Source organism: Eulemur rufifrons, chromosome 24 (genome assembly GCF_041146395.1).
Source record: "Eulemur rufifrons isolate Redbay chromosome 24, OSU_ERuf_1, whole genome shotgun sequence".
In the NCBI taxonomy this organism is placed as follows: domain Eukaryota; kingdom Metazoa; phylum Chordata; class Mammalia; order Primates; family Lemuridae; genus Eulemur; species Eulemur rufifrons.
This window is the reverse complement of record NC_091006.1, coordinates 4,526,896-4,664,139: the sequence shown is the minus strand read 5'-3', so window position 1 is coordinate 4,664,139 and position 137,244 is coordinate 4,526,896. Positions and strand designations below refer to the sequence as shown.

The 137,244-nt window shown below is 52.2% G+C and overlaps 9 protein-coding genes across 11 annotated transcripts in view; 3 read left to right on the top strand and 6 right to left on the bottom strand.

Moving 5' to 3' along the window:
- Positions 1–99, bottom strand: part of RBM42 (RNA binding motif protein 42) — an 8,088-nt gene extending 7,989 nt beyond the window's left edge. For both annotated transcript variants that reach the window (XM_069457062.1, XM_069457063.1), the window contains exon 1: positions 1–99. This exon is cut by the window's left edge and continues 150 nt beyond it. The gene's annotated coding sequence lies outside the window, so the exon portion shown is untranslated.
- A 1,696-nt stretch (positions 100–1,795) lies between these two features.
- Positions 1,796–11,146, bottom strand: HAUS5 (HAUS augmin like complex subunit 5). The gene is made up of 19 exons (XM_069457071.1): positions 11,023–11,146; positions 10,484–10,546; positions 10,374–10,406; positions 10,233–10,257; positions 9,522–9,627; positions 9,282–9,441; positions 8,115–8,184; positions 7,942–8,024; positions 7,375–7,432; positions 7,091–7,215; positions 6,843–6,906; positions 6,605–6,735; positions 6,221–6,383; positions 5,926–6,006; positions 5,676–5,821; positions 5,326–5,437; positions 5,122–5,254; positions 3,006–3,138; positions 1,796–2,857 (listed from the first exon to the last, which is right to left on the bottom strand). The coding sequence occupies exons 1-19, from the start codon at positions 11,109–11,111 to the stop codon at positions 2,740–2,742; spliced, it is 1,893 nt and encodes a 630-aa protein (XP_069313172.1). The 5' UTR covers positions 11,112–11,146; the 3' UTR covers positions 1,796–2,739.
- Positions 11,147–21,472: 10,326 nt separating this feature from the next.
- PMIS2 (PMIS2 transmembrane protein) lies at positions 21,473–22,015 on the bottom strand. Its single transcript, XM_069458121.1, has 2 exons — positions 21,770–22,015; positions 21,473–21,601 (listed from the first exon to the last, which is right to left on the bottom strand). The coding sequence occupies exons 1-2, from the start codon at positions 22,013–22,015 to the stop codon at positions 21,473–21,475; spliced, it is 375 nt and encodes a 124-aa protein (XP_069314222.1).
- A 20,266-nt stretch (positions 22,016–42,281) lies between these two features.
- ATP4A (ATPase H+/K+ transporting subunit alpha) lies at positions 42,282–54,777 on the top strand. The gene is made up of 22 exons (XM_069456997.1): positions 42,282–42,303; positions 42,389–42,529; positions 42,652–42,711; positions 43,025–43,228; positions 44,378–44,491; positions 44,686–44,938; positions 45,228–45,496; positions 46,113–46,311; positions 46,485–46,594; positions 46,675–46,809; positions 47,122–47,314; positions 48,017–48,192; positions 49,297–49,433; positions 49,520–49,670; positions 49,766–49,934; positions 50,025–50,179; positions 51,327–51,450; positions 51,820–51,965; positions 53,248–53,381; positions 53,757–53,858; positions 53,952–54,043; positions 54,211–54,777. Exons 1-22 carry the CDS (start codon positions 42,292–42,294, stop codon positions 54,237–54,239), a joined length of 3,105 nt encoding a protein of 1,034 aa, XP_069313098.1. The 5' UTR covers positions 42,282–42,291; the 3' UTR covers positions 54,240–54,777.
- A 2,636-nt stretch (positions 54,778–57,413) lies between these two features.
- TMEM147 (transmembrane protein 147) lies at positions 57,414–59,300 on the bottom strand. Of its 2 annotated transcripts, XM_069456998.1 has the most exons (7): positions 59,104–59,300; positions 58,962–59,031; positions 58,350–58,409; positions 58,128–58,264; positions 57,907–57,991; positions 57,695–57,816; positions 57,414–57,611 (listed from the first exon to the last, which is right to left on the bottom strand). In XM_069456998.1, the coding sequence occupies exons 1-7, from the start codon at positions 59,178–59,180 to the stop codon at positions 57,488–57,490; spliced, it is 675 nt and encodes a 224-aa protein (XP_069313099.1). In that variant the 5' UTR covers positions 59,181–59,300; the 3' UTR covers positions 57,414–57,487. The 2 variants fall into 2 exon arrangements, with proteins under 2 accessions (XP_069313099.1, XP_069313100.1); XM_069456999.1 differs by lacking the exons at positions 57,907–57,991; positions 58,128–58,264.
- Positions 59,301–59,445: 145 nt separating this feature from the next.
- Positions 59,446–69,550, bottom strand: GAPDHS (glyceraldehyde-3-phosphate dehydrogenase, spermatogenic). Its single transcript, XM_069458561.1, has 11 exons — positions 69,409–69,550; positions 66,684–66,849; positions 65,758–65,854; positions 65,476–65,582; positions 62,507–62,597; positions 62,309–62,427; positions 61,813–61,894; positions 61,357–61,508; positions 61,065–61,227; positions 59,896–59,993; positions 59,446–59,804 (listed from the first exon to the last, which is right to left on the bottom strand). Exons 1-11 carry the CDS (start codon positions 69,473–69,475, stop codon positions 59,732–59,734), a joined length of 1,215 nt encoding a protein of 404 aa, XP_069314662.1. The 5' UTR covers positions 69,476–69,550; the 3' UTR covers positions 59,446–59,731.
- Positions 69,551–73,735: 4,185 nt separating this feature from the next.
- SBSN (suprabasin) lies at positions 73,736–78,086 on the top strand. The gene is made up of 5 exons (XM_069458245.1): positions 73,736–74,857; positions 75,020–75,589; positions 76,994–77,059; positions 77,175–77,219; positions 78,063–78,086. Exons 1-5 carry the CDS (start codon positions 73,736–73,738, stop codon positions 78,084–78,086), a joined length of 1,827 nt encoding a protein of 608 aa, XP_069314346.1.
- A 6,349-nt stretch (positions 78,087–84,435) lies between these two features.
- On the top strand, positions 84,436–97,507 carry DMKN (dermokine). The gene is made up of 16 exons (XM_069458120.1): positions 84,436–84,832; positions 85,008–85,189; positions 85,301–85,357; positions 85,644–85,694; positions 85,820–85,921; positions 87,044–87,094; positions 87,327–87,377; positions 90,584–90,631; positions 90,824–90,871; positions 92,996–93,052; positions 93,338–93,385; positions 95,092–95,142; positions 95,614–95,685; positions 96,705–96,728; positions 96,837–96,884; positions 97,466–97,507. The coding sequence occupies exons 1-15, from the start codon at positions 84,436–84,438 to the stop codon at positions 96,882–96,884; spliced, it is 1,287 nt and encodes a 428-aa protein (XP_069314221.1). The 3' UTR covers positions 97,466–97,507.
- A 28,591-nt stretch (positions 97,508–126,098) lies between these two features.
- FFAR2 (free fatty acid receptor 2) lies at positions 126,099–127,940 on the bottom strand. The gene is made up of 2 exons (XM_069458001.1): positions 127,891–127,940; positions 126,099–127,092 (listed from the first exon to the last, which is right to left on the bottom strand). Coding segments are annotated over exons 1-2 (996 nt in total). The 5' UTR covers positions 127,893–127,940.
- Positions 127,941–137,244: the final 9,304 nt, after the last annotated feature.

The following is a 137,244-nucleotide window of genomic DNA, read 5'->3' as shown; positions in this document are numbered from 1 at the left end:
TTTACTACAGACTCAGCTCAGCCGCCTCCGCCGACTCTGCTGCTGTCTACTCTCCGGCTCCGTCAGAGTGGGAGCCCGCGGATGACGCACAGCGAAAGCGACGGCGCCGCCGCATGACGCCATACGCCCCCCGGGATGAGGGCCAATGAGACTTGGCCACACCCTCAAGGAGGAATATTGGCCAATCAGAGCGCCGGATAGACGAACTAAGGGAAGAACCTAGGTCTATGAGAGCGCAGCGATGAAGGGCGGCCACGCCTTCGTGGAGGGACACGGGCTAATGAGAGCGAAGCAAAGTCTGTTGGTCCCATCCCTAATGTGGTATCTGGACCTTTGAGAACGCAGGAAAGTTCGGAGGCTCCTCTCGTGCTACCTCAAAGCCCGCGCCGGAAGTTTTTAAACACGCTGAAGTCCGCGTCAACCCCAGGGTTGGGCGTGTCTAGGGACCTAGCTGGGGGCTGGGGTCCGGGGGTGCTCCTACTATGGGGTAGACAGACACGCTACCTGTGATTCCCAGAAAGACTAGAGACGTCACGAAGGAAACTCAGAGGAAGCGCCTGACCCAGGCTTCGTGGATGAGGTGACATCTGAAGACATTTGCTAAAGAAAACGAGATGTTCTGGGTAGAACAGCTCATGCCAAGGCCCAGAGACAATAGTCCAGTGCATCTACTCAGAGGGACATGTGTGTGGGTTTGGACTCTGTGTCCTTTCTTGGAACACAGTTGACCTCTCCCCTTTTTTGTAGCCCTCAAATCGTTTTATTATGTTTTCAAACATGCACAACATTAGAGGAAATAGTACTAATACTCTGAAACACTACCAATATTCTGCACTTCTGGTTTCATCTATACTTATATTTTTTGCTGAAATATGTTAAAGCAAATTCTAGACATCAATTTACTCACGGATGCATCAGTATGGCTAGCAGATAACTATTTTTTAAACATGCCATTCATTATGCCATTATTAATACCATCAAATTAACTTCTTAGTATATCTGACACCCAGACCATGTTTAATTTTCCATCTCAAAAATGTCTTTATACAATAGTATTGTAAAATCAAGATCCAATTAAGGTCTACACATTGCATTTGGTTGGCTGAGTTTTCTTTTCTGTCAAAACTTAATTTTATTGACTACCTTGGTTTTTGAAGTCTCTATTTGAATCTGCACAAATGAATGCTCTGTTAAACTACTGGCTTTTGTTTGCTCTTGTGCTAGACATGCGATAAAGAGAGAATTAAAAGCTTTTTTAAAAAACATTATTATTAACTGAAGTCCATACTTTATTCAGATTTCCTTAGTGTTTACCTAATCCCTTTTCTGCTCCAGCTTCTCATCTAGGATACCACATTACATCTGGTTGTCACATCTCCTTGGGCTTCTCTTGCCTGTGATGGTTTTTCAAGCTTTTCTTGTTTTTGATGACCTTGACAGTTTTGAAAGAGTACTGATTAGGTATTTGGAATGTTTCTCATTAGAGATTTATCTGATGTTGATGTTAACTCTGTATTTATTTTTCTTCTGGAACCAGGCAAGTTAAGTATAACGTTCACTTCATTTGGGAGAAAAAATTAGCAAGAAGAGACAGGGAAACCTTGAAAAATAAGCAACCAGCCATTTCAGATATGACAACATATTACAAAGCCTTTGTAATCAAAACACCATGGGAATGGGACACAGAGAGTTAGATACTCAACAGGTCTGAAGAGTACCCAGATATAGCCCAATTAGACATGGAAATGTAGTGTATGAAAAAGTGACATCTCAAACCGGTGGGTAAAGTTTTACTTTATAAATTGAAGAATAATCCACACAGTGAAATGCACAGGCCTTAAGAATACAGCTAGATTAGTTGGGACAAATCTCTGTGCCTGTGTAACCTCTACCACTCTCAACATATAATACATTCCCATCACCATAGAAAGCTTCCCTGTCTCCTCAGTTGATTGCAGCAACTGCTGCTCGGACTGGGAATTTTAATAAGTGCTGTTGGGATATATGTAAAATAAGACAAAATTGGATCTATTTGCTAGGATAAATTCCAAATGGCTCAGATTTAAACGTATAAGAACTAGAAGACAATCTCATCTTTTACCATCACCTGCACCCTCCAACTCCCCGTGCCCCAAATACACTGGCCTCCCCTATGGCCCTCACGCCAGCACATTCCAGTTCAGGACCTCTACACGTGCTGTAGCTGCCACCGCAAGCTCTTCCTCAGACACTCGGGTGGCTCCTGCTCCCTACCTCTGTGGAGTGTGACCTTTGCAGTGTAGCCCTCTATTTAAATCACACCTCCTACACCCTGTTTTACTTTCTCCGTAGCTGTTATCTTCCAACATACAATATATTTTACTTATTTGGTCAACTGTCTATCTCCCTGCCCTAGAACATCATCCTTCTGAAGGCAGGGACTTCTGTCTGTTTTGTTCAGTGCTGAATCCCCAGCGCCTAGAGGAGGTGCTCCCTTACTTTTCACTGAGGGTAAATGTGATGGAGTTTTAGGGGTATCTGGGGGCAGTCCAGAGTACTCTGGGTTTTGGCAGGATGTAAGAACAGGCGGCAGGGGAATAGAGAGGAGAAGCAGAACAGCATGTGAGGGGAGCTGCAGGCATGGGTGGGGGCAATGGGCTGATAAATCCTGGCGATGCTTCTTCTGAATATCATATTGAGAGAGGTAAGGTGTCCGGGTGAACAAATGCGAGGTTCTTGACTCCTGTTCGAGCTCCCTCTTCATGTGCACAGCTTCTGCAGGGCCCCCTGGGCTTGAACCCAGCGCAGCTGCCACTGGGCCAGGGACAGGCCCTGGCAGAGCTCCCCAGAGAGGGCAGCTTGGCCTGGCTGCTCCCACCTGGGGAAGGAATGGCATCAGAGGGAAGGCCTGGCCCTCCAGACCCTCACTGGCCTCCCCCCACACCACAGCCTGCTCCTCACCAGCCCCTGGCCTGAGTCCTGACTTTCCACCCAGCTCAGTTCCACCCATCACGTCCCCTTCTCACCAGTCCCCCACAACCCCGTGCAGCTCAGGGATTCGCTCCAGTGCCTGTTTCAGCAGGTTCTCCAGCTTCTTCAGAGCCTGCCCCACGTTCTCTTTCTGCTCCTCTTCCTGGGACGCCTGGCTCTGCAGCAGCTCTGAGGGTGAGAAATCCCGGGAGGCAGCACTGAGTCCTCTGGCTCTCTGGGGCCTTGCAGCCAATGCGTCACCAAGTCTCCACCTAGCCTTGACCTCAGCATCTCTCCCAAACCCATCCCTCCTCCCAGGTCCTCATCCCAAGGGCAACCCCACCACCCCCAGGCCTCATCCTGGATGCCTCCCTCCCTCCCCCGACAGCCCATCAGTCTCCATGGCCCATCCCCCCAGCTTCCTGAGTTTGCTCCTCCCCACTTCCCTACTCTCCCCTCAGCCTCCCTCCTAGGCTGCAGGCCTCAGTCTCCCACTTGGGTCCAGCCTCTACATGGCAGTCAGCCATGATCTTCCTGAAGCTTAAACCTGATCCTCTTCTTCCCCTGTTTAGAACACTCCAAGGCTCCCTAGTGCCCCCAAGGCAGAGTCCAAGCCCCTCAGCCTGGTATTTGAGAGTTTGCATTATGTGGCATCTGCTTACTACTCTTGGGAAAAACCTGACTTATCCCCAGGGCCTGCATGAGAAACCATCTTTCCTCCTGGAAGCCCATCCCAGCATTGCTCATGCCAAGGCTTCCTCCTTAGCCTGCTCTAGCCCTTCACTCAAGCAGTGTTTCCCTCTGGGACTGGGACTGGGCCTAGTCTCTCTTCATGTGCCCAGAACAGGGCCCAGCCCAGAGCAAGTGCAGATTAGCAGTGTGGTCAGACCTTTGGGCCTGAATCCTGACTCCATCCCATCCTTGCCCTGTGACCTCGATCCTGACATTTGTTCTTTCTTTAGCTACATCTGCTGTCAGGTGGAATTATTTGAGGTGTAGGACAGCGGGGCAGGGGGCAGATAGATCGATGAACTCTGGAGAAGGGACCCACAGGGCTTGCTGACAGGTTGAAGGAGGAGGGTTAGGGAGCTGGGGGGTATTAAGGATGATTTCTGGGTTTCTGGCTGTAGCACCTGCATGAGGAGGGTGGGATAATTTATTTAGGAAGGAAACCAAGAAGAAGAAGAACAAAATTGCTTTTTGGAGTAAAGACAGAACCAAGAGTTCCATCATAGATATGTTAAGTTGAAGATGCCCCGGGGGTGGGGAGATGCTGTACCATGTCTTGCCTGTTCTTGTCACTCCTGCACGCTGCGCCCTCCCCTCGTGGAGCGGTGGAAGGCAGGGAGCCGCACACTCAAAGGCCTGAAAACAGTCTTTCCTACTTTGATAACAGTACCCTCAATTCACCTCTTCCATCTCTTTATCCTCTGATTTTGCTTCTGCTATGGGGAAATCTGGGGGTCTGAAAAGCTCTCTCTTCACTTCCCTTTAAGCTATGTGGGCCAGTGGTGGGCAGATACCCAGCAAGTGTTTGCTGAGTGAATCCTGGAATGCACGACTTCTCCGAGTTTCCGTGTCCTCATCTGTGAACCGGGAGTCTGAATCCCTACCCTTGTGGTAAGGACCCAAAGAGACTGTGTGTGTGCAATTACTGTAATCGCATTGGAGACCCAGGGCGCTTACTGACCCCTGTTTGGGTCACCTGCCTGAATCTTCCTAGCAACTCTGTAAGACACTATGCTTACTCTACTGAGGAGGAAACTGAGGCACAGGGGATCACATAGCCAGGAAGAGACAGGGCTGAGAGGAGAATCCAGGTAGTTTACTCCACAGCCCAGCTTTTAACTACTGAAGGCCACTACGTGATGGTGAGAAACGAATACCTGGCAATCCGACGGGCAGCGCACTCAGTGGTTAGGAGCACTGACCAGCCAGACTGCCTGGGTTCACATCCCAGCTCTGCTACCTGGGACACCTACTACGCCCCTTGCATCTCAGTGCCCTTCTCTGCAACGGGGAGCACAGCAGGCGTACCAAACAAGTGAGCATGTTTAACACACCCGGCGCACAGTAAGCACCGCGTAAGCCAAGGGCGCCGTTGGGTGTTCCTTCTGGAGGTGGACTGGGAAGGGGCAGGGGTGCTGGATGGGGGAAGCAGGGCAGGCCTACCCTGGGTGGACGGGCCTGGTGGCAGGCTGTCTTTCATGTAGAGCAGATCCCAGCACCGGAGATTCCGCTGGTCCTGGAGGAACAGGAAGTCCTGGCGAAGAGAGGCAGCCACCGGCAGAAGCAGCTCTGGAGCCTGGAGGGAGGGGGAAGGATAGTCACCTTGGGCAGGAGTGGACAGATAAGTCCCAGGGGACAGGTACTCACCTTTCCTGGGGGCAGCCCCAGCGTGTGGCTCAGTGCTATGAAGCTGGAGCCCCTTGGGGACATGGAGTGCAGCTGGTGGATGGATGGTAGGACCGTGGGCAGGGCCTTCAACCTGTGGGGGGCAGTCTAGGTTGGGTGGGGCGCTGAGAGGGGGACTTGGGTTCTAGAGGCTCCGGGGGACCAGGAATGCGGAGGTGGGTCTGGGGACTAGGAAGCCTGACTGGGGCTGGTGACCTGAGGGTGAGGTCTGGCAACCTGGGAACACTGGGGGTCTGAGTTATGTTTTTGGAGGGAGTTCAGGGAGTGACAGTCACCCATGGCAGGGAACATAGGGGCGGCCCCAGGCTCACTCTCTGGGACTGTGCCGCAGCAGGGTGCCCAGTAGAACGTGGGGCAGATGCCGGATTTTCTCCTCCCGACGGCGACACAGCTCCTGGATCTGTGGTGCCACCGCCTCAGACGTGGGGACCACCTTTCGCTGAGCCAGTGCCAGCACCTTGGGGTGGGGGGAAGCAGAGGGATGGGTGGGGCAGCCTAGTCCACCCAGCCCAGCCCGGCGGATCCTGCCCTAACCACACCTCACCCCAGATCCCATCTCACCTCCCCAGGGCTCCGGCACAGGCGGGTCTTGCTGGCTGAGTTCCCCTTGATGAGCAGGCGGACCTGTTCCTGGGTCTCCTCCTGAGGAACCAGGAGGCCACCGAGACTAGCTCCTTCCCACCTCCCAACCCAGGGTCACCCCTTTGCACGGGTCCTGCTTCCTCTTGGGAGAATCACCCTGGGCCCCTCCCAACAGGAGGCCGTTCTTAATTTTTCTTTTTTTACTTTGGATCATTTACACCAAAAGGAGGCCGTTCAAAGTCTCCCTGTGGCCTTTCACCAGGCCCAGCCTCACCACCAGCTGGCGCCAGCGCAGGATCCGCTGCTGTTTGGCCTGAAGCTCCCTCCGCAGAAGCTGCCGGTGCCCAGCTGCATCTTCCAGCTCCAGGCTCTGGGCACGCAGGGCCTTGAGCTCCGCCCATAGGCCACAGTCCCGAAGCCCCAGCATCAGCACCTGCCTGGGGGACGAGCAGAAAAGAGCAAAAGACAGGAAGGTGACTGAGACTCAGTCGGGGAGGGAGATGAGATCTGCAGGGATGCACAGGGGACCACAAACCAGGGAGACAAACTTCGAGGGAAGGGGGGCAGAGACGGGAGCGGCAGGACAGGAAAAGTCCGGCATCCTGAGACATCTGGGAGAGGGACGGCTTGAAGGCCTCTGGCGAGGGAGCCCCCTCACCTCTCGCTGGATCCCAGAGTACGTCTCTCCACTTCCTCCAGCAGGCCCTGCAGGCGCCCGGCCAGGACTTGCCGTTCCTTCAGGAGGGTGCCCCGCTGGGTGAGCAGTGCACCCACAGTCTGCCAGCCCTCCTGGAGCAGGTGTACAAAGTCAGGGTGGGCATGGTCCATGGGGTGAGGGGACTGAGTGGGTCTTGCAATGAGAGGGAGTGGAGTTCTGGGGAGGGTTCTGGGGTCACCTGGATGAGATGCACCATAGATGGCACAGCCTGGCTGGAATCCGACTTGTCCAGAGCCTGGGGCCTGGGGTGGGGGCAAAGCTGGTGAGGGAGCAGCCCTGTGCCTTGCCTTAGTGCTTGAGGGTAGCCAGTATCTGCCTGCCTACCACAATGGGCACTGGGTTCAGTTCTGCCCATCAGCAGGTGGCCGTGCCCAGCTCGCCCACCCATCTGCTCTGCCCAGACTGTAGGAACACTCCACTCCACACCTGGGTAGCTCTGTATCTCCAAGCCCGTCCCCACTGCACAGAGACCGAATTTCTGCCTCTCGCTCTGCAGCCAGGTGCTCCAAGGCAGCCAGGATGTGGCCCGGCGGGTGGTTTGTCAGCAGCGTCTGATGGGGGCAGGGATGAAGTCAGGGCAGGATTGGGGCAGCGCTGCGAGCTGTGGCCCCATGGGAAGGGGGTGGAGATCAAGACTTAGGTGCTGGCACCCTGAGGTTTGATCGTGGGACTGGAGGGTGTGGCCCTTGCTGAGGGCCCTGCCCTTTTACCTCCACTGAGCTAAGCCACTGCTGGTAGGAAATTCCAAAGTGGTCATCGTGAGGGATCCTGTGGGGTTGGGTAAGGGAACAGAGAATGTTATAAGACACATCAATTATCCCTCTAATTATCACCACCGCCCTATAAGGTATGGGCTGTCATTGTCCCGACTTTGCAGATGAGGAAACCTCATCTATGCCTGCTAGACTTGAGTTCCCTAATTATACCAGCTTGCTGGCCTTGGGGCCCTTACATGTGCTGTTTACCTGGGACACTCTCTTGACCCTCTCCCCTAGCTAAGCCCCCTCCCCTCCCTGCCTTCTCAGCTGGGAGAGGCACCTGCTCTGGGTGTCCAGAGCTTTTCAGGCTTCCCCACCTCCCACCAGCCCTATCCAGCTGGTTGTCATTGTCTGTGACAGGTCTGTGTCCTCTTCGTCCCAGCCTGGAAACCCTGGCAGGGCAGGGCCTGGGATTGACATAGCCCAGAAGCTCAGTGTCTGAGGAATTAACAAGCAACCGCCCCATACCCCTAAAGCCCAGGTTCTTTGCAGGATCTCTGGGGGCTGGAGGACACTCACGGTGTGCTCCCCATCTTGGCCTGGGGAATCAGGAGGTTCTGCAGGAACTGGGCCCGGAGGGTGTAGGCTGCTCGGATATCATGCTAGGGAGAAGAGGATGGGGAATGAGGGGGACCCAAGTGTCTGCCTGACCCTGGGCTCCTACCCCTTCTCTCAGGGTCCAGGACTCTTACCAGGACCACAGGCTCCAGGCCCAGGGCTGCTGCTGTCAGGGGTCCAAAGGTCACATCCAATTTGGCCTTCCTGGAGGGAGGAGTGCAGTTGGGGCTGGGGTCCCTGGGAGGAGGGAACTGGGAGAACAGAGGTCTGTGCCCCATCCCCTCTCACTGCCAGCAAGGCTAGTCACAGGGACCACTGAGCCAGGATTCTGGGGGCCACCTCCAAGATTAGGCCACTGTCACCTCCCCGCTGGACTATTGCATTAGCCTCCTCACTGGTCTCCGTGCTTTTGCCCCCTGCATTCTGTTCTCTACTCCGCAGGCAATGATCCTGTTAAAACCTACGGAAGATCATGTCCCTGCTCAAAAGCCTCCAAAACCATGTGACTGATGTTGTCCCATCACATTTAGAATAACAGCAGTGGTTCGTAGGTACTCTTGTAAGCACTTTACATGATTTAACTCACCTACTTATCATGCCTCCCCTATAAGGTTGGTATCAGTATTGTCCCCATTCCATAGATCTGAGAAACTGAGGCATAGTGAAGTTCAATATTTTGCCCAAGGTCACACAGTTGTAAGTGGCCAAGGCAGGGCAGGAACCCAGTCTCAGAGTAAAATTCCAATGCCTCCATGGTGCTCTGTCCACTTCTGCAACCTCACCTCCTCGTGTTCTCCCTCTTGCCTGTGAAACATCCACTGAACTGGCCTTCTGGCAGGTTCTTCCTGCATACCGAGCTGAGGGCTTCTGCTCTTGCTAGTCCCTCTCCATGGAAAGTCCTCCCCCAACTCAAACGATACCTCCTCAAAGGCCTTCCTTGACTACCTTTTCTATCACGTCACCTTTCTTCATGGCACTCATCTCTACCTGAAATTGTAGGGTCTGTTTGTTTCCTAGTTTGCGATCTGTCTTCTGTGTGTCAGGATGTAAGCTTGAGGAGGGCACGGACTTGTCCTTTGTTTACTGCTGTTTCCCCAGAGCTGGTGTTCAATTTATACATTTGGCACCATTCTAGGCACTAGAAATACAGGTGGCTGAGATGATAAAACCTCCTGGTTTTAAATCCTATGGGTAGGAGCTCAGAATTGTGGAACCCCAGAAGAGATCAAGGCAGAGCACTAGGGTCTCTAAGGAGAATGTCTGGCCACCGAGCCTGGTGAGGGCTGGTCCCTGAGACCTACCTCTCTATGTCCTGCAGGTGCTTGAGCTGATTCTGCAGCTGCTGCATGGGATCTCGGAGCCCATGCTGCTGTTTTCGCATGGCCCCAGCTTGGGCCCGAAGGAGGAGAGCGCGACGCTGAGTGTCTTGCATGCTCTGCAGTGCCTGCTCCATGGCCATGTCTGTGGGAGGAACAGCGGTGGCTGTCAGCACTTTCCCCACCACACGTTCCACTGACCATCTTCCCGTCCCCATGGGTCACCCTGAGCCTCAGTCTCTCGCTCCACCAGCTCCAGGCTCTGGTCTAACTCCTGGATCTCTGCCCGCAGGCGGGCCACAGTGGCTTCCAGCTCCAACTTCTGACGAACCTGGTAGGATCAGGTAGAGGGTAAGATGTGTGGTCTGATCAGGGCTCAGCCTGGCCTGACTGCCTTTTATGGGGCACCAGGCTCCCCACCTGCCCAGGGGGTGGCAGAGGGTTTTACCTAAGCAGTTTCTGTGTCTGACACAGAAGCACTAAGGTACTATCCTGGCCCCTTCCTTCCTCCTGGGATTGCCTCACCTACCCTCCCAGCCTGAGTCCTGTCTGCATCAGTGATACCCACACCTCTGTCCCAGCCCTGATCTCATCCCCAAGCCCCACATCTAGGAGTCCCAAGGACTCCCCTTAGATGTCATCTGGGCCCCTTAAACTTACTGGGTCTCACACTGACCTCAGCATCTTTTCCAATCCTGTCCTTTCCCCCATCTCTCCTCACCAGCTTTGATGCCGCATATCTGTCGTATCCATGTCCCCTGTCTCCCACACAACTTGTGTCTGTTTCCCCCTGGACTATAAGCTCTGCGAGTGCAGGGATCAGGGCTGTCTTGTGACCCAGTGTCCCCAGCATCACCTAGCAGTAGGCTGGGCTTAGGGCAGAAGATCTGCAAGTCTTTTTGGATAAAAGAGAATCTTGTAGCACATGCTTCTCACCTCTGGACTGTCCTGGTGGCCATACCTAAGGAAATGAGGCCAAAGTCAGGGGTGACTGGGGCTCCCAGGGGTAAGTGGGAAGCCGTGGGTGGGAACAGGGCTAGATTGGAACGGGGAAGATAGGAGGAGATGGGTTATTACCACAACAGGTTTCCGCGGATCTTCTTGACAGTCCTATAGTGGAGAAGTAGAAGGAAGAGGAGTTACTGTGCCCTCACCTGGGTCCCCTCCCCTGCCCCAGCCCAGCTCACCTCTGACTGTGCACATGCTGCAAGATGTAGGCCCAGATGTCAGCTCCCTGGCCCAGACACAGCCTGTGGGGACAGTGTGTAAGGGTGTGCCTGGGGCAGCACACAGGGCGGAGGATCCTCACTCCCAGGGTGATGGTGATAGGTACGATCTACCAGGGAGCTCACTTCTCTGGGAGGAAAGGCCCATATTTTAGGGGTTAGATATTCCCTCCTGGGGAGTTCTCAGTCACCGAGAGGCGAGCTTCTCACTGGGGTGGGGGGGGGGGAGTAGTCTCATTCCCTGGTGAGGTGCTCCCTTTGTCCTGCGACAGCGTTATCTCCAGTCACTTCCAGAGGTTGGGGGTGGTGGGTGCACTGCCAGGAAGTGCTCTCTCATGACCAGATGTGGTCACTCCTACAGACTCAGTCCCCGGTGGGCGGTCACTGCTAACTCCCCAGTGTCCCGAAGCGGGGAGCCCTCAGTAACTCGGGTCATTCAGAATGGGGGATCGAGTTCTCGATGAGGGGTGGGGAGACCTCACTCCCGGAGTGGCCCTCACCTGCGCAGTGCCGATTCGGGGGCCCGGGCTGCCCCCATCTCTTCAGCCGCCCAGCGACCCAGTTCCCGCGCTTCCAGCGCTAGCTCCATGACAGCAAAGCGGCCGCTGCAGCCGCCTCCCGTACCCACTTCAAGTGTGGCGCCTGCCTCTGACGACACGGGTGCGCCAGCGGTGACGTCACCGGTCGCCGGGCAGACAGTTGGCCCTGGCGCTGCAAAGTGCTGGTCCCGTTGGATCTGGCGGCTCGGGCGCCTCCGGGATGAGTCACTGAGTAAAAGACAAAAAGGTGTAGAGAGACGGTGGCGCCCGCTCACCTTCCCTCGTTCTCCCGCTCGCTACCAGCTGTCCCGGAGCCTGCGAGGTCTGTGGGGTGCCCCAGAAAGCACTAGGGGTCAAGTTCTGGAGCCTCCGGGGCCAGGACGGAGGTCTGGATGCGCTGTGGGAGGAAAACTGTCTGAGACAGGCCCTGAGAAATGGCACCATTTAGGGACCTTTCATTCAACATGCGTGCCTGGGTCACCACTCTGTCCTCAGTGTTCAGGACAGAGCTTGGCTCTCTCAATAGTTGTTGAATGAACAAATAGGGAGCAAGGTAGTGGGGTGAGACTAAAGCTGGGGACTCAGGGAGGAGGCTGGAGCAAGATGAGGGGTGCGGAGCGAGGACAGTGCTGGGCCAGGGTCAGGCTGCGGGGCAGGGAGCACAGGCTAGGTAAATGGGTCATGGGGTTGAGGGACTTGGGGAGGTTCAGGGCTCTGGCCTGGTGATTGGATGGGACAGACTTTGAAAAGGTGGCCTGAGAGAAAGAGCAGCCTTGAGGGAGATGCTGAGGACAGCGTGGGACTCTATGGGTATAAAGAGCCAGAGCAACAGCCAAAGGGAGGCTCAGGTCTCTGGCGAAGAACAAGGGACCATGATCACCACTGAGATAGCAGATTTGGGGGGGAAAGCTGAGGCCAGCTTCAAATGCTTCTCAAGGATTGAGAGGTAGAAGACAGTGCCAAGCGCTGATGTAATCTAGGTGGGCTTCCTGGAGGAAAGATTGGCAGCTGTAACTCCTTGATGTCTGATTTTGCAACAGCTGCCATTTTCCCCAAACATCTTCACCCTTCTACACTGTGTGGAGTGTTTTGCTATTAAAAAAAAAAATCAGTTAGACACCATGTCTATGAGATTTTCAGGAGACTTTGAACATGTTTGAGACCTTTAAAATGTATTGGCTGTTAAGCGAATGAAAAGACAAGTCACAGACTAGGAGAAAATATTTGCAAAACACATACCTTGTGAAGGATTTGTATCCAAAATATATAAAGAATTATTGGCCAGGCATGGTGGCTCACACCTGTAATCCTAGCACTCTGGGAGGCTGAGGTGGGAGGATCATTTGAGGTCAGGAGTCAGGAGTTCAAGACCAGACTGAGCAAGAGCGAGACCCCATCTCTACTAATAATGGAAAAAATTAGCCAGGCATGGTGTGGTGGTGCACGACTGTAGTCCCAGCTACTCAGAAGGCTGAGGCAGGAGAATTGCTTGAGCCCAGGAGTTTGAGGTTGCTGTGAGCTAGGCTGATGCCATGGCACTCCAGCCCGGGCAACAGAGTGAGACTCTGTCTAAAAAAAAAAGAAAAAGAAAAAGGGAAAAAGTTTCTGCGTGAAGAGCAGTCACGTTGCCCTATGTGTGCCACTCAGGACAGAAGCCCTTTTTCCTACTGGCTTTTAATTAGTCCTCCTGCATCCAACGTTTAGAATGTTTATTTTGCACTTGGCTGATTTTCAGAAACAAACAAGGGAAAAGACCCAAATCTTTTACAGACATACATAACCAAATCAAGAGAAACCACAATAAGAGTGTTCACCAAGATTTTAACCCAGGCATGCAGATCAAACAAAATACTAAACTAGGCACACAGATCAAGAGTGAATTCACCAGAAAAGACATGCCTCAGACACAGAATTAAATTCTGTAGAAACCGCAGCACTCAAACCAGAAAGACAGTTGTTTTTATACCAGAAAAGACTTTCCAGAAAAGACAAAAAGTCTTTTTGCCTTCCAGGAAGAATGTGAACTCTTATTTAAGATGGCCTTGTAACCATACCAAATCTTGAATAATATCAAAAAGCTGCTACCAAAAGGAGGGAGGCATGGCCTGAGAAAAGACTCCCCAGGGCAGAAAAGGTGACCCATGGAAGCAGAGAGCTCAAAGGGTTCAAGTGAGTACTGCGTAGAGTTTCCAAGAATCGCCAGTTCCTTCTGACAGTGATCTTGCTCCAGGTCCCACTTTGGACGCCATTTATGTCAACCCAAAGAACAAACAGAGACTCTCTAAAAGCAAATGATATTTATTCGGGAAAAGGGCATTGCAATGGGCATATGCATGCCATAGTAAACCATGTGCGTATTCAGGAATGTAAAGGAAGACCAAGGTCTTTAAAGGAAAAATGAGGAGGATTACATAACTGTTTCGAGATAACTATCCTTGGCTACAAAGAGAGCAATAACAAGAACAATGCCAGTTCAAGGGTGGACAGGAAGTCGCTGGGCAGATGTTCTCACAGAAGTATTTTTTTTGTGTGTGTAAGGGTACAATGGCCTTTGGGCAACGTTGTTGTGGTTTTTGTAGAGTCTTTTGTGATAGTTTTGTTATTAGGCATGTAAGTGTGAGAACTGTCTCTTCATGGGCTTCTCTGGCTCTATTTGTCAGGGTTTATTTATTTATTTATTTGAGACAAAGTCTCACTCTGTTGCCCAGGCTAGAGTGCTGTGACATCAGCCTAGCTCAGAGCAACCTCAAACTCCTGGGCTCAAGCGATCCTCCTGCCTCAGCCTCCCAAGTAGCTGGGACTACAGGCATGCGCCACCATGCCCGGCTAATTTTTTCTATATATATTTTTAGTTGTCCATATAATTTCTTTTTACGTTTTTAGTAGAGACGGGATCTTGCTTTTGCTGAGGCTGGTCTCGAACTCCTGAGCTCAAACGATCCACCCTCCTCGGCCTCCCAGAGTGCTAGGATTACAGGCGTGAGCCACCGCGCCCAGCCTATTTATTTTTTAACACAAGTGACTCCATTTTGATTTCTGACAACTTTCACACCATCTGCAGTCATGCATCACTTAATGATGGGGACACATTCTGGGAAATGCACTGTTAGGTGATTTGATCATTGTGCGAACATCATAGAATGTACTTGCACAGACCTAGACGGCATCGCCTACTACATACCTAAGCGATATGGTGTAGCCTGTTGCTCATACGCTACAAACCTGTCCAGCACGTTACTGTACCGAATACTGTAGGCAATTATAACACTATGATGTTATTTGTGTATCTAAACATAGAAAAGATACAGTAAAAATATGGCACTATAATCTTATGGGACCACTGTCATTTATGCAGACTGCCTTTGACTAAATGTTGTCATGTTGCACATGCCTGTATTTCAGTCTGGAGGAGCCTGAATTCCACAGTCCTGTTGTTAGGAGGTGTCTGGGTGAGGCCTGGAAGGTGGAGAGCCGGGAAGATTTGTTAGAAGTCACTAAGCACCATGACACCTCTAAAACAATGACTTTGTGTCATTGTACACACATGTATTTAGTAAAAGTGTAAAAACACACAGGTGGATTGACAGCAACATGAAGTTCAGGGTTTTTTTTTTTTTCCTGGAAACGAGGGAGGGAGGGAAGGACAGAACAGAGAAGGAGAGGGGAAGGAGAATAATACATATCTATATAATTTTATTTCCAATAAGAAGAGATCTGATACAAATATAAGAAAACATTTACATCTTTTAATTCTTGGTAGTACTTGGGGATTTGTTGGATCCCTTTTCTGTCCTGTCTGTAGATTTGGAACATTTCTTTAAGTACATTAACAAATGCAATATTTTTTATTTTATTTAATTGACATATAATGATTGCACATATTTACAGGGTACATAGTGATGTTTCAATACATACAATAGATAGTGATCAGATTAGGGTAATTAGCATATCCATCATCTTGAACATTTATCATTTCTTTGTGTTGGAAACATTCAATATCCTCCTTTTAGCTATTTGAAACTATATATTGTTGTTGACTATAGTCATCCTACGGTGCCCTAGAATACTAGAACTTATTCCTTCTAACTGGCTGTAATTTTGTAACCTTTAACAAACTTCTCTCTGTCGTCTGCTTTCTCCTGCTCTTCCCAGCCTCTAGTGTCCTCTGTTCCACTTTTTAATTCTATAAGATCAACCTTTTTCAGCTTCCACATAAGACTGAGAACATGTGGTGTTTAACTTTCTGTTTCTGGCTTAAACATTCTGGTTGTTCTGTGGAGGGTGGATCAGAGGGGGAGACTGAGGCCAGGGCAGGGAACCTGGGCAGGTGATGAAAGGGCTGCCCCATAGCTGGGGGAATGTGGCTGAGTTGGGGGAACTTCTCCCCAGGTTAAGACCTTCACAGGGATGAAAGCAGCGTTCTCACTGGGGCAGTGTCTGTCAGAGCTCCCTCCCTCCCCCATCTGGGCTTTTGTTCCAGCTGTGCCCATACCTGGATCACCCTTCTTCCTCCTCTTTGATGGTTACCTCTTCCTTTAGGTCTTAGCTCAAATGTGCCCTCCCCGGAAAGCCTTCTCGGATCCCCTAGGTTGGCTGGATCATCTCCTCTGACCTCTTACATTTAAGATTCTTTTTGGTGACAAATGCCCCCCAAACCCATGTCAAAGTATTTTTTTTTTCTCCCAAACAAGAAATATCTTGGCTCACATGAGTACAAACTGTGTACCAGTTCAGACTGTGCTGGTTCAGGTGAAGTGTGATCCAGCAGCTCAGAAGGCAGTGATTACGACCAAAGCCTCTGCAGTCCGACCGCCTGGGTCTGAATCCTGACTTTACCACTCACGTGCTGGATGACCCTGGGCAGGTCTCTCCATCTCTGTGGCCTCAGTTTCATTTGTGAAGTGGGGACAATAGTGGTACTTACTTTTCCTCATCCTCCGCTATCCCCAGGTGATGTCTGGTCACCCGGCCTGTCTTCAGCTAGAATCCTTTTAGGTCATTTCAGCCAGAATCCCCCTTAGCCCTGATGTTTCCTCTTAGTAATTTTCAATCCACTGATCCCCACCCTGCTTCTTGGCTGTAAAGTCCCACTTGCTCATCCTATATTTGGAGTTGAGTCCGATTTCTTCTCCCACTGTGAGCCCCTGTTGCAGTGGTCCCTATACTTACCAAGATGGCCCTGAAGAAGGTTTGCCTTCACACGCTTTAACAATTGTCATCGAAGAATTTTTTCTTTAACACCCCCTCCCCAGTTTTCTCTCATTATAGATTAGACCACTCTAGATTGTCACTTTCTGGTGGCATGTCTGTGTCTCACCCCGGTTTATAAGTTCTCAGGGGGTGGGGTTGGATTTCCACTGGTCACTGCTGTGTTCCCAGAGCCAGGCAGCATGGTCAAGGCCCTCAGTAGACATAAATAGATTTGTGGTGTGGATGCATGAATGTGGGCAGACTGCCCTCAAGAAACAGTGCCCTACTGTCTCTCTCATGGCCCCCACCCCCTTGGCAGGGTCCTAGAGTTGGTTTTGACTTCTGGTCCAATGGGCTGGCTGAGCTACCAGTTCCTTCCCCTCAAGTTACTGACTCAGGCTGGCAACAGTTGTGTGATATTGTGAAATATATATTTGGTCTTGGTCTCATTTCATGGCCCAGAGCTTTGAAAACCCACGGAACCTCTGGAGTGTTAAGAGTGTCTTTTCCATGCTGGTGAGACAACTGGTGGCTGACTACCCCCTAGACAGCTTCAGGATGGGGGCTGGTCACTAGAAAGATCAACTCATGAATAGAGAGTTGGGACTTTCAGCCCCACCCCCCAACCTCTGGGGAGGGGAGAGGGGTTTAAGGGTAGGTTGATCACTAGTGGCCAATGATGTAATCAATCATGCCTATGTAAGGAAGCTTTCATAAAAACCCCAAAGGACTGGATTCAGTGAGGCTACAGATAGCGGAACCCGTAGAGGTACCTGGAGGGTGGCACACCTGGGGAGGGCGTCACACCTGGGGAGGGCATGGAAGCTCTGTGCTCCTTCCCATAAGCCTCACCCAATGCATCTTTTCCCAGCTGTTCGTCTGCAAGCTTTGTAATATCCTTTATAATAAATGGGTAAAGGTAAGTACGTGTTTGTTTTCCTGAGTTCTATGAGCCACTCTAACAAACTAATGGAACCTGAGGAGGGAGTCATGGGAACCCTGATTGATAGATGCTGTGTCAGAAATGTAGTTAACAACCTACTACTTGTGACTAACATCTGATGTGGAGGGCAGTCTTGTGAGACTGAGCTCTCAACTTGTGTGATCTGATGCCATCTCCAGGTAGATTAAATTATAGGACACCCAGTTGGTGTCTGCGGGAGATCCTGGTGTCACAGTTGGTTGGTGTGTGGGGAAACTCTCCCCGCTTCACATCTGGTGTTGGAAGTATTATGTTGAGTGGTGTGTGAGAGTAGGAAGAACACTTTGTGTATTTTTCTTCATCTCAAATACCTTAGCATTCCAGACATTGAGGAGCACATGTCCCTTTTAGCCCTGATAGGTACTTAGAGCCAGGGTCAATTGCACTGTTGTGTATATTGGGTGGTTTGTTCATGAGCTAGGAAGGAGGTTACAACATCGGTAAATACATTATGAAGAAAATTATGAGAGGGCTTAAGAGTCCCACAGAAATGCTCAAGATGGCCCAGAAAAAGGCTTGTTTGGAGGTCTTTGCTGCCAGGTCATACTGATGTGATCTGTTGTAGCTCTTTGTCTGAGTTTCAGGGGAGAGGGACAATGGGGAAAGAGAGGTTAGAAGGGTTATTGCATGCTGCCTCTTCCTCCCCTGCTGGTCTGTGGGACTATAAGGACCCAGGGTGGAGGTCTGAACCCACAGTGGGTGCTGGCGCTGCTCAGGCTCCTAGCACCGGAGGGAGAACAAGGGAGAAGTCGAGTCAGGGTCAGGGCCAGGATGGAGAGGGAGGATGATGATTGGCATGGTGCACATTCCCACCTCAAAAGAAAAGATCACAGCTGGAATGGCTAGGGGAATGAAACAAAAGAGGCCTAAGATGGACAGCAAAAGGTAGTCTTTGGGCTTGTCGGACATCACCAGTTCATACACCTGGGGGCAGAAAATGGGTTGTGACTCAGTATGGCTTCTGAACTCTACCATCCCTTCTGACTCTCTCCCTATTTACCCTAACGCATCTCCCTTTGGCATCTATAAAATCTTCATTGACCCTCTTTAAAATTCTCACTGACTCCCTCTAACTCCCACCATGTGCCCTATAACCTTTCTCTATCCCTTTTAATGCCTCCCTGTCCCTTAGAACTCCCCGCTCTCCGTGTCCTATAATCCCTCTAACTCTTTCCTGGTAGCTCTTTTCCCGTGTCCTCTAACCTCCTCCCTGTCCTTGACAACTACTTCATAGGTCCCCGGCAGCATCTCTGACTTGGCCCCTTCTACTGTTCCCCACAAAACCCCTGGCTCCGATGACTCTCACTTGGCCTCCCTAAAAACTCAATGGACCCTCTGAAACACTTTGTTCTTGTAACATTGTCATCGTCCCCAAAGCAGCCTTCTCTTTGCCCCTATAAAACACCCTACTAATAAGGTACTCATTTTAACATTCTCACTTTTCATCTGTGAAAACTTCATTATGAATTCATTGTCCCCTTATAAAACTCTCACTCTATAAAATTTTTCATAGCTCTCTCACTGTCCCTTTTATAACACCTCTTACTTTGTCCCATTAATCCTTCATGGTCCTGCTATATCCCTTTACTCCCATAAACCCCACCCCCCAGCTCCTTTCAAACCTTCTTGACCACCTATTAACTCCTTTCGCTGTCCACCCGTAACCTCTTCTCTGTCCCCTTATAAAGTTCTGTCTGCTAAAGACCAAGGCATGATTAGACGGTTGGGGCCTTCAGCTTCATTCCCCAGCCTCCAGGGAGTGGACAGGGGCTGAAGGTTAAGTTGATCACCAATGGCCAATGGTTTGGTCAATCAAGCCTATGCAATGAAGCCTCCATAAATGCACAGGGCCTGGAGAGCTTCCGGACAGCTGAACATGTGGAGGTACCTGGAGGCTGGTGCACCTGGAGAGGGCATGGAAACTTCATGCCCCTTCCCACAAGCCTCACCCTATACATCTCTTCATTTGTATCCTTTGTGTCCTTTGTAATATCCTCCTTCCAACCTCCGAAACCAGCTTCCTGACCCTATCAACTCCTCGCTATCCACTTATAATATCCTCCCTGCTCTCCTAAACCCATGCCGCCTCTAAATACTTCTCTGTCCTCTTATAACACCCTCTCTGCCCACTTATGATACCCTCTCTGCTCCCATCACCTCCCCTCTACCCTCTCTAACCCTCTTCCTCCTACTCCCTGTCCCCCTCAAACATTCCCAGTAGAGTACCTGGGCCTGGCACTGCCTGTGCTACATGGAAGCTCTTCCTTGGTCACAAAACACCAGGGATTACCATAGAGGCCAGGCAGGCCCCGCCTCCCAGCCTGACTTTCTCCTTCTATTGGCTGATTGGATATTGTGTGTAATAGAATGGGAACAAATACCTGGCTACTGATTGGTGTGATGGCCACCCTTCCTATTCTTTAAGTTGATTGGTCATTTGGGGAATCCCTGAGCATCTTGGTGGAAAAGCACTACTTGGGCAAGAGTGATGTGGGCCTGGGAGTGTTGTATTGTCTGAGGAAAAATGCAGTGTTTTCCTCTGCTCTCACACCAGGACAATCAACACAGAAGACTTCTGTGTCCAAATGTGTGTGGGGTTTTCCCCATATCCCAAGCAAGTCATTAATTCTGCAGCAGACACCTGCTAGCTGTCCTTCAAGTCAATTCTGACACTAGCTGCCTGGAGACAGTGTGAGATCCCACAGGTTGAGGGCTCAGTCACACAAGAGTGCCCCTCCCCCTTCAGACACCAGTTGCAAGTTCAGGCCTTTGGAGCTTCTGACCAGTTGGCTTCAAGTTGGGTCTGTCACAACTCCCTCTTTAGGTTAGGTTAATTTGCTAGAGCAGTTCACAAAATCCAGGGAAACACTTACACTTACTGGTTTATTATAAAGGATACTGCAAAGGATACAGATGAGGAGATAGGCAGGGCTAGGTATGGGGGAAGGGGCACGGAGCTTCCATGCTCTTCTCGGGTGGCCACCTTTCAGGAACCTCCATGTGTTCAGCTATCTGGAAGCTCCTCAAACCTTGTCCTTTTGTGTTTTTATGGAGGATTCATTACCTAAGCATGATTGATTGAACCATTAACCATTGGCCATTGGTGATCAACTTAACCTTCAGCCCTTCTCTCCTCCCTGGAGTTTGGGGGTGGGACTGAAAATTCCAACCTTCTAATCATTACTTAGTTTGTCTAGTGACCAGCCTCCATCAGCTACCTCAGGGTAGGCGCTGCTAGCCATCAGTCAACTTACTAGCATAGAAAAAGATATCACTTTGGAGATTCCAAGGATTTTAGGAGAGGTACATCAGGAAATGGGTTGAAGACCAAATATATATTTTACAGTATCACAAGCTGCCTCAGGCACCCTTGAGCATGGTCATTTAACAACTTGAAGTCAGGTTCTTCAGCACTGGAGGGTGAATTTGCAAGGTGCTTATTTGACATTTGTGAAGTGTCTGTTCGAGCCTTTCGCCCATTTAAAAAAATTGAGTGGTTTTTGTTATAGTTCAGTTTTGAGGGTCTTTTATATATTCTGGATACAAGTCCTTCACAAGATAAGTGACTTGAAAATATTTTCTCCTGTTCTGTAGCTTATCTTTTTATTTTCTAACAGTGTAATTTAAAGGGCAATTGTTTTTTCTTTTACGGATGTGCTTTTGGTATCATGTCTAAGAATTCTTTGCTTAACCCGGGGTCAGGAAGATTTTCTCCTAAGTTTTCTTCTAAATGTGTCAGAGATGGATATAAGCCCACTCTGCCTGATCTCCATGTACCTGAGCTTCACCGTGAGGACACTTTGATTTTTCACACAGTCTAGGAAACAGCCCCAGCGAAACACAAATACCCAGAAAACACACATGTGTGAACCCACACACCACATATCAAACACACATGAGAATCCAGAATATTCCATTCAATTTTACTGGTTTAAATAAATATTTCTCTGAAAGAGCAGCCCAGTGTCAAGGAGCTAAAGGGATCTAAAGCATGAAGTGCAGACCCCTAAGGTGGATGAAGATAGCTCTGGAGGCTGAGTGAGCTGAAGTAGTACAGGCAGGTGGTCTGAGTGTTCCTGGACTAGTTGGTTGCTTGAATATTGAGTTCCTTGGTTGGTGGGTTTCTTGGCTAGGAGATGTCTCAGCCGTGGAGTTTCTTGCATGGTGGCTGACTTGGCTGGTCTGTTTTGGTGGGTGGCTCTGTTGGGGAGTGGACCCCTGGGCTGCTGGGCTTGGCCTTCACAGAAATAGGGCATAAGCGAAAATGAGGCCTAAACCGATGATTATGGCAAATGCATCCAGCCAACCAGTTATGCCTGAGTTGTCGTAAGCCTCTTCCCACTCGCTGTTCTGGTTAGCCTTTGTGGTCTATAGGGGCAGAAGCACAGATGTGAGTTTCTGAGTCCAGAAACCCTTGGGAGAAGGGTTGGAGACCCGCTGCCACTGAGGGAAAGCCCCTACCCAGGTCCCAGGACAGGAACAGATGCAGGGGGCAAGTAGAGGACAGGATGGGGTAAGGCGTGGGCATTGTTTTACCTGGAAACTGTAGTAGACAGCTGCTAATCCCAAGGGAGGGAAAAAAATTACAGCAAAGATGGTCAAACATAAGTAATTTGGGGCGTAAAATGCCAGTTCTTCCGGCGTCTGTGTAGGCTCCGGCGCTTTGGGCGCTTGCGCTGGGGCGCCTGGGGCAGGCGGGGCAGCTGAGGCAGGCGGGGCAGCTGGGGCAGGCGGGGCAGCTGGGGCAGGCGGGGCAGCTGGGGCAGGTGGTTTCGGGGCCATGATCTTTCTACTCAACCAAAGACACACCCGGAGTGTAGTGCAAACCGAGAGCCAGACCCACTAAACCTCCCCCTCCCCTTGTTCTAACCAGAACCCCAAGACCCAGATCATCAAAGGCTGGTTCTTCACAATGGAGAAACCAGCAGCTCAAGTCCTGATTGGCTGTCTTCATAAGGGGGCGTGGTCCCGCTGCTCTCAGCCACTCCAAGACTCTGCTTGGGGCCAGGTTCCACCCTCTGCCTGGACGCTGACTCCACCCACCCTGATAGGGATTGGGTGGAAGCCGCAGGTGTTGGATCTTGGCTCTTCCTTTTTTTTTTATATTTTACATTTTTTAAACTTCAGGATATTACGGGGGCACACACGTTTTGGTTACATAATTTGCTTTTGTGCAGTTTGAGTCAAAATTGCAAGTGTTCCATATGTGCACACAAGTGTTGATCGATTAGTTCCAATTTAGTATTGAGTACTTGCAGTGTTTGTTTTTCCATTCTTGCAATACTTCACTTGAAAGAACGGTGTCCGGAAAAAAAAAAAAGACTCTTCCTCCTCCTTGCAGACCCTATCTGCAGCCAGGGCGGATGGGCAGGACCAGGATGGTCTCCCAAGAGCTGCGGGAGAGAGGAAGTAGACAGCCCAGTAGGAAAACTAGGAGATTTACAGAGGGAGGTAAAATGAGTAATGGATTATAAAGCATTGAATTAAAAAGAGATTCTTTAGTCTATACTGACAGAAAGAAAGAGTAAAGAAGGTGAAAAGGGGAAGGTTTTCTTAACGTAGAATGTCATCTAATAAATGTAGATATCCAGTTTTCCCAGTGCAGTTTCCAAAGTTCCTCTTGTTGCTAATTTCTAGTTTTATTCCATTGTGGTCTGAGAAGATACTTGATATAACTTTGATTTTTTAAAATGTGTTGAGGCTTGTTTTGTGTCCTAACATATAGTCTATTCTGGAGAATGTTCTATGGTGCTGAGGAAAAGAATGTACATTCTTAGCTGTTGGATGAAATGTTCTGTAAATATCTGTTGGTCTAAAGTGAAGCTTAAATCCAATCTTTGTTGTTTAAATCTTTGTTGATTTTCTGTCCAGATGATCTGTCCAGTGCTGAGTGTGGTGTGTTGAAGTCCTCAAATATTATTGTTTTGGAGTCTATTTCTCCCTTTAGATCTAACATTTTTTGCTTTATATTTCTGGATGGTGCAGTGTTGGGTGCATATGTATTTTTTTTTTTTTTTTTTAGACAGAGTCTTGCTTTGCCACCTGGGGCTACAGTGCTGTGGCATCAGCCTAGCTCACAGCAACCTCAAACTCCTGGGCTTAAGCGATCCTCCTGCCTCAGCCTCCCGAGTAGCTGGGACTACAGGCACACAACACCATGCCTGGCTACTTTTTTTCTATTTTCAGTAGAGACGGGATCTCGCTCTTGCTCAGGTTGGTCTCGAAATGACCTCAAGCAATCCTCCTGCCTCCGCCTCCCAGAGTGCTAGGGTTACAGGCATGAACCACTGCGGCCTGCACATATATTTAGAATTGTTATGTTCAAAGCTTTCTTGCTTTGGAAAAAAAAAAAGTAGAACTGTTATATCCTCTTGCTGAATTGATCCTTTTATCATTATATAATGACCTTCTTTGTCTCTTTTTACAGTTTTTTACTTAAAAGTCTATTTTATCTGATATAAGTATAGCTACTCCCGCTCACTTTTGGGTTTTTTCGGTGGAATATCTTTTCCCATCCCTTCACTTTCAGTCTATGTGTCTTTACAGATGAGATGAGTTTTTTCTGTACAGCATATAATTAGGTCATTTAAAAAATATACATTAAATGGAAAGTTTAATCCATTTACATTCAAGATTATTATTGATATGTGAGAGCTTATTCTTGTTATTTTATTAATTCAATTCTCATTGTTTTGTATAACATTTGTTTCTTTCTCTCTTATGGTTTATCATTGCGGTTTGGTGCTTTTCTGTAGTGTGAACATTTGATTCCTTTCTTTTCTGTATTACCAGTGGGTTTTATAATTTTTTGTTTTCATGGTGGTAGATATCGTCCTTTTGCTTCTAGATGTAGGACTCCCTTAAGCACTTCTTATAGGGCTGGTCTAGTGGTGATAAATTCGCTCAATTTTTGCTTGTCTGGGAAAGACTTTATTTCTCCTTCATTTATGAAGGATAACTTTGCTGAGTATAGTATTGTTGACTGACAATTTTGTTGTTGTTGTTGCTTTATCTTAGCACTTTGAATATATCATCCCATTCTCTTCTAGCCTGTAAGGTGTGAGGTTTCTCCTGAGAAATCCACTGTTGGTCTGATGGATTCTTTCTTTCTTTTTTAAAATAAATGACTAGACACTTTTCTCTAGCTGTTTTTAGAATTCTCTCTTGCTTTTGGCTTTTGCCAATTTGACTATAATTTGCCATGCATACCTTTTTGAATTGTATCTATTTCAGGATCTCTGAGCTTCCCATATCTGGCTAGACTTGGCAAGTGTCCTGCTATTATTTTGTTAAATAAATTTTCTATCCTTTTCATTTTTTCTCTGCCTTCTGGAGACTGAAAATTAGAAATCTTGGTCTCTTCATGGTCCTCCATATTTCACATAGATTATGTTCATTCTCTTTTCTTTTATTGTGTGACTGTGTTATTTCTAAAGACCTGTCTTCAAATTCAGAAATTCTTTCTTCTGCTTGATCTAGTCTATTATTGAGATGCTCTGAGCTGAGGCTTGATGAACAGAAATTAAATGAATAGGAATTAACATTCAAGGGAAGCGATGGGAGCTGGCCAGAGTAATGAAAATCGCAGGGCTGTGGACACTGGAGCCAACCAGGGATCCAGGAGGGAGGGGCTTTTCTGTTCCCAGGTCACGCTGCTTCGCTCCTCCCTGGGTTGATTTTCCCTGGGGACTTCTGTATACCAGATATCCTTAGCCCATGCCTGGACCCTGTCCTTTTTCCTGTGAACACTCAGGAAAAGTAGGAACCTACTGTCCCCACTCTATTCATCAAGCCTCAGTTCAGAGCATCTTTATTTTTTTTATTTTTATTTTATTTTATTTTTATTTTTTATTTTTTTGAGACAGAGTCTCACTCTGTTGCCCGGGCTAGAGTGAGTGCCGTGGCGTCAGCCTAGCTCACAGCAACATCAAACTCCTGGGCTTAAGCAATCCTACTGCCTCAGCCTCCCGAGTAGCTGGGACTACAGGCATGCGCCACCATGCCCGGCTAATTTTTTGTATATATATATTTTAGTTGTCCATATAATTTCTTTCTATTTTTAGTAGAAACGGGGTCTCACTCTTGCTCAGGCTGGTCTCGAACTCCTGACCTCGAGCGATCCACCCGCCTCGGCCTCCCAGAGTGCTAGGATTACAGGCGTGAGCCACCGCGCCCGGCCCAGAGCATCTTTAAAGCCTAAATCATAGCACTTCTCCTGGCTCAAACCCTTCATAACACTCCTGCAACTCTTAGAATCAAAGCCAAAGTCTACACCTAGGTGTGCAGACCTTGCTCTCCTCTTCCTCACCTTCTGCCCCTCCCTTATCACACTCAGCCACACTGCCCTTGCTTCTGTCTTTCAGCCACACCAACCTCCTTCCCTTCCCGGGACCTTTGCACTTGCTGTGCTCCCCGCATGGAGCCCTTTCCATCAAATCTTTCCATGGCTGGATCCTTCTTATCCTTCAGATCTCAGCTCAGATGTCCCCTCTTCCCCCTCCACTCATGGCAACTGGCCTTCCTAGAGCGCTCTTTACCGCATCCTTCTATTTCTTTCCTTCCAGAGCACTCACTACCGTCTGGAAATTATCTCGCTTATTCATACAAATGTTTATTTTCTGTCTTCCCCGGGGACTGTGAGCTCCACCAGAGCCATGGCTTTGTCTATTCTTGGGCACTTCAGAGCCCAGCACAAGGCCAGACACAAAGTAGGTGCCAAATAAATCTACATGGAATGAATTAGTAAATCCCACCATTAACACTTAGAAACTCTTCTGTAGGCCAGACTGGGAAATACCAGCCAGTTTCAGAGGACTGACCACTGTATATCTACGGGAATACAGAGCTCACTTTGAGAAAGAAAAAGCAAGGATCTGAATTCCTACCTCCTGTATTCATCAAGCCAATCAAGAGGAAGGGGGCATGCCCAGGAAACACCTCCTTTTTTATTGAACCAATCAGAAGCCCAGAGTAGAAGAAAAGCCTTGGAACTCCGCCCCCCATAAAAGGAGCCAATCACAATGCCGAAGGGAAAGCGGAGTCAAAGGCAGAGTGGACGACTAGAGAGGCAGTGCCTCGGTGACGTCATTCCTTGGCAACCTAGAGATGGTTCAGGACCACAAATGAGTTGGTTGGCTAACCGGAGACTGTAGGGGTGTTCCAGGGGAGGCTGAGAAGAGGATTCTAGCAGGATAGGATGAGGCTTATGAGGGCACAAATATGGGGCTCATAGGCGACAGGGAGGAGAGCGTGGCAGACTGGAAGGGGATATAGGGGAAGGGGTTATGGAGCACAGAGAGGATACTACGGGGATGGGGAGTGGATTGTGGGGGGTGGGAGGGAGGTTACCCGACAAGGAGTGGGTTATGGGGGCCCGGAGGGAGTTGTGCAGCACGAGAAGACAATTATGGGAGGATTGCAAGGGGGTTGTGGGAAGACTGGGAGGGTTTAGTGGGCAATCTGGATGGGGTTGGGACAGGGATGAGGTTGCCAGGAAAGGAAGGGGGTTATGGGGACAGAGAGTTAAGGGGCACGAGGAGAAAGTTATGTGGTACAAGGTGGAGGTTACTGGCAGCGGCAAGGGGCCTTAGGAAGGCAGTGGGCGTTACAGGACATTAGGGAGAGAGTTAAATGGTGCAGGAAGGAGGAGATGGGACAGCAGGCGTTTACGGGTTCCGGGGAGCTTCATTACTGGAGTCGGTATGACTTCTGCTGATGGGCCAGGCTCTACTTCCAGGTCTCTTCTTGGGGTCACTTCAGTCCATGGCATTCCTCCTCAGCTGTCCCTCTCCCCCTTGCTGTCTGCAGACCTGTCTCTGCTGGTCTCTGCGCTACCTGCCTGAAGCATATAGCTGCAGCTCCCTGGGCTCTGCAGGCCTTTTGAGGCCATATGATGATGTCTGTGCAGCTCCCTGTGGACCCTCCTGTGGAGGACTTCCTGCCTCTGTCCATCGTGTCCCTCCTCTGCTGTTTCCCCTTTGGGATTCTGGCCCTTGTTTTCTCCATCAGGGTGAGGCGCCACCTCTCCCTAAGGATGGATGCCTTTGTCCTGTCCTCCAGCCCAGGGGTATTTCTCCCACCTCTAACCCCTTTCTTTCCCCTGCTTCTCCCTTTTCTGCCCAAGTCCCAGCCTTCTCCCCAGGGGCCACTTTGCTCCTTCCTTCCATCACACTCTGAGACTCCATGAGGGACACCTCTCCGTTTGTTTGCCCTTCTCCCCAGAAACCTACCCTGCACCCCCACATTACACCACCCTGCTTCTTCCCCAGTACCTCATTTTTATTTCACTATGCCCTTTGTCCCCTCCTCCCCAAGGCACTCCCCCTACTCTGTGGGTCCTGTCCCGACCCTCATTTCTCCCCTGGCCCCAGGTTCCTCCCTAAGGAGACTCCCTCTGGCTTCCCTTCAGCCTACCCCAACCAAGGGCCCCTCTCTGCCCCGGCTCCATCCATCTGCACCCTGTCTTGAGGACACTCCCACCAACCTGTCTCCCCCGCCCTCACAGACCCGGGATGCCAACACCTATGGAGGCAGAATCAGGGCAGAGAGGAATTCCCACATGGCCTTGGCCATGGGCATTGCGAGTGTCGTCTTGGGACTGCTGTTTATATTCTTCACGTCCTCCATCCACTTAGTCTGGTGACAGATGCCCCCACAGTCCCAGAGACCCCCAGGATGACCTGGCCCCTCCCTCCCTCAGAGTGCCAGGGACAGTGGGTTCTCCTTGCTTCCCACAGACCCTTTGGACTCAAATGTTCACAATGACTCTGTCTCCTGAACAGAATCTCCCCTCCACTGGTATTTTGGAGAACAATAAATTGTAGAGGACATTTTTGCTTTCTGGGTGACCCTTCTGTTTCTTTGTGTGTGAGTTCCCCCAGGGTTCACTTATTCAGTCAACAAACATCTATTGAGCACCTACTGTGTGTCAGGTACTGTTCATTGAGGAAGACAGAACAGATTCCTGCCTCACAGAACTTATGTTATCCCACAGAAGAGAAGTAAACAAGACATCAGTAAACAAGATAATTTCAGGTAGGGAGAAACACTACAAAGACAGAGAGTCATGTGACAGAAATTGGCCGGTAGGTGCTACCCAAGGTGGGGATAAGCTGAAATTTGTAGAATGGAAAGAAGCCCCCACATTGCCAATCTAGAGAAGGGAGTTCCAGCAGATGGAGTGGCAAGTACCAAGGCTCTGATGAGTAAGCATGAGATAGAGTCAGGAGATGGGTCTGGAAAGGGGCAGTGGCCACAGGTTGCAACGTCTTGTCAGTCGTAGGAAGGAGCTTGGATTTTAAGTGTTAAGGAAAGATTTAAACAAGGGAGTGACACCATGTGGTCACTATTTTTGAAAAATCCACTCTAGATGCTGAGGGGAGGGTGGAATTGGAGGGCCAGAGCTGAAGCATGGAGCGAGTCAGGCAGCTTCGCCACTGTGCATGGCTGGCACTAGCCTGGAGCAGCTGTTAGCAGCAGGGAAAAGTTTGGGGTGAGTCTTGAGGTTGGAATTTCAGTAACAATTTCTAGTTGAACATTGCATATTAAAACCTTACAATCTTTTCCCTTCCTCACTAAATACCCTGGAATGGAGGCGAACTTATGTGGACTCTTCTACATCCACCCTCCATATCACTCAGTGGTTGGAATTTTCTATTGCCTTTTAATCTTTCCCGTGTGCCTTTAACAGTCTGCTGGAGAGTTCCTGAGTCTGGCTTTCTAGCTCAGCTTTATTTATTTATTTCTTTTTTCTTTTTTCTTCTTCTTCTTCTTCTTTTTTTTATACTTCCATCAACTCAGACAGTATCTAGCTCAGCTTTAGCAATTTATTTTATTCTTTATCTCAATTCATTTTTCAATGGAGGCCGCTTGGCTGAGTATGTGCAGAATTGTGAGTACTTTCCTCATCATCTTTCACCTTTTTCTGATGGCCTGGCAAAGCCAAGGGAAGCACTCAGCCAAGGAAGCTCCTAGGCAAGGAACCACCAGCAGACAGGACCCTTTAGCTCTTCAACCTAATTCTTCAAGGGGATGAGCACAGTCACTTTGCTCCTTTGCTCTGGGTAACCTTCTAGCACCATACGTGGGGCTGTCAATATAAAGAGAATGTTGAAAACATTCAAAATGAAAAAATTCTAAGTGGGAGATTTGCTGGCTTGCAGATTGTATGTGTATTTGAATATATGCAGTGGGATGTGCTGTTCATCTAGAACCATTGCCGAGTCCAGCTACACTGCCCTTATTTCTGTTCCCATTCTCACCAACTTCCTTCCCACCTCAGGACCTTTGCACTAGCTGTTGGCCCTGCCTGGAAGTCTTTCCCCAGGATCTCCTGGTGGCTGGCTCCTCTAGTACTTCAAGTCTCTCAGCTCAGATGTTCCTTTCTCAGAGAGGCCTTTCCTGCCAACCCACCCCCACCCCCAGCCCCTTGTGGCCCTCCAGAGTCCTCCCTTCTTGTTTCAGGTATTCCCCTCTTAGCTCTTGGTTCTCAATGAAATATTTTTCTTTCTTTATTTGCATGTTTTCCTTCTTTCTCGTGGGCCGTGAATTCCAGGAGAGCCATGGTCTTGTCTGCCTTAGTCACCACCTGGCCTTCAGCGTCTAGCCCGGGCCTCACGTGCACTAGGCTGGTAATAGAAATATCAATAAATCTGTCCATTACACTCACATTCCATCTGGAAGTGAGGCCTCACACTCTATATCGAACGAATCAGGAGTTCAAACTAGGAACAACAACAAAAAGGGCAAGTAACTGTAACCCGGTCCTCTTACCCTTTGAAGCAATCAGGGCAGGAGGAAAGGGGAGTGTCTGGGTAACGCCCCTTACGTACAATGAACCAATCAGAAGCCAGATTTAAGCACTGGAGACCCACCTACAAAGGAGTAGCCAATCATAATGAAGTGGTGGCTAATAGAGGCCGCACCCCCGTGACTCAAATTGCCAAGGCTGCCTCAGGGACTGAGGAGCAGGGGAATCCTAGGGACATTGACTAGGTTTGTGATGGGTTATCAGGAAAGTCGGGGAGTGTAAGTATGTGTGTGGGGTGGGGGTAGGGTAGGGAGTGTTTAGAAGGGGAAAGTGAGGCAATTAGGGGAGAGGGAGGGCTTTGGGGGTTCAGAGAGGGGCCATGGAAGGGTAGAGGAGGGTCGTGTGGATGTTACAGAATCACTGGGACTATCCTATGGGAACGTGGAGGTGTGGCGGGTTCTGGCTTGGGGCATTGTCCGCTGGCTTGGGGCAGTGTCAGTTTTCAGTGCCTTTCTAGCCAGAGGGGTTGGTTTGGCGGGTCCCCATTTCTTGGGAACTCAGAGGTCCCACTCTCCACCCCGTCACCCCTGTCTGCAGTTTCCATCTGCCCAGCGTCTCCCCCTCAGGCCAGGTGCATGGCTGCTGTGACAAGCCCCAAGGGCCGGGATGCCCAGGTCAGCCAGGCGCAGCAGGCCCGCTGGGAGCAGCCGCTCATCCCGATGCAGCCGCTCAGCCCGATGCAGCCGCTCAGCCTGATGCAGCCCGTCGTCCTGATGCCTTTGCATCCCCCAGAAAAGGATTATTTGTTTCTCGCCATCATATCCTTCTTCTTCTTCATCTTGCTGGCAATCCCAGCCCTGTTGTTCTCCCTCAAGGTGGGCACCACCTGGCTACCACCAACTCCCTTTTCCCCAGATCTGCCTCCTCTTTCCCATCCCACCTCCTTGGTCCTCCCCAGGGGGGATTTGCCTCCTCCCTCTTCACCATCTAGCTGCTCCTCTCCAGGACCCCTCTCTGCTCTTCCTCCTCCTTCTCCTCTGCCCAGATCCACTCCCTCATCCTGTCCCCCTGGTTCCTTCCTTCTTCCCCTTGGGGACTGAACCCTGCCCCTACCTCCCTCATGCACCATTCCTTGTCTTGTACTGCCCACCTTTCCCCAGGGATGCCCCTCCCCTCCTCCCCTACCCCCCCAACCCTGAAACATTCCTACCAGCTTGCTTCACCCCCACAGACCCGAGAAGCCAACTTCCTTGGGAATCAGAGAAGAGCACAGATGAACTCCAGATTGGCTCTGGGCTTCAGCATCTCAAGCATCCTGGTGGGCTCCATGGTTATTATTTGCTCCATTGTACTCAGAGTCTTGAAGCAGAAAATATGAGATCATCCCGGCTCCCTCAGCAAGTAAGGAACTGCTCCTCTTTGGTCCTCTTGCAGCCTTTGAACTTGGACATCATTGGTAACTGCCTGTGCTGAAAGAAGTCTCTTCTCCATCAGCATTTTTAAGAGCAATAAAGTTTATGAGAAGGTTTCTGCTTTCTGATTAATCTGCTGTGCGTGTGTGCACACAGGTTCACATGTCCCTGTATGTCCACGTTGCTCGGTACCATGGGACTTCCATAGATTCAATGACCATTTATTGGGCAACAGCACCAGGCACTGTCCCAAGCCTTAGTGGTTCAGTGCTTGGTCAGACAGATGACATATTTGCCTCCATAAAATTTATATTATATTGAGAGGACACAGAAAAAAAGAGTAAAATGTAAAGCAACAAGATAGTTCAAAGTCAGTGCTGTCTAATAGAACTTTTCTCAGTAACAGAAATGTTCTACAATCTGCTATGTCCAATATTGTAGCCACTAGGCAGATGTGGCTATCGTCACTTGAACTATGGCCAGTGCAACTGAAGGGCTCAGCCTTTTTTTTTTAATTTAATTACAATTAAATTTAATTTGCTGCATGCAGCTAGTGGCTACTATCCTGGACAGCACAGTTCTAGGTAAACAGAATAAAATTTGGGGAGTGGGAAAAGCGACTCAAGACAGAGTGCCTCAGGGAAACCCTCATTGGGAAGCTAACGGCTAGCCTGTGAACCGAAGCAAGACAAAGGGAGAGCCAATAGGAAAATCTGGGAGAAGAAAGTTCCAAGTAGAACAGCAAGTGCAAAGACTCTGAGACAGGAAGGAGTCTGGCTTGTCCTGGAAAGAGAAAGACAACTAGCGGAGCTGGAGCCCAACCATGGGACTGCAGTAAGATCAAAGAGGTGGGCAGGGGACAGGTCACGGAGAGCCTTAAAGGTGGCAGTGGGAAAGTTGGATTTTAAGTGTGAACGGAAGCCATCAGAGGTACGAAAACAAAGAAAACACAGGCTCTGATTTTTGTTTTAAAAAGATTGAGTTCCATGTTTAAGTTGGATGTAAATGTTTCCTCCATAATAGCTAAGGGGAAAAAAAGGACATACTAAGAATTCATGTTTTTGGCTGGGCGAGGTGGCTCACGCCTGTAATCCCAGCACTCTGGGAGGCTGAGGAGGGAGGATCGCTTGAGCTCAGGAGTTCAAGACCATTCTGAGCAAGAGCGAGACCTTGTCTTGACTAAAAATAGAAAAAATTAGCTGGGGTTGGTGGCGATTGCTTGAGCCCAGGAGTTCAAGGTTGCTGTGAGCTAGGCTGACACCATCGCTCTAGCCCGGGTGACAGAGTGAGACTATGTCTTAAAAAAAAAAAGAGGAAGGAAAGAAATTTATGTTTTTTAAAGACAACAAAGAGCTGTGGATGCAAAGAAGTCTAAAGGAACTAAATTCCAGAGAATGAAGAGCCCTTCCTGCTTAAGTGGGAATTGGTGATCCCTTTCCTCACTGGGGTGCTTGCTGCGTGGGCGCCTGAGGGGGGAAGGGCGGGAAGACTGGGCTTGCTACAAGCTGAGGAACTCTGCCCAGTGAAGGCAAAACTGGTGGAAAGTTAATGGCTGTGTGGGGAGCCATGAGAGATAATGGCTGCGTGGGGAGACATGAGAGATTACACCCTGAAGGAACCCGATATGTGCAGTTGGTTTTTCCTGCCTGCCCAAATTCTCCCGTAAGATTTTGCTGAATTCTGGTCAACACGGGTAGCTAAGGGGTAGACTGGAAAGGCCCACTCAAGTTGTTTGGGAAGCTGTCCCACCAAAAGGAAGGAAAGCAATAGATAAAATACAAGCATGTTTATAGAACATAACAAATTGATTCTAGGATGTATATGGAAATTCAAAGCCTCTACAGGAGGTGCAACAATCTTGAGGATAAACATGGTTGGAGAATTTACACTACTCAGTTGTTAACATTTGCTTTAAAGCTACAGTATCAGGAAAGTGTGATATTGGTCTAAATATGGACAAAGGCATCAGTGAAGCAAAACAAAGAGAGGAGACGTAAACTAACATATACAGTCACTTGATTTAAGAGAGGTGGCAATCCGGCGAGAAAAGTCTTGTCAAGTAATGCTAATGAAAGCAACTGTGTATCAGTATAGGGGAAAAATGAATCTTGAACCCTTCCTTACTTCATGCCGCATTATTTTTCACATAATGTCAAATTAGAACAGTTGGGCAGCATTCCTGAGGCCACCCCTACACGCCTGCCAATTTCCATGCTTCTAGGGACTGAGGGGTGGCTGGCCAGGATGTGAAGGACATTGCTGAGTCCACCTTCTTAGGAAGACAGACAGACACACACACAGACGCGCACACACGTAGACATTCTCAGGTCCCACATGGCTTGCTTCCTGGGGCCTTTTTTCTGCCAGATGTACCCTCGTTCCGTACCTAGATTCCCTCATGGCTGAGGGACCCAGGGGTCTAGACCTGACCCATTCTCTCTAAGCATAAAAAATACTACACTGACTTCTTCAACTAAGCCCACAGCTACCCTCAGGAGTGCTGTTTCTTTCCTGCTCCCGCTCCTTCCCGCCTCAGGACCATTGCACGTGCTAGTCTGTCTGCTCAGAAATCTCTTCCCACAGACAGCGCTGTGGCTCTCTCCTTCTCGTGCTTCTGGCCACAGTCCAAACGTCACTTCCTAAGAGAGGCTTTTCCTGAACACACTATCGTATGTGTCCCCTCCCACCTCCCAACCTCTCTGTTTTATTTCCTTTATATTGTTTATGGTGATCTGGAATAATCTTAATTTACATTTCCTTATTTATGTCCTGGCTCCTCTCATGGTAACATCCTGTGATCTGTCCTGTTCAGAATCAAATCCTTAGCTCCTCGTCCATCGCCCAGCACCACGTGTGCAGTAATGGCTGCTGAATGAATGAAGGAGCTAAATGTTGGCACAGGCAGATAAAGGATTGAGCCTGTGACGGGGGACTGTGCTGGGGGAAGGGGAAACCAGTGACACTTTTCAAGGTCAAGTGGGCTGATGTGACAAATTAAAAGCTGGAGTACCCTTAAATGCCCAGATGAAAAATATAACATCTGAAATTAAGAATTATTTTGCTGGACCTAACAATATCCTGGATGCAGAAGAAAAGATCAGTGAATTCAAAACCAATTTAATGGAAATTACCCAAACTGAAGTACAGAGGGGAAAAGGAAGGAAAAAAAAACCCCACAACACTGTCTAAGTGCTGTCAGACACTAACACAATTATAATTAGAGTCCTTTAAGTGGATGTATTGTAAATGGGGGAGCCACTCCCCCTTGTGGAGAATCACTCTGATGCAGCTGCAGAAACGATACTCAGCCATATGCAATTCAAGAAATCACTATATCATGGGTACTAGATGGGAAGGTACAGCCCACCATGCAGGGGGCACCCAGGAGGAGTGCCAAGAGGGCAGGCTCAACCAAGCAAGTGGGGAGCTGAGACAGAGAGAGAGAGAGGGGACAGGTGGACAAGTCCCTTCACTGGGGGTCAAGGTGGAGTACACAAGCAAAAGGCATGAGGAGACTTTACTCGTGAATTGAATGTCATTAGATCACAGTTCGAGGAGGGCAAGAAGGGAACTTCCGGCAGGGACCACCCTTATCACACTGGTGCACCTTGTCTCCTGGCTGGGCAGGGTGCTTATACCATTTGTGGGATGCTGAGGCATCAGGAAAATACAAAGCTTAAAAAATTTACAATACAGTAGAGCAGAGTTGGGACGGAACAGATACAATGTTTGGAAGTTAATGGGGTCCCTCAGCTATGGTGCGATGTGGGGCACATGAAAGTGAGACTCCAACCACCCTAAGCAGCTTTCCTGAGCCTTGGGGGACAGGCGCACTATGAATCCTAGGCTTCTGTTGTCCCTTGCTGCCCATCTGTGAGTGATAAAGTTGCTTTGCTTAACTCGTACGAGTATCTGTCTCACCAGACTCGTGCACGTGGATTGATACAGGTGCATGGTATTGGTGAGAGGTTTAGAGTCCTCTCCTGGGACCGATACTGGTGCGATTTCTCCAAGCAAGGAGCCAGAGAACAGGGGCAACACCCGTCCAAAACATCAACCCTGGCAAGAGTCAGAATACTTTCACCGAGCCCAGAAAGAAAGCTAAAGTTTTATCTCCTGGAGAGGCTGAACCAGCCTGGATCAGGTCTTGGGAATGGGGGCCAGTTAGCTTGGGGGATGGCGGATGTGTCATCTGAGCGCAAGGAGTGACAGTTGATATAACAAGCTGTGAGTTTCCAAGCACTCTTTTTAAAAAATTAATTAATTTTGTTTTTTTAGAGACAGGATTTCGCTCTGTTGCCCAGGCTGGAGTCCAGTGGTGCAATCATAGCTCACAGCAACCTCAAACCCCTAGGCTCAAGTGAACCTCCCGCCTCAGCCTCCCGAGTAGCTGGGATTACAGGTGTGAGCCGCTGCGGCTGGCTAAATTCCCAAGCATTCTCCCTCTTGCACGCACAGCCCTTCCGGGATGCTAGTAAAGAGTATCCCCTGGTGGCAGATTGTAGTATCTCTATCTGGAGAAACCAACCAACCCAGAAGCAATCACCTACAAGTACTGACATTTTGGGGTCTGCCATAGACAGACCAATCCCTGCCTGCTAATACTCCAGGAACACCCCCCCCCCCCGCAGTAAGTTCCCAACACACACACAGTTTCGAGGCAATATTTTAGTGTCCCTTAAACATGAAAGAACAGTAATTTACGAAAATCCCTAATATATAAAGCAGAGAGTCCAAAACAAAGACATTAAAAGGAAGCAAGGGAGGGAGGAAAAGAAAGAATGAATATGAGAATAAATATTGCAGGGAACAGAAAATACTATTTTTTACAAGGACAATATAACATCCCTAGAGAGGAAGAGAAGACATTGCATCCGTGAATAAGGAGACTAGAAAAGTGGAGCACTAAGAGAACAGGGAAGACCTCGTTGAAATGAAAAATATGATTGCTGAAATGAAAATTCCAAAAGGAGTTTTTGGAAAATCAAGTTGAAGGTGGAACAGAAAAGGTGAGGAGTAGGAGGAAGCTAAGAACATTAGGAGATCATCCCGGGGGGATAAGACTTCCAAAAAGACAGAAAAGAGAGAAACACACGAAATTATCAAAGAAGTAATACAAGAAAATTATTCAGAGATGAAGGACATCAGCTACTTGCTACCAAGGGAGGACACCCCAGCCCCCCACCCACGTGCCCGTGGGAGATCCCCTGGGCGTCTCTCTTCCCACCTGCCTCCTTCTTCTCTGTCTGCCGGTCGGCCCCATCCTCCACCATTCATATCTGTTCCCCACCTGCCTCCTGCACCTCTAATCCCAGAAGCCCTCTGACCCACCCTCCTCATGGTGGCCAGGGGCATCTTTCCGATGCCAGACCTGGCCATCTCCCTCTCCCAGTCGAAACCTTCGCTGCCTGCCCTGCCCTTACACCGAAATCCTAGCTCCACACTCTGGCCTCGCATAAGTCACCCTCGTTCCCACATCAAAGCTTTTGCTCTTGTCATTCCTCCTCCACTTCAGTCACTCCTAGCTGTGTCCTCATCTTTCAAACCTTGGTTCAAATGCTACTTCCTCAGAGACTCTTCTCCAATATCCCAGTCTACTTTGGGTTCTTCCTCTCTGCCTCTCTCCCCAGCACCCTGCTATGTTCCTTCACACACTTCTCACCATTTGCAGCCAAATATTCACTTGTCTGATTACTCAGGGAGGCAGTGGGGCCAGATCACAGGGGCCAAGGCGAGGACTTCGCTTTAGCTGGAGTGCGGTGGAGCCGAGGGAGGGCTCTCGGGCAGGAAGCCGCCGACCTGACCCAGGTGTTGGCAGGCTCCCTCTGGCTGAGTGTGAGGAACAGACGGCAGCAGAGGGACAAGAGGAGGGAGACCAGGGAGGAGGCTGCTGTGAGCATCCAGGCAGGAAAGCATGGCAGCCGGACCGGGGTGGGAGCAGAGGAGAAGGCAGAGATGGTTGGATTCTGGATATGACTCTAGATTCCAGAGCAAGGAGAGCCTGGCCATTTCCTGAAGAAGTAGAGGGCTCTACCCCCGGGCCAGGATGGCTGACCCTTCCAATCTGGACAAACATGGGAGAGTAGCAGATGCAAGAGGCCAGGCTTCCAGCTTAGCCAGGTTGGGGGCCAGACCTTGCCCCCACTCCTTGGCCCAGTGCCGACTCCCGTGCCTGTCCCGACGAGGAGGGAGCAGCACGGCCCTGCCTGCCCAGTCCCTACCTTCCATCTTCCCGGGGTCTGCAGGGGTGGGGGCGACCTGCCCAGGAGGTGAAGGGCATTGCTGAGTCCCCCATATCTTATCAGGGAGATGCAAACACATACCAAAAGTCACGTCACACTGAGTTCTTTCACTTGGCAAACACTCCGCGAGGCCAGCCCTGGGCTGGGCAGTGCAGGGCACTCGGTGGTGACTAAGACGTCCTGGATCCTGCCCTCCTGGATTCCGGAGGAGAGATGAAATATCACCAAATTTTTTTCTTGCTGATTGCTTGAGTTTTTTGGAGATTCTGGATATTAGCCCTTTACCGGGTGTACAGTTTGTAAATATTGTCTCCCATTCTGTAGGTTGTCTATTTGCTCTCTTGATTATTTCCTTAGCTGTGCAGAAGCTTTTTAGTTTAATCAAATCCTATTTATTTATTTTTGTTGTTTGTAATTGCCACTGGGGTCTTGGTCATAAACTCTTTGCCTAGGCCGATGTCTAGAAGAGTCTTTCCTACCAAATTGTGACAGCCCAGAGTGGTCAGGGTTGTGATGGAGGAATTCTGGGTCAGAGTGGTCGGGACTGGGATGGGGAGCACAGGGGTCTGTGTGGCCCAGCTTGGTGGGTGGTCCAAGAAGGTCTCCCGGAGGAAGGGACATCTGCACCATCAGGAAAGACATGGAACAGTCGACAGGGTGAGGAGGCAGGTTCAGTTTGCATTTCAGGCAGAGGGAAGTGCATGTGCCAACGTTCTGAGACAATAGTTTTGAAAACAACAAAAACAAAAACAAGCCTTCTTGGGCAGACTGGATTCTAAAGCATGAAAGGGAAACACGGCGCGTGGGTAGAGGGCACATGAGAGAGCGGGGTCTGATCCCCCCAGGCCCTGCAGGGGCTGAGTCCCTGAGAGTGTCGTGGTCACCATTCCAGGAGACTCTTGTTCAAATTCCCCGTAAAACACACTTAATGTTCACCATCCATTTAGCAGTCTGTCCTCTGTCTCGTCTTCCTCAAGAAAAGAATTTTTTTTTCAATTCTGACCATTAACTGTTCTCAAAATGAAGTCTCCAGTGATCTCTGTGCCCCAGGCGCAGAGAAACCTTGCACTACTGCGGTACCTGGCCCGGGCCACGCTCGCAACGTTCTCGTGAGAAGTCTTTGCCCGTGAGTCGCACCACGAGCTGTCCATGAGCCCGAGATGGCATCTCACAGTCCGCTGGGCTGCATTCCAGGGTGCCAAGGACACTGGGACACATCCTGCTTTATCCTGATCCTGCATGTGGCCAAAACCCTCTGCGTCCACCTCCCAGAGACGGCGGTTAGCATTGCTTCAATATATGATGGAAGGTTGAATTGCACAAGCAAAGACCCCCACCACCACCCCCGCCAAAGGCAGAGGACTTGAGTACCACCTGCCCGCTGAAATATCAGGGAAGCAGGTAAAATATTTAACCATCAGCGTGGCTGAGCACCGTGGGCTGGAGCAGGGTCAGGTCAGGCCTGGCGTCCACTTTAAGCAGTTGTGTGTGGGAGGTCTGGTGTCTTGGGGGCTCAGGCAGTGGCTGTGTCGCAGTTACTCTGACCCGCAGTGCAGCTGGGGGCCAGCCCTGGCTGGGACACTGTTTTGAGCAGAAAGTAAAGAGGTCATAGGGTAGCTCTCTAGCCACCCCCTAAGCTTCTTGAGATCCCCAATGTCCACCTTGTTCTAGAACTGTTTACAGACTCAAATATGAGGCACATTCTGGCACGATGCTCTGAGAAGGGCGCACATCACTGCCGTGTTCCTGCCACAAGTACAAAACCCGACTCTCATTATGAAGACCCGCCAGCAAACCCAAACCGAGAGAAAACCTACAAAATAACTGACTTAATACTCTTCCAAAATGCCAAAGTAGTGGAGGACAAGGAAAGATGGAAGCATTGTCATGGAATTGGAGGTGGCCATGGGGATGTGACAACTAAATGTGCGGCATCACCCTGGGCTGGATCCGGGACTAGGGAAAGGACATTAGCCGGAAAGCTAAGGAGATTCAGGTAAATCCCCTAGATTAGTAGATAGTGTCTTATTAATGTTGATATCCTGAATTTGATCATCGGACTGATTATGTAAGAGACTGTCCTTGCTCATAGAAGACACCTGTATAAAGACTGCATGAACGAGCATCCTGTCCCCAGCTTACTCTCAAATGATCCAGCGAAAACGTTTTTAAAAACTCTCTAGCTGTCTACCCAGAAAGCACAAATGTAGCAAATCATGAAATGTGGGTAAAAGGTAGGCAGGTGTTCATTTTACTATCCCTGCAACTTCTAGGTCTGAAACATTTAAAGTAAAAAGTTGACAGTGAAAATAAAATAATAAAACTAACAAATGAGAAATAAGAGTGAAAAAATGAGACAGAGACCAGAGAAGGACCGCCCTGTTTTGGCAGAGGTCTTCACAGCACCCCTGTCCACCATCTGCTTCCAGTGGTGGTGCCTCAGTCTCTCTGTGGCCTCACTTGTGAGCTTCCCTAGTCCGTGCAGACACGACCTCTGCACCTGCCCCAGGCCCTGGACGCTTTGGGGGTACAGGGATGGTGGGCCTGGACCAAGGGGCTGGAGACATCACGCGGCACCTTAATAGCTCCCGAGACTGTGACTTCCTGAGGGCCTGCCCAGCGCTCCCAGCTTGTGAGTGACTATTCCCGACCACCAATGAGCTAAATCCTGTCCAACACTCCACAGTGTTTATTGAGCATCTACTATGCGTCAGAGGTGCACTGTTCCGGTACTGTGCGTACAGCAGCAAACACAACCAAGTCCCAGTCTTCCTTCTAGTGAGGCGAGATGGACACTAAATGAACAAAAATAAAATACCACGGAGGTTGGAACAAGAGGTGTGAATGAGGCAGGGTAAGGGAATGGAACTTGAAGGGGGTGCAGTGTTACGGGGGGACTCTCTGAAGAGGTAACATTGGAGCTGAGACCTGAAGGAGGTGCGAAGGAGCCATGCGGATATCCAAGGGAGAGGGCACCAGGCAGAAGGAGCTGCCAGTGCCCGGTTCTGAAGCAGGAGTGACCTTGTCCGTACAGAGCACAGCAAGGAGGCCAGTGCCTGTGCAATCACAGTGGAAACTGAGGCAGGAGAGGCGGTCTGGGGACAGATCTAGCAGGACTGATTGTGGAGTTTATCCCGACTAGGAAGAGAGCCTTTGGAGGGTTCTAAGCGTAGGACTGACAGCTGTTTTACACATGCACAGCTCAGAGCCGAAGCTCACCCAGCGAGCGAGTGGACTACCGCAAGGGCAGCCGGTGTGACTGTGGCCCCGACTGCCTCCTCTCTCGGGATCCCTGTCGCAGGCTGGGGACGACCAGGAGGGGGGATGTGGGGAGCAGCTCAGGCTGCCCAGCAGCTTCGACTTTCCCAGGTGACCTGCTCCAGAGGAAAAGGACGTTGCCAAGGCGATTATCTTATCAGGTACACTCACACCTGCCCCTGGAGACACGTCCACCCCGTGGCTGAGGCATGACCATACCAAGGACCCCACCATTCCACCAGCCAGTCCCTCACTGCTGCCCACAGAGGCCCCTGCCTGGGGGATTTGGAGGTGGTCCTCAGACCTCCTGGCACCTGGCACCTGGCACCAAGCACCAAGCTTGAGCCAGGACCCCTGGACACATCCTTTCCCCACTTTGCACCTTGGTTTCCCCATCTGGGCACGCTGAGGTGGGGACAGGAGAATGGCTGAGAGCTGGGAAGGCCCTATCTGAATCTGTGGAGTGCCTCTGGGACCCTCCTTGAATACCTCTGAGCCTCAGTTTCCCCCTCTGAACAGCAGGAATGATAGTGCTGCCTTCACAGGGGTTTGCAGCAAGGACCCGTGAGGTCACATATGTACAGCACCTGGCATGTACGTGACGCGGCTGCTGTGGAGTTCGGGCGTATTGATGGTACCACAGTAGAGCCGGGCTCCGGGGTTAGGCCTAGGCTGGAATCCTGCTTGATTCCTAGTCATCACAACCTCATGCAAAGTCTTTTCCCTGTCTGGGTCTCAGTTTCCCCATCTGTATAATGGGGGCTAAGAAGAGAATGTAACTTTACAGGGCTGTGGTGAAGAGCTAATGAAACCTGCAAGTGAAGCACCAGGGCAGACCCAGCCGTGCTAAACACTCAGTCAACAGCGGCCATCACAGCGACCGCCGGAGCACCCTTCACCGCCAGTTGCCTGGGCATGTGCCACATGGCCTAAAAGAGGACACTCTGCACCTAACCTACCTGGCACTGCGTCCTGATGCTATCATGTCCCAGCCTGGGACCATGGGCAAGTGACATAATCCCTCCGTGCCTTGGTTTCCCATCTATAAAGGGAGTCCTTTCCTCAAAGCGTTGTTGTAAGGTTAAATAAGTTAATACTTGAAAGCTCTTAGCACCATGCCTGGCACAAAATGAGCACCGTATGTTTTCTCTTCTGGTTGTTACTGTGGCCATTGCCCGTGATCCCCTGATCAGGGGCAGGTGGAGATGGGATCTGGGCAGGTTGGAACAGCCCATTAGGGAATGCCCGAGCTGTCCAGGCCTGGAGGTCACCCCAAGGAGCCCGTAATCAGCTGTAATCGGGCCAGTTCTGCTCCACCCCCACCCTCCCTGAGTATATCAGGGCTGGTCCAGACCCCAGGCTCTGTCTGGGCAAAGGCGGGCAGTGTGACCAGGCACCATGGGGAAGGCAGTGAGTGGGGCACAGGGGTTGGGGATTGGAAGGTGGGGTCATGGGTCCCAGTGGGATCTGAGGCCTCCCTCCACACCATCCCCAGGAGAATTACGAGCTCTACTCGGTGGAGCTGGGACCTGGTCCTGGTGGGGACATGGCAGCCAAGATGAAAAAGAAGAAGGAGGGCGGTGGGGGAGGCAAGAGGAAGGAGAAGCTGGAGAACATGAAGAAGGAGATGGAGATAGTGAGTGGGGGGCCGGGCCGGCTGGGGCTGGGCCAGGGTCAGGGCTGGGGCCGGGCACTAAGTAGTGGGCGGGGGTGGGGCCGGTGACAGCCAGAGCAAGTGCCCTGCCCCCCACCACGCAGAATGACCACCAGCTGTCTGTGGCGGAGCTGGAACAGAAATACCAGACCAGCGCCACCAAGGTGAGCTGGGGCAAGGAGGCGCGGGGTGCAGAGAGGGGAGGCAGGGGAGGGAGAAGGAGGCAGAGGGAGAGAAGCAGATGAAAAGAGGCAGAGAGACAGAGAGAGACAGAGGCAGATAAGGGAGAGGGAAACAGGGCAGAGAAAGGTGAAGGAAGAGGAGAGAGATCAAGGGAGGACGAAGGAGGGAGGGAGGGGCCAGAACCACGAGACAAAGACAAATGAAGAGGAGCAGATGGGAAAGAGAGACAGGGACGGAGGAGCTATCCCTGGCGAGAGAAATGCCCTCCAGCCCTGCCCTGCCCTCGGTCCCCAGGGCCTGTCTGCGAGCCTGGCCGCTGACCTGCTGCTGCGGGATGGGCCCAATGCGCTGCGGCCCCCTCGCGGTACCCCCGAGTACGTCAAGTTTGCGCGGCAGCTGGCAGGAGGTCTGCAGTGCCTCATGTGGGTGGCTGCTGCCATCTGCCTCATCGCCTTTGCCATCCAGGCCAGTGAGGGTGACCTCACCACCGATGACAATGTGAGTGGCAGACATGGGACATAGGGAACTAGGGGACAGAGGACATGGAGACTGTGACTCAGGACAAAAAGGGCATAGGATGGAGATACAGAGACATAGAAATGCAGTCCCAAGATATGGGTCATGGGGGATGGAGGACGTTGGGATATGGGACAGACCCAAGGACATGGGTCACAGGGAACACAGGGACATTGAGGAAGTATCTCAGATATGGGGGACATAGGTGGGGATGTAGAGACAGGGAAATGCAGTATGTAAGATATGGGATTTGGGAAACAGAGGACAGGAGGACACAGGACAAACCAAGGACACAAGGGACATTGGGACTCAGACATGGGACACTAGGGCATGGGACATGGGGACACAAGACTCAGGACACAGCACATGGAGAGAAATTAGACATTAGACATAGAAGCACAGAAAGATGAAATGGAGATGAGGACAAGGGACATTGGAAATATGACACGGTCAGAACAAGGGACATGGGGACTTAAGGACATATGACATTGGACAGGTGCTTGAAGAGTCAGGGCATGTGACCCAGGATGGGGACTCAGAGGTACATGGACATGGGGACACACTGGACACAGGGACTGGGAATTTGGAACATGGGGACACTGGTCGTGGAGGACACAGAACATGAAGCATGAGGTCTGCAGCCGCAGACAGGGAAATGGGACGTGAGGACACAGGAACGAGTGGGCACAGGGGACACAGGGCGGCACACAGGTTACGGAAAACACAGAATATGAAATGTGGGACACAGGGCATACAGGCCACGGGAACATGAGGAGATGTAGGACAGAGGACATGGGGAGCACAAGACTTGGGGGACCCAGGCAAAAGGAGCACATAAGACCAAGGTGCATCGTGACAAGGGGCACAGATCACAGGAGACTGAGGAGTCAGGAGCCAGAGGATATGGGACATATACAGGGACCCAAGACACTGGGAATACAGGACAGGTGAATGTGGGCTATGAAGAACATAGGGACAGGGGACACAGGACATAGTGCACAAGGCTTCCTGGTAGGTGGGGAAAACCATGGAGGTGACCCCAACACCACCAGGGGACCAGGGAGCAGGCAGGTGGCCTCAGACAGGGAGCTTCCAGCCCTTTCACGTAACCCCAGTCCCCTCTTCCCCAAGCTGTACCTGGCACTGGCCCTCATTGCCGTGGTTGTGGTCACCGGCTGCTTCGGCTACTACCAGGAGTTTAAGAGCACCAACATCATCGCCAGCTTCAAGAACCTCGTCCCCCAGGTGGGTTCCCCAGCCCCAGCCACTTCAGATTCCAGAGACCCAAACCTGCTCAGGCAGGCTCCTCCCATCAGGTCCCTCCTGGCCCTCATCCGTGGCCTCCATCTCTCCGCAAAGGTCCCCGACTCTCCCTGTCTGTCGCCTCCACACATCCCCATTACACTCAGCACTTCAACTTTGGTGCCCCTGCCCCACAGCAAGCAACCGTGATCCGAGATGGGGACAAGTTCCAGATCAACGCAGATCAGCTTGTGGTGGGCGACCTGGTGGAGATGAAAGGCGGGGACCGTGTGCCAGCTGACATCCGCATCCTGGCGGCCCAGGGCTGCAAGGTGGACAACTCCTCGCTGACTGGAGAGTCCGAGCCCCAGACCCGGTCACCCGAGTGTACACACGAGAGCCCCCTGGAGACCCGCAACATTGCTTTCTTCTCCACCATGTGCCTCGAGGGTCTGTGAAGCCCCTGCCTGCCCGCCCCATAGCCACACTGCCTCCCCACTTCCTGGGACCACCTCCACTGGCCCCACTTCCTCTACGTTCTGGGCCACACTGCCTCCCCCAATATGACTCCCACCTCTCCAGGGCACACCGCCTCTCTATCCCCCACTATTGCTGCCCTCTTCCCAGGTCACCCTGTCTCCACTGCCTGCTGTGACTGCCCCTCCTCGAGTTCACACCGCCGTGCACACCCCTACTCCTGCCCACCCAGCCCTGAGTCACCCTCTCGGCCCCACTGCAGGCACAGCGCAGGGCCTGGTGGTGAACACGGGCGATCGCACCATCATCGGACGCATCGCATCACTGGCTTCAGGAGTGGAGAATGAGAAGACGCCCATCGCGATCGAGATTGAACATTTTGTGGACATCATTGCAGGCCTTGCCATCCTCTTTGGTGCCACATTTTTTGTGGTGGCCATGTGCATTGGCTACACCTTCCTGCGGGCCATGGTCTTCTTCATGGCCATTGTGGTGGCCTATGTGCCGGAGGGGCTGCTGGCCACTGTCACAGTGAGTGGGGGTAGACAGGGTGCAGGGAGCTGAGAGCCTGCCCATCCATTTGCTCATTCACCCAGGCTTCCACCATTATCTCCCGACCTGTGCATCTACCCACTCCTCTCCCCAACCACCGCCTACCTTCCCATCCATCCATTCAGCAAACATTCACTATGGCTACTCTGGGCCATGTCCTGTGGCATCGAGGGCTCAGAGATGAAGGGGCAGCGTCCTTGACCGGAGGAGACTGAGGCCGGGGCGGGGGACAGCCAGCTTGTAACAGTCAGCACCCCACCCAAGGCCAGCTCCGGAGGAGGCTCAGGGATGCTCATTTTCTCATTTTGACTAAGAGAACTTACGGAACCTCAGCTGGGACAGTGCAGAGAGGGGCCTGGCTGCATGTATCTGGGCAGATAGGAGAAGGTGTCCCAAGTAGAAAGCACAGGCTGAACACAAGCTTGGAAGCAAGAAAAAAACTTTTTGTTGTTGTTGTTGTTTGTTTTTTTGCAGAAGAATGTTGCATATGCAGCACTGTGGCTGGGGTAAAGGATTCCCCAGTGCTGTGAGAGGAGGGACGTGGGGCAGGAAGCAAGGATTGGTCCCCAGCCTGCATTTCTCACCCTTCCCCCAGGTCTGCCTGTCCCTGACAGCCAAACGGCTGGCCAGTAAGAACTGTGTAGTCAAGAACCTGGAAGCAGTGGAGACACTGGGCTCCACCTCGGTGATCTGCTCTGACAAGACGGGGACCCTCACTCAGAACCGCATGACTGTGTCCCATCTGTGGTTTGACAACCACATCCATTCGGCTGACACTACGGAAGACCAGTCAGGTGTGGGGGTGGGAGGGGATAGGCAAGGTCTGGTAGACGGTGGAGACCTGATGGGAGCCTAGGGAAGGCTTTTCATTAGTGGGGAGGGGACGGTGTCCTGACTTCCGGGAGGGAGCTCAGCTTCAGGTCTGCGGAGCTCCCTCGCGGCCCCAGCCTGGACTCCGGGTCTCCAGGGCAGACGTTCGACCAGTCCTCGGAGACGTGGCGAGCGCTGTGCCGTGTGCTCACCCTGTGCAACCGTGCCGCCTTCAAGTCCGGCCAGGACGCAGTGCCGGTGCCCAAGGTGAGAGCCGGGGGGACTCCAGGCGATCCCGGGAGCTTCGTGCAGCCGGGTTCGCCCCTGACACCGGACCCCGCTCCCAGCGCATCGTGATCGGAGACGCATCCGAGACGGCCCTGCTCAAGTTCTCGGAGCTGACGCTGGGCAACGCCATGGGCTACCGCGAGCGCTTCCCTAAAGTCTGCGAGATCCCCTTCAACTCCACCAACAAGTTCCAGGTGTGCACCGGCCCCGCCCACAGGAGGGCCTCGCCCACTGAGGCCCCGCCCACATCGGGGTGGGCCTACGGTAGTGCTTAGTTCTGTCTTGAGCTCTCGGTAGCCAAACCCCGTGCCCGATGTCCGTCTGCCACAACCCCAACCCACCTAGGGCCAGGCCCCGCCCACAGCCGTCCGCCGAGGGCTTTCCGCGCGCTCCCGGTTATCTGGCCCCGGGCGGGAAGAAGCTCGCTAAACAAGTCCCGCCCCTCCCCAAGCCCCGCCCCTGCCCTCCCTGGCCGCGCCCACAGCCCTGCCCCGCCCCGCCCCCAGCTGTCCATCCACACGCTGGAGGACCCACGGGACCCGCGGCACCTGCTGGTGATGAAGGGCGCCCCCGAGCGCGTGCTGGAGCGCTGCAGCTCCATCCTTATCAAGGGCCAGGAGCTGCCGCTGGACGAGCAGTGGCGCGAGGCCTTCCAGACTGCCTACCTGAGCCTGGGAGGCCTGGGCGAGCGCGTGCTCGGTAAGGCCCGGCATGGGTTGGGAGATAAACCGGTGTGAGGAGGAGGACACAGACCCTGCCCAGCCTCCCCCGCCCGCCCGCCGCTTCTCATCCCTGGCTGACAGCTGACCCAGCCCAGTCCACACACGCACCCTTGACCTTGGTCCTGGCCCCTGACTCCCCTCAACTCCTACTTTGACCCCAGTCCCTTCCCACTTGTCCTCGCCTGGACCTTTCCCGTCCTGACCTGACTGTGGCGATTTGACTTGTCCCAGCCCTTGCCCCAACTGATGACCTGCCCTTGCTGGGACCTCCACCTTTCAGTGTCCTCCCCTAGACCCTTTGACCTTTCCCAGTCTCTGCAAGACTTTCCCCAATCCTTATCCTGACCTCCCCAATTTTTGTCTTGACCCCTTAAACTTCCCTGACTTCCCTGGAAAGCAGATCTGTGGTCCAATTCTGAATCTTTCACCTTACTTGCTGTGTGACCTCTGGCGAGAAATATCCCCTTTCTGTAAGCCTCAGTTTCCTCATCTGCAAGACAGGTTCGAGCCTCAAGCGTGGTTGTGAGGATGGATTCAGATAATGCAGATGCAGTTTCAGCACAGGGTCAGGCATGCGTAGGTGCCTGGTGCAACAGACCTGGTTACTTTCCTCATTTCCTGGCCCTGCTAGGGCAGGGTCTGCCCAGGACGCCTCTCTGACTTCCCTGTTTCTGGTCAGGCTTCTGCCAGCTCTATCTGAGTGAGAAGGACTACCCGCCTGGCTATGCCTTCGACGTGGAGGCCATGAACTTTCCATCTAGTGGCCTCTGCTTTGCCGGACTTGTATCCATGATCGACCCACCCCGGGCCACCGTCCCTGATGCTGTACTCAAGTGCCGCACAGCGGGCATCCGGGTATGCCACCGGGGAAAGGAACAGGCAGGGGGTGATGGCAGAGGAAAGAAGGATTTGGGGTTGAGGAACCCTGTGACAGAAACTCACCTGAAACTGGCTTGAACTGGAATAGATTGGCTCATGATACTGAAAAATTCTGGTGAATGGAGCTTCATCGGATTCAGGAGCTCAGTGTCATTAGGAATCTGCCTTTCTCCATGTCTCAACTTTGCTTTTCTCTCTACTGGGTTTATTCTCAAGCAGTCCCTCCATCTGGGTGGGCAAAGATGACACAGCCCTGCCCCAGCAGCTCTTACAGCTCCCACCTGTCTGGCCACCCCACAGAAAGAGAGTGCCTCCTTGCAGCAGCGCAAGAGTGGGTCACGTGTTCATCCCTGCACCAGTCACTGTGGCTGGGGATGGGACACCTTCATGGGCCAGGTCAGGGCTTACTTGCCCAGTCTTGGCCAGGGACTTCCCTTCAACCAGTGGCCTAGGGGATAGGGGTGGTTCCCCAAAGACAAAAGGGGAGCCCATGCCGAGCAAGTGATGCCCAAGCCCTTCCCACAAGCCCTTCCCATGGTCTCTAAGGCCCTGTGACATCTGGGCCTTGTTACCTCCGTATGCTCATTCCTTAGCCCACTACCCCTTGTTTATGCCTCTTTAGTCATGCGGTCCTCCCTGCTGCTCCTCCAACAGTCCAGGCATGTTCTCACCTCAGAGCCTTTGCGCTGGCTGTTCCCTCTGCCAGGAACACCCTTCCCCCAGATTTCCATGTGGCCAACTCCCTCACCTCTGCTCAAAAGTCACCTTCTCAATGAGGCCTTCCCTGGGCACGCTTAAAATCAAACCTCCACTTCCTCCACCAAGTTTAATTTTTTTCCCCTCCTCTTAATGTGCTATGGAATCCATTTCTTTATTTCGTGTATGTTCTGTCTCCCTCACTAGAATGTCAGCTCCACAAAGACAGGGATCTTTGTTTTGTCCCTGCTCTGTCCCAGGCACACAGCAGGTGGTCACACTTGGTTGAATAAATGAACAAGTGTGTCAGCAGACAGCTACCAGGGAGGACAAGGGGATTAGGCTGATCTGAAGGGGTCATGGGTCTGCTGGTCCCCCCAACAGGTGATCATGGTGACGGGTGACCACCCCATCACAGCCAAGGCCATTGCAGCCAGTGTGGGGATCATCTCAGAAGGCAGCGAAACAGTGGAGGACATTGCTGCCCGCCTGCGGGTGCCCGTGGAGCAGGTTAATCGGAAGTAAGCCCCCCCAGCCCTCCCCAGGGTTCTCTCCACACCCCTCACAGACGGAGGCCCTAGAGAGGTCCCCCCACGTCCCTCCTCAGGGAGGCCCGTGCCTGCGTGATCAATGGCATGCAGCTGAAGGACATGGACCCATCAGAGCTGGTGGAAGTGCTGCGCACCCACCCTGAGATGGTGTTTGCGCGCACCAGTCCCCAGCAGAAGTTGGTGATCGTGGAGAGCTGCCAGCGACTGGTACGGCCCTGCTTATGAGGGTGGACGGATGGGCTGGGCTGGCCCTGAGCTGGCCTCTTGCTGACTACCCACCCACCTGCACCCCCTGCCTGCAGGGCGCAATTGTGGCTGTCACAGGGGATGGTGTGAATGACTCCCCGGCCCTGAAGAAGGCAGACATTGGAGTGGCCATGGGCATTGCCGGCTCAGATGCTGCTAAAAATGCAGCTGACATGATCCTGCTGGACGACAACTTCGCCTCCATTGTGACAGGAGTGGAACAGGGTCCGGGCCAGGCCAGGGGATGGGCAGGCAGTGTGGGCACAGGAGGAAATGGGCTGCAAGGGGGCTGAGGTGCCCACTGTACCCCCATAGGCCGACTGATCTTTGACAACCTGAAGAAGTCCATCGCCTACACACTGACCAAGAACATCCCCGAACTGACACCGTACCTCATTTACATCACTGTCAGTGTGCCCCTGCCACTCGGCTGCATCACCATCCTCTTCATAGAGCTCTGCACTGACATTGTGAGTCCACAGCCCAATACCCCACCCACTAGTGCTCATAGACGTATGCCCGTGTGCAGACAGGATGGACAGAGGTCACCGCTGACACTCCTGGACATAGAGTGAAACAGACAAGACAGCCAGAGGTGAACACACAGGTGGGCAGGCGGGCAGACTTGGACAGACCTACAGACCTGCACGCACAGGGGGATACTCAGGTAGGCATGGACAGACCCACGGACACACAGGGACTCAGGTATGGACACTCAGAGATATTAAAAGACACATATCTGGCCACACTTGGATCACAGACAGAGAGCCCTAAACAGACATGGGCAAATAAACACTCGCAGACCCCAAGGCAGATGGACGGGGAAGAGCCACAGATACAGCCATGAACGCAGCCAGACGCACGGCTGTGTTGGCAGATACTCATTCAACATTTGCATAGTGCTCACTCTGGGCCAGGCACGCGTTAATTTACTTAATTTTGTCCTCATACCTGTGAGATGGGTTTTATTATCATCACCCCTGTTTTACTGATGAGCTCACTGGGGCATAGGCAGGCTGAGTGGCTTGCCCCAGGTCACACGGCAAGTAAGTGGCACGGCTGTGATTGGAGCCCAGTCAGGTGCCCCAGAGCCTGTGCCCCTGGTCAGCGTGCCTCTGCCACCCTGTAGTCACAAACAGATGCGGGCTGACACGGGGCCACACAAAGTGACAGAGACACACATGAAAACAGAGACAGGGACACAGTGACAGAGAAAGAGACTAGAAACAGGGACAGAGAAACAGAATAAGGAGGGAGGGAGAGAGAACAGAGAGGCTGAGACCAGAGTGCCCCAGAGACCACAGTATAAAAATACAGAGACAGGGAGAGGGGGAGCAGCAGGGAGGGACGGGGAGAGAGAGAGGATAGTGGAGATAAGAGCAGACATTCTTGTGAAGACGGACACCAGAATGCATGTGGCCTGGACATGCCAATCCTCCGACAGGGGCCATCGTGACCCAGGCTGTCCAGGCAGGTGTGGCTGTGTGGTCACTGCAGGTCCTGCCTCCCAACCTCAGTCATTTTCCTGCCCATGGATGGGGGAAGAGGGGTCCAGAAAATGTGGGGAACAGGGGCCCAGGCAAACCCTCGTGCCTGGTTCCTTCCACTCCTGGCCAGTTCCCATCTGTGTCCCTGGCATATGAGAAGGCTGAGAGTGACATCATGCACCTGCGTCCACGGAATCCAAAGCGTGACAGATTGGTCAACGAGCCCCTGGCTGCCTATTCCTACTTCCAGATTGGTAGTGCCACAGGGCCAGGGAGGCCAGCTGGTGGGGGGCTCGTCAGTGGGGCTGCTTGCCTGCCTTGGGGTCCCTGACTTGGGCTCTGGCTTGCTCTGGATCTTGGCGTCTGCATTTGATCCTGGGGCTCTGTTGTTCTCTGTGTCCCTCTTTGTCCGTGATGGTTTCTTTAGTCCCCCAGTGTCCCTGCTCTGTCTCTGGCCTTGTTCTCCATGACCCTGTCTCTTGGTCATTCCCGATTCCATCTTTTTAGGGTTCTCTGGGTATGTCTCTGTCTCTGTGTCTTTCTCTGCCTGTGTCCCTGTCTATGTCTCCATCTCTGTCTCCCTGTGTCCCTGTCCCTCCTTGTGTCCCCTTGCCTCTCCCCAGGTGCCATCCAGTCATTTGCTGGCTTCACTGACTATTTCACGGCCATGGCCCAGGAGGGCTGGTTCCCGCTGCTGTGTGTGGGGCTGCGGCCACACTGGGAGAACCACCACCTACAAGATCTGCAGGACAGCTATGGCCAGGAGTGGGTGAGCCCCTGCCCCGCCCCACACCATCCATGGCTCCCTCCTTCCCAGTGCCACCTACCTCATGTGGCTCACTCGCTCCTCCACATGTGACTGAGTTCAGCCAGAGTACCCCAGACACCCAGACTCTCTGCCAACTCTCTGCTCCAAACTCCTGCTTCTGAGGATCCCAGCTGGAGATGGGTCCTCTTCCTGCACACAGGACACAGCGTCTCCGGTGTGGAACCAGCCCCTGTTCTGTTCTGTTCCCTGCAGTATCACTGCACAGAGTACTGCATGTGTGGTCCACTTTAATGACAGTTTGGAGCACAGTGAGGCTAGATCCGGATAGCAGATGTGTTAGTTTGCCCATGGAGTTATAGATCAGGATATTCCTCTTAAACCTTTACTGTATGGTTGAGAATACAGACCTTAGAGCCAGACTGCCTGGTGCTGCTCCTCACAAGCTGTGTGACCTGGGGCGAGTTGCTGTGCCTCTCTGTGCCTCAGTTTTCTCACCTGTAAAGTGGGGAGAATACTAAGGTCTACCTCAGTGGTTTTCACAGCTTGTTCCCAGACCAGCAACAACAGAGTCACCTGGGAACTTGTTTGAAATGCAGGTTCTTAAGCCCTATCCCAGACCCCTGGCCTTAGAAACTCTGGGGACAGGGCCTGGAAGACTGTGTTTTAACCAGCCCTCGCAGGGATTGGGACGCATGCTAAACTTTGAGCACCGCTGATCTGTGTCATAGTGTTCTCAGGATTAAATGAGATAATACATGTGGAACACTTTATACCTGGAGCGTTCCTAGTGTTCCCTGCACAGCCGGGATTAGAACTGGTTGTGGTGAAGAGACGGCCTGCACAGTGGCCGGGCCTGTAAATGGCCCTTCTGTTCCCCAAAGGCGCGCTAAGCCCACTTCATTCCTCTTTGCCGTCTGCCTGGCCCCTGCACTCACTGGCCTTTGCAAAGCCTGTCCAGGATCCCACTTACCTTTTCCCAGGCCCCTTCTTTTCGGTGCCCAGGAAATCTACATCCTTCCTTTTGTTGTGAAAGCCGTCTGGCCCAGCCCACAGTTTGCCCAGGCACTGTCATCCAAGCCCTGCTGGGCTGAGGTTTCTGGGCCTCACGCTCTGGGGTCCCACACACCTGGCAGATCCTGCCTCTGTCCTCTCCCCCAACCTTAGCCTCTGACGCAAGGGAAAGACAGCACTTAGGTATCCGTGGTCCCAGGACCCTCGTGCCTGCTGGCTGCAGATGCTCTCCATGTGGGCTCAGGCTGCTTTCATTCCCTCCTGGCCACAGACATTCGGGCAGCGGCTGTACCAGCAGTACACCTGCTACACCGTGTTCTTCATCAGCATCGAGATGTGCCAGATCGCCGATGTCCTCATCCGCAAGACGCGCCGCCTCTCCGCCTTCCAGCAGGGCTTTTTCAGGTGTCCTCAGCCAGCCCCGGTCCTGCCCCACCCTGCCCTCCGCCCCCGGCCCCTGTTCCCCTCAGATCCTGACTACAGTGTGCCACAGCCGGCACACGCCAGCACCGGATGTTCCCACGCCAGATACTGAACATTTTCTTACATCCGCTGACCGATAGCTCCCACCACGTGCCTCCCGGCTGCCCTCCCCCCCATATTTCATTAACTAAAGGGGTGATGCCGACAGGGCCAGCACCCACTGTTGGGGAGACCCAGGCCACTCCAGTGTTAGGCGTTCAGAACAGCTCGCTGATGACGGCATCTGGCCTAGTACCCTGATTTCCATCTGGTTCCCACCTCCTGATGGCTTATCTTATCCCATCTGCCCCACCCCAGGAATAAGATCCTGGTGATCGCCATCGTGTTCCAGGTCTGCATCGGCTGCTTCCTGTGCTACTGCCCAGGAATGCCCAACATCTTCAACTTCATGCCCATTCGGTGAGGACTTGTGAGGCGTGAGCGGAGGGATGGGGGATGCGGGACACAGACCTGCGGGTAGGCTTTACCTTGCCGTCTCACCTGTGCCTTCAGGTTCCAGTGGTGGCTGGTCCCCATGCCCTTTGGCCTCCTCATCTTTGTCTATGATGAGATCCGGAAACTTGGAGTTCGCTGTTGCCCAGGGAGTGAGTCTGGAGACTGGGCGCCTGGGGCTCGGGGGCTGAAACATTTTCAGAGCAGCTGCACTAACCTTTGATCCTCGACACTTGACCTCCAAGCTCTTGACCCTCCATATCAAACTGCCACTGAACCCCCCACCCCCAGCACTGAGTCTCCTTTCTCTCTCTCCCAGGCTGGTGGGACCAGGAGCTGTACTACTAGAGGGACAGCTGCCTTCAAGCCATCCCTGGATCTGCCACAGCCAGGTGGGGATGTGGCTCATGGGACCCTCTGGACAGCCACCAAAACATTTGTGCAATCAAGAGTCCTGGACCCACCTGTGTCTGCTTCTGAAGCCCATGGCACCCCAACCTTGGAGGGACCCACTCCCCTTCCCCATCCCCGAGGCCCCCACCCTCCTGGAGAAGCAGTCCCTGGGCACAGTCCTCTGAAGTGGTGGGGCTTTGACAGAGTGGGAGCTCGCAGCTCCTGGTAAGGTGTGCCTGTCTTTAGGACTCCAGTCCAGGCAGGAGGGCTGCCTGAGGGCTCTTTGTTAAAAACGCACTTGTGTCCTGCACAATAGCAATAAAGCCAGCTCGCACTGACTGCATTTATCCAGTACCGGGCACTGTCTTAAGCGTCTTTCTTAATCCCCTACAATCCTGCAAAACAGGGGCTGTTTGTCCAGGGCTGATCTCTGGGCTAGAACACAGCCTGGCATATAGTAGGTACTCAATAAACCTTCCTTGGTGAAATAATTTCCCATTTCTTTGCCTAGCATTACAGCACCTAAAGGCAAGCTGGGATGTGACCACAGGTGCCCTCCAGAGTGGGTGCCTTTAACCGCTCCACTACCCGGACAGCCACCTCTGGGCCTTCTCTGTTCTCAGCACCCCTTTTCCTTCCTGGAGGCTCCTTGACGCAAGGGGGCCCAAATAGCTTCCACATCAAGCATCCCCTACCCCAACCTTCATAGCTGTCTCCACTGATTCTACTTGCTCAGTCCTTTGTCTCTGCAATGGTCAGTCCCTGAGGTCAAACCCTGGACGTCCCCCACTCATCCCTCCCATCTCAAAAGTTCACCCCTCCAACTGCCAGGAATGCCCCCTGCAACCTCTGGCCCCTCCTTTGCCTGCTTCTTTTTCCCTTTCCCTTTTCTTTGCTTTTCGGCATCAGAGGTCCCAGACTGGATCTCTTCCCCTTCCTTGAGTTTCTCTGGCTGGGCCCTGGGCTCCTTCTCCTTGCTCTTCACCACAGCCCCCTACCCACCCCCTGTGGCCTCAGTTTTCTCTGCAGTGATGCCCACGTATCTCCAGCCTCCCCCAGTGTATCTGAGGTGACTCATACTGGCCTCTGTATCATCCCCCAAACCTGTTCCCCCCCATTGCCCCATCAGTGTGCTTCCTTCTCCCTAGAAAACAGTGGGCCCCAAATTTGTATTATCCTGGACTTCTTTGCTCCTTCCTTACCTGTCATCTCGCCATTGTGCCCCCATCGATAAAAAAAGACATAGCCCACTGGCCCCCCACATCTATTTGGCTTCTAGCCAACCTGCTCCTAACCCCGCCAGCCCCGCTCTGGTGTAGCCCTGGCCTCACTCTCCCCTGCAACACAATGGTCATGAAGAGCTTCCTGAAGGCAAATCTGGCCTTGTCCTTCCCCTGCCTAGAACTCTCCAGGTTCCTCTCTCCCCTTGGTTACCCCCCAGCCAGCCTTCAGAGCCTTCTGTGATGTGGCCCCTGCCAACTTCTGCAGTCTCACAAGCCTTCTTGAACTTGTTCCAATCAGTTCTTATGTTCCCTGGAAAAGCCAAGCCCCCTGTCTGACTGCAAGACCCTGCGCCTGCCTTGATCCTTCCTTTTCTCTGTCTCATTCTTCAGGCCTCAGTTCACACACCCCTGCCGCGGGGCAGCCCACACTGCTTCCAGGCCAGGTCAGGAACTACTCTGGGTCCCCAGAACCCTTGTGTTTTCCCATCATGACCCTCATTGCCACAGCCTGGCTCATCACACCCCACCACTGCCCATGCTTCAACGTCACAGCCCTGATCACTCTGGCCTGTGCTCCTCCCATCTCAGCCCTAACCACTGGCCCCATGTAAATTGGGATCATTTGAGACAGTTGGTCATTTCTGCAACCTTCACTTGTCCCAATATGTGTAAAGGGATAGGCAGGGCAGGGGATGGACGTGCGGGAGAAAATGACCCAGTTACGTATCTACCCAGATGGGCTGGAGAGTACCCCATCTACTTCCTTTCCACGTCAAAGTCAAGGCAATCAATCACTTTCAACCCCCAAGAGACCTGCGGACCCTGTCTTTACCTAGAGCCATGAGGAACGGTGGGGCTAGATGCTGGCTTCTCAGTCTGAGGGTAAATGTTCCCTCTGAAAACATCAAGAGTGTCATAGCAGAGCTGTCCTTGGTGCTTTCCTAGGCCCGAGGCTAAATAACACCATGCAGGATCTCAACAGCCTGGTGGAGCAGGGAGGGGGCAATTGTCCCGTCCCACTTGGGAACCCCAGGCCAGGGAGCACCTTCCTGAGTGGGTAGGATTTGCATCAAGGTGGAGCTTAAACATGACTTTCAAAGCTCTGCTTCTGACATAGCCCCCTCAGGGAGAGGCAGGGAGCTGCCCTTACTGGACCAAGAAAGGGCTGATGAGGGATGGCATTCAGGACAATATCAAGGACAACGGTGGGCTCAATCGCTCTGTTTGGCTGTAGCTGTCTCTGTATTCCAGCCTGAGAAGACACCCACAATTTGACCCGAGAACTGAGCCAAAGCACTAAGGAGCTCAGAATCAGAAGTCTGCCTCCCACCCCTGACTCCCCATACTGGCCCTGTGGCTGCAAGGATGTTAAGAATTTGGCTGGGCAAATAATTCCAAGGAGCAGCTCCAAAGAGGTCAAGGGCAAAAAGACTGTCCACTGTGTGATGAGGAGCCACAAATGATTATGAGCAGGGGAGGATGACGGAATAGGATGCGTTTCAGATAGATACCCCTGGCTGCCACAGAGAGGATGGATCAGAGCGTGGAGACTGGGGCCAGGAACCTAGGAGGTAACCAGTCAGGCAATGTGGGAGGGGGCTAGGTTGAGGCTGTGAGGAGAGGAGGAGCCCCAGGAGCCCTCTCTTGGATTCTAGCTTCCCGCACCACTTGTTCCCTGAAGGCCCTGGCCTCTGCCATTGCTCAAAGATCATTTACTTCAAACTTTCAGTCTACTCTGGGAAAACAAGGAGCCTGAGGAACTGCTCCAGAAACGCAGGACATGTTAGTGGACTGGTAGCTTCCCAGCTTGTCCACCTGGCTCCAAAACCAAAATGAGGTCATCTGGGACCCAGGTGGACATGGTATTGGAGACAGTTCCCAAGAGAAAGAGAAATGGAGGCAGAAACAACTTTCCAAATACTGTTTACTTCACTAAAACCTGGAGAGAGGCAGGGAACAGGTATGTCTGGGACACCAAGCCTAAGTGTGCACATTGACAACGGCGACATACAGGGCCAAGGTGCTGAGGGCCAGCAGCCCCGTCACCACTGCTCGGGCCAGCAGTGCTGTCCAGCTGCCCAGGGAGCAGAGGTGGACGAAGGTCCTGTGGGGAAACATCACAATGAGAGAAGGAGAAGAGACAACCCACCCCCATTTGGACCCAGCCTCAAACCCCACCCAGCTCACTCCATGACAAAGGCCTTGTAGACACTAAGGACCATCAGCAGGAGGACGGCCGGCCGGAAGGTGTGGTACAAGTCATAGCGTGTTATCATCCAGACCTGGGCAGACGCAACGATGTAATGGACCTGGAGGGAGGCAGAAAGTCGGGGCCAGGCCTTGGAGAGGAGTACAGCCATCAGTAAACGGGTGTATGGGGGGAGAGAAGGACTGCGTACCAGACTGATGTTGGAGTCAATGCTCATCTGGATGTATTTCCAGTCAAACTCAATGCCCCGGGCTCCGACCCAGAGGGGGATGCAGCTGAGGAAGGCAAAGGGAGGAGTTCTCCAGTACCCAGACACCCTCAGCACCCAGACTCTGAGCCCCCACCCTCCAGCACCCCGTGGAACCCAGGTGTCCTTTCTCAGGAGTCTGGGCTCCAGGCTGCTGCACACACCGGGACATAATGAGCTCGGCGGTGGCCCAGCCTAGGGCAGCAACCATGATCTTGTACTCCCCCTTGCCGGCATTCCGGGACATGACAAGGTTTAGGCCTATCAGGTCTGCCACATCCACGCTGGCCTTCATGAACTCCTGTGGGTCAGGTTGAGGCTTAAGTGAGCACAGAGGCCAGGGGGCCCTGCTCCTACACTCCCTTCCCCTCCCTTGCCCCACTCACCCCAATGAAGTCATAGATGCCACCTTCCCAGGTGGGAAAGAAAGTGGCCAAGAACAGCATCTGAGAACAGAGAACAGAAAAAGGTCACCTCAAGGTGGGGGAATAATCCACATGGGTTTTGTGGGAAGTTAATGTGTACGTGGAGGGCAGGACACTGAGGTTCTGGCGGCCCATCTGGGAGAGGGAGCATCAGATGCTGGCCAGATTATAGGACTGGAGGAGATACAAGGGTAGGTGTCCTGGCCCCTGCGGAAGTCTGAGTTCTGTAATGATCACAGGGAATCTGAGTCAGGTCTGGAGGTGCAGGGGTGGCTACTTGGGCAGTGTTAGCAGCACTGACACCCTGGGGGTTGGTTATAATCACACCAAAAAAACTCTTAGTCAACCACACAACTGAGGTTTTTCCAATTTTACTAAGTGCTACGCTAAAGTTGCTTCTAGGCCTTTTCTCAGGTTCCGCCCCTTCTATAGTCCATCCTCTACAAGTATTCTGGAGCCGTCCCTATGCTGAGTCCCGGGGGGCGGTCCCACCGTGGGGGACATGCGGCGACGGCGGGCCCCTGGGTCTGGAGAGCCTGGGGGCCAGACACATGGAGTCCGGGAGGCCCTCACCTTGCATAGCTGCACAAAGAGGTAGGTGACTCCAGCCTGGACGCATTTCCAGAAGGCGTTGTACTCGGACCTGGAGAAGCGGACGGTGAGGGGTCGGCCCGGGTCCCGCGCCCTCTCCGCCCCGCGCCCGCCCCGCACTCACAGGCCGCTGCACTTGTACGTGATGAAGTAGGGGAAGTAGGCGAGGGCGAAGCAGTTCCCGAAGTGAAACAGGGTCATAATGCCAGCCGCCCGGTCCCGCCGGCGCGGGGGTCGCGAGGAGGCGTCTCCAGGCGCGGGTCTCTGCCTCTGCCGGCGCTCTTGCCGGGGCCGGGCCCTGGCGCCCACCTGACTGGCCGCGGCCCGCGCACGGCCTTCTGGGAAAGGTAGTCCCGCCCGGGGCGTCGCGCCCGTTGACGTCAGAGCGCCGGTGTTACGGCCCTGGTTCCGTGTGCTCCCGCGTCAGGTGCCCTAGGGATCGACTTCCGGCCACGCCAGGCTTCCGTGACCACGGCTCTCCCCGTTTCCCTGAAGTGGAACCGGGCTCCGAGGGGAGCGTGACCCCTTGCCCGTGGGCGCAGGCCGGTCGAGTAAGCGTGTGGCGGCCCTAAACCCGGATCTGAACCCGCAGTGATCGGCGCAGAGGCACGAGGCGCAACCGTGAGCACTCGTTTTTATTTCATCACTGACCCAGCGGCGCAGAGCCCTCAGGCCGGGCGGCCGAGCGCGGGAACGGGAGGGACAGGTTCCGGCCAGGGAGCACAGGGAAGCAAAGGAGGGGCCCTCCTCTTTCACTTGTCCTTGCTGAACATGTAGCGGATGAGGTCGACCACCCGGTGACTGTAACCATATTCGTTGTCGTACCTGTGAGGGGAGGGAAAGGAGGTTGGGGGGGGAGTCCCTCCAGACCACCTCTTAGTTTCCTCCCACAATTCTCTGATCACTTCCCCCTTACCAGGAAATGAGCTTCACAAAATTGTCGTTAAGCGCGATGCCGGCTTTAGCGTCGAAGATGGAGGAGTGGGTATCGCTGAGGAAGTCCGTGGAGACGACCTGGGCATCAGATTTAAAAGGTAAGTGTGGGTAACAGAGCAAGAACCTCCAGGAGGTCAGGTTCGGACTCTTCGGCACACCGTCCATCCATTCCTCTGTAGTATTTGATGTATGCCTACTGTGTCCCAGCTCTGGGGACAGGATATGACCTAGGCAGGTGGGAGTTCTGCCTGTGGGGGACTGGCCAAAGGACACAGACCCCAAACATCCTAATGCTGTAGCAATGTATTACTTCCTAGGAACAATGCATGTACTTGGAATGGGCCAGAATGGAAGCCCTCTCTGAGTGGTGGCCACGAACCTGGGTCTGGCTGACTAGGAGGATCTGGCCAACTTGGGCCCTCAGTCAATACAGTGTCTGAGGTGGAAAGAGCTGCAGGCACAGAGGTCCTGAGGGTTTTAGCCCTAGTGTGGCTTCACACGAGGGGCCAGAGGAGAGTTTTCAGCAGTGGAGTGAGACCATCTGGTTCCATTAAAAGAAGAGGTCCCGGAGCCTGTGTGGGAGTGGACCTGCATAAGCTAAAGCAGAGAGACAGCACCACGGTGGACAATATACAGAGATGGCACTTCTGACGGTGACATCAACTCCTCACACAGAAGGCACCAGCCATGGCCTGGCCCTGCGCAAATGCTAAAAAATAGGAGCTGTTGTCTTTTGTTCACTGAGCATGTTGTGAGCACTTGTGTGCCAGGCTGGAAGGAAATGAAAAGATACTCCCTAAATCTCTGCTTTCTTGGCATGCACACTCTATTGGGGCCAACAATGACTATGGAATGAAATTCCAGTTGAGGAATGGGGCCACAAAAAGAACATCTTTTTGAGGGGTACGTTGCTGGGGAGGGAGGTTGAAATAGAGACTTGGATGAAGTGAGAGCCAACTGTGTGGCCACCTGGGTGGTAGGTTTTCCAGACCAAAAGAACAGCAAGTGCAAAGGCCCTGAGGTAGGAAGATCTACCTTCCCAGCTCTGCAGTTTGTATCTTGGCACATTGAGGGCAGCACTCTGGCAAGTGGAAATCACATGCCCTCCCCAGAGGGCTCCTCCCAGGGTCTTCTCTCCTCAGTCCCTACCTCATCCTCGGTGTAGGCAAGGATGCCAGCCATGGGCCCCTTGGCTGCTGCTTTTATAGCCTCCTTGATGGCCGAGTAGGGGGTAGGCTTGGCCAAGCGGCAGGTCAGGTCCACGACAGACACATCTGGGGTTGGTACCCGGAAGGCCATTCCTGTTAGCTTCCTGGAGAAACCCATGTCAGGGATGGGAGTCAGAACTTAGGAATGTCTCCCTCCATTCCCCCTTACCCTGAGGGTTGGCCAAGGCCCCTGCTTTACCCTTAAGGATTAAGGGCCAGTCCAGTCCTCATACCCTTTGAGCTCGGGGATGACTTTGCCCACAGCTTTGGCAGCCCCAGTGGAGGCTGGGATGATGTTCTGGTGGGCACCCCGTCCATCTCGCCAGGCCTTCTTCGACGGCCCATCCACTGTCTTCTGGGTGGCCGTGTAGGAATGGACTGTGGTCTTAGGGAAGAAGAAGGCCAAGGTAAGGCCTAAGCTCCCATGCCTCTTTCCCCAGGCCTGGGATGGTGGCCTGGGTGTGGAGACTGGTGGGACCACCACCACAGACCACAGGAGGGGCTCATGCAGGCCATGGTCCAGCCTTGCCTGAGGGCTGTACAGTGTTTTAACAGACTTCTCCACTGGTGGGCCTCTCCTCCCCAAACCAGCCTCTTCCTGTTAATTCCATACGCTAAGCAAGGCCTTTGAAGAAGAGGTTGGCTTTCCCTGCCATCCCTCCTGCCCTAGCCCCTTATTCCCAACTCACCATCAGCCCTTCCACGATCCCAAAACGCTCATGGATGACTTTGGCAAGTGGGGCCAAGCAGTTGGTGGTGCAGGATGCGTTGCTGAAACAGCGCGGGCGTGCAGCGGCACTGTGAGGCGAGCTGTAGAGCTACGCTCCACCCTTACCCCTTCTAGAGTCTGCACACAGGCCCAATTTGGTGAATAGTTGGGAAGGGGGTGAGAGGGATCAGTGGGGCTGCCTCAAACTGAAGGAGGCACGTGAGGGGCAGTTGGGGGAAGCTCCCTAAGCATGTTCTCCAGAAGTTGTGTGTTTCTAACCGACAGTTTCAGGGTAGCGTTGACATGATAGCTGTGGAGACTTTGGGAAGGAGACGCAGAAACAGATTGATGTGAAAGAAGCAACAGGGACCTGGTGGGGGTGGCAGTGGGGAGGACGAGTCTCTACCCTCCCCTCCACAGGCTGGCATGCCCTCCAGGCACCGCTCACATTCTTAAGGATGTTGCTGTCCTGTTACCTGACAATGTTCATGGAACTAGGGTCATAGGTGTTTTCATTCACACCCATGACAAGCATTGGTGCATCTGGTGAGGGCGCGGAGATGACCACACGCTGGGCGCCTGACAAGATGTGGTCCTAGGGAGGAAGCGTGAGTGTCAGGTGCTTCAAGCACCACGGCCCCCCAGCCAGCCCTGGGCACCTGTTCCCCGCTTACCGAAGCTGCGTCTAGGGAGAGGTACACGCCTGTGGACTCTACCACATAGGGGCTCCCAACAGTCTTCCAGGGGATTTCTTTGGGCGCCTTGCTGCAGAGGGGTGGCAGGGCTGCGTCAGTCTCCCCAGCGCAGGCTTTGCCACCCTAGTCCACAGCCTTCACCATTGAAAAGGCTGACCAGATGCATTCCTGCAGGTACCAGCCCGCCCAAGCCCACCTGTGCCCCGCCCCTCACACCAGCTGCCCCAGGTGGCTGCAACCCTGCTGGACTTGCTTTTCATCACTGCCCCCCTCTCGGGCCACTTTTCCTTTCTTGACTGCACCACTCCTGCTATGCCTGGGTGAGGCGGCCACCGCCCCAACTCAGGCCTCGATTCTCTCGGGGGGGCCATCCCTGACTACCAGCCATGTCAGACCCTTTCTATGTAAGCTGCCCAGAATGTGGGCCCTGTGACAGTGAGGCCTGCCCAGCTGCGTTCTGGTCCCCAGCCCCGACCACCTCTCCATGAGCCCTCCCCTTGTGTCTTGACTCCTCAGCTCCTACGACAGGGGCCAGAGAGCAGCTCTCGGGGAAGGACTGGAGTCTGAGGCCGCCTTGGGGCCAGCAGTGGCTAGTGGCTTACATTAGGAAGATAAAGGAGGTTTTCAGTTTCCTCTTTTGTAAGTTTACATTTGTACTTGATATTTTGACAAACGTTTGTATCTGGAACATTACGCATCTAGTATTGCTGTTTTCTACTCGGCTTTAGCAAACAAGCATTAAATGAATAAACTGTATACAAATAACTGGGTTGTTTGCTTCTGTGATTATTTGTTAGTGTCGGTTTCCTTTGCCATTGTTCCCTCCATGGGGGTTTGATCAATGTGTGAGGGTTTTTTTTTAATTAGGCATTCTACATGTTTACTGAACCCCTGCCACGTGCTCGTATTCTAAGTCCTTTACCTCTATTAAACTTGTTTAACCTTCTCAACCCAAGGGGTAAGTACTACTGTTGTCATTTTTTAGAGCCAGCGTCAGGGCAGAGGTGAAGGGAGTAAGAGGCAGAACTGACTTGGGTGCGGCGGTGGCCCTCAGATCTGTGTTCCAAGCTACACTGCCTGAATGAATGAATGAGCAGGCTTCCCCTCTTCTCCATGGCCCATAGCACATGGGTATTCTCTCTTCCTGGTCATCTGCTCTGTCAGTCCACGCTTTTCATTATCTGGCCCAACTAGCTCTTCTCTGATGCCCCCCGTTTCCTGCCTTCCAAGTTGGGGACACTTCAACAAATTCCTCTGCAGCAGTTGCTAAGTTGGCTTGAGGCAAACAGTCTGCCCCAGAAGACCCCAGCCCCTCCCCCAGGCTCTCATGGGCCCCACCCTCCTGCCCGCAGGGCTGTTTTGAGGATTCCGTATCATTTATTCATTCTTCAGGGAAGTACTGAATGTCTACCAAGAGCCAGGACCTGTACCGGCTAGTACCAAGCAACAGTGGTGAGCACAAACCCGTAGGGCCCTGCCTGCAAGGCTACGGCCTTGTGGGAAAATGCCCTTCGAATTGTTCCACAAGCACGTGTTAATTCCAGTCACGTTCCCAGCTACCACTGTGGTGGGTATGACCCTGTCAGATATAGGAGGGAACTGAGGCTCAGGCGAGTTTGGTCCCTTGCCCAAGGTCACCCAACTAGGACGGGCGGAGCAGGGTGGAGTACACACAACAACGTGGCCTGTGCTAAGTGCCAGGACAACAACAGTGCAGGGGGGAGGAGGACTACTGTGTAGTACAAGTGACCGGAGAAGGCAGCACCCGAGTGGGGGTGTGGGTGGAGGGAGTGGCTGTGTGGGCACGGGGAGGGGAATGCCCCAAGTGGCAAGAATCATGGTGCCCAGGCTGAGGTGGGAGAGGACACTAGGTCTGCATCATGACTGCTCTACGGAGATTGTTTTTGTTGTCATGATTTCAAACTTGGGTCAAGCAGCTTCCATTTTCACTGATTCTCCAGTCTCTGCCTCCTACCCCCCCCCCCCACTTCCTGCACGCATCCCTGCCCAGCTCCCCACAAGCCCTCCCTCCCTGCCCCTTTACCCCTCACCCACCCCCAGCAAGTACAAAGGGAAGGGCTGAGAGCGAACTGCTGAGGGGTGCGCAGAAGGCCGCAGCTTGCCTGGGGTTGGAGAAGTCTCCCCGGCGCCTGCCCGCGTGCACGAGCTTGTGTGTAAGAGTCTCGCAGCCACGGGGCCAGCAGTGGCTAAGAGTTTACATTAGAAAGGTAAGGTAAGTTTAATGTTTCACATTTTATACATTTTTAATTGCTTTTGGTATCTTGAAAATGTTCATATTTGAAGCATATTACACATCTGCTTTTGACTTACAGAATCAGAACATTTCTTTAAATGGAAGATCAGTGTTAACACCAGCGTGAACTGGGTAGTATCAGTGTGAAATGACTACTAAGAAGTCAGCGTTGTCTAGCTGTGAGAGGTGCTGGCTTGGGTCCCGAGAGGTGGCTGAGGTGACAAGAGGCTGCGGGCTGGGTGCCTAGTGTTTGGGGGGCCCGTCAGGAAGGGAATTTTATCCGTGGGGACACAGAAAGCCACTGGGGGGTTTCATAGGGGAGTAACCTGGCTGCTGTGTGGGGCCCGACTGGAAGGAGTCGGCTAGATGTCAAAGTCATTTTCTGGGAGGGAAGGTGGGCAAGTCTGGGGGTTGAAGGGGAATCAAGCATTGAGTTGTGGACATGTTGAGTCCATATTCCAGTGAGGAACATGCAAATGTGTTTTAAAGAAAAAATACTCTTGATTACAGTGGGGCATCTTTCTAGATAAGTGCTTCTTAACCATTTTAGGGTTCAAGAACCTCTCCGAGACCCCCCTCTCCAAATTAGTACCCAGAGGCATGCACACACAATGTGGGGGGCTTCTGAACCCCACGTGAGAAGCTGGAATCCCATCTTAGTCACAGGCGTACATCAGACAGATGCTGCCCTTACCACTGGAAGACAGTGATCTCTTGGTTGTCCACCACCAGCCGCCCATTCCTGTGTTCCACACTACCCTTGTATCGGCCGTGGGTGGAGTCATACTTAAACATGTACACCTGCAGAAGACAGAATGGCTGCTAGTCTCGGGGTGGCAGAGCGAGCCTCCCTAGAGCGTCCCCACCTTGGTGAAGAAGGTTCCACATTGCAGCTGGAGCCATCCACAGAGCTGCCCAAACCCCCTCCCCTCCCTAGTCCCACCCTTCCCGTTCCTGCTCTCTGCCTGCTGCTCACCATGTATTCTGGGTCGATGAACGGGTCATTCACTGCCACCACCTTAACACCCTTCTCCACGCAGGCGCGCAACACCAGGCGACCAATGCGTCCAAATCTGGCGGGAACCAGGCAGAGGAGAGGATGGGAGAGAAGGGGTAATGGAGAGGAGGACCACTCAAGGGGACCAGGCGGGAATCCTCTATCTGGGGGAAGACGGGAGCCACCTCTGTGCAGGCCACTATCACGTCTTGCCCAGATGACCTTCACTGCTTTTTCTGCTTCCTCTCTCCAACGGTCCCCTAACCCCCATTCTTTTTTTTTTTTTTGCCCTATTGTTAACCTCGTAGCTAGATGGATCTTTTAGAACTTCAAGTCAGATTATGTCTCTTGGCATGAAAATCTCCATATTTGTCCATCAGCAAATCAAGATCCAAACTCCTTACCATGGTGTCCCAGGCCCCTGCCAGGCTCCCCTCTCCCCTCTTTTCCGCCCCTGACTTGCTCTACACCAGCCACACTGACTCCCCGGCTGGCCTTGAACACACTGAGCTTGCCTCCTGCACCCAGACCCCTTGCTCGTCCTTCTGCCTGGAAGACTCTTTCGCCAGCAAGGGGCACAGTTGGCTGCCTTTTATCTCTCACACCTCACTCTGATGTCACCTTCTCCCAGAGGCCTTCCCTGACCACCTCAGCTAATGCTGCCCTCCCCAGCCTTACGGTACCACCGAGGTCTGTACTGCTCACAACACACACCACTGAGCCATCTTGTTTCTTTGATTATTGTCAAAATAGGGCGGGACCCTGTCAGCCTAATGCCCAGCTGTTTCTCCAGGGCGGCAGAATGCAAGTGCCCAGGCGGAGCCGTGGACAGCCCCAGTTAGCAGCCAGGGGAGGGGCTGGGCTCTAAGGCTCCAGGAACTGCTCAGGGGCCAGAGTAGACTCACCCATTGATGCCAACAGTCAACTCCCGGGCTGGAGGAATCTTCGGAGGAGAAGGAGGAGGAGGAGGAGGAGACGGTGGCTTTATTTCCTCCCTGACTGGCTCAGGCTGGGGCTGGGGCTGGGGCTCTGCTTCAACCTTGGGCTCAGGTGGAGGTGGTGCTCTGGTCACTGTGGGCCGGGGGAAGGAGAGGGAGGAGTGTGGGATGAGCTGCACCAGCACAGTGAGAGAGAATGAACCATCTTTGCCATCCGGAACCTGTTGCTGGCTCCTGGCCCCTGGGGCCTGACTGTCTGGCCCAGTGCTTCCCAGAATGAGCGAGGGGTGGACTTGTTCAAAAATACCAGTGCTAGGACCTCTTCCCTGGAGAGTCCCAGTGAAGGGGTATATATTTTTAACAATTGCTTAGGGTGATATTCTCTGTGCCTCAGTTTCCTCTTCTGTAAAATGGAAGTAATAGTAGTACTTCTCTTAGATGGTCATTGTGAAGATTGAATAAGGTAATATACGTAGGGCCTAGGAAACATTCCCCACATTAGTATTTTTAAGATAGTTTCCCAAATTTGTCTGATGATTAACCTATTCCAGTGGGACACAAACTGTTCTGATGGTAAGAATCACTCGAGGAGGCCTCTTCCTAGAAAAATCTAACTCTCTAGGTCTGTACTGAGGCCCCAGGAATCCTGTTTTTAACAAGCACTCCAGGTATTTCTTATCCTCAGGGGAGTTTAGGGAACACTGTGTCATACTGTATGAAACAAATGCAAACTCCTATCAGTTTCTGCCTGTCTGCACATGCTCCCACTCCCGCACTGCACTCAGACCTGCCCGTGCTTAGAGCGGTGCTTCTGCCTGAGCTACGGATGAAGGCTTGAGACGAGGAGGGGAGAAGTGGAGGCTTAGGGGTCCTGGGTGGCAGAGGGTTGCAAGCTGGGAAGTCAAGCCTGGATACCAGCCCTGGCTTAGTCACCTGTTGCTGTGTGGTCTTGGGTAAGTTAATGAACCCCTCTGGCCTGTTTCCTAGGTGTCATAGCTGATCCTCCACCCAGAGGCTGCTTATAAGGCCCCCCCGGGATCTCAAGGTCCACAAGTGGGAGCTGATTTTAACAGAGGAGGAGAAGAAGTCTGCTCCTAAGACTATCCATGAGGACAGAGAGAGAGCAGGGTTTGGAGAGGGGTGGGAGGGTGATAGTGGGAGTTGCTTTAGGCACCTGGGAGGAGGTGGGGCTAGGAGCAGGGCACCCCTAGGAGTTGGGGGTCCATTTGCCTCATCTCTCCCTGTTGCCACAGACCTTGTGGCCTGAGGCTGGACTGTGGGTGTTTCCAACAGCAGAACAAGTTCAGGAAGTAGTATCAGTCAGTGTTTCTGGGTGGCAGTGACCCTGTGGTTATTGGTGACCCTGAGGATATTTGCATTCTTGGGGGTTCTCTTTCTGCTATCATGAAAGGGGGAGATTTGTCCACCTGGGTTAAGAGTGGGCATCTGAGCCCACTCAGTGACCTTCCAGAAGAAAACTCAGCTGGCCCTCCTTTCCCAACTTCCCCCAGCTTTCCACTCTCCTCTCCCCTCCACTCTGGGAGTGGGGTGCCGGGCTAGGGAACAGCTGCCAGGCCAGGTAGGTGCTGTTCTGAGCTCTTCGCACACATCGTCTCTCTGAATCCTGTGGGGCGTGTGCTATAAACCCACTTTCCAGAGGAGAAAATGAAGCCTGAGGTCACAGGGCAATGATGAGCAGGGAAGGGTTCAAATCCCGTGACTGTCAGTTCTGTCTGAAGCTGTGTCTTCCAGGGTCTCCCGGCCAGAAGCCCTGCCTAAGCCACACCCCACCCCAGCGCTACTTGCCCCTGCAGTGGCCAGGGACCCCCAAGTAGGAAGTGAGGAAACAGCGTGGGAATGGGGGCTGCCTTCTCAGAAGACTGAGTTGGTTTAGCGTGTGTGTGTGTGTGTGTGTGTGTGTGTGCTCGCGCGTGCGTGGTGGGGCTCACGCACACCCCTGTGGCTGGGTGAGGCAGGACTGCCCAGCGTTTGCGAGCAGGGAGTCTGGAGTCCACAGCCCTGAGCGGAATCCCTACTATACCAGCTGTTTGTTGAACGACGTCAGTGGTTTGTCCTCCCCAACAGCTCTGTAGAATGGGGACAGTGAACACACTGGCCTCACCAGGGGAGGCTTCAGTGAGCCCATGCCTGTAAAGTGATTGCCAAGACCCTGGCAGGTCGCAAGCGTTCTTGCTTCCTGCACTACAGAAAGGACAAGGCCCACCAACACCCTAAGGGGCCCCTTTCACACTGGTCGCCAGGAAAATCAATTTCATGTGGCAACACTGCCTGCCTGAGCTCTCCTCACAAATGCCCCTAGTAACCCCTCTTCTGGCCACCGCGGGGCTCGGGCCTCGTCTTGCCCCCTTTCCCTACACTTTCCACCCTGGGGGCAGAGTCCCAGTCCCTCCACCATAGCCATAGAAACCACCTGCCAGCAAACCCGGGTAGGTAAGGGGTGGGGATGGGGGTGCGCTGGAGGGAGGGAAGCACGTGGATCCCGAATGAAGGGACAGGGCAGTGAGGAGCGGCCCCACCCCTGCATCTCCCGTCTCCCCGAGGGCCCTAGATGGGGCCCACGCTCGCTCGCGGAAGGAGGGCTCGGGAGTCAGTGAGCGCCCTGTGTGGGGGTGGGGGTGCTCCAGGACCACCCCTTCTTCCCCTCCCCGAGGTCGCCTGCCGCCTCCCTCACCCGGGCATGGCTGTCGCAGTAGCTGGACAACGGTGACATTGGTGAGGACGATGTCGCGTTTCGACATGGCCACCTAAGGTATCATTGCTTTGCCGTCCCGGGACCTGCCGTAATGTTACTGAAGTGCGGGACCGCCGGGGCTAGTGGGTCCGGAGCTTCTTGCCGTGACGTCACAGTACCCCGTGACGTCACAGGAGAGGCGGTGCGCAGGCGCAGACTTGGGGGCCACCGCCGCCTGGCCCCTGTTGAGACGTGTGACGTCAGCGCGCAGTGCGTCGCCAGTTCCAAGGTCACCCACTGGCGTCTGGAATGGAATCCAACTTTTTCTTTTGGAGATAGTCTCACTCTGTCGCCCAGCTAGAGTGCTGTGGCATCATCTTAGCTCACGGCAACCCGAAACTCCTGGGCTCAAGCGATCCTCCTGCCTCGGCCTCTGGCGCAGCTGGGACTACAGGCGCGCGCCACTGCGCGCAGCTAGTTTTTTTTTTATTTTTAGTGGCGATGGGGTCTGCCCCTTGTCCAGGCTGGTCTCAAACTCCTGTCCTCAAGCGATCCTCCCGCCTCGGCCTCCCAGAGTGCTAGGATTATAGGCTTTTAGCACTGGTTCTTAAAGTCATTTTCTCTCTTCCCTCTGTCTCCCTCCGCACACTGTCCCTGACCTCTCTGCAGTCACCCTGTTTCCTTACGCCTGCAAAGCCCCTCCCGCGGCTTCCCTGGGATGCCGACCTCTAAAAGAGGCCCCTCTGGACTCCCCGTCTGAAGTTTCCTCGCCTCTCAGTCACTATCTGCCCCTCAGCCTAGTCTGACTCCCCACCTGGGTTTTATGTTCCGGAGTGCAAAGCTCCTCCAGCGCCACTCTTTCTATATCTTTACTTTCCTTATAGAATGTTTTCCTAAAAATCATCTTATTTATCTTCTTGCAAATTGTCTCTGCCTACTAGACTGTGAGATCTGGGAGGGCAGGGACCTCTATCTTTGTCACTTCTATATCCTATTGGCTGGAAGAATGTTTGGCACTTAGAACGTGTTTGCTCAATAAATAATATCTGAATGAATAAATAATGTCACCTCCTCAGGTCATCTGATCCCCAGTCTTTCAGCACCCTCCAGCTCGTATCCTCTCACGGCACCTGTTTTTGTCCTTGTAGCTTTTGACGTAGTTTGTCGTGATCTAGCTATTGGTTTACTTGACCGTGTCTCCCACTTGGGCTCTAAGCCCCCGCAGGGCGTGTGTTCCTGTCTGTCTGTTCACCACCGTGTCTCCAGCACCTAGAAGAGTGCCTGCCACACAGCAGGCTTTCAACAAACATCTGAGGAAGAACAAACGGACAAATGGCCCCTTCCTAAAACACCAGGGTGGGGGGCTTGTTTGTACATCAGTGACTCACAGGCAGGCACCTTCACCCGCAGAGCCAGTTGACACGCAGCTGTGACCAAGATTTAGGTGGCATAGGGGTTTGTACCAGGAAGGAGTCACCATCCCAGAGAGGGAGGTGGATGCCAGAAGGGACAGAATGACATAACCTCTTCCTTCCCTAAACTTCCATGGGTACTTAGTTTGCCAAGCACCTGCCATGGAACCAAAGGGAGGGTGAGGCTGTCCTGTGTGGTTGGCCTGGGAGAGGTGGGACTGGAAAACCAATGGAGTGTACAGATGAGAAGGTTGCAATGAACCAAAACCAAGAAACGGATGATTCATCAAACGGAGGGGGATAAACTTTGCTGTCCAATCAAGGAGGAAAAAAACCACAGCACTGACAAAAACCAGGATTAAAAAGGGACCAATTTTGTGCAAATTTACAATAAGACTTGCAGTTAAAATTTTTCTTAGCAAATGTAAAGGATCAAAACAGGTGCAAGAAGAAATGGCAAATCTGACTAGACCAATAATAAAAGAAAGATATGTCCTCCCAAAGGCTGATTTGGATCCAGACAATTTTATGGGCAAGATCTGCCGAAGCACTGGGGGACAAATATCTGCCATTCTGTACTGACTGTTGCAGACCCCAGCCGGGGCTGGGAAGCCCAGGGGCAGCTCCCGGGCAGAGGGCTCTGGGTAGCGCCCTGGCTCTGAGCCTCTCCCTTCAGATGGGCCAGCACTCTGTGGACTTGCACTGCATTCTTCTTTGCAGTGCTTTGGGGGAGAGCCGTGATGGCTGAGCTACTTCCTTAATTCACTCTAGGAAACCCGCACGACCATGTCACCAACACCAGCAGAGGACGGCCTAAGAAAGGACAACTCCAGGCCAGTTATGGAGACAGATGCCAAAGCCTGAATCAAATAGTCCTAAATGGGAATTGAGAGACTGAGGAGAGGGATTGAGTCTGACAGGAGATGGAAGGATGGGCAGAGAGACGGATGGGAAAGAAAAGATGGAGAAGTGTAATGAAAGGAGAAGCCCCACCTCTCAGTCTTGGGGTGGGTTAGGATTCTGAAGCTCACCTTCCCCACCCAGCAATCTCCTGCCATGGGAAACTCCGTCACTTAGGCACTGGACAAGGGCAGGTTGCCCAGGAATTTGGCTTTGTCCCTGGAGCATGAAACTGGGAAACAGATTTGATGAGCTCAAGCTTATAGAGGTGGCGCAATTAGTCACCCTCTATAGGAAGAGCCTAGAGAAGCTCCTGGGTTTCTGGCCTGGGATGCCTGGCTCTGGGTGTGGCCAAGTGTCCAGGATCTGGGTGGAACCCTGGGTCCTCTGAGGGGAGCGGGCCTTGGCGCCCTTGTTTGAGCAAAGCCTGAAAACACGTGCAGATTCTCACCACACCTGGGCACCCACACACATAACTCCGCCACCCCCACTGGCTCACACCCTGCACATTCCTTCCTGCCTGGACTTCCCACCAGCAATCCCACCTCCACCCCCTCTCTTAGTCTCTCCCCTTGGCACCAAAACCCAAATATCTTTCACCCCTGCACCCATCAGTACCCACCCATTGGTTCCCAGGCAGATACGCCGTTGCAGACCTACCAACCACCGTCTGCCTTTCCTTCCAGTGCTCCTCTTCGCACCCTGGGCCAAACTCTCCGCTGTTCCCCCTCCAGCCTGAGCCAATATGTCAACACTGGGGGCTCCAGGTTGGGGCTCAGGAGGCCCCCGGAGAGGAGGGCAGGAAGTTGAGTGTCTGGCTGTAGCCCAGGTCCTGGCTCAGGCTCCTGCTGCCCCGGGTCTTCAGCCCCTCCCCGTGGCTGCCTCAACCGGCTTTTCAGGAGACACTGCGTCCTGTTCCAGCTCATGGCAATCAGCCCCCTGCCCTTGCCCAAGGGTTAGGAGACAGGAGGCCTGAGTTCTGTGACAAGAATGTGATCCTGACTCCAAAACCTGCAACACTCACTCCCCAAGGGATCCTGTGCTGCTCTGGGACCCAGGAACCCTTCCCTCCAGCACCCGTGGGACTCAGGCTCAGGCTTGGACTCTCTCCCCTTGGCTTCTTCTAATCCACCTAATTGTTCAATCTATAAACATCTAATGAACCACGGGCAATGTTCTAGGAGCTGGGGATACAGCAGTGACCAACACAGACAACGGCCCTCTCCTCTAAATGTTTACAACCTTGTGAGACAGACAATAAAAAAATAAAGGTAATTTTGGATCATGGTAAGTGCTATAAAAACAAAAGGATGCTATTACGGAGTGTAACTATAATACCATGTTGTGGCTGAATGGCCAGGGGAGGTCTTTTTGAGAAGGTGGCATTTGTGTTCTGTATTCCAGGCAGAGAGAAGAACAAATGCAAAGGCCATGAGGCAGGAATGAGTTTGGTGTGCTTGGGGAGCAGGGAGAAGGCCTGTGTGGCTGGATGGAGTGAGGGGCATGGGGGTGGCCCACAAGGACAAGGTCTTCATCGATGACTCCCTCAACTCCCCCAGAGCTCTCCCCTCTCCCAACTGTGCCTCTCATCTTTCTAGACCCTGACTGCCGTGGCAGCCAGATGCTTAGATCCCCGACAGAAGTGAGGGGTTGAAGAATCAGCTGGGTCTCAGGGACAGAGGGTGACTGAGGGTGGGTTTGGGAGACAGGAGGCCTGGCTGGTGGGTGAGGATTGAAGGGGAGGTGGCCGGAAGGGCAGACACCCGTCTCTGGGGAGGAGGGCCTGTGCTGGGCAAGGAGCAGAGATGCCAGTTCCTCTCCATTCATGACTCACCTCTGTTCCTCCTCTTCATTGCTCAACTCCCAATCTCCCTGGGAAATACCTCTTGACTGAGGACCAAGTCAGAGCCTCGCAGAGGCAATTGAGTCACAAGGGGTGGGGAAGAGGGAGGAGAGGATAAATAGCAGCCTTGCCTGCCCGACTCCTCTCTGCATCCTCCCACCGTCCCAGCAACATGCATCTTGCCGGTTTGGTCCGCTCCTGCTCCCTCCTCCTGCTGCTGGGGGCCCTGCCTGGCTGGGCAGCCAGCGATGACCCCATTGAGAAGGTCATTGAAGGGATCAACCGGGGGCTGAGCAATGCAGAGAGAGAGGTGGGCAAAGCCCTGGAAGGCATCAATAATGGAATCACCCATGCCGGAAGGGAAGTGGAGAAAGTTTTTAATGGACTCAGCAACATGGGGAGCCAGGCCGGCAAGGAGTTGGACAAGGGCGTCCAGGGGCTCAACCACGGCTTGGACAAGGTAGCGCATGACATCAATGGTGGCATTGGACAAGCAGGAAAGGAAGCAGAGAAGTTTGCTCATGGGGTCCACAACGCTGCTGGACAGGTTGGGAAGGAAGCAGACAAAGTGATCCACCATGGGGTCAGCCAGGCGGGAAGTGAAGCGGGGAGGTTTGGGCAGGGGGCCCACCATGCTGCTGGGCAGGCTGGGAAGGAGGCAGAGAAGTTTGGGCAGGGGGCCCACCATGCTGCTGGGCAGGCTGGGAAGGAGGCAGAGAAGTTTGGGCAGGGGGCCCACAATGCTTTTGGGCAGGCTGGGAAGGAGGCAGAGAAGTTTGGCCAGGGGGCCCACCATGCTGCTGGGCAGGCTGGGAAGGAGGCAGAGAAGTTTGGCCAGGGGGCCCACCATGCTGCTGGGCAGGCTGGGAAGGAGGCAGAGAAGTTTGGTCAGGGGGCCCACCATGCTGCTGGGCAGGCTGGGAAGGAGGCAGAGAAGTTTGGGCAGGGGGCCCACCATGCTGCTGGGCAGGCTGGGAAGGAGGCTGAGAAGTTTGGGCAGGGGGCCCACCATGCTGCTGGGCAGGCTGGGAAGGAGGCAGAGAAGTTTGGCCAGGGGGCCCACCATGCTTTTGGGCAGGCTGGGAAGGAGGCAGAGAAGTTTGGTCAGGGGGCCCACCATGCTGCTGGGCAGGCTGGGAAGGAGGCAGAGAAGTTTGGTCAGGGGGCCCACCATGCTGCTGGGCAGGCTGGGAAGGAGGCAGAGAAGTTAGGGCAGGGGGCCCACCATGCTTTTGGGCAGGCTGGGAAGGAGGCAGAGAAGTTTGGGCAGGGGGCCCACCATGCTGCTGGGCAGGCTGGGAAGGAGGCTGAGAAGTTTGGGCAAGGGGCCCACAATGCTTTTGGGCAGGCTGGAAAGGAGGCAGAGAAGTTTGGCCAGGGGGCCCACCATGCTTTTGGGCAGGCTGGGAAGGAGGCAGAGAAGTTTGGGCAGGGGGTCCACAATGTTTTTGGGCAGGCTGGAAAGGAGGCAGAGAAGTTTGGACAGGGGGCCCACAATGCTTTTGGGGAGGCTGGGAAGGAGGCAGAGAAGTTTGGACAGGGGGTCCACCATGCTGCTGGGCAGGCTGGGAAAGAGGGAGACAAAGTAGTCCAAGGGGTCTATCATGGAGTCAACCAGGTTGGAAGGGAGGTGGATCAGTTTGGCCATGAAGTCCATTATGCTGCAGGGCAGGCTGGGAATGAGGGAGACAAATTAGTCCCTGGTGTCCATCCTGGGGTCAACCAGGCTGGGAAGGAGGCGGAGCAGTTTGGCCAGGGAGTTCACCATACCGTTGAACAGGCCGGAAAGGAAGCAGACAAAGTGGTCCAAGGGGCCTACAGTGGGGTCAACCAGGCCGGGAAGGAGGCAGAGAAACTTGGCCAAGGTGTCCATCATGCTGCTGGCCAGGCCGGAAAGGAAGCGGAGAAACTTGGCCAAGGTGTCCACCACGCTGCTGGCCAGGCCGGGAAGGAGGTGGACAGGTTGCAGCAGGATGTTCATAATGGGGTCAACCAAGCCGGCAAGGAGGCCAACCAGCTGCCGAATGTAGGTGAACAGGGGTGGGGGAACGGGGAGAAGAGGGTTGGGGGGAGGTTGAACCCTTGCGATATTCGGGGAGTCTACGTAGGCTTCGTTTGGTGAAAGCTTGGGCGGCTATACAACTACTCCGCCCTTCTCCACCTCCCTTTCAAAGGAGCTGGTGGTCCACCGGTCAGGTGGATTAAGCCATCTTGTCTGCAAAGCCCATATCTGACAGTGGGGAAGGGACCCGGTCCCACCTTCAGGGAGCTGCCCTCCTGGTCAAGGGGGCCTCACGTGAGGAACATGAAGCCTCTCCTGGGGAACAGGGAATATTCACCGAGACCAACATCTGTTCCAGCGCAAATGGAACGAGCATTCAGAAACCCAGAGAGTAAGCGTGAGCGTGAGGAGCAGCTTTTGGAGATAAGCTCTGTTCTGTTCGATCTTCATAAAACCCTCTGGGGTAGTCAGGACGCAGATGCTGACTCCCCGACTCTCAGATGAGGAAACCGAGGCTCAGAGAGGTTCGGGGGATTTGCCAAGGGCGTGCGGCTAGAGCCCGGCGTTGGCAAATTGCAAGTCAGGGTTCTTTCTCTTCCTCCACAACTGCCCAATCAGGGAAGCCTTCGAGACGATTTCTCTTCCCCATTTCTGCAGAGGGGACAGGTCGTGGAGGCCAGGCAGCAGCGCCATTCACGGCAGAACAGGCACTGAGCAGGGAGCTTGGGGAACAGCGGGAGGCTGACTCCTGTATGCCTCGATTCCCCATTCTCCAGCCTCCATGGGATCAGCAAGATGTGACACTGTCTTGGAGACTGGCCCAGGCCTCAAAGCCCAGAGCCATATCTGCTGCCAGGCAGAACGCCAAGGATGGGCGGGTGGGGAGGAGGGGACAGTGGGGAAGGAGTGCACAGCAGAGGAGAGGGCCCTGCCTTGAGCTGGCGACAGCAGCCAGGGGTGGGAGCGCTGCCGGGGAGGCACGCCCGAGTGTCTGGGGACAGGATTAGGGACAGGTTTCAGCCCGAGTTAGGGATACAGCTAGACTGTGTGTACAAGGGCTAGATTTGAGGTCAGCGCTGAGGTTAGACTGTGGTCCCAGGATTTGCGTGGGTCCCCTAAGTTCCCTTTCCAGTGAGACCCCTTCTCAGTGATTGAGAGCGTGTCTGTAACTGAAATAAAGGGAGTTTGGGAAGACCAGTGAGTGGGAGGCAGACACCCCTCCCGGGTTTTCTTCCCGTCTCTTGCAGAATTCCCACAGCAACATGGGCTTTGGGTTTTCTGTCTGGACAGTGACAAGGCAGCAGGTTAAGCCTGTGCCTCCCCCCGCAGCCCCAGTCACCTAGAGGGGAGCAGGTCACTGGGGAAAAGGAGCATGGCAGAGCCGCACGGCTTGAGGGGCTGTAGTGATGCTCTGGGCTCTGTCCACAGGCCAGTCATCAAGGCGGGTCTTCCGCCCAGCACGGAGGGGCCGCAACCACCACATTGACATCTGGAGTAAGTCTTCCGGGCGCGGCGTGGACTCGGGGGTGGAGGGAGTGGAGGCCCCATGGAGGTCCCCAGGGGAGGGGTGGGGCGCAGGCTGGGGACTGACCTTGTCCTTGCATTCCAGGCCTCGGTCAACAAGCCCTTCATCAACTTTCCAGCTCTGTGGCGGGTGAGTGCCCGCGTGGTGTCTCATCCCTGCTCTCTGCCCTGAGAGATGCTCCTACAGCCCCTTCCCGGTGCCTGGGTGCCTGTTCCCCGGCAGCTTCCCTCGCGGGGGCCTCCCCCGGGCAGGCTGCTTTCATCTTTCGGGAGCTTTTCATTCCTGCTGAGGCAAACAGGCTGGCAGAAGAGACCTCCAGGGCCCTGGTGCATCCGGGAGCCAGGGAGGGAGGAGGGGCTGCTGAAACCACCCCGTCCACGTGCCACCCTGCTTCCTGTCATTGCTCCTGCCGTCCCCATTTGCTGGTTGGCTTTCCTCCCCTCCCCCCCCTGCTGTGAAGACCTCTGCTACCCTGCCCCTGCTGCCTGTGTCAGTATGCTGCGGAGTGGAGACTTGTGGCTTTGTTCTGTCCCTGGTTGAGGCCCCCTCCCACCACCACCCCCTGGTGTAAAGGCTCCTGTGGGACCCTGCTCCTCACTCCCGGCCCAAGGCTGTCTCAGTACATTTACTATGTCCGCTGCCTGCACTGGGGCACAGGCCGAGGGTGTGTGACAGACACAAAAGCACATCCTGTGTGTCCCCGGCTATGGGGGTGGCAGGGGGTCCTCCGAGGCGGTACAGACAAGGCTTCTTGGTTCCCACAGAGGCTCCTGGCGCCTTTGCCTGGGGGGGCTGGCTTCCTGTTCTAACTAATCTGGATGCCACCTGCCTTAAGATAGCCCAGAGCATAGCCCATTCCTCGGCCAGAGTAGCCAACGTCCCTCTCACTTCTTGGGAGGGGACAGGGACAGAGGTCTCAGGCCCCCTCATGACTTTGTACCTTGCATTCACTTCCTCTCTCCTCTCTTCCAGAGCGTCGCCAACATCATGCCCTGAACTGACACCCGGGCCTTGCTGGGCAGACTAATATTCCTGTTGTCATACTCACTGAAATGACCTGGAAGAGGTGGGGGTGGGGGTGGGGGGAAAGGTTTCTGGAGTCCCTGAGATTTGTGAATAAATATTATACACTGTACTCGCTCATCGTGGTCCACTGCGCTCCCTAAGCGGGGTAGGGTGGTGGGAGGCAGAGGCTTGTCTTTCCTTGTTACTTTGCCGAAGGAGTTGGGGGTGCTGTAGCACAGGATGGGTCGAGCTGGAGAGGTCAGGCCGATCAGCTCGAGGGGGACGGTTAGCAGGGCCAAGCCATGCCTTGCCGGTGTGCAAGGTTCGTGCTCGGCACTGGGCAGAGCACCTGTGCAGGGAAGTCCCGCACCGGCCAGCGGGGAGGACAGAGCACGGCGGGAGCCCAGGTGGAGCCCACTCGGGGAGGGGGGGCACCTGGGCCATAACAATAGTTACTTGTATTTATTGTGCAATTAAAACACGCCAGGCTCCCTGCTGGGCGCTTTACACCCATGACATCATCCAACCCTCCCAGCCACCCAGGTGAGTAAAAGGTACTGTTATTGCCTCATTGCGCAGAGAAGCACGCGGAGGCTCGAACAGGTTAGGAAACACGACCAAGTTTACACAGTAAGTGGAGGGAGAGAAACGGCCTGAGAGCTACAGAGGACACTTTGGAGATACAGAAGTCTTTTCCTGGTCGGCGTCGGCAGCGAGGAGGACTCTGGAGAGAGAGGACAGAGATACACGTGTGAGATCCTCCCGGGGAAGGAGAGGGCAGTACGGAAGCTCAGGCGGAGGACACAGTGACAATAGCAGGAGGGCTCCTTATTAGCCACATGAACCGAGACACACAGGGCCCAGTTTTCAGATCTGCGGCTCCCCAAGGCCCGGAGGAGCAGCGATAACACCGGCAACTACTGTGCATTGAGCACTTGCTAGGTCCCAGGGTCTCCGGGAAGAGCTGCTCATATCCTGTGGCCACTGGGGCCTCCCACAGCCCAGAGGAGAAGTCCTCGTATTATCCCCATTTTATGGATGAGGAAACTGAGGCTCAGTGGGGCAAGGACACTTGAAAGGTAGCCCCTGAGAGAGCAGCAGGCCTGGATCCGGTTCCTGATCTGCTGCCAGAAGCTGACCCCTGGCCCTTGCCCGTGAAGTCTCGGTAACACTGCCAAGCTCTGGCGCGGGTGCGGGGAGACTTGCGTTCCAACAAGGAACAGGTACCTGTAGGCAGCTTACTTCCCCTCTAGGGCCACAATTTCCTCCTCTATAAAGGGGCGGGTGTCTTAAGTGGAGGACTGAAATCATTGCTTCCAGCTCCAAAGTTCCATCAATTGTGCGACCAAAAATAAAAGACAGCGTTCTTGCCCTTGGGGAATTTACAGCCTTCCCGAGGAGGCCGGGCATATACACAGAACATGAGAGCGGACACACAGCGATGCCTCAGTGGGAGCAAAGGACACACCTCAAGGGGAAGGACCTGGGTTTGCACAGTAAACGTGATGTTCCGACACTTTACTCACTGCATTTTTCCTTATTTTGTGGAAGACCATCATTTTATTATATAGTCTTTCCCTACCCTGCAATATTTTAAGAACATTTCAATCATGCTGAAAGATGAAAGAATTTTACAGTGAAAACCTACATTCTTACCACTTGGGTTCTACCATTAACATTTTACTAGGCTTGCTAGATCACACATCTATCCATCTAGCCACATATCAATATATTTTTGATGCATTTCAAAGTAAACTGTAGCTATCTGTGAGCTGCATTTTAATGAACAGAACCATTCATTTGTGCCAGACGTTTATTGAGGGTCTACTGTGTGCTGGGCGTCATTTCGTATGTACTGGAGGAGTCCCTACTTGAAGGGATCCTACAAAGCCTGCTTTTGAAAAGGCAATATTCAAGGGAACCCTTCTTTTAGAAAGTAAAAGGTTTCACTGACTTTGTTTTTATGCTCATTTTCTTGCTGGGTTACTTGGATGGGGGCTCTGAAAGTCCCAAAGAGATAATGGGATGACCCACACGTGCTAAGGGTCAGTTCTGGTCGGCTTCTGGAAAAGGAGAGCTCTGAGGTGGTTTTGAAGCCCGGAGGCTTGTCTGCTGTTCCCTCTGCTAGGACGATTCTCCGTGCCCCCCTGTCCCCCATGCTGACGCTTTCTCACTCTGCAGGTCTCAGCTACCTTGGCCACCCAACTGGAACAACAGTCCACCCTTGTCATTATTTCTCATGGCACCTTGATCTTGTTCTTCCTGTCGCCTTTGGCAATCTGTAGTTGTATTACAAATATGATATCCATTTCCCCCCTAGACCGAGAGGTTCAAGAGGTGAGGTCGAAGCCAGGTGCAGACGTCCGGCAAGTAGCAGAGGGGAAGCCACTGGCTTGAGGGACGTGGGAAGGGCCACAGAGTAAAAGTGTGAACAAGAACTAGGCTGCTTTGTCCGAGAGCGGTGGAGCCGGGCCAGGGAGTGACGAGGAGAGGAAGGGCCAGTTTCTGCAGATGTGGAAGGACAGGGAGAGGAGTTTGGGCGGGGCTCCCACAACCATCTTTTACTGGGTCTGTGCTAAGCACTTCCAGACGTGATTCATTTCGTCCTCACGGCCACCCCAGGGGGCAGGTGCCATGATTATCCTCTTACGGATGATGAAGAGGAGGCTCGGGGAACGCAGACAGCTGCCCGGAGCCACCCAGCTGGTGAGTGGTGATGGTAGGACCCCAGTTCAAGGTCATCCCTACTGGTGAGGCAGCACGGTCCTCTGCGAACCTCAGGAAGGGGAAGGGGGCTACTTCCAAATGAGTCCTCTTTCAATCTAAGTTTCTGCATTTGGCCCTCGCAGGACGTGTGTGTGTGTCTCAAGGTGAAACAACAGCCAAGAAAGCATTCTGACAGCACCAAAGAGACCAACGCTGCCAGGAACACGTGCTGCCTGCCTCCGTGAGCCAAGCACTTCTCCAAGCTTTTTACAGGTATTAATCCAGCTAATCTTCACATTCAGCCCTCTTCATAGACGAGGAAACTGTTACATAGATGGGTTAAGGTCACGGTCAGTAAGCGGTGGAGCCAGGATCTGAACTCAGGCTCCGCAGTAGGCGCTGTGGTGGAGGAGAGCCTCCTGACGCCAGTTTGAGACTGGGACCCCATAGAAGGGAGCAGAGACATCACCCAGACCCAAGGCCTCACCTTCCCACCACAGAGTCCAGTGTCCATTCCCTCCCAGAAAGGCTTGTCTCTACTGCCCAACACCCCCAGTCTGTTCCCTGGAGGAACCCTGTTAGCTCCTGCCTCAGCTCAGAGCCCTCAACATAGTCAAAGTCAAAGTCAAAGTCAAAGTCCTTTCATGATCTTTACCTCTTTGACTTCAACTCCTCCCATTCTCCCCCTGCTCCTGCCACAATGGCGCTGGAATACATTGAGCAGGTTGCTGCCTCAGGGCCTTTGCACTGCTGTTCCATTGTTTGGAATACTCCAGCCCCAGATGCCCTCATTGCTCACTATCCCACTTCCTTCAGGTCTCATCTCAAATGGCCCTTTCCTGACTGTCCTATTTAAAATACCTCCTCTGTTTTCTCCATTCCCTCATCCCACTGTATTTGTCTTTATAGGGTCCTGATGGTCTGATATGTTTATTGTCCAACTTCCCCCACAATGAATGAATGAATGAATGAATGAATGTAAGCTCTGCAAGAAGAAATGTTTTGATGATCTTGTTCCGTGCTGCATCCCCAGCACCTGGAATAGGTGAGGCACAGAGTAGCTACTCAATAAATATTTGTTAAATGATGTAGTGCATTAGAGAGAAAAGCCCAGAAGGTCTTGGGCATGATGTGGGCATATTGGATTTGTGGATGCTATTACATACAAGAACAAGGAAGGCCTGCCTGGTGGTGTAGGAAAAAAGCTGTTGGGAGTCGGACAGACCTGGACCGAATTTTGACAGCTCTGTTTTACCATGATCTTTGCACATACGATCTGGTGTGTGACGGCTAACCACTCTGGGCCTCTTTACCTCGTCTGTAAAATGGGACTGAACTCTTGAGGTGATAGGATTAAATGAGCTCACATATGTGCAAGCACCCGATGTTCTATTTGGTTCACAATAGGTGTGTACTAAGAGCCCTAAGTCTGACCCGAGGGGCTCCTCGGGTCCAGCAATGTCTGAGGGCATTTTTCCCAGAAGGTAGAAAGTGGGACTGCTGGTGACATGGAAGACTTTAGCTGGCCGGTGGACAAGGCTTTGAATAACTCTGAATCACACAGTGAGAAACTCCCTCTCCTCTCCATTGTCTCCCAAGCTTTCTGATCATGTTAAAGAAAAAGACTCAACTTCTGTGCCCGTGTGCCCGAACACCTCTCTCATACTTGCTAATATTTCTTTTCAACAAAGACGGTACAGAAGCTGTGGCCAGTATGATGGAATGCCATTGTTTGCTACTCACTATGTTTTTCCAGTACTTTCTATTTATGGGCCAGTGATCCTGGCTTTGCCTTTATGGTAGTGATATAAAGTATTCACTTAAATATTCTTAAGTAAAAAAAGTAAGCTGGTTTAAAGAAACACAAGAGTATTGGAGAAGGGAGAGGGCAGATACACAACATTGCCAAGGTGCATTCTGGTGAGAGAGTTCTGGAAGGAGCCTTTGAGTTGGCGAATGCACTACCCAGGACCCCTCTTCCTGCCCTGTGGCATCTCCGCTACCCATCCTGGGGGCCCAGTTTTACCCCTGCACCCCGCTCTCCTTTGGCTCTTGCCACTATGTCCTCTCTGAGCCCCAATTTCATGTCTCTGAACGGGGTAATAGGAAGCCTGTCTCCCAGGGCTCTGTGATCCCTACAACGCTTAGTGCAGTGCTGGGCACATGGAAAGCCTTGCTAAGCTGGAGCTGCAATTATTATTATTATTATTATCACCATCACCATTATTATCCTCATTAAAGAGTCAGAGACGGAATAACAGGGAAGGAGGAGCTGGGGAGGACAGACAGGGATCGTGTTTACATGGTAAGAAGGGTTGGATGTTACAAGTCGGGGTGGAGAGGGAGGGAGGCAGAGACTGACTGAGAGACATTGAGAAAGGTGGATGGAAACCGGCCCCTCCTAACCCGGCGATGAGTCCCAGTGATATGGGACGGTGCCAAGTGGGAGGCCCCGTGGCCCCTGGGAACGGAGAAGCGGCTATATTAGTAGTTAAAAGCTGAGCAGGGATGAGACCTGGGGAGGCCGAGTTCTGTGCCCCAAGCTGGGCTGGGAGAGGGCCCTGCTGCTCCTGGCCTTGTGCCACCCTGGCCCCTGGGGAGCCGGGTGTCGGTGAGCTGATGCAGTCCTGCTGTGAGCTCACACACGTGCCCCCTCCAGGTCGGGTAAACAGGACGGGCGCCTGGGTCAGCTGCTCCCTCCCTTGGCCCTTCCCTCCCACTCGTTCCCTGGGGGTGGCTGGCCCGCCCAGCTCCCCTGCTCCACACCCAGCTTTCTCACCAAGAGCAGCCCGCACGCTCCCCGAAACATCCTGCTGCTCTCAGGGTCATGGCCACTTCCTTCCCTGACATCTCGGGTCCCCACTCAGGGCTTCCCCGGAACATCAGGGGAACATCAACCGCAGCCCCACGGCCGCCAGTCTCTCTCTGTGGTGGGAAGGGATGCAAGAATGTGAGGGCTGTCGCCTTTAGGTGACAATGTGGGAGGGCAGAGGGGGACAGGAAGGCCGACTGAAACTGAGAACGGCCAACAAGGGGCAACTGTCTGTCACTCTGGTTTCCCTGAGCCAGGCTGGCTGATGCCTAGGTGGGTCCTGTCCGACTGGGCTTCCGGGTCCTTGCTCCCCTGGTGGGGTCCTGGCTGTGACCCCTCCCTCCCAGGTCCCCCCACCCCACCATCTCCAGGAGAATCCACCAACCTATCTCCTCAGATGCCCCTGCCCCCACCCTGTGCCCCAAATTCCTGGGGTTGGGAAACTGGAACGCTTTCGTATGGTCTCACCCCTCTGATGCTCGGGCTCCCTCTCTGTTTCGACACAGCCTCTCAGGCTCACAATTACAGCTCATTACCCTATCGGTGGCCCTGCCCTGAGTCACTGGGGGAGGCACCCAGGGCCGCCCAGCCCTGTCACCTTCTCCCAACCTACAGTATAAGGAGTAGTGACAGGGAGGAGGACTCTGGGAAGGCAGGGGCGTCTGGGGAAGAAGAGAGAAGGCTGCACACCCAGAGGGAGGGAAGGACAAGGCGTCTGGAGGGAGAAGGGAAGAGAGGAGGGCACACGGAGGAAGAGAAACGGCAACAAGTGGACTTGGGTGGGAAGAAGACACTCGGAGAGACAGAGGGGGCTGGGCAGAGATGAAGTTGCAGGGGTCCCTGGCCTGCCTCCTGCTGGCCCTGTGCCTGGGCAGTGGGGAGGCTGGCCCGCTGCAGGGTGGAGGGGGGGGCGCTGAAACAAGCGTTGGGGAGGCCATTGGGCATGGAGTGGGAGATGCCCTTAGCCAGGGGCTTGGACAGGCCATTGGCGAAAAGACCGGAGGGGCACTTGGCTCTGGAGTCAGGGAGGCCACGGGCAATGGCGCGGCAGATACTTCAGGCCCTAAGTTCGGGGAAGCAGCCCACGCTCTTGGAAACAGTGGGAGTGAGGCTGGCAGGCAGGCTGGGAATGTCCTTGAACGTGGAGCAGATGCTGTCCACAGCTCCTGGCAGGGGGTGCCCGGCAGCAACGGTGCTTGGGTGAGTGCTGGGAAGCTGGGTTGAGAGTCTTGGGACAGGATTGAAAGGATGATTGGGTCTCTTATTTGCGGCTGTCTGGGGCAGTTTCCTTCCACGTTACACGCCCTTCCTCTACGCCTTGGCCCTGTCTCTGTCTCTGTTTCGCTCCGGCTCCTGTCTGTTTCACGGTTACTCTGCCTGCCCTCCCCCATCAGGCATCGTGTCCTTGCAGGGAACGTCTGGAGGCCATGGGATGGGCAATCCCGGAGGTTCAGGGGCTCCCTGGGGACATGGGTACCCCGGAGGCCCAGCAGGCAACTTTGGAAACAATGTTCATGGAGGATCCTGGGGTCAAGGAGGCAACAGGGTGACACCAAAGTTTGGGACCAATGCTCAGGTAAAGTCACCACCCAGCCCTGATCCCTGCCACTCCCTCCCTCCAAGCCCACACTCCCCACACGCCTCCCTGGTCCTCTGAGTCCCACACTCAGTCTCACCCTCCCTGCAGGGAGCCGTGGCCCAGCCTGGTTATGATTCAACGAGAGGCAGCAGCCCAAATCCAGGGGTAAGAGGCAGAGTCTGGGACGAAGACGTGCCTGGTGCCTGTGATGGAAAGTGGGGAGGGACAAAGAGAAAGAAGGCTGGGAGGGGAGGGACTGCGGTGAGAGGAAGTCCAGCCGGGAAGAGATGGGCCTGGGAGGAGGCCAGGAAGACGGCAGGGGAATGGGAAGGGGAGGTGGGAGGGACAGCTTTGGGGAAAGGAGGCCAAGCCACAGGGGACAGGAGAGGCCTGGCTTCTGGGGACGGCTGTGGCGGAAGTCTCTAAACTCACCATCCCTGTCCCTCTGCAGTGCACCAACCCCCCACCGTCCGGATCAGGAGGAAGCTCCGGCAACTCTGGGGTAAGAGGAGAGGGCAGCCTGGACATTCTGCCCCGGGAGGAAATGGGCAGAGAGGAAGGGGAGGGGGGAGGAAGTCCTGGAGCTCCTGTCTTTGATCCTCGCTCTGGTCCCTTCCTGCCCCTCAGGGAAGCAGCAGCTCTCCGTCAGGCAGTGACAGTGGCAGTGGTGGCAGCAGCAGCAGCGGCAATGGTGGCAGCAGCGGCAGTGACAGTTCTGGGAGCAACTGGGTGAGTTCTGCACCTCCACTGAAGGGAGGGATGGGGTGAGGCCCCTGGTGGTCCCTGCCGAGGAGATGGGCTCCAAGTTTTCCCTCAAAGCGGCCACCACCCCTGGGTGGGTGGCCTCACTGGCAGTTGTCACCCTGGGGTTCCCGTAGCCTCTGTTCCCCACCTTCCCAGCCCCAACCAAGCTGCGCTCCTTACGTACAAGCTGTGGTTTTCCACGAGAGGTGACCCGCCACCTCCCTTGTTTTCCACTCCGTGACCGTGTGGAGGGTCTCCTGCCAGTCTAACCTCTATTCCTGCGGTCCCGTCCACTTGGCAAGTCAGAGGAGAGCTGGGGGTGGTGGAGGAAAGAAAGGAGGTGGACGCAGGAAAATATGACACTTGTTTGGGAAGCTCCCAAGAGGACAGGGGACAGGACTGTGCATGTGGAGACTCAAGGACCTTTCCAGAGCTGTGGTGTGGACCAAACTAGTAGCCGCAGGGCACACAAGGCCCCTACAGGATGGGTGAGGGGCCAGGCGGGAAGCCACGCCCGGCAGCTGCCTTAGACTAGAGCTCCAGGAGATGGTGTCCGGAGAGAGGGAGCCACACCTGGCTTCCCTGGGGGCCGGGAAAGGTCCCAGGAAAGAGGAGGGAAGTAGTTACAAGCTGAATAACACAAGGCGCTTTACCTTACTGCTCCTTGTACTACCCTCACTTCCTCCATCTAGGACCGACCCTTAGAAAATTCTAGGAATTTTGATCAAAGGGGCTACTCAGATTCCCAGGTGAAGACTCCAGGGGTCCCTTCCGCTTCCTGCCCCCTGGTGGCAGGCTCGCGGCTCCTGGGCAGCTGGGCTCCGGAGGCTTTGCCACCCCTGGCTGCCGTGGGGGCCGGGGTTGTGGGCAGCAGCTCAGATTCCCCAAATCGTCGCACATTTCCAAAGACCCTCGGCCACAGCTGGCCTTCCCCGTGCTCAGAGGAACTTCTCAGCCACCAACTGGCTAGAGCCGGGGAAGGTCTGGAGGCTGGAGAGAGGGTCGGAACTGGTCAGGGGTTACAGCAAATCCATCATCCCGCTGGGAACGAGTGGTCCCTTTGCAAGTCCGTTTAAGACAGGTATGAACTCTCGCCTTCCCATGTAGGGCTCCAGTAGCGGCTCCTCCTCGGGCAGCGGAGGTGGAAGTAAAGCCGAGGTGAGTGGCTGGGGAGGGCACACGGGCACGCATCTCCCTGGAGCTGTGGGGAGAGGAACAAGAGGACCAGGGGCCCCCGTGGGATGGGGGAGCAAGGGCTCCACGGAGAACAGGGCCAGAGTGCGGCCCAGTGGGGTGGACGTGGGCTCCCTGGGGTGGAGATGCTGCTGGTCGTGGGCAGCACCTGGCGTCTGGGAGGGGACTGAGAGTCTTCCCTTTCTCTGTCCCACAGTGTGACAACCCGGGGAATGAAGTCCGCGTGGCCGGAGGGTCTGGGGGTCAGGTGAGCGCCAAACTCGTGTGGTGACTGCAGGTCATCGCAGGCTGTGCCCAACCCACATAACTCAGCTCCACTCAGCCCCATCCCGCCCCGCCCAGGGGAACGGACAGTTTAGGCAGAAGAAACCAAACTCATAGTCCTAAAAATAGTAGAATCTCCCAAGTAATAATTAATTGCAAATCCTTACATGGTACCCCACAGATGGGCTGTGAGAAAGCCCACGTAAAGCCGTCCTTTTAGAAACATAATCATTTCGAATGTCCTGTACCCAGCCAGGGGACAGAATTCGGTGAACTTGGACAGGGAGAAGTGTTTGGGAAAGCACGTTCTCCCCCAGTTATTCTGGAAATCTGGGCTTTATGTCAGCAGCGTGGCGCTGACAGAATTCGTTACGCTGGTGTCCGCGTGAATCACCTCTGTCTTGTGAAAGTGCAGGTTGATTCAGCAGGTCCGGGGTGGGGACGAGGTTCAACATCTAACAAGCTCGGGTGAGGCTGACACTGCCCGTCCTGGTCACAGAACCTCACAGAGCGAGGCCGGGTGGGAGGAGAGGGCGGTGGCGTGGTGGGGCTCAGCGGAGACGGCTCTCGGAAGAGCTCCTCATGTATTCGAGATACTGACATTTTATACAGGTTTTAAGAAAATTTCTCCCAGTTTGTAAGTCTATTTCTAGTTTTTTACATACCAAACTCTTAAGTATGAAAGTAGTCAAAAATATCATATTTTCCCTAGTTTCTGCTCTTGGTGTATTGCTTTAAAGGTCTTTATTTTCTTCTAGTGCTATGAATACTTCTACAATCTCATTTTTTCAATCTATCTCTAATCCGTCTGGACTTTATTTTGCGGTACACTGTCCAGTGCCGGCTCCAGCCCACCCCTGCTCACGTCTGGTCCTACACTTTGGATCAGAGCTGTGTGTTCCTTTATGAGGGGGAAACCGGTCAAAAACGGAAGGGAGGAAACTGATGAGGTGTAATTTCCCCAAATGTGTAACTGATATTCCCAGTTCCATGCATCGAATCACTTCCACCACTGACTGAAAATGCCATTTGTAAATACCTTAATATTTGGGGGAGCTCCTGGGAGCTCTGTTTTGTGGAACTGATTCATCCATTCTGGGGCAGAGACCACACTGCTTTGTAGCTTCATAGTATATTAACATCTGTCAGGATGAGCTGTCCCTTGCCACTAGTCTTTTCTGGTGTTTTCTTACCTATCCTTAGACCTTCTTCCTCCTGAATGAATTGCAAAGTGATTCTGACAAGTTCCAAAAGAGAATCCTGTTGGGATTGTGAGAGGATTCATATAAAATCAATACATTAACTTTGGAGGATGATCTCAGGATCTAAAACAGGGATCTGCATTTTGCTGTCTTATCCCTCAGGACCTCAGAGGAGGACAGGGAGGCTCCGGTGGCTTCGGTGACACGAGGGTAAGGGGACAGCAGGCCCTGAGAGTAGAGACCGTGCCAGTAGTAAGTGGGACGGAGGCCCACACTGGGGTAGCGATTCTAGCAGGGCACAGTCCTACATCCCGGCCGGGTCCACCTGCCCGCTCTGGGCAAGAGGGAAAGCCGAGGGGTCTGAGAGTCCCGTGTTCCGCACAGTGATGAAAGAGGACTCGGGGCGGGGGGGGGGGGGAGCCACTTCTCACCTAGGAGGAGACTAGGCAATCTGCTGTGCCACTCAGCTCCCCTGGCTCTCCAGCTAGTGTCACCTTTCCGACCAACGCAAACATCAGTCCAGACAGGTCCTTCAGCTTGAATCAGTTCAGTCCAACAGCCAGGAGAGAATTCAGATACGTCGGTGGCAAAGGCCCTCTGGCTGGATTTTGGGTAGTGTGCAGAAATGAGTGTAAACAGAGATGGTGATGTTCTCCATAAACGCCGTAACCAGGCAGTAACTCCAGCCACAGGAGGTTACAACATCTGCCAGGGATGATGGAGCTACCCTGAGAGAGGGACCTCTTTCTCGGGGTCCTGGGAAATCCTCTGTCATGCTCATGCCTCAGTCTCCTGACTCAGGAGTCCCTCACCGACACTGCTAACCTGCCCTGTCACCCCCAGCCTGCCTGTGTCCCCACTGATTTTTCTCCATTTCTGTCTTCCTAGGGAACGAGCAGAGAGAGCAGTCACCTCCTTGGGGGCTCCCAAGGCAGTCAACAGGTGAGCCCTGGGGCAGGCAGGGTCGGCTTCAGATGGACGGTAGAGTGTGCCAAGGGCCTGGGAAAAGAAATGTCAGTTTCTTCCCGTAAGCGCTCTGAATCTGTGTCGGTGACCATCAGCAGGCCACATCTCCCTCCTCAATTCATTCCCTCCTTCCCTCCTTCCCACCGGGATCAGAGCGATGTCAACTGTGTGAGAGGAAAAATATGGGACAAGGAGATATTTCTAAAAACCATACTTAAGAAGGCAGTGTTGAGAACTGGAAAGTCACTGAACTTTGAGTCAGAAGACGAGGGCCCCGACGCCAGCTCTCGCACGTGGCGTGTGCGTGCACGTCAGTCAAACCCTCTGAGCCCGGGCTTCCTCGGATAAAGCGGGGCAGGGAAGCCTGACTTGCTCATCTGCTACGGCCACTGCAGAGCTTTCTGGACGGGAACCACCCAAGGGGGTGCGGAGTCCAGGCGATGGAGGCAGCTTGGACGCCTCTGAGTTCAGTTTCCTCGTTCCACCTAGGAGCGCGGCAGGAAGAGGCTCAGTGCTCAGCCTGCGGTGGGGCTGCACGTTAATGACTTTCACTGCTAGTGGTGTTTGGGGACAGGAGAGGGAGGAAGCAAGAGTGTGAATATGATTCACGGGACGGGGTTACACGGTAGCAAGTCATTCTAGGAAGGCTTTCTGAGGCGGGATTTTAGGTGCTGTGTAAATAAAGAAGAGAATGTGGCTTCTCGGAGAGAAGTGCAGGGAGCTCGAGCAAAGGCGAGCAAAGGTGGGCAGGAGCAGGTTGACAGGCGGCACGCATGATAGGATACATAAGCCTCGAACATCAGCCCCCCTTTTCCCCACCCAGGGGCAAGGGTCCCATGGGGACAGTGTAAGAGGTGAAGCTGTCAATGGAGTCAATACTGTGGTGAGTGAAGGCGACACTCCACCTTGGGCTGGGGCCGTGGTGTCAGGAATCCTTGCCTCCTTCCTGACACTTAATATTTCCTGCCTCGTGCTCACAAAGTGGCTTCTCAATTTCATCTATTTCTCATTGATTCCTTAGAACTCTGAGATGTCTTCTGGGCCCTTCAACTTCGACACTTTCTGGAAGGTGAGGTCTGCAAGATAGCTCTGCTCGCTCTGGTTTAGAAAACCAACCCCTCTCCCCTAACCCTAACCCAACAGGCTGAAGTCCTCTTTCTACACTAACAGTCAGCAGTGGCCCTTGACCTCTCCTGGCCTGAAGCCCTGAGCCAATGACATTATGACCCAATTTGGTTTTTCTCCTTTTTCTTCTCTGTAGAATTTTAAATCCAAGCTGGGTTTCATTAACTGGGATGCCATAAGCAAGGTAAGGGCTGGAAGGCCGTGCAATCTCGATCCTTGTGGGAGAGGGATAAGAGAAGTATTTAGGCCAGTGCTAAAAACAAAAGCAACATAAACAAAACAAACTGAGAGGGAAGGACAGCAGAGACCTGGGAAGAGGGAGGATTTGGAAACAGCTGGGAGCTGAGAATGTGTAGAGGGGATGGGTGTCTTTACTGCTCGGCATATAGACCTGAGCAGGTTACGAGCCTCCGTTTCCCCTTCAAGACCCGGAAGGTTAAGGGGAGAGCGAGTTGGCCTAATCGCAGGGGGTAGACTGAGTGAGGAGCCGGGGGAGCTAAAAGGCCACACGAGGACTGACACCCGCAGAAGGGAAAAGGAAACCCACGTTGGCCGAGTGCCTGACCGGTGACAAGCGTTGGTCTGGGCCCTGCACATGCACAACCTTAGAGGACGGTTGGGGCCCAGAACCCCTCTCTCCTTCCTCTGTTCCTGCTCCTTCTTGCAGGGGAACCCCTGGCCAGGCTGATTGGACCTCAGAACACCAGGGGCACCCCCAGAGTGGAGGGGGCTGCCCAGAGAGGGAGGGGATGAGGGCAGACAACGATTCAAACGCCAAAGGCAGAAGCTGCAATTGGTGGCTCACAGATATGTCCTGAGCCACCTTTTTTTTTTCCTAATATGAATTAGTTGCCAAAGTTTGGAAATTGAGAGCCTTCACATAACGATTGGGATTTCTGGCTTCTCTTGAAACATCGGGCAACACTGGCGCCCTTCCCGGGGGCAGCGATCAGCTAGAGCTGAGGAGCTGCGGCTTCTGCCATGGGGCGCTCCCCGGCCGCCAAACTGCCCTGCCCGACATGGTCATCTCGGCCACCCGCCCGGCCCCTGTGAGCAGTGGAGTCTCTGGCCTTTAATGTAAAGAATGGAGACTTGGATCCCTGCCTTCATAAAACTTGTGCTTAGGAAAATCAAAGTCTGACCTTTGGGAATGAGGCGGGGAGAGAAAGACAGGAGACGTTCTCAGCTGCGGCGGGTTTCAGTTTGCACGCACAAAACATGTTCTCTGTTTTCTAGAGACTAGTTTCCGGTAGGAGCAGGACTGTAGGTTCTGGTGGGAGAACCAGGGCACGTGCAGACGCTTCCCAGAGAGCCGGGACAGATGGCAGACGTTTCTGCCGCTCTAGGTGGCAGTAAAGGGAGCGATCGCAGTCATCGGGCAGGATTCACCCGCGCCAGCTTCCTCGGGGACAGATCCCCTGGCGACAGGACAGGGAGGGCAGAGAAGAGAATGGAACCCAGTTTTCCTTCACGGGGTGGGGGTGAAGGAGCTCAGGACCTCAGCCAGAGCGAGGAGTGAGGAGAGAGGGGCTCTGTGTAACGTTCCTGATGAGGTAGGGGATTCTCAAGCCCAGGCTGGGATATCTGGATTTGTACGGGTGACAGTTTTGGGCAAAAAGGTCCCTGCAGACTGTGGAGCAGACGCCCATCTACCCCTGCCCTGGCCCACTACTCCCTGAATGCCTGTCCCTCAAGCTCCCTCTTAGGACCTATTTCTTTGCCCAGGACCAGAGGAGCTCTCGCATCCCGTGACCTCCAGACAAGGAGCTACCAGATGGAGGGGAGGCCCCCACTCCCTCCTTAAAAACACCACTATCTCATCACTAATCTCCACCCCTGCCCCTGAAATAAACCTTAGCTGCCCCACACTGCTGGTCTCTGCTCCTTTCTTATGTCTCCACCGTTGTTCTGGGGTGGAGGGGGTGAGGGTTGGAAGGGGCGGCTTCAGCCCCACAGCTTTGGGAAACGGCTCGAGGTTTCGTGGCAGGTGGACAGGGGAAGCTCCGGGGCAGGTCCTGGTCCTGAGGTTTTGCTACAGTTAAGTTCTGCCGAGGCCGACAGGGTCGGATAGAGAACACTGTACGCGCATGCATGGAGAGGGAAGGCGGGCTGGCTAAGGCTCCAGAGATCCTGCTTCTTCCTCCTGTTTCCAAAATCAGTTTTCTGAGGTCCCTAAAGACCCCCAGCTCCCCTCTCCCCCCACCTTAGTCACGAGGGAATTCTGCAGGCTGAGAAGAGGCGGCGGCAGGAGTCGGGCCAGGTGAGTGGCTCAGGCCCCTGCTAACCTGCTGCCCCCTTTCATCCGCAGCACCAAATCCCGCCCCCCAGCACGCGAGCCCTCCTCTACTTCCGCCGGCTCTGGGAGGTAGGAGAATCCTCTTTTGAAGAACTGGGGATCCTGGTCATCCTGTCTCTTCCCACGCCTCCCCCAAGGCAGCCCCCTTTCCATTTCTGAGACAGGTGTCATCTCGCCCGAGTCTTAGCACCAACACCGTCTCAGACTCTGACACGCTTATCTTCCTCCCACCCGAACCGCACCCGGGCTCTCAGCCCGCTCCTCCCTCCGCTCTGGAAACCCCCCCAGCGGGCTGCCACGCACCAGCCCAGTTCTGCCTCCCCCGGGCCCACTCAACTCTCCTTCTCCCTCCAGGATTTCAAAAGCAACACTCCTTTCTTCAACTGGAAAACAATTATTGAGGTAAGGGGGGCAGACCTTCTCACTCCGTAGCGGGGAACCCCAGCTCTGGGACACGGGGTTCGGGGCCCTTGGCGAGCGGCTTGCCCAGGTTTCTGTCCCAGTTTCTTCCCCTCCCTGCTGAGGACGGCGCCTCCCTCCCTTCCCACTTTCCTCGCTTTACGGGATCTTGAGTGCAGGGTGGGGTGGGAGAGAGAAGCCATGAGTCACGGAGGAGTAGGATGGGAGGTCCTCCCTGGGATAAAAGCGGAGGCCCGAGGGTTGGGGCCTCCACAGGTGCAGAAACATGAAGCTGGCCACGGCCTCCGCTCTGCTGCTGCTTCTGCTGGGCTTGGTCCGGCTCGGGGTGGGTACTGCAGGGGGAGTGGGTGGATGGAGACCAGGGGGAGGGTCTTGGGCTGGGGTCCGCCTCTGGTGCTGGGAGGGGTGCCCTGGGGAGGAAAGCTGCAAGGAAACAGGAGGGCAGTATGGGGGGGTGTCAGTGGCCTTTGGGAAACAAGACCCCTGGGCTCACGTGCCTGTGTGTGCCAAGAACACAAGGCTGGATGGGTGGGGCCATGCAAAGGGGGAGGTCAAGGCCCCCAGCTGAGTGGTGTCATGCACCTATATAGAACACAGGTGGCTGTGCTGGATGACTTTTCAAGAAAAGCTAGAAATCTGACTTTTAAGTGTTTATAACTAATTTAATTTTTTAAAAATGCACACCGAGGCTGAGCACCGTGGCTTGTGCCCATAATCCTAGCACTCTGGGAGGCCTAGGTGGGAGGATGGCTTGAGCCCAGGAGTTTGAGGTTGCCGTGAGCTATGATGATGGCGTGGCACTCTAGCCAGGGTGACACAGAGAGACTCTGTCTTAAAAAAAAAAAAAAAAGCAAAAAATGTCTGGAGGCCTCGGGACGACCAGTTTGTGATGTCACTATTAGGGATAGTGGGGTTTAGGTTCAGTGTCAGGGGTGGGTAAGGCAGAGAGTTCAGTCAGAGTTAGGATTTAACTCTTTGTGTGTGTGTGCGCGAGAGTGTGTGTGTGTGTGTGTGTGTTTGTGTGGAGTCCTAGCATCCTAGCAGAGGAGCCACGATGGCCTGAACTAGACTCCTTTCCAAATGCTTAGAATTTCGCCCCTTGCCCTGGGGGGAGGGGAGCCATGCGCGTAGGACTCCCGAGTGCCAGAAGTGGCTTCATCTGCTTTCTTGTGCTTCTTCCCTTCCTTTAACTCAGGGCTAACCTAACCACTTAGCTTCTGGTAATTGCCCCTCCTTCCCAGGAGCCTGTGGGATGCAGTGTTCACATACAGGGATTCAAGGGGCCTGGGACGGAGGCAGAAGGGTTTGGTGTGGGCGAAAGGTGGGCGGGGGCTGCGGTGCCTGGGTCTGCCCCCCGAGCCCTGCGACTCTGACTCCCTTGTTGTTCCAGCTTAGTCTCAGGCCACAGCTGCCAGCGCTCCAGGGGCATGGGTGGGGATGACGTTGCCAAACCTGGTTCTCTCCCCTGGCTCCCCGGTCTGGAGTGTGGAAATCTGTGTTCCGTATCTATCTGGGCCATCGGTTTCTTCCGGGCTCACTGCCCTCTCTGTGGGCAGCACTTTTCCCAGGCCGGGAGCGGCGGGTGGGGGAGACACTGGGGCTGCAGAGGGAGGGCGGGGCCGAGCTCGGGAAGTCTGGCGAGGCCTGAACCGAAGAGATCCCAACCGTGGCTCCTGTCTCCCTTCCAGGGCGCAGACGAGTTGTCGTCGCTACAGAAGAGGGCAGGCGGTGCCGATCAGGTGAGTCTTTTTGCCTTCAGCATCCCCTGGAGGGGCCCTGGTCCATCTCAGCCTTGTTCCTGGGTCTGGCCAATCTGAAATTCTCTTTCACTCCTTCAACAATTCTCTTTCAATAATTTGTCAGCCTGGCGGAGGATGGCAAGATGCGTCAGCTTCTAAGGTAAGATATCTGCCACCTGACCGCCTGGTTTAGGTCCTGGTCCTTCTTTCCTTGGTCTCCTACCCTCACCTCCCAAGTAACACCTGGGAGCTGGGAGAGGTACCAAGGCAAGGAGGAGGCTGGCCGTCTGGGCTCGGACGATACAGGGACGTGAGGATGTGGGCTCTGGCTGGCTGGAGGAGATTCTAGAAAAGAAAACACACGGTTCGGTGGCTCACGCCTGGAAGGTGGGGTGTTTATTCCAGAGCAAAATGATTTCATCCCTTCTCCTCCTCCCTTCCACGGCCCCCCGCCCACTCTTCCTTCCACAGAACTACAATTATAACCAGCAGGCGTACCCTACTGGCTACGGGTGGCAGTACACGGCCAAGGCCCCTGCTAAGGTAAGACGTGCAACTGCCCTGTTTCCCACCGGGGTCTCCACAGAGGGGAGAGGGAGAGGCTTTTACGGGCAGGGTCCTCTATGTCGGTGGGCTGAGGCAGAATCCCGCTCACTCTGAAAGTCAGGCCTCCCCGGGCCTTCGTAAGGGAGGCTCGGGTTCCCCGAGAGCAGCCCGAGCGGAGGCTGGAGGGCTCGATGCTCTGCACGCTCGCCCGCTCTCTCAGAGAGGGCTGCCAGGGAGCGGCCGCGCCATCCCATACGAGAGGGAAGACCAGGCACCAGCACCCTCCCAAAGAGGAAAATGTGGCTCTAAAAAATCCCGTGACACAAGGCAAAACACACCAACAGCTCTTCTTTGTAGTGTTTGCTCTCTGCTGGCCTCTCTTGGGAGGTGGGGTTAGGGGGAGGAAGGCAAGCTAGTACTTAGGAGAAGCCAGGCTTGGTAGGAAAATGAATGCTTCATTCCACAAAGGACATAAATGGAAAAACATACTTGAGAATTTTGTTTCAATCGCTTGCAAAGAAAGCAATCTGATAATGGCAGTAAATAAACATGCTAAATACCAAGTGAGCTGTCGAAGAAAAAGTAGGCGGGTATTTCCCTCCATCAGAGTAACAAAGCCCCTGCCCTTGGGGAGAAGACCTTCTACTGAGAGACCAGAAACGCTAAGCTGCCTGCAAGGAGGTGCAGATGCAGTTAGTTAATCCTACCGCTGGGCGTCCACTTCGCCAGCCACTGTGGCCAGTCTGTCCACCTAGTAGGCGGGAGGGACACCTATTCTCCTTTGACTTCTCTGGATCAGTGTGCTAGGGGACCACATTCGATATCATCTCGGATAAAATGCACGTAGGGTAATAAATCTGCTATTATGCAACACATCCCATAGACTGAAAGACCTTGGCAATAATCCTGGCTTGAGCCTGCCCCTGCCACTGGGCCCTTTCTGAGCCCGAGGCCACAGCAGAGTGCAGGGAGGCCACTATAACCCCGCGTCACCTCCTCTGATCTTCTCTTTCCAGGGGGGAGTCACGGCTACTTCCTCGGTGAGTATGGGGGCCTAGAAAGTCTGGCTCTGGAATGAAGGGGCCTGGGGCCAGAGGGTGTGGAAGGGACAGTGTGATGTCCACTCAGACACTCTCCTTGTCCTGCAGGCTTCCCGGGCGCAACCTAGCCTGCTGCACTGGCTGAAGTTTTGGTAGGTGAGTGTCACAGTGAGCAGCACAAGGCCGTGTCCCAGGAGCTGGGACATAGCGCCCCCTCGGGGCAGGGCCTGGATCTTGGCATTTCCTCAGACCTCAGTCAGCAGCGCCAGGAAGTCAGGTTTGCTCAAGGAATTAAGAAGGAGGAGACCCCATCGTCGGGTGTGGAGAAAGACTCATAAGAAAATGACCTGGGACACTTGGAAAACACTCTGTGCGTTCTGAGCGCAGGGCTGAACGGGGTGGGGCCGCCGGGCACGCTCTGAGAACGAGACGGTGGCAGTCTAGGTTAGGGACAGGGAACCAGATAAGATTATACAGGAGCAACCTGGAGAGGGGAGCCTTTCGGGCGGAAAGGTTCAGAGGCCGGACAAAGCCAGGCTCCGAGGGGGAGAGGGAGGAGATTAGCTTGGCAGAATCCCACAGTTGGTTTTGGCAGAAGCACGAGTGAGGGGCAAGGCAGGTGAACAGGCAGGACAGCCAAGGACCAGAGGAGCCCAGAGGCTGAGCGAAAGGACGTTTGGTTTCAGCAGATCAAGGCGTGGCCACATTCTATCATTTGATCTTGTCCTTTCTTCTAGAAAACTATTTCCCATCACGACTGAGGCCTGGAAACACAGATCGTCAGGAGCCTCCCACCCCGTGCCAGCCCTGGTCTGGGTGCTGACACCTCCACGTTCTAGGCTGGGGACCTGGTCTGTCTGCTCCTTGTTTCCTCCCACTGCACTGAGGTGCTCCCGCGACCACCAGCCTCTGGGTAAACCAGCCACTTCCTACCCCCTCCGTCTTGTGACCCGAAGTCGCTGACTGGGGCGGAGCTTCCTGCTTTTGAGTTTCTCTGTGGAAATAAAACATGACTCTTGTTTCCCTAAGACTTTCTCGAATTCTATTCTTGAATGCTACATGGATGGGCTGGATCAGGGAGGATGGAAGAGTGAGTTAGGGGCAGATAATTAATCTTCCTCCTGGGAGTGGTATAAAACATGGTAGGCTGAGGGAGACAAGACCTGGGTTTTATTCTGGACAAGAAGCAGCTAGCTCATCTCACTGTGCCTCAGTTTCCCCATCTGTAAAAAACAATCTTTGCCCAACCTACATCCGAATACCCTGTGCACTGCACTTGAAGCAATCACAGGTGTTCTGGTCGTCTGAAAAAGCGGCAGCGGAACTGTGCAGATCCGAGGAGGTGGGAGGGAAGAGGCTGTTCACAGCGGGGAGCCCAGTCCCCGAGGGAGGGCCGGGGAGAGGGCAGCACTGGGAGCAGGGGCCGGTGCAGACTGTGCCCCGCCACGTGAGCAGACTGAAGTGGGGGTGAGAGGAGCTGCTGGGGTGACGTGCTTAGGAATTGGGGCACTGGGTCAAACCCAGTACCTTCTCCTGTGCAGCTGCTCTGTGCTTCCAGAACGCAGATGGAGGAAGGCAGAAACCTTCGCCCCCTCAGTGTGCCGGTGAAGCAGGCAGAGGCCGCAGGGGCAGGCTGAGGAGCCCCTGGGACAGGGCTGGAGGCTGTGGTGGGAGCCTCTAAGTCCCATCAAGCTAGCACAGCGTGCCCAGATGAAGGAGCCCCCCACTCCCACTGTGTCCCCCTGACACCCCTGCAGAGGACCAGGAAGCAAAAGGAGGACGTGAAGCACCCTGCCAGCCTGAGTGACTTCTGCCCAGGTTGCAAGTTCTCTGCGGTCATGGCCCCTGGCTGCCTTGGTCATTGCTCCGTCCCGGGCCATGTCCCGGGCCTGGCACAGGGCTTCAAACAGCTGGTGAATAAATGAAAGGAACCAGACCCCAAACTGGCCCCGAGGAGCCAACCTGATAGAAACACCGGCGGGGAGAAAGGGCAGGGCCACCCTTAGCTCTGCCCCGCTCCTGGCTTTGGCCCTTGCGCGGTGCTGGTCTGTATCCCCTTCCCCGCCCAGCGCCGCACGAGGGCCTTGCAGTACCTCCTGGTGGCCACAGGGAGGAGAACACGGGGCCGTTCCCAAGAGGACGCTCGATCCACACTGTGACGAGCCTTCTCGGCGCGTGGCGCGTGGTGAGGGACGGGACAGAGCCGGGAACCAGGCTCTCCTCGCGCCAGCCCCCAGGGGCTGAGGGAGACGCGGATGTGGTCAGCAGGGTTCTGGATTCTTGGGGCATTCCTGGTCCGAAGGCCGAAAGCAGCCCCTTAAAGTTTAAAGTAACACCTGACGCAGGCTAAGATCCTCTGGCACAAGGGACCCTCCCGTCAAGGGCAGGCCACCCACCTCTCCCGCTGGGGCCTCTGCAGGGACCTCCTGGAGTCCCGGCTTTCATTCCCTTTCCTCACAGCGCCTTCTCCCACAAGGCCAGGGAGGACTCCCTGCTCGGAACCAACTTTGCGTCAGCTCTGGAATAAAATCCCCGCTCTGCACCGTGGTGGTCTGGCTCTGACCCCCTCCCCAGAGTCACCCTGGGCCACACGGCTGTTGTTACCTGCCCCTGGGCCCCAAGATCTTTGGAAGGTCAGAGCTCCAGCTGCTTCAGGTCTACCTTCAAATGTCCCTCCCCAGGCCATCTTAGCCAAGGATGCCCAGTCGTTAGCACGTTTTCATGGCACTGTCATTCTCAGACGTTATCTCGTTTGCTTATTTATTTTTCATTAGATCGAGATCTGTCTCCCCCGCCAGAACATAAACTCCCTAGGGCAGGTACTTTGTCCATCCTGAATTCCCAACACCGAGTGCCAAAGTGGTCACTCGACAAATATTTCCGCATTAGTGAATGGAAAAAGGAATGGGAATTAAGTGGGCCCAATCCAGGAAGTCTTCCTGGGAGAAGTGTAAGCAAAGGGCGCACAGGGTGGGCGGCCAAGGAAGAACCAGACCCGCTGGTCTAGGAGGCTGCTTTGTTGGGTGTGGTGATAACATTGGCAGAGGGAGGAAGGGACGGGATGGGGATGCCCTGCGCTCTGCCTCCGAATGCTGCACGCCCCAGCCCCCTGCCTCTCCAAGGATTCCAGGCTTTCACCTAGGTGCTCACGTGGCCCTGAGGAACCAGGGTCTCTCCCTTCAAATCCCCCATTCCCTCCAGGAACCCAGCAGGCTGGCTCCCAGCGCCTAGGTGTGTCCTGTAATGTAGTAATCAGGGCTGTGCCTCAGCTCCTACCCACACTCCACTCAAGTTCCGGCACATCTGGGGTGGGGTGGGGGCAGGCCTGTGGGAAAACAGGGGTTTACTGATATTCTCTAGCGGGAACTAGGAACTCAACCAGGCCCGGGCATGGGACGCTGCAGAGTCGGACTCTGTGACGCTGCCCGACTCCACTAACCCCGTGTGATTCCTCCAAAGCGGAGCCGAATCCCAGGTGGGTTTTCCTGCCACCCATGATCCGAGCTGCTGGGACCCTCTCCCAGAGACAGCCCCTCTACCCCTCCCTGCCCCCACGTGCCCAGCCACTGAACATCGGACACTCAGGGAACACAAACTCGCTGAGGCACAGTAGATTGGGGAGATGGGAGGAGCTTGGAGAGAGACACTGGATTCTAAAGCTACCCCTTACAGCCAAATCACGTAAAGATGAAATTACCCTGGAAAATTCTATCAGGAAGCTGCCAAATGGAAACAAATTGTAAGCCCAACACAGCCAGTTTTTTCTTCAGCTTAGGAACAGAATTTCTGTGGTAGAGCCCATGACATAGTTGGAGCATCGTGTTTGGAGGCATTAGACAAAAGTACCTATCTTTAAAATCTAGAACTTTAAACACTAGAACCAGAACTAGAACACTATTCTTTAAACACATGCTTGGTGTGTCAAGATGTTCACACTATTAGAGGCATCTGGAAACTGAGGCAATTGCAGGCTCATTCTGGGGCACACGTTCATTGAGTGCCAGCAGCCTCTTAGTTCTCTGTTTTCATTCCTCCCAAGAATGTGAAGTTCAGTTCATTGAAATCAATGCACAAATGCTCAGAGCTGCCACGTACAGCTGTGCAGGCTGCGCACCACAAAGGGACACCTGGTAAAAGGCGCTAGCGGGGGTTCAATGCACCCTGCCCCCACTCTCTGGGCATAGGTCTAATTCACACAAGGTGCTACGCAGGCTGGCCATGCCCTTTGGAGGACACTACTCCGCAGTATAGCAAAGGAGCAATCAGGTTCAGGATTTGGAAGCCCGGGGTTCTAATGCCGGCTCTGTCACACACTGGCCGTATGACCTGGGATAAGTTATTTAACATCTATATGCTGTGGTTCCCCTGCCTATAGAATGTGGATAATTACAGTACCTACTTCACAGAATCACTGTGACACTTCAACAAGATCACGTATTCGGAGCACTTAGCACAAGGCCTGCCACATAGAAGGCCTCAATAAATGGCTAACATTATTATTAGCACCATTAGGTGGAGAGGAAAACACAGGGAGGTCAATTTGTTGCCATAGAACAATCACAGACTAGATTCTAGAGCCAAACAGAAGATGGCATTTGGACCGCCCACTGCTTTGATTACCCGTGGCAAAACTGACGTGGGGTCCCTCCATCAGCACGTCTGATTGTACCCGATCACACAACCTCAGCCCTTTTTTGTCTGATTCTTCCTTCCTTCCACTCCTGGAGTTGACCGTGTGCTGACAGAGTGGTGGTCAAGGAACTTTTGTTCGCTAATTAGTAAGACTTCATTACATACAAAAACTTGTGTCCTCCAGAAAACCTTTTGGGAGGAGCTCCACCCACCTGCGTCATTCTTGAACTCATTCCCTCCAGTAGCACCAACCGTAGGTGACATCCACTGCCACATGGCCACCTGTGCCACGCCAGTGTTCCTCAAGCACTGTCTCCTCGGGTGGCTCTGCAAAGGGGCATCAGGGGAGGCTTCCTGCGGCCAAGGAGGGGCAGGACGTCTGGGCCCGGGGCACGGAGGCAGGGTGAGGACTGAGTTCTGGGTTCGGAAAGACTGTTCGTGAGTGTCATCTGGTTCTCCCGCCCTCGGCCTGCCGAGGCTTTGTGTTGCGTCAGGCCCGGGTGAGCAGCCCACTCGCAGATAAGAACTTGCTTTGCCCTGACGGGGCCACTCGTGTCCCGGCACCTCCCTGTTACACCAGGAACCGGTCGGACCATCTGAACTTCATTGTGGAGACGGCTGCTTGATTAGGATGTTTTGTCACTTTGAGATGATCCAACTTCCAAGCCGGGGGTAGAGTGGGGTGAGCGCAACGAAACGGGCAGGCACTCCAAGTTCAGGACACCTAGATCCCATCTCCAATTGGGTGTCCCTAAGACCTGCTTTTTGCTTTTCTGTGCTTCTCTCTTCCCTGTCTTCTTAGTTCAAGACAGTCACCTCTCTGAAGACCCAAGAGTAAAAGACGGGCAGGTGGATAAGGGGTGGGGGCCGGCCCCGAGGGAGGAAAGTGTATAACTTGGCAAAAGGCTGCTTGAATATCGATTCCAACAGCGCAACCTAATAAATGCTGACTTCACGTGTGTTCTGTGTAAGACACCGTTCTGGGAGATACAGAGCTGATTTGATAAAGTTCCTGACCTCAAGGAATTTAATATTCTCAAAGGAAAACAAGAGAAGAGCATAAATTGCTCCAGGTGCAACGTCAGAGAGATACAAACAAACTGATATTGCAATTCCAAGAAGGGAAGGGTTTGTGTGTGGGGTGGGGGGATCGGGGATGGTGGGACAAGTCAGGGAAGCTTCACCAAGAGGGACTGGGTTCTCAGAACTGGAGGAGAGCATAGGACGTTTTAAGAATAAGGAACAGCATGGCTGGAGGCTTGGAGGACGGAGGATGGAAAAAGAAGGGTCTACTTGGAAAGGAGTTCAGTTTGGCTAGAATGTGAGGTACGTATAAAGGTAGTAAGGATGAAAAGCTAAAAAGGCAGGTTGAGTACAGGCCATGGAAGGCCTTCAATGGCAGTCTAAGGAGTTCAGATAGAATTTGGCAGAAAAAAAAAGCCTTAATTGTAAGAGAGGAATGAAGGATGTAGGGGGAAGAGACAAAGACAAAAGGAGAGGTTGCCTGAGTGCCACCGCCAATCCCTCGGAGGGACAGGTCCGACCTGTCTCCGTCCCAGCCATTGGCATGAAGAGACCCATTGCAGCCTCACCTTCCAAGCGCCTGGGGCAGGATGTGAATTGAGAAATCCCAGGTAGATGGGGAACAGTCCCTGCCTCCCCCTCCCAGAGCCCCGGGGGTGGGCGACAGAATCTGGGGGTGAGTCAGTGGGGTGGGGACCCCATTTCTTCTTGGGAATATAAAGAGCAAGCAGGGAGGCTCCGCCTCAGAGCACCCCAAACCTGACACCATGAAGGTCCCAGTTCTTCCTGCTGTGGCTCTCCTCTCTCTTCTGGCTCTGCACTCTGCCCAGGGGGCCGCCCTGGGGGGTTCCGAGGTGAGCACAGCACCTGCGGGTTTTTCTTATACCTATCACCCACCCACCCCTCAATTTCTTTACCTGCTGTCCGTTACTGGGCAAGTGGCTCTGATTTCTGGATGTTGGCAGGGGCTGTATGGGAAGCCGGGACTCTGAGGAAGGGAGTGGAGCATCCCTGGGGAGATGTTGAGGAACAGAGATGCTTATGTTTATGGACGGGATGGAAGCATGGGGTGGTCAGTTTACTGAATCCCAGGAGACAGGAGCTGAGATGGGTCATCTGGGCTCAGCCCAATCTATGATCCAGAATCCTTAAGACCCAGCCCCAGCTAGAGAGGAACACTGCTGTCCATTCTGGATTTAAAAGTCCAAGGCGGAGGTCACAGACTCAGCTGCTGAGGGTCCAAGCTAGTGGTGTCAGGGAGCAGGGGCGCCCCAATCTAAAAGGGGGCAGTCTCCACTCCTCTCACTGCTGCAGAGGGGGAAATGTGCCCAGTGTTCAGTCTTAAAATTTTCAGGAGAAACTAGAAATCTGGATTTATTTATGAATTCTTACTAATTGAAAATGTTTAACTCAAATTCAAAAACAGGTAAGCCACACTGCTATGAGATCTGGACATTTGGGTCTAGGCTGTGGGCTGGAGTTTGAGACCTCTGTTGGGGGAGGAAGGAAGAAGGGAGCCGACAAGATGGGATGCTCTGTGGTCTGGGGGCTTCACCGAAGGGAGGAGGGAAAAGGAGACTCCAACGCTGGTGGCAGTAAAGGGACAAAGCAAACCCAGTCGCCTCAGCAGCATGGCTCCCCTCTGCCTGCCGACCTTCCCCACCCAGCACTGAGGGCTGAGCATGGGTGTCTCCGCAACACCCCGACTCAACCTCAGAACAACTCCAGCTAGTTTCTCCTGGGAGGAGCCCTCTTTGCTCCGCCCTTTCCACCTGCTGCCCCCGTGGATGCAGGTCTGGGCTTTGAACTTCTGTCTTGCACGTGCCTTTTTCCACACCTGCTCCTCACCTCGTGTGTCTGCCAAACACGTGCTCGACCGGAACAGAGTGCGTTAACACTCCGAGGCCCCTCGGTGGAGAACGGGCTGTATTCTCTCAGGGACTGGCAAGGAGGGGCGGGAGGGAGGGACCTGCCATCATGTGACCATTTACTTCCTATTTTCTCTCTCACTTTCCAGGAAGAAACCACCATCGGGAACTACGTGGCGGGACCCGAGGTGAGCCATCTGTCCCCCCATGCACTCCAGCCATGAGTGCGTCCCCTGTCTCCTCGTGCCCCTTAGCAACTCTCTTAACAACGTGCTTTTTCGCCTAGGCCTTTAACCCTCAGTTCTTGAACATTGACAAGTTGCGATCTGTAAGTACAATTCTGATGTCCACATTGTAGAGGAGATAGACGCCCTGGTAGAGCTTGCAGAGCTGCCATGGTCCCCTCAGCTTTTCCGGAGGGCCAGGGGCTGAGCTCTGTCCCCCACGCCGCCGCGCCCCGCGCCCCCCTACCTGTTTCTGGTCTCTCTCTTTCTCCACAGGCTTTTAAGACTGAGGAATTCCTGAACTGGCACGCGCTCTTTGAGGTGAGTGCTTGCGTGCCCCCTACTCTCCTGGCCGTCTGTCCAGGGTGGTGGCAGCACATTCTGGTTTTAAGCCTTTTGGCTCCTTCCTGAGTTCCAGGAGGGAGTAACTGCCCTGCCCTGCCCAGTGTGTGTCAACCAAAGAAAGCTTCCCCGGAGCCAGGCGTGGCTACACCCCATTTTCCTAAGATAGCAGTGGAAGAGCAGGGCCACAAAGACAATTCCAGAAGAGGACGAACTTAATCAGTGAAAATTTTATTTGAATTCCCTCATCCTCGGAGAAAAACTCATCCTCTGTGAAAAACCCGAGGCCCACCCACACGTGGAAGGCTGCGTCAGTGACAGAGCTGGGACGGAGCTTGTGTCTCATGACTCTGCACTACCTTCCATGTGGCTTCATGCAAATGTCTGCAGTTGTCTGAGCCTCAGTTTCCTCATCTGTGATGTGCGGATGATGACGGCACCTATCTCAAAAGGTTGCTGTAGAGACCAAATGAAATCACGCCTGTAGAGCAATTAGGACAAGGCAGACACAGACAGAATAAGGCTTTGGAGAATATTAGCTCTTACTGTAATTATCGAACAATAACACCACGGTCACCAGGGGTGCTCATTTAGCGAGTGCTTCCTGATCCACGCTCCCCCGCCCTGCGACACATCACTCTCTTTCTCTCTTTTTCTTTTTAGGCTATCAAAAAGAAACTTCCTTTCCTCAACTGGGATGCTTTTCCTAAGGTAAGAGGCGTTAGGAGGGTACAGAGGGTGGGGTGAGGGAAGAAACAGAGGATCGGGAGGAGGGTAAGGACGCTAAAAGGAAGATAAACCACCTTCTCGCCAAAGCAAAGGGAAATCTCAGCTGCTAAATTTAGAGGAGAATGGGCACTTACGCTAGGCCAGAAATTCCTTTCCATCAGCACCCCATCCTATACCGGGCTTCCTGATGGGGACTCCAGCACCCAGGGGTCCCCAATCTAGCCATAACCTCTCTCCCTCCAGCTGAAAGGATTGAGGAGTGCGACTCCTGATGCCCAGTGACATGTCCTCCAAGAGCCAGCAGTGCCAACCCCACTGGAAGAGGGGGCTGGCGTGGGATCTGACTCCCATCATACAATAATGCTTTCATGGTTCAACTCCAATAAAATGTTTTCCATCTAAATAGCTCCTGTATCTGCATCTCTGTCTTTATCTTGCTGGGCTCTAGAAAGGAACTGAGATGGAATGAGCTCCAAGGTTGGTAGGCAGAAATCTTGAACTCTGAGAGGAGAATACGTAGGAAGAAAGGAGGACACACCAAGGTGGCAAGAGACTTCCTTGTGTCCTAGCTCCTTGGTATTGGCTGGCATCCTTGAGGAGCTCAAAGCTATGAGTTGCTTAGTAAGACGCCCGAGAAATCAAACCTGCTCCCTGACCTATTGGTGTCCTGCCCCCAACTGCCTTCTGAAAACCTGATGCCTTTTGTGGTGGCAATTTCATACAACAGAGCTTTTCTGGAATTCCAGGTTCAGGATCCAGCTTAAATCATGTGAGCTCATATGAAATCTTAGTTTTGGAATTAGGGTAGGTTCTAAATAAAGAAAAACAGTGGTGTGACCTCAGGCCTTTCTAAGCCTCTGTTTCTTTCTGTGAAATGAGTGTGGAAATAAATAAGAATGATAATAACTACCTTGTGTTGTTGTTATGAAGGTCAAATGAAATAAATATGCAAAGCCCCTTGCACAGGGCCAGGCATATAGTTGCACTATATTGCAACTTCCCCAGTTTCAACCAGAGAGCTGCCACAATGACGCAGATGCACTCACTCACCTACCCACTCGTCCATGCATCCATCCACCCATTAACTGCAAAGATCTTGCAACATGGAATGGATTCAGTTTTGCTCCCAGCAGATTAGTCTATATGACCTTCATGCACTTAAAATCATGAATTAGTTGGCATTATTTCTTGTTTCTCTTGAAAAATAGGAAAACCGGAGAACAATGGATCTGCGATTGGTTTAAAGCCAAGTAGCAGCTGCCCTCTTTACTCAGAACGTGACTTCCAGATAAATTTCCACGTGACAAGTTTCACTTATTCCCACTGCCTTTTGGCCTTTACAAGCAACTGGGTTTGCAAGCCATGGATTGCAGCTTAATTAAGGAAGTGGACTGAAAGGGAAATTAAACTTAGTTCCTCCTTTCAAGGAATTTACAGACTAGATGAATAAGACATGTAAATGCTCTTATAGTCTTGCTTCTAATTAACTAACAATACGCACAAAGGTGAGGAAACTCATAAATGAGATGACCTACAGAGAGAAAATAATGGACACTGGTCAAATGCCACAATCGATTAAAATGCTTAGCAAAGATTGAGCACCCACAAGTTGGATGTTAGGAAATGGAGTAGGGGAAGAAAAGGGACAGGTCTTTAAGGGACATTTATTGAGTGGCTAGGTTTTAGGGGAAGACTAAAGAGTCCTAAGGACTAAGAGTCAATGTACAAAAGGTAAGAGTATCTCTGAGATAAAGCAGTGGTTCTCAAAGTGTGGTCCTGGGACTGGCAGCATCAGGATCACCTGGGAACTCAGAAGAAATGCAAATTCTTGGGCCCCACCTCAGAACTACTATATCAGAAACTGGGGGTGGGGCCCAGCCATCGTGTTTAAACAAGCACTCTAGGTGAGTCTGATGCACTAAAGCTTCAGAACCACTTCAAAAAGGAAAGTTAGAAAATGCTTAATCCAAACGCTGTAAACTAATTTGTGTGATCATGGCCCAGAGAGCTACACCCAAGAAGACTTAAGCAAGTGATCTCACCATTGTCGGAGTTATAATTTGGTTTTATATATTTTGGGGAGAAAATAATTACACACAATGTCATAAATCAATACATGGAAGGTGAACATTGGTTTGGCTGAAAAGGCAGGACATCTCAAAGCAGGGACTTACAGGTTATAAGAGGGTTTAACAATTCTTTGACTTGTAATTGGTTAAAGAAATGAAGCTTTGTCTAAATGTTACCGAAAGTTCAGTACTTGTCCCAGAGGCCGAATTGGTGAGAACAAAGAACAAGGACAAATGGTTTGAGGAAAAGGAAACAGATGTTTATTAATTTGCCAGCAAATGAGGAGGATGGCAGAGCAGCATCTCAAAAGACCACCACCTCGCCTTTAAACAGAAAAACAGGGCTTTTTAAAGGGGGATTTTGGGGGTTGGGCTCAGGTCTATGTGACTGGTGTCATGGCTATTGTTGTTCAACTATAATTGGTAGTTTCAGTGAACCTTATCTCTGTTGACTCCAATCTTGTGACAATTCCCTTGAACCATTTGTGGTTGAAGATATTAGAAAACAAACAGCAAAGAACATTTTTGTGCCCCTTTGGTTACTGGCCTCAGAAGGGTATGGAGATTTTAATTCCCAAAAAGGGTGGAGGGTTTTAAAGAGACAACTTGTAAAACATTTCATCACCTTTTTTCAGAGCTTTACCTCTGTTATATAAAAGCTTGAAATGTTTTAAGTTAAGATAAGGAAGTCTGGTAAACAAAGACAAGTCACTGGACACATACCCAGACCCAAGTGATCTGTTAAGTAAATTGATGACCTGCAGGTGTGGTTTAAGTTTTGTCTTGCATAGCCTTAAGCCTGTTAATGAGTTACAAAGGATATTTCCAAGAAGGGTGGAGGGTGTGACAAGGCATGTCCTTCCTTCCCATGGGTAGCAACTCAGCTTTAGAGTATTTCTGGGGTCCCCTTGGCCAAGAGAGGGTCCCTTCAGTCAGCTGAAGGGCTTAAGATTTTATTTTAGTTCACAATACTTAGAGACCTATTATTTGCAGCTGTACTAATTTGCTCTAATCAAACAGACGAGGCTCAGAAAGGTAAAGTGAATTTCCCAAAGGACCCAGAAAAGAAGTAGCAGAGGCAGGTTTTAAAACTAGGTTCTGTCAGACTTCAAAGACCCAGAATTTTTAACTATTTTAATTTCCTGTGTCCATAAGACATAAAAAGTTCCCAGGTATTGAACACCTATAATGTGTAAGATACTGTCTTAAGTACTTTACAATCATGATCTCATTTAATTCTTGTGACTTTAAGAAGTAGGTACCATTATCCACTTCGCAGAAAAGAAAACAAAACTCAGAAGGGCAAAGCATGGCTGGGTTTAACTTCCTGTCACTGAAGTTTCTCATCAGATTCTTGAATGACAAAACCAAGATTAAAGTACAAAGTTGTGGATAAGCAACTACCAGCAACCACCATCCCAGGGATACACTAGACAGAAACTCTTGCATATATATGCAAAGAGGCAGGTATAAGGATATTCACAGCAGCAATGCTTGGAATAGCTCCAAGTTGGGAACCACCTAAATGTCCGCCAATAAAAGAATGGGCGTATAAAATAGGGTATCATACAATGGAGTGAGAGTGTTACATATATCAACGTGGCTGTGTTGGGGTGGAAATAGGGTGATCTCTTTCCTCCCCATCATAAACGGTCACTCCTATAACAAAAGATGGGTTAACAAGGGAAAAACCTAACAAATTTAATATGTGATCATGTGTGCAAGGGAGTCATACAAAATAGGAAATCTCCAAGATGGCAGAAGTTTTTATACCATCCAGAGGTAACAGAAAGAATAGGGCCTTGGAGAATGGCAAGGCAGGTTATGGGAGAGAAACAGAATGAAAGGCCTGGCTAGCCAAGGTGGTCTTGTTATGCAAATGAAACCTCACAGGCAGCAGCCTTCAGAAAGAACAGATGGTAGTGTATGGTAAAAGTTTCTCTGTCAGACCTTCCAAAGGTGTCAGATGCTTCGTCTTTTTCCTTTGAGTTCATCTTTCCTGGGTCTAGACAACGGTGGAAAGGGGCTCAGAGAAAGCTGGGCTGTCTATTTTACTAACGTACATTTTCTCTACAGATGCAAATCTCCATGAAAGGCAGCTTTTCAGGCCTATTCCTATCTGCAGTTTCTCTGAATAACCACCGCCAAGTATGCCAAAGAGGTATATTTTGGGGTGAGATATTTTGGTTTCCTTTAGTGCAGTCTGAAAAACATAATGTTAAGTTAAAAAAACCAAGTTGCAAAATGATACCTACAGTGTGAAACCTTTTATGGAAAGCTTGTCTGGTTTACTTGATTACAAACCCCCACAACGATGGTGCTCTAGAGGCAGCCCAAGAACTCTGACAAGGTGAACTGTCGTCAGATGCTCCTGACAGGTGAACACAGCACACTGCCCCAGATGACTGTCCTGCCATTGAGACCCCACTGCATTTTCTGACACCCAACAGACAAACCTACAACATTTCTGGGTGCTCCTCCCCTATGCCAATGACAACCCAAACAAACAAAAAGCCCCTTGCTTTCTCCCACTAATAGACTTCTCACTTTGCTCACGTGAACCCGAGTCTCCCTCCCAGGCTGATCTCCTGGGCTAATGCTCCTCAGTGCCCACTAAACAATTGAACTTTCACATCTCCCCTCCTACCAACCCCCCAATACCCATGGATACATCGTCACTTCCTAGGATCCCTGAAAATCCCTTTTATGTTAAATCAGACCATGCCATCTTGGGACCTTCCCATATTTCCCATTACTTTCAGATAAAACCCCATAGACTTTACCATGAGCCTCATCTCCTACTACCCCCTGCCCTCATGAACACTTTGCTCAGGCCCCTCTCCTCCTCTGGGCTCCTCAAACAGGCTAAGCTTGCTCCCTTTGCCTATGGGATGCATGACTCATCCCCTCCTTCCCTTGCTCCCTTGCTTCATTCAGGTCTCTGTGGTGATGACACCTCCCCAGCAAGGCCTTGCCAGTCTGATTGCCCAACCTAAGGTATCACCTGCCCTTTTGATCTTCTAACCTTGCTTTATATTTTGTTATAGCCAGAAACCCTTTCCCACTATGACAAACCTCACTCGTCATACACAGCACCCTCATCACTCATTCCCAACATAGCAGCAAGGATCCTGGATGTCCCTCCAGCACTGGTGCCCTAATGAGAATAGCCCTCAGGACTTCTAGTTACCACAGAGCCCCTGTGCAGCTTATTCCCAGGGTAGCCCTCTTCACTAATTCCTAACAGCACATCTGGGGCCTCTCCCCTGTAGAGGTTGCAGATAGGAAGACTCAAAATTTGTACTCTTTAAGTTATCTCCAAATGAGATTGTTCAGAGAGTTACAGAGGTAGGCTAACTGGATGGAGACCGAATTCACTCATTTACGGTACAACTTAAACTTTGTGTCCCATCACCAGACCAGCTCCTTATTGCTTACAAATCAAATCATCTGCACAGCCATATTGCTCTGGGTATATTTTTGTATAATTCATTTCATGTAAACATTTACAACATGGCACAATTTTTGCAACAAATTTTTCTTTGGCGTCTATTCATTTTCTCAGTATATGTCAATGAAACCTCCCAAGGCCTCGCTTGACCTTGGAGAAGGCTTGTTCAGCCCCCTCCCTGCAGGGACCCTACTTGGGAATAACTCTTCCTCCGCTTGAGGCCCAAACTCCTATTAGTCAAGTCAATTTCCAGTTACAACTTAATGATAACTCCTCCTCTAGGCCCCCTGGCTCGATGGCCTGAGACCCAGGTCCGTCCTCCTGCTCAGGAGTACCACCTGAGCCCCAAGATGGCGCTTCCCGCCTTGCCCCATGCACTTCCGGTGGGGGCCGGCCTGCGCATGCGCCCTTCTGGCCGTCCTGGGGCTCTTTACGCAGTTGCTTCCTGTTAAGGCCGTCCTAGGGCAGCTCGGCCTCTGTGGGTTTTGCGTTTGTCACACCTGTTTTGGTTGAGCCCGTCGAGCACCGCCCCCTTCTCTCTATGCAGTCCCTGAAAGGCCCAAGCACAGGGAGACATTGGGAGGGTTTGGGCGGCGCTCGCCGAGGCTCCTGCGAATCCCCAAACTTTGAGGCAGCCGCCGAGCTCCTCAGAACCCAGAGAAGGTGTAGCGGAGTGCGGGCGCCTGCACACACACACACACACACACACACACGCACACACACGCACAATTCAAAATAGCTCTTTATTAATCAATTATATGTTGAGCTGATAATACTTTGAACATGTTGGGTTAAATAAAATATGTTACTAATTTCATCTGTTTCTTTTGACTTCTTGCTTGTGACTATCAGACAATGAAAAATTTTAAAAATAGCTTCCATTATATTTCGTTGAACAGCGCTGGAGTTGATAAAAGGACACTTTGCAAACCTCTTAACCCAGTCACTGGCACGTAATAAATGTCTGATAAATTCTCTAAACGTGTTTTTTTTTTTTTTTTTTTTGAGACAGAGTCTCACTCTGTTGCCCAGGCTAGAGTGAGTGCCGTGGCGTCAGCCTAGCTCACAGCAACCTCAAACTCCTGAGCTCAAACGATCCTCCTGTCTCAGCCTCCCGAGTAGCTGGGACTACAGGCATGCACCACCATGCCCGGCTAATTTTTTCTATATATATTTTTAGCTGTCCATATAATTTCTTTCTATTTTTAGTAGAGATGGGGTCTCGCTCTTGCTCAGGCTGGTCTCGAACTCCTGAGCTCAAACGATCCGCCCACCTCGGCCTCCCAGAGTGCTAGGATTACAGGCGTGAGCCACCGCGCCCGGCCTCTAAACGTGTTTTTACCAAATGCTGCCCCGTGAAAAGCTTTCTTCCCTATGGAGCTCAGCTGTAATTGGGGAGACACAATAGATAAGTGGGCACAGAAGGAAGGCACTTGCAGATCATGCTAAATAAATGCTGTAAAGGAAATAAAACAGGGGGCACTGGAAGAGCAGTAATTGGCAATGCCTTTTTAATTAAGGTGTCAGGGAAGGCCTCTCTGAGCTGACAGGCTTTGAGCTGAGACTGACAGAAGGAGCTGGCTCTGGACGGCCTGGGCAGGGGTTCCAAGCCATGGGAGCAGCCCCTGCAAAAGCCTTGAGGCAGGGCTGGATGCAGTGGCTCTCGCCTGTAATCCTAGCACTTTGGGAGGCCAAGGCAGGAGGATTGGTTGAGCTCAGGACTTAGAGACCAGCCTGAGGAAGAGTGAGACCCGGTCTCTTTCTAAAAATAGAAAAAATTAGCCGGGCATGGTGGTGTGCATCTATAGTCCCAGATGCTTGGGAGCCTGAGGTAAGAGGATCACTTGAGCCCAGGGGTTTGAGGTTGCAGTGAGCTATGATGATGCCACTGCACTCTAGCCAGGATGGTGATGACGGAGTGAGACTCTGTCTCAAAAAAGAAAAAAAGAAGAAAAAAGCTTGAGGCAGGAATGAGGTTTCTATGATTGAGGAAGGGAAAAGAGCACCATTGCTTAGGAAAAGGGCAGTAGGAAATGAGCCTATAGAGGTGAAGGTGTGGTGGATGGCAGGTCACAGGGGCAGTGTAGGCCATGGTCACTGGTATGTGAAGCGTGAGAGGAAACTCTTGCAGGTGTCTGCACTCAGTTGTCAGTAGAATTAAGCCCCAAGACTCTAAGGCATCCATAACATGTAATGAATTAGGTTGTCTCCTAATGTGTTAGGGAATGGTGTTAGCTAGTAGCATGCTTGGGAAAATTGAGAAAACAGTCACTCAAACCATTCTCTGCATGGCTTAATTCTCTCCCAAGATCCTGAGAAAGGCTGTGGGAGGGATACTTAACAAGAGATTTGAAAGAGATCACTCTGCAGTGTAGAGAGTGGGTGGGATGGGGGCAAGAGGCAGGGATAGAGGCAGAGAGCTCAGTGAGAAGTCATAGTGGTCTAGATCAGAGATGACAGTGGCTTCCACTGGGGCTCCAGTAGCCAGGTAGTGAGAAGTGGCCGTGTAGTTTGGAAACTAGAGCCAACTGGAACCAATGGATTAGACATGGGGAGGAAAAACAGAGAGGAAGAAATAGAGGATGACTACTGAATTTTTGGTCTGAACAACTGGGTGGATGGTGATTTGGATATGAGTCCCAATTCTGATGCGTGACCCTGGGCAAATAAGTGACTTCTTCTCTCTGCTGAGTCTCAGTTTCCTTATCTGTAAAATGGGACTTGCCATGGAAATTTGATGAGGTTATACATGAAAAGCACAGGTCTGGCACATGGTAAGCACTTAAACTACTATCATTATCATCACAGTCATGCCTGCTCCGCTAACATACTGACTCAGGTAAAAGCGTGGGCTCAGAAACCCGTCAGACCTGAGCTGAGTTCCTGAATTGTATGTGACATTGGGGAGGTCAGCTTACATAGCTGAGCCTCAGATTCCTCCTCTGTGAAGGGAGTAAATGACACTACCTTTGCTCCAGACACAGTTGTGAGGATTCACTGACATCTTGGATGTGAAGTGCTTAGCATTAGGTGTAGTGCACAGTAATTGCTCAGTTAACAGGGCCTAAATGCTAGAGTACTCTGAGTTTTCTTCTGTGTGTGTGTGTGTTTGGTGAGCCAGAATCAACTTAAAAGAAGTCTTTGTATTATGAAATAACATATGCTCATTGGAAAGATGTAAACAGTGCAGAATTATATAAAGTAGAAAATGAAAGATGACCCACCCCCAACTTCCTAAGTATTCACTGTTGGCTGTTGCGCAGCCTTTAGAATTTCACATACACACGCGTGCACATACACGTTGACGCTCTGCTGTGAGACAGAGGGCAAGTTATTTAACAATCACTGTAAGTCTCAGTTGCCCTTTTTATAAAAGGAAAAGTCTTGGCTATACCTACGCTTTTGTAATGAGTCACTGAATGGTGCCTGCAGAGCGATTAGCTCTGTGCTCGAATATATGAAGTTCTACAAAGCACTCAGCTGCTATTATTATATGTACAGTTATGCAGTACAAACGATGTTTCGGTCAACAACAGACCACATATACCATGGTGATCTCTTAAGATTATAGTGGAGCTGAAAAATTCCTATTTTCCAGTCACTGTCTGACTTATTAAAAGGATATGTTCTATAAAATTTGGATTCAGTCAAAAGGTCACACTCAAGGATCCAGAAGGCTACATGTGGCCCAAGGCCGCAGGCTCCCCACCCCTGGGTGCAGAGCATTACCTTTTCCATGTTTAGACATGTTTAGATACACAAATACTTAATATTGCGCTACAGTTGCTACAGTATTCAGTATAGTAACAATCTGTACAAGTTTGTAGCCTCGGCGTGTTGTAGACTATCCCATCTAGATTTGTGTACGTACACGCCATGATGTTCCCATGACAAAACTGCCTAATGACACATTTCTCAGAATGTATCCCCATTGTTAAGTGACACATGACTGTAGTTAAAGATTATAGATATTACTATTTTCTTTAGTCTCTTCTGCAACTGCTTTTGTAACTTAAAAAGATGTCTTGGACCTCTTTCCATACCAAGACTCATCTTGATTTCATGCAGGGTTAAAAGACCCCTTGCCAACACCTCATCCCTAAGTTTCTGCTTCTGAGCCACTTTCCGTGTAAACAACAGAGGCCACAGCCTGTGTGGAGCCTGGACCTCCCAGGCTTTGGAGGCAGGTAATAGCCTTATTTGCCCAGGAGGTGGCAGGCAGAATCCAAGGTAGGATGCAAGCAGTACAAGAAAAGAGTGGAGTCCTTTACAATCTTTCATCTCTGTGACCCATGCCCTTGGGACCTGGTGTGACTTCTGGGGTTACTTTTTTTTTTTTCAACAGAGTCTCACTCTGTTGCCCAGGTTAGAGTGCTGTGGCATCACCCCAGCTCACAGCAACCTCCAGCCTCCCAAGTAGCTGGGACTACAGGCACGCACCACCATGCCTGGCTAATTTTTTCTATTTTTTAGTAGAGATGGGGTCTCTCTATTGCTCAGGCTGGTCTCCTGACCTCAAGCGATCCTCCTGCCTCAGCTTCCCAGAGTGCTAGGATTACAGTTGTGAGGCACCACGCCAGGCTGAGATCACATCTTGTTTCTTTCAAGGGGGCCATGTACCCTACTTTCCCTTTTCACTGGCGGCCTAAAGCAGAATTCAGGCTATCCAGACACCAAGCTAGCTAGATCCCAAGAGCCTAATGTCTGTTTTACAGAACTTGCTCTCTAGAATATTTTTAAACTGGCTTTGTGATTATATTATAGGGTTTTTTTCTCATTTTTTTAATGGAAGTCTACTGGTTATTTTCATCCCGCCGCTCTCCCCAGCATATGCATACCGCTCTTTACTTCTGAGACTTATTCTCTCTCCTTCCAGGACCTCAGCCCCCTCCCCTCCTCTCCCAGCACAAGCCTCTATGGCCTACGGATCAAAGAGTTTCACTTTTCTTCTTTTTCTGCTCTGGTCATAATACAAAACTCAGATGTCCTCTTTGCTCAAAGGCCCTTGGATTAGTTAGCCTTGTCTGTACCTGTTTCCCTCTTTATCCATGAGCTGGTCCTGGATTTTTGAGGACCATTTCCTTGAGAGGTGACAAGTTTTAGAAATGTCATCTGCAGAGCAAGTGATGGGAGGCCCCAAAGGACAGGGGTGTGGGATGAAAGGTGAGGAACAGGGGTGGTGATGTCTTTGGCACAGCATAGCTCTTGGCAGAGATACCATATTAGGGCCGATAATAATCTTTTTTCTATCTGGCCCGTGGGCTGTTGTCAAGATCAAATGAGATAAGATTTCTGAAACCACTTTGTAAACAGGTAAAGCACTTTATAACCTCAGGGATCACTAATCAGCAAATTCACCCACGCCCCTTCCGAGCAGTGGCAGGAAAGACACTGCCTGGAAAGTCAGGAGAGAGACCTGGGTCTGCCACCGACCCACTGACAGTGAGTGGCAGGTTTCCTTCTCCAGCCAATCGATTCGCTCGTTTGACACCGTGTCAGGCATGGTTCTGAACAGTGGGGACGCATAGGTGAAAAAAACAGATAAATTATCCTAGAACCTTCATTCAAGAGGGCAAGACGAACAATAAACAGGCAAACAAACAATAATGATAAAGAGGAAATACTTGGGCTAAGAATGGTGGATTAAATACACGAATCTCCTTTTGCTGCCTCCTGAAATCACACTATAATGATAGTAAAGAGATCTTTTGCAAAGGAGCGCCCATCGGCACCCGGATGATAGAAGAGGATGCAGTACCACCAGTATTTTGCAAGCTGGAGAGCAGCTGAAGGAGTGGTGGCTGGTAGCTGATTTAGCGGACCTGTGAAACTTGCACCTAAGTCAATAGTGGGAAAAGCCAAGGTTGAACCAAGTTTCTGTGGCTGAATACACATAAAGCTTATGAACTGGTGGCAACAGGTGTCCCTGGAAATGAGGGCAGAAGGCAAGCTATGATAACATAAGGAAGACAGGCTAAAAGTTTATTTAGAAAGAATCCCCCGATCTCTTCCTCAATTCTCTGATGCTGGGCAACTGCCTTTCATCCACGAAAAGATTGGAGTTTTATTCCCTAGAGAGGAGAACACAGCGAGTTTTTAGGATGTGGGACACCAGACACCCCCGGAGAAGGAGCAACATAATGTAGATAGGAGATTGAGGGAATATAAGATGTCGGGACTCCCAACCTTCCTTTCCATTTGGCTCCTAAATTGCTGGCAGTCCCACTTTCACCCTCTGGGCAGGAGATTAGAAGAGTCTTTTCTGGGAGATTTGATCAGCCCAAGAAGAAAAACCCTAAGTACTGACATTGGAGGTTCCCCAACTAAATGGTCTGATTCAATCACCCTGCAGTGAAGTCTAATTCGTGTGCTTACAGCTTCCGTGCGCTGTGTTACACTGTGGGAGGCAGCTTCTAAGACAGCCCCAGTGACCCACCTCCTGGTGTCTACACCCTTGTGAAATCCTCCCTCCCTTCGAGATAGATTGGGCTAAAATGATGGAAGGTCACTTTTAAGATTAGGCTTAGAATAAGACTCTATCTTCCGCCTTGCCCCCTCTTTCTCTTCCACTGGCTCTGTGGAACTCGGCTGTCCCCAGGCTGTGAACTGCCCGGTGGAGACACCCCCATGCAAGGGAGGCCTCCAGCCCCCAGCCAGCGAGGAACAGAGGCCTCGGTCCAGTAACCCTCAAGGAACTGAATGCTGCCAGTACCCACATTTCTATTAAAAGTATTTTCAAACGTAATCAAAAGTGGAGGGAATGGTACAATAGAACCTAATTCATTCAATGCCCAGATTCAAAAGTTATTGAAATTTTGCCACATTTGCTTCTTCCATTCCTTTCCTTTTTCTTGTCTGTGTTTAGAGCAAGCCCTAGACAGCATGTCGTATCACCTTTCCCCGTATCCTCTCCCTTCTCCTCAGTATGAGCAGACGACCAAGGATTTCCATGCATGTGGTGGCAGCTCCTAACGTAAAGGACAGAGACTGACACCAGAAAGGGCTACTAGGAGCAGCGAGGTGAAAATTCCTCAAAGAGATCAGAGTGGACGTCACAACCACGAAACAAGATCAAGATGCCACAGAAGGAATACAAAAGAGTGCTCGGAGGTTAAAAATGATAGCAAAAAGTGAAACATTAAATAGAAGAGCTGGAAAATAAACGTGAGGAAATCTCACAGACAGTAAAGCAAAATGACAGAGGGTTGGAAAGTGGGAGAGAAAGGAAAGTTAGAGGGACAATAACCCCCAAATGATAAGGAGATCCAGAAAGAGAGAAAATGAAGGCAAGGAAATCATTACAAAGTGTCCCAGGAGAATCTCCCCAAACCAAAGGATATTGTTTTCTGGATTGACAGAGTCCCTCAAGCGCCTAGCTTGAGGAATACTTATGAGAAAGGTAAGGATCCTACAGGATTCCAGAGAGAAAAAGACAGTCCTTGTACAAAGGAGAGGACTTGGAATGTCTCGGGAATTTTCAACAAGATTAAGGGCTAGAAGGCAACGTGGCAATGCCTTTAAGGTTCTGAAGAGAAATGATCACCAATCTAGAATTCTGTACATTACCCAATATCAATTAAGCACCAGGGTCAGGGTAAAGACATTTTCTGATGTGCAGAGCTTCAAAACATTTACTTTCTAAAGAAGCTACGTGAGGATGAAAACCAAGGAAGACAAAGACAAGAGCAGGGGGCAATGAGGCTGTCCACTGCAGAGCTGCCAGGTACGAGCTGTGCACCTGGCAAACGCCACCGCCGGTCCAGACGGGAGCAGGTCAGGAAGTTCTGAGGGAGATTTCTTCAGGACGATGAAATCTGTATCCTACCAAAACCTCTGGAGGTCTTGAGAGGAGACCAGAAAATTGGCATTGAGTGTGGGCTTGAATTAGTGCTAAGTATGTGGAAAACGAAGCAAATGAAAAAATAAGGCAATGATCAACTCCAGGGGATGGGGGAGGAAAGTTGTGCAGGATGGAAAAGGTAATTGTAGTTTACTGCAGAGCTCCACGGTGAAGGACATTTACGCGGTCACAGTAACGTAAACACTGAATACTGCTCCAACATAGTTATGGTGCAAGGACACCAGGAAGGGTGCACGCGTGCTGTGTGTACCAGGGAAGGAAAGAGAGTTAAATCTCCGTCTGCTGAGGGAAGTTAACAGATAAAACCTGCTATTGAAATGTAGTAAAATAAGCAAGTTCCTTCAAGGCATGAAGGGATAAATATTTTGTTGAAAAGAGGTGGAAGCTGCTGCCTCCAGGAAGGGCACGTGACCTCGGTAAAGGGAGAGGGTGAACGAAGGGTGCTGGTTTTCACAGCAAACCATCTGACTCATGAAACTATGTGCACGGGTAACTTATAAAAACAACAAGCAGAACAAAAGTAGATCATATCAGCTGGTGATAAATGCAGTGAAGTCAGCAACTCAGGAAAATGTGAGTGAGCATATGAGAGTGAGGTGACTTTGGAGTGGGTAGAGGGGAAAGTCCTTCGAGCAAATGAAGCTTGAGTCACGGGCTTCCCGAAAGAGGAGGAAGCAGCTACATGAGAATCCGGGGAAAGCGGGCTCCAGGAAAAGGGAAAGGCAAGTGCAAAGGATCTCAGGCCAGAAGGAGCTTAGCAAGTGAGAGGTGAGCGTGGTTGGGCAGAGGGACAGATGCCAGGTCCTGCAGGGCCTTGCTGGCCTTGGGGAAGGCTTGCGATTTTATTCTGAGGGCCATGAGAAGTGTTTGGAGGTCTTTAAGCAGAAGAATGGAATTGCATTTTTAAAACATTTCCACTATAAATGTGTGGATAGCATTTCCACGTTGCCAGACGCTGTTCTAAGTTCTTTGTAGGTACAATATTAAACTCGTTTAATCCTTGTAATAACATGATGATGGAGGTGCTAGTAGACCTTTTTTTTTTTTTTGGCAAGAAAACAAGCACAGCAAAGTCAAGTCGCACAGTGCTAAGCCAGAAATCAAACCCTGTCTTCCCTGCTGCCTCCCCGGAGATGCTTCGGCTGATCCAATGGAGGATCAGGACTAGGCACAGTGGTTCTTAACCCTTGCCATAGTTAACGAGCACCCACAGGGCTTTAGAGAAATAAAACGCACGAATGTTCTGGCATTTTTAGAGACTCCTCGGGTGACTGTGAAGTGCAGCCAGGGTTGAGACTCAGATCCAGGCCAGGGGTTTTCTAGCATCCTCTGAGCTCTGGGATTCTGCCCTCATTGCTATTGCACACCAGTGGACCCTGGGGCAGTGTGGGACAGCTCTGGGTTACTCCTTGGCTTCCCTTCCCTTTCTTGGAGCCCAGACACCCTGCCTCTGCCCGGCCAGAACTCCCCCTGGAACCCCGGTTTCTCACTGGTTCCACTCTGCTCTCAGCACCAGACATCTCGTCCCACCTCAAAACCTCGGCGGTCAGTCTCCACCACCTTCCCTGACTTTTGGTACCGAACAACTGCACACCGCATTGAGTCACATTTCCTGCCCTCCTTTCTCCTCCTCAGTGAGCTGACAGATTGAGAGGGAGAGAGACAGAGCATGTGCATCTTGTTTGGAGAGGAAGCTGGGAGTCCTGGACCAGGGGCCAGAAGACCGTCTTACTGAGGACCTGTGTGTGTCACGTCACGTCTCTGAGCCTCCGCTGTTCTTGTTAAGTACAGAGAAGATGACTGTTGTGCTTCTTATAAGGCTTTCGGAGCCCCTGTGGTCTGACACAGCTCTTCCAGCTGTCACCGAGCCCCAGCTAGTGGCCTTTCTTTTCCTGACACAAACTTAGCTTGTTCAGACCTTGTGTTGGCCTTGAACCCTTTGCTTGGGACATTCTTCCTCCAGTTGTTAGCATGAACAGTTCCTTCTTGTCCTTCCAGTTACAGCTCACATGCCACCTTAGCATGGCCTTCCCAAGCCACTTACTCCCCTCCTCAAAGTCATTCTCTGCGCTTGATCGTTTTTACTGTCTTCAAAGCACTTAGCACCACCCCACCCCCCCCCTGGAACGGGCCGCTGAGAGCAGACTCTGGCCCTTCTCGTCCTGGCTGTGTCTTTCACACCTGGAACAGGGCCTGACGGGAGTCAGGGAGTCCCCAGTAAGTGTGGATGAATGGATGTCTACACCTGGGGAAACTCAAACGGTGTAATGTTTGCCTCGGCACTTTGGAAACTCGATGGCTACACACGTGGATGGGCTTTTTATTTAAAACATCTAGATTTGGGAGCAGTATATTTACATTCCTAACTGTTTCCTTGAGGCTGGTCGTTGCTCAGGCTGACAGATGTCAGGGAGCGATGTCTGGGGAGAGGGAGCTTGAGATTATCAGAGAGGCGTGGATGGCCCCTCCTTGGGTAAGCTGCCAGGGGACAGCTGACCCTGGCCTGGATTTGCAGAGTCGGCTCCCACGCCCACCACTTGACCTTACGTCTCCGGCCTTATGAGACCGCTGAGCCTTGGCCAAGTGGGTTACCGGACTACTGCTTCTGAGAGCTCAGAGATCTTTGGCCCAATTTCCTGGATGGATGTGCAATTTGTAGATGAGAAATGTCCTCATTTCCTGTGACTAGAGAAAGATAATAAAAAGAAAAAAAAAAAAAAAACGGGGCAAAAGTATTTATCCACAGGAGGTAGAGCAAGGTGAAAAGAAGAACTAGCAGAGACCTGGCGCTGAGAGGCGGGGGAGTTTGGGGGAGTGGGGTTGGAATCCGGGTGGTGTGTTTGCCCCAGCCCCTCTGCAGACCCGTCCGCCCCAGCCGGCTCTGACCACAGCGATCGCCACAAAACCGCACTCCACGTGAGCGCTGGCCATGTGGGCCGATGAGAAGTTTTGAGGAAGGGGGACAACAGCATCTCCTCCAGAAAGGGGAAGTGAACTCGTCAGTGCAGGTTCCCCTTTCCTGCTTGCCAGGCCCTCGGGTCAGGCCAAGCCAGCTCCCTGCACCCCTGTTTCCTGGTAGCGGCTCTGGCTGCCAACTGTGTTACTCATTAACTAGGCACTAATATTTCTGTTTACCCATCTGTCATCCTGCTTCGGGCGGGGGATGCAGAGGAGCCCGGCAATCATGCAGCCACCCGGATGCTCTCGGACCAGGCCCAGCCAGCCACATTTAACTAGTGTTTATTGTGTCAGAAGCCCTGTGTAAGAGCCTTGTGCTGCCTGTAGCCGGGGAAAGATAAAGTTTTCTCAAGGAGGATATGCGCTGTGAGATGCATCCAGGGATGTGCTCGAGCCGGCTTAGGAGAGTGGATTATTAATATCTCTTGCCAATCCCACGTTCAGTGTCTTCACGGTGGGAGAAATTAACGCTGGTGGGAGTGTGTATGGCACAGAAATTGCCAAGTGTTGCAAATCAGAGCCTTTCTAACCTCCGCTCCCAGCCCCTCCCCTGCGACCAAGAGCTAGTTGTTAAACATTTTCCAACACACCATTGGAGACATCTGTTTAGCAAGCAGATGCATGATAACTTGTGAGGCCTCCCCCTGGCTATTTTGTTCTTGAAAATCCAATTCCAGTGGAAGAGGAGACAGCCTCCCTCACAGGGAGCCACTGGCCCTGCACGTTTGCATAGTGCTCTGTGGTTTCTTAACTCTTTCGTGCACAGTATCTCCTTGATACTAACAACAATCTCCCTTCCGTGGGAGGCACAGCCGCCACGGTGATCTTCTTAAAATGGAAATCAGATCCTTCTCTCTTGCTACAAATGCTCAAATGGCTTCCAGAAGCTCCTAGAATAAATTCAGACCCCTTTCTGTGGCCTAAGAGACTTTGCATGGTCCCTGCTCACCTCCTTGACCTCATCTTCTGTCACTCTCTCCCCCGTTCACAGTATTCCAGCCCAATTGGTTCTCAAAGTGTGGTCCCTGAGCCAGCAGCAGGGCATTGCTGGGAACCCGTTAGAAATGCACAGCAGGCCTGCTGTCACGGTTAACCTATGTGTCTATTTCACGGGAGGATGGAGTGCCCAGATATTTGGCTAAATCTTATTTCTAAGTGTGTGTGTGAGGGTGTTTCTGGATGAGATTAGCGTCTGAACAAGTAGACTGAAGCAGATTGCCCTCCCCATGGGCGTGAGCCTCGTCTAATTCACCGAGGGCCTGCATGGAGCAAGAAGGCGGAGGACGGGGGCGTTTGCTCTCTTTGCCTGACAGCTTGACTCTTGCTCTTGGTGAAGAAATGGGCTGATATACCAAGTGACCTGATGAAGGTCAAATACTTGTAAGTAAGTAAGCAGCTAAAACTTCACCCTGAAAGTCTCAGACCAGGTCCAGTGATTTTCTTATAAACCCATTACAGCAAAATGACTTCATTTTATACTTTCCTGGTTAGCAAGAGCAGCCACGTCCCTGAAGAAGCTGAGAAGCTCAGCGTTGGAAGGGCTTTGGCAGTTCACTGGTTCAGCCCTTAACAGATGTATGAGTTTCCTCTGGATGGGTGTTTGCTATCTTCTGCTTGAATATTATTGGAAAATGGGAGAAACTGTCTTGCTGAGATAGTAAGTTCTGTTTAAATAGCCCTAATTACTTGAAATGTATCTGCCTTCTTCATCTGCGATCTTTGCTCTTCCTTGTGGAGCTACAGAAATGCATCTTCCATGAAATGGACCTTATCTTGTCGCAGCGACAGACCCAGCATTCTCTTACTTCCTTCCCTTTTAAAAAAATTTTATTTCTTTTTATTATGAAAAATGTTATGGATGCACAATGATTGTATGTGTTTATGGGGTGCATGTGATATTGTGCTCATGGGCCGGTGAGAAAAGCAGGCACTTTGAAGTCAGGAAGACCTGGATTCAAAGCCCTCCCACTTTTCAACCTTGGAAAGTCACCTCAACTCTCTCAGGTCCTTTCTCTGGCGTAGTGCCTGGCATTTCATATTCCCTGTGATTGTCATTATTGCTACTATTATATGGGGTTTTCTTAAGGCTAGTCAGGTGAAGCAGTGGGAGTGGAGAAGGAATACAGGTATTATATAGTTTTATACATCCAAAACATTTTTGGTTAACTTTTCTGGGCTTGATTCCCCGAGTTAGTGGCCTTTTTCAAAATGTGTTGTCTCAGCACTGAACGTGCTACGGACTGGGTGTAAATGGAATGGGGTTATTATCATCTTGTCTGCATTCTTTCTTTTCACGTCACCCAAATCAAATGAGCTTTTTTGGAAGCTGGAATACATCACAGACTCATAGTACGTCTGCAGTCAGCTGAAAATCCCAGAGTTTTTCTCACATATGACTACCAAACCATTCTATAGTTGACTACCTAGTACATTATTTCCATCATTTTAATGTTTACTTATTATATTTCCGAGGGTCCATCTGTGTTACACATGGTTTGGTATCTTAGAGCTAAATGACATTCTATAATTTTTTAACAATTTTATACATGCAGTCTCATTTTAACCCTCAGAATAAGCCTGGGAGGGACACGTTATCGTCACTGTGACGGTTCGGAAATGGAGGCTGGAGGCTGTGACTTGCTTCGGGTCCTCTAGCTACCAAGCCAAACCAACACTGAAGACGGGAGGCTTATGACACCCGTCCAGCCTTCTTTTGAAGAAGGAAAACAGAAATGAGCTTTCATTTGGGTGGGAATAAGGAAAGGCTTTCTGGAGAAAGTGAGTGTTGAATGGGGTTTGGTAAGAGGGGAGGAAGGAAGTCATTGGAAGATGGGGGAGCACGGGGTTGAGGTGGGGGGACATGTGAGCAGGAAGGGTCTCCCCGAGGAAGGATTTCCTGGACAGATTGGGCTCCTGACCCAAGATCTGGATTCCCCACGCTCAGAGGCTCTGTGTGTAGGTTTGGGTTGGCTGTCTGTATTATTTTCACGTGTCCCCATGTGATTCCAATGTACAGCCTGGGTTGCAGACTACTGGGCGAGGGGCCGGCAGTCAGTTAACGAGACAGAATGTTCTAGCAGTCCTTATTGTGGCGGAATGCATTAGGCAGGTGAAATCGGGAAGGTAGAGAGGCACAAAGCTGGTAAAGGAAGGCTGTGACATGAATTCCTAGGAGGAAAAATTCTGACAATAGGGAAATTGCAGGTTTCTGAGCAGGAGGGTAACATGTTTCAAGCCCCCGTGGAAGACTGGTGACCGTGAGTCAGGACTCAGCTGGCACCCGCTTTCCGAGGCCGCCCTCTCTATTCATGGACCTAAACGGGATTCCATCAGTGCCCTGGTAGTCCCGCACACATCTGCAAATCAGAACGTTTCTGCGGTTTAAATGCGTCGCCTTCCCCTTCCCCACAGCTCTCTCTCCTGTGCTTGCAGAAGTGTCTCAAAGATTGCGGACACTCACTTCAGAGTTTCATAACCTTTATTTTCAACCTGCCAGACCAGGTTGTTTTTCCCTGTGTGAGCCAGTGTCGGTCTCTGATTGCTGCGCGCCAAGCCACATCCTGGGCCGTGCGGGGTGCCAGGAGGAAGGAGGTGAGACCCAGACCTCAGGCAGCTCCCAGTTTACGGGGGAGACAAGATAACACGTGAAAACGAATGGTGCACACTTTAAAAGCAACTGGTCAAACGGCTGCAGTGACCCCCAGATCATTAGAGGTTTAAGCCCTGACTGAGTCCTCCCTGCTAGTCTCCCAGGCTCAGAACCTTTTGAGTTTTCTCTGACCTCATTTAGCATTTCTCTCCCATCTCTTTCCCATTGGTTTCTTTCTGGCATCAACAGCTAGACCAGTGTCTAGGTGTTGTTTCGAAGCCGGTAGTAGGAGTAATTTAGGACTCTCTGCTGCAGCCTGGTCACAACCAGATCTCATCCTCCTTGCAAGGGCTGAATTCCCGTTAGCTATGTTGCTTCCGAAACTCTAGCCTCACTGTGCTTCTATGCTTAGCCATTTCTTCCTGTGTCGTGGCCTTGTGCTCCTGTGGGAAGGAAAACCAGTCAGGAAGGGATACCAAGCTGGTGAGAGAGGGTTCTTCAAAGTCCCAGGCCTGGATTGGGCTTGGGGATTCCCGAGTCAGGACAGGAGCCCTCATGCTCCGCCTCTCCCGGCCGCCCAGCTCCTGGGCAACCCACAGCGCCTCCAAAGGTCCAGGGTGACCGCTAGTCCGTGGTGAAGTCCGAACTCGGTGCTCCCTCTGTCTGACTCACGCCCTTGTCCGCGTGGGTCACCTCTGCCGTCTCTTTGCCTCTGCGTCTCAGCAGGGAGGAGCCCTGACGGCGCAGCACCTGCAGCCCTTGCCCAAAGGTCCTGCGCACCGCGGAAGAGGAGAAATAGAACAGCAGGGGGTCCAGGCTGGCGTTGAGGGAACTGAACACCACCGTCACCGCCCGCCACGGGGGGCTTTCTTTCCTGTAGAACCCCACCAGGTGAGACACGTTGTAGGGCCCGAAGCACACCAGGAAGTTGAGGAGCGTCACCACGGCCAGCCCCACGGCCCGCCACCGCCGCTGGGCCCCCACGTGGGGCTGGGTGAGCATGATCCACACAAAGCGCCAGTAGCAGAAGACGGTGACCGCCATGGGGATGAGGAAGAGCACCAGGCACAGCTCCAGGCGCACAGGGAGCACCACATCCAGCTGAGCCTGGGTGAAGTTCTCGTAGCAGGTGATGTCACTGGGATTTCTCATCCGCTGGGTTGAGTTCAAGTACTGAACGACGATCACGACGGTGCAGTGACCAAAGGACATGATCCAGGCCACCAGAGCAGCGATCACTCCGTAGAGGGGCCGCCGGGAGAGCTTGTACTGCACGGGGAAGGCCACCCCTAGGTAGCGCTCGATGCTGATGCCCGCCAGGAGCCACGTGCTGCAGTAGATGCTGCTGTAGAAGCCGAAACCCGTGAGGGCACAGACGATCTCAGGCAGATACCAGTGGAAGTTGGAGGCCGTCTCCACGATCCTGAAGGGCAGCAGCAGCAGCAGCAGCAGGTCCGCCAGCGTCAGGCTGAGCAGGAGGATGTGCACAGGCGCCGGCTGGGGCTGGCGGACCCGCCCCAGGAACGCCCGCAGGGCCAGTAGGTTGGCAGGGAGACCAGTGAGGAAGATGATGATGTAGGCCGTGAGGATCAAGGAGCTTTGCCACTGAGCGAACATCCTGGAGCAGGTGACAGAGGGCAGCGTCAGGAGGCCCCACTCACAGCCTGTGGACCCCTCCCGGGTCAGGATACGAACATTCTCCCTCAAACTCTCCCCTGCCCGGGCCAATGCTTTCTGCTGCTACCGCTGCTTGCTCACACCACCTGCTAGAACTGCCCAGAACAATTATTGACTTTGCCTGGGGCGGGATATTAGGCAGTGGTTATTACGTTTGCCGTCATGTGTCTCCGAGGGAGACCAAGCCTTAGCTTCCCGAGGGAGTTTCCCCTCCACTGTCCCTAGCCTTTCTCCTTCCATCCTCACAGAGACAGGAAGTTTCTGTTATCAGCTTCTAACTTTGCCGAAGTCCTTTCTGAGACGGCACCGCGGCAGGGAGAGAGCTGCCAGCCAGGTGTGTCTCAGGATGGCCAGGCTGTGAGAACCCAAGTGCCCAGCCCCCCAGCCCATCTGCCCACCTCCGTCCGACACCGGACTCTGGGGCTCTACTGAAAAGGGGAAGCTGGGGGCAGCTTGGAGAGGGGCGGGCGGGGTGAGGGGGGCCACCAGCACTGGCTGAGGAGGCTTGTCCCCAGGAGACTTCAGAGAGACAGTCAGAAAAGCCCATGGGCCTTAACTGACTCCTGGGCCTGGTGTGTTGACCGTGAGCCTCTTCTTAATGGGGTGACTCAGTTTCCACTTGGTGTGTAGCCCTGGCTGGCCCCCACCGTCTCGCCCCCCATCCTCTCTCCAGCCTTGATTCCCGGGGACACGTTTCCTTGCCCCCCACACCAGCTCCTTCTCTGAGCATCATCCTTACATTGCAGTGTCTGGCAGACTCCTTCCAGCCTCCCGACACCGTGCCCTCAAGTTCTGCTCCCTGCGTCGCTTCCCAGACCGCGAGCACTAAGGCGGCTGCCTGGCCTCGTCCTCATTCCGGAGAGATGGCTCCTTGGGGTCTGTCCTGAAGAAGAGTCCGCGAGCTTCTAGGAAAGCGGAACAGAGCTTTAGCCACTGCTGCCTCCCATCTCGCACAGGAAGAGATGGTAAGGAACCGGGCTGGCAGGAGGCTTATAACCAGCACGGGTCACGTGGGCAGAGGGAGGAAGATCAGTAATTGAGCAGTTTCCTCTCAAACCCAAAGTGAAGGCCTCGGCATCTCTGTTATCTCCATGGAGATCCTCACTCTGACTTCCAAACACAGATTTTTCTGTCCTCAATTCCTGAATTTTTTTTTTTTTTTAATCCCAGGCATTTTTTTTTTTCACTGCCCAAGTCAGATTATTTTATCTTCCCTTTCCTAGGCGATTTCTTCTATGACTCTACTCATTCTCAGAAAAGAGGTTTCCTACTTGATCTCCTGCCCTCTGTTCCTAACAAGTGTCTTTCACCTTTCTCAGTTGAAACACATCGGTTTCTCCAAGCCTGCGTCCTGTTACGGCGGGACTCAGGTGGGATTCAGAGTCGTGCAGATATGGGCTCAGATCCAAGTCTTTTCACTGTGACCTGGAAGCAGACTCATGTTGTGAACTTTAGCATCCTTTTCAGGAGGTGAGCGAGGGGGATACGTACGTCCCGGGATGTCTGCGAGGGTCCAGTGAGCCGGCAGATGCAGAGCGCGTGGCTGCTGCTCAGCACTCAGTAGGTGCCATCCGCAGTCCCTGCTCTCAGCTGGACAGCTTTGTAGACACCGCCTGGTGAAATATCCGGAGGCTCAGGGCATAGACGTGCCATCTTACCTGGGAAAGAAAGTGTCAGTCATTCGGGAGGCTGGACTCCAAGTGCCCGAGTGGCTTTCTGTAGGGGAGTGATGCTCAGGTTCCATTCCTTTCCGCCATGTATTCTCTCTCCCGGGGGCTGGGCCCAACCTCTGAGCCACCCTTGTTCTTTCCCCACTGCTTCCGCTCTCTGAGCTGGGTAGCTCCAGGTTGGAAGCTCCTCAAAGTCCTTTTGAAATATATTCCCGAGGAAATATGGATAGTCAGAACATGTTTTCCTCCTGAGCTAGGGAATGGCTCTCTGTTTTGCCCTCCGTAGTCTGATCCACGCTCATGCAATCCCCATTCTTTACCTAGGGCATGCCTCGTTCCCATCATTTTTTATTCATTCACTCTTTTCTTTCTTTCTTTCTCTTTCTTTCTTTTCCTTTCTTTCCCTTTCTTTCCTTCCTTCCTTCCTTCCTTTCTTTCTTTCTTTCTTTCTTTCTTTCTTTCTTTCTTTCTTTCCTTCGTCTAGGACCCCAGATCCACATATCTTGGTATTTACCTTTTCTTTCTCTTCAGCTCGGCAAAGGAGTTCTACCTCTTTATTTCCTCCCCCCTCACGCATATACGCTTTCCAGATAAACAGAAGAACTGAGAAAGCCTGTTCTCTGTTGCTTACTACCAAACTCATTTGTGTCATTTTGCTTTTATGCTTTTCTATAAATATTCACAAGGGTCTGGATTTAACTGCAAACCGGGACCTCACTGGGAAGCAAGTGTTGCGGAGTAGGACTGTCCTTCCTCCCCGCCTTGTGCCTTTCTCCGTCACTGTAATGTGACACCAATGTTGAAGACACCTCAGTTAAACCCGCTCCTTTGTGCTCATGGTAGTTATGAAAATAACATAATAGGCTGGGTGTGGTGGCTCACGCCTGTAATCCTAGCACTCTGGGAGGCTGAGGCGGGTGGATCGTTTGGGCTCAGGAGTTCAAGACCAGCTACTAAAAATGGAAAGAAATTAGCTGGACAACTAAAAAATATATAGAAAAAATTAGCCGGGCATGGTGGTGCATGCCTGTAGTCCCAGCTACTCGGGAGGCTGAGGCAGGAGGATTGCTTGAGCCCAGGAGTTTGAGGTTGCTGTGAGCTAGGCTGACGCCACAGCACTCTAGCCTGGGCAACAGAGTGAGACTTGGTCTTAAAAAAAAAAAAAAGAAGAAGATAACATAATAAAGGAAAATTTTGAACTCATGCATGAGTCATGATGCCCACCTGCATCACAGGAACAGATATGCAACCTCTCGGGCTGAATTTAAAGGGGTAAGCTTTTACAAAAGTGGTATCTTTCACAATTTCTTCCAAGTTCAGTATTCTCTCATCCTTGTTATAACCCAGCTTGTTATAGGAAGTTGGACCCATTATCCGAAATGAGATATAATCGCATTCTCCACTTCCTTATTTCTCAATCACTCCTCAGTCAACTCTAATCTGGGTTCTGTCTGTGTAACTAAATTCAGTGGGCTTTTTTTTTCCTTTTTTAATTAGCATTCAACACAATTTCCACACCCTTCCTGAAACATCCTCTTTCCACGAATTCTGCTACGTCTTGCTCTTCTGGTTTCCCTCGCTTTCCTTTGGTCGCTTCTCAACTTCCTTTGCTAACTCATCCCCCCAGTCCCCTAGGCTGGTGTGCAGTGGCGTCATCGAAGCTCACTGCAGCCTCGAACTCCCGGACTCAAGCGATTCTCCTGCCTCAGCCTCCAGAGTAGTTGGGACTACAGGTTCAGGTTGTCATGCCTGGCTAATTTTTCTATTTTTTGTAGAAATGGAGTCCCACTAGGTTGCTCTGGCTGCCTTCAAATTCCCAAACTCAAGTGCTTCCCTTGCCTTGGCCTCCCAAAGTACTGGGATTACAGGCTTGAGTTACCACGCCTGGCCTGTTTCCATATTAACGAGTTTTGAGAGTTCTTTATTATATGCTGGGTAGTCATCCTTTGTCATATGTACGTATTACAAATATTTCATCTCATTCAATGACTTGTATTTTCATTTTCATTTCCTTTCTTTCTTTTTTTTTGGAGACAGAGTCTCACTCTGTTGCCCGGGCTAGAGTGCCGTGGCATCAGCCTAGTTCACAGCAACCTCAAACTCCTGGGCTTAAGCGATCTTCCTGCCTCAGCCTCCCGAGTAGCTGGGACTACAGGCATGCGCCACCATGCCCAGCTAATTTTTTCTATATATATTTTTTAGCTGTCCATATAATTTCTTTCTATTTTTAGTAGAGACGGGGTCTCGCTCTTGCTCAGGCTGGTCTCAAACTCCTGATCTTGAGTGATCCTCCGCCTCGGCCTTCCAGAGTGCTAGGATTACAGGCATGAGCCACCGCGCCTGGCCTGTATTTTCATTTTCTTAATTGTCTCTTCAAGAACAAAAGTTTTAAATTTTGATAAAGTCGAATTTATCTGTTTTTTCTTTTACGGTTTTGTACTTTTATGTCCCAAGAAGGCTTTACCTACCTGTCCAATTGCTCTGGACTTTTCTTTCCCTGTTGAATTGCCTCAACGTCTTTACTGAGAATCAGTTGGTTACTTGTGTCTGGGCCTATTTCTGGACTCTTCTTCTCTAGTGGTCACTATGGTCACTATATCTCACCTTTCACCGTGTCCACATAGTCTTGATTACTGTTGTTTTATAATAAGTCTTGAAATCAGAGAAGGCAAATCCTCCAACTTTGTTCTTCTTTTCTAAAGTCGCCTTGGTTATTCTAGGCCATTTGTATTTCCATATAAATGTTAAAATCAATTCCTACAAAAAAAAAACTTGCTGGAATTTTGGTTGGGATCACATCGACTCCATACATCAATTTGGGATCATTTAATCAATTGGGACCATTGACATTGGAGCAATATTGAACCTTCCAATCCGTGAATACGACATGTCTCTTCATTTCTTTAGAACTTCAGTTTCCCTCAGCAGACCTCTCCCCTTTTCAGCATAGAGGTTTTGCAATGTCTTTTCTTAAGTTGATTATGAAGTATTTTGGAGGCTATGGCAAATTTAATTATTCTTTAAATTTTATTTTCCCATTTTTTGTTGCTCTCATAGCATCTTTTATTGCTCCTTCCTCTGCCACACATCTCAGTTTATTCCATTTATTGGCGCGAGGATTTGCATTAAGATAGACATGAAGTCCACCTCCCCTTATGAAGGTAGAGACTTGGCTCTTTTGCTCACCGTGGTACACCCAGGGCTTGGCACGGAGCCTGGCACATATTGGGCACTTGATAACCATTTCCTGGAGGATGAATGGACAGGGAAATGGACAAATTAGAATGGAAAGACGTCAGTTTTTGAAAGCTCAGAGATATTCGTCCTCAGACGCCTCGTTTATCTTTTTCCAGGAGCTGATAAGAAATCCCAGCCAGTGATCACTTGAGAACTCTCCTGTGGATTAAGGCACTCCTGGCAAAAGCCACAGGGGTTTTTCCTCGTGCTCAGGATTGATACTTCAGGCCCACAAAACTTTGTGGGATAGATCCTCCTTGGCTAATACGAGGAAGGAAAAGATATAAAATAAATATTCTAACATGAAGAGGCATGAAATATTTCATCAACAGTGGCACTAACAAGAAACAAAGAGCTATTGTTGCATTCAAATATGTATCTATGCCCTAGGAAAGGCCAGGGTCTGGGCCAAGCATTGGAGATATCAGGGTCAAAAAATGGTGATGTGATCTCATACTTGTAGATAGAAGTTACATTCTAGTGGAGGGAGTAGACAATAAACAAGTAAATCTGAATATAGGAGTGATTATTCCATAGCAAACACTGTGGAGCAAATGAAGCCGGTGATGGGATTTGGGTGTGGTGGGGGCTTCTGAGATGACCACAGAGCTATGACCTGAGTTGAGCTGAGTTCTGAGAAGGGGCTGTGCGAGATTTCAGCAGAAGAGCGGTCAAGGCGGAGGAATTGGCAAGCTCAAGGCAGGAAGCATCTTTGTGGGAGAGGAACCGAAAGGCCAGTGCGGCCGGAGCGTGGCGGCCACGGCGGCCACAGGAGGAGACGGGGCTCTCTAGCACCTCACTGGTCACGATAAAGAGCTGGGATTCCACTCTTAAGCAGTGGGAAGTCACTTAGGGCCCAGGCGTGTCTGCCAGGAAGCGTTCAGGCTACGGAGTTTATAGGAGGGTTTAAGGACTTTGGCTCAGGGCCGGGGCTAGTTTATTTCAGTGTTGCGGACAACAGCCTAGACCCTTTCATCAGTGCCTGGGAACGTTCAAGGCCCCAGCTTGAGTTCAAGTCTGCGGGGAAACATGCAGCTGGCCGGGTTGCAGAGCCGTCAAGGCCCTCTGGGTTTCTCAGTGGGACAGAGACAAAAGTGGGAGAAATCGGGAGACCCTTCCCCTTGATCTCAGCCCAGCGATATTGGTTTTAGACTTCTGGACTTCAGTACTGTGAGAGGATAAATTTCTGTTGTTCTAAGCCACCAGGTTTGTGGCAATTTGTTACAGCAGACATAGGAAATGAATATACTAGACAACACTTATTGCCCATCCATTCTGTGACACTGTGGGTCAGGTACCGTGTGAAGAGCTTTACGAAGTTTACGAACTCATTTAACCCTAAAAATGTTCTCGGAGGTTAGCACTTTCATCCTCGTTTACAGATGAGGAAGCTAAGAGGTAGAGACATTAAGGAATTTGCCTGAAGTAACACATCTGGTAAATGGAGGAACGCAGGCTGCTTGGCTGTAGAGTTCATGGTCTTCGCCACCTCGCTATGCTCCGCACTCTACTGTGAGGGTCTAGGTTAGACCCGGCTCCCCTGGCAGCCCCCGGAAGTCTGTAGATCCCACAGAGGAAGACATAAGGGACCAGGCACGAGTGTGAGAGCATGTCAACAACTTCCCACGGGGAGTGACTGTGTGGTCGCCAGCCTTCTCGCCGCTGGCCTTCACTCTTTCCTTGAAACCAGGAAGGAATGACCCTCAACCCCAGACTCCCAAGAACCAAGCCACTCTCAGCCTTTTGCGTATTCCTGTTCCCACTCTGACCCCAGATCCCACATGATGTGATCTATCACCAGTCCTTCCCCTGTCTCTAAACATTTGGATACACGGGGAATACAGGGCAGATGCCATTTACTGTTTCTCTCTACCAAATTTACTGTGTTGCTCAGTTTTTATGGCTGAATGTTTGTAAGGATCTGGATTTGATTGTGAAACAGAAATAAGAGTTTGGGAGAAGGACTGTTCCTTTATTCCCAGAATTCGGGAGAGGTTGCCTGACCTTTTCCTTCCTCCCTGACTTTCTCCATCTGCTGTCCCTGCAGAGATGACCCTCAGACCAGGGAAAGGACTGAGGAGCCCTCCCCCCCAGCGTTCAGTCAGGCCCACTGGGTAGCTTTCATGGGCTCATGCCGCCCTTGGAAAAGTCCAGAAGGCAGCTGGTGGTTTCCTTGGGCTGACTTTCGGTGTCGACTGAGCAGGGGAGGAAAGGCACAGCGTTTCTGGAAGCGGACGTGGTGCAGATTCCCGTGGGAGAGCAGGATGCGCTTGCAGTCAGGTGCCGGCTGGTCCTGCACAAGCCGCGCCAAGTGGAGGGTGAAGCTGGCTGTGCCGCCTCCCTTTCCCGGGCCCGGCCTTCCCTCCGTTGTCCTCCCCTCACTGCTTCTGCCGCCTATGTGACCGATCTTCCCCTAGGGCTTGTGGGTTTCCAGGGTTTCTGTCCGGTTTGCAGAACCTAGGAAACTTCAGTCTTAGACTGCTGATTCTTAAGAGGTGCGGGGAGGGTATCGGAGACTCTTGGGTCGGGGTAGGGGAAGACGGTAGAACACGTGGTTTGAAAATGCTTAGAAGTTTTTCAGGACAGGGAAAAGCCCTGGTTTTCGTAATACAAACTAGACAATAAAAGTTTACGTTTATCAGAAGCAGCAACTGGTTAAAAATAGATTGGGAAACAGTGATGCAGCTGACATAATACTTTAAGACCAGCTCTCAGGAAAGTTTACATGAACCAATATCCTCTTCGTGTTGCGTCATCTTCCCCGAACCCTGTCCACACTAGCAGAATTCTGGCCCCGTAGGATGCAGTGAAGACTGTTAGCAGGAAAAGGCGGGATGGGGCATGCTCTCTTAATTTTGGAATTTTGGAGGTATTTTGGGAGTTTTTCTTTTTTTCTTTTTTTTTGCCTTGAACCCTTGCTACTCCACGATACAAAGCCACAGTGAATTAGCACACGAAAGCCCCCTCCTGTCTCTGGAAGTCTTTGCCATATATAAGGCTAAAAGCTTTATATCTCCATTGAGGATTGTCAAATGTGCCTGGAAACCCAAATAATCGGGGCTTCAACACATAGCGATTGATTTTTCTCATGTAACATGGAAGAAACGGGGAGCCCGGTATTAGCGCAGCCGCTCAGGGTCAGTGGTCCGCAGCTCAGCCTCCTCTGGCCCCCGCGCCGCACCCCTCGAGCGTGGCTTTCGCTTCCTGGTCATAAGAGGAATCTGCATTCTGAGCAGAGAAAAGGGGCAGGGAGGACAGAGAGCAAAAGATGTGTAAGACCTGGCTCTATCCCTTTTCTAATCAAGAAAATTACAGCTTTCCTAGAAGCCCTACTCCCCGGCCTCTTGCTCGCTTCTCTGTGGCGAGGGCTGCGTCTCCTGCCACCGCCAGCTGCGAGGCAGGCTGGGGAAGTTGGTGCTTTCCCAGCCTGACACATCCGGGCTTCTGTGGGTGAGGAAAAAGAGGACAGTACCAAAATTATGCAAATTGTGAGTAGCAAATACGGGGAGAAAAATACCTCTGAGACTAAAATGTCCATGGTGGCCATAAAAAGGCGTGGGATTGCAGCGAGGGCTTTTATACATCGTTGTTATTAACGTGTGACATTCCTACGGGGAAGTGCATTCACCTTCGGGCTGCAGCCTGATGAACAGCAACATGTCTGTCGTTTGTGTGTCACCAGGCGGGTGGAGATAGAGGCCATTTTCTGCACCTAGAGGTCCCTTTGTGCCCCTCTCAGTCAGCGGACTCCCCAGCCCCAGGATAAGCACTGTCCTGACTTCTCCCACTTAGACGGGTATTGACCATCTCAAATGCTAGAGGGAAAACAAGGGATGGGTGGAGTGGAACCGAAGGGAAGATTAAGACCAAATTACGGTTCCCTTTGGGGTACTGCTTTCTAATTTTTCTAATTTCTAGTTTTTCTAGAATTTTCTAGAATTTTCTGGGGTACTGCTTTCTAGTTTTTCTAATTCCATTGGAACACCCTCCTTTTAAAAGGTCACCAAAAACTGAAGATAGAAATTTTAGTTTGCCAACTCTCTTGGGCAGCCCCAGGGAGATTTCGGGGAGCCGTCCTCCTTCTAGCTGCCTGCCCTGCAGGCCTACGGTGACCCCTGTCCTCGTGGTCAGCTCAGTAGGGAAGCTGGAGCTCTGGTCATCACATCTGTGTTCCTGGCAGCAGAATGAAGGGAGAAAAGCAGCATTTACCGCTTCTCTATTTAAGAGACTTCTCAGAAGTTCCACAGAACACTTCTGCATGTAACTCATTAGCCAAAACTTAGTCAAATGATTACACTTGGCTGCAAAGAAGTCTGCATGCATTGTGCTGTTAAAAAGCAGACTTTTTGACTAAGTGGAGAAACTGGTCGTATCTTCCAAAGTGTTCTTCTGAAACGTTTGCAGATACCCCTTCCCCGATCCTGCAGCCCTTGCATTGCGTCCCCAAGGCCCGGTGTGCTCCTAAGGAAGAGCACGTTCTAGCTTGCAACCTCCTGTCTGGCCTTCTCAGAAAAACCTCAGCAGATGGGAAAGAATGTACCACGCAAAGCAGTGCCACCAGCCACACTGGTTCTATGACTGGTTCTATCGTCTGATTCTGTGACCCCTGGAGTCGCTCCTCGGGTTGGATAAACATAACTCAAGCCAAGTTCCAAGAGCAGCCGTCAGTTTTGTCGTAGGAACACAAAACCAGCTCTGAGCATCCTGTGAGGCAGCATCCCAGCCAGCTAACACTGGACAAAATTTAGATGACTTTTATTTGTATCTTCTTTGACACGATGCCATTTATTTTCCAGTTTTAAAACTCAATCAACCATAGGGCTGTGGGATAGCAGCCAGGAGTCCAGCTGCCGAGGCCGCGGCCACCCCACACGGTGCATGGAGGAGAGCAACGCCGCCATGCAGCTGTGTCTGGCCTGCTGTGTCCAGAAAGCCCACCGTGCTGCATCCCGCAGTCCCGGTCCAGGCAAGACCACAGAGGATGCTGCTGTGGACGAAGAGGCGGGACTAGCAACGCTTTCCTTTGCCCAAAGGCATCAGAGAGGGGCCGGGGCCTGCAGCTGCCTTGGAAGGGCAGCGGTGGCCGCTCCGGCAGCGTTCAGCTGAGGACATGGATGAGGCCGCCGGGCTTGGCAGAGAGGAAGACAAATGTGGAGGAGAGTAGGCGAGGCTCTCTGAAAATGTTC

Coding starts and splice junctions, on each gene's coding strand:
- ATP4A (XM_069456997.1), top strand. Junction 44,939..45,227: donor CTCCACCATGTGCCTCGAGG/GTCTGTGAAGCC, acceptor GCCCCACTGCAG/GCACAGCGCAGGGCCTGGTG. Junction 53,382..53,756: donor TTCCAGCAGGGCTTTTTCAG/GTGTCCTCAGCC, acceptor GCCCCACCCCAG/GAATAAGATCCTGGTGATCG.
- DMKN (XM_069458120.1), top strand. CDS start 84,436: ATGAAGTTGCAGGGGTCCCTGGCCTGCCTCCTGCTGGCCCTGTGCCTG. Junction 85,922..87,043: donor ACAGTTCTGGGAGCAACTGG/GTGAGTTCTGCA, acceptor CTTCCCATGTAG/GGCTCCAGTAGCGGCTCCTC. Junction 93,053..93,337: donor ACTTCCGCCGGCTCTGGGAG/GTAGGAGAATCC, acceptor TTCTCCCTCCAG/GATTTCAAAAGCAACACTCC.
- HAUS5 (XM_069457071.1), bottom strand. CDS start 11,111: ATGGAGCTAGCGCTGGAAGCGCGGGAACTGGGTCGCTGGGCGGCTGAA. Junction 10,547..11,022: donor CCCGAATCGGCACTGCGCAG/GTGAGGGCCACT, acceptor CTGTCCCCACAG/GCTGTGTCTGGGCCAGGGAG. Junction 6,007..6,220: donor TGCGCTGGCGCCAGCTGGTG/GTGAGGCTGGGC, acceptor CTGGTTCCTCAG/GAGGAGACCCAGGAACAGGT.
- TMEM147 (XM_069456998.1), bottom strand. CDS start 59,180: ATGACCCTGTTTCACTTCGGGAACTGCTTCGCCCTCGCCTACTTCCCC. Junction 59,032..59,103: donor ACGTACAAGTGCAGCGGCCT/GTGAGTGCGGGG, acceptor CCGCTTCTCCAG/GTCCGAGTACAACGCCTTCT. Junction 58,410..58,961: donor TCTTTGTGCAGCTATGCAAG/GTGAGGGCCTCC, acceptor CTCTGTTCTCAG/ATGCTGTTCTTGGCCACTTT.
- SBSN (XM_069458245.1), top strand. CDS start 73,736: ATGCATCTTGCCGGTTTGGTCCGCTCCTGCTCCCTCCTCCTGCTGCTG. Junction 74,858..75,019: donor CCCACCATGCTGCTGGGCAG/GCTGGGAAGGAG, acceptor GTTTTTGGGCAG/GCTGGAAAGGAGGCAGAGAA. Junction 75,590..76,993: donor AGGCCAACCAGCTGCCGAAT/GTAGGTGAACAG, acceptor CTCTGTCCACAG/GCCAGTCATCAAGGCGGGTC.
- PMIS2 (XM_069458121.1), bottom strand. CDS start 22,015: ATGGCCCCGAAACCACCTGCCCCAGCTGCCCCGCCTGCCCCAGCTGCC. Junction 21,602..21,769: donor CTGTCTACTACAGTTTCCAG/GTAAAACAATGC, acceptor CTGCCCCTATAG/ACCACAAAGGCTAACCAGAA.
- GAPDHS (XM_069458561.1), bottom strand. CDS start 69,475: ATGTCGAAACGCGACATCGTCCTCACCAATGTCACCGTTGTCCAGCTA. Junction 66,850..69,408: donor ACTGCGACAGCCATGCCCGG/GTGAGGGAGGCG, acceptor CCCGGCCCACAG/TGACCAGAGCACCACCTCCA. Junction 59,994..61,064: donor TTGCCTACACCGAGGATGAG/GTAGGGACTGAG, acceptor TCTGATGCCCAG/GTCGTCTCCACGGACTTCCT.